At 38.0% G+C, this 105,886-nt stretch overlaps 2 protein-coding genes across 2 annotated transcripts; both read left to right on the top strand.

The window, feature by feature from the left end:
• The first annotated feature begins 12,365 nt into the window (after window positions 1–12,365).
• On the top strand, window positions 12,366–52,479 carry LOC139732411 (kelch-like protein 8). The gene is made up of 9 exons (XM_071643276.1): window positions 12,366–12,554; window positions 33,000–33,768; window positions 36,348–36,549; window positions 42,585–42,728; window positions 45,348–45,462; window positions 46,255–46,439; window positions 48,824–48,967; window positions 50,775–50,976; window positions 52,026–52,479. Exons 1-9 carry the CDS (start codon window positions 12,403–12,405, stop codon window positions 52,141–52,143), a joined length of 2,031 nt encoding a protein of 676 aa, XP_071499377.1. The 5' UTR covers window positions 12,366–12,402; the 3' UTR covers window positions 52,144–52,479.
• Window positions 52,480–63,012: 10,533 nt separating this feature from the next.
• Window positions 63,013–94,656, top strand: LOC139732407 (uncharacterized). Its single transcript, XM_071643272.1, has 31 exons — window positions 63,013–63,073; window positions 65,895–66,112; window positions 66,743–66,896; window positions 67,918–68,111; window positions 68,687–68,840; window positions 70,026–70,268; window positions 72,488–73,460; window positions 73,575–73,861; window positions 74,255–74,374; window positions 76,533–76,652; window positions 78,642–78,758; window positions 79,386–79,501; window positions 79,919–80,146; window positions 80,796–81,015; window positions 81,134–81,292; window positions 81,659–81,737; window positions 82,193–82,292; window positions 82,853–82,902; window positions 83,423–83,549; window positions 84,114–84,223; window positions 84,724–84,823; window positions 85,535–85,685; window positions 86,172–86,241; window positions 86,892–86,955; window positions 87,787–87,884; window positions 89,407–89,533; window positions 90,981–91,022; window positions 91,911–92,102; window positions 93,081–93,188; window positions 94,077–94,129; window positions 94,548–94,656. The coding sequence occupies exons 1-31, from the start codon at window positions 63,013–63,015 to the stop codon at window positions 94,654–94,656; spliced, it is 4,944 nt and encodes a 1,647-aa protein (XP_071499373.1).
• The last annotated feature ends 11,230 nt before the right edge of the window (window positions 94,657–105,886 follow it).

Here is a 105,886-nt window from a genome sequence, read left to right as displayed (position 1 = left end):
GTCATCTATAGGGTATACTACATCTTTGTTTAGCAAACATTTCCCGCACAAAATCAGTCAGTGAAGTTGAATTTAAAGAAGACAAATAACTTGCTCAGGAGGTTGACATGGCTTTGCTGCAAGAGAAATCAATTCTGACAACTTCGGATAAATCGGGAACAATCATGGGACGTTGTCAGTATACGATATCTCGAAACAATTCCAAGGAAATATTTATTGTTTGGAAATCAGCCGGCGGGGCGCGAATGATAATTGGTCTAAACGCTTTGGCCTTCATGGTGGTACACGTGGGACCAGCCCCTTGGACTTGGACCAAGATCTGCCAAACATCTCGGCAGAGTTCAGTTCTAGGTCATTCCCGTTCCTCCTCCTTGAAAGGGGATTATCCCAAGAGCTGCCATCTCGAAGTCTGGAGCTAAGCCGGCGATATCGCTCACTGAGTCGCGGAAGACGGCCCGAGTTCAACTCGAGGTCACGTTTGTCTACAGCTTTGCAGGAGAATCAAAAGGTTAATCGAAGATGTCGTAAGCATGCCAGGAAAAAAGATATAGATGTATATATTATATAAAAAAGTCTTCCAAGTTCATGTGGAGGTCATGTTAAGAGAGAGAAAGGGGGGGGGGGGGAGGAAGAGGGAGAGAAAGTAATGAGTTCCCTGACGCACACGTTGATTACCATGTGGACCGGAATCTTTTGAAGACATGGTTGCTTCCTCAACGACAAAAGGAGGTGTATTCACGTCTTAAGGAGATAACAATAGGCTTATTGCTAGAGCGTGTAACCACATGCAGTTGGGGATACAGGAACATCAACAGACTCTCTGTTGAGATCAAAGGTCGTTATCCGTATTCTAATGGAAGAAGGGAGAGTTCTATTAAAGTCAGGGCCTCGGACGATGCTTAAAAGGGGGAGAGATTAAGCCAACTTCTCTTGAACAGAAAACCTTTAATACTCTCGATTTCCCGAAACTTCGAACTTACGTCTTGGGGATTAGAGTGTTCGTATCATTGGAAGGACATACTGCCATACCATGGCATGGGATGGAAACATATACGCTATGCACAACATTTATAAAGGTATTGCCATCATCAATTCCTGTCGTTATTTACCTATTTTGCTATTGAACGACGTTATAAGGTTGATTGTATGAGTATTTGTAAAACTTTGTTATCGAAGACTGATGACAATGGAAATTCTAAAGACAATCGCCTTTAGAAAGCTGAGGAAAAGTCCTCGTCGACTGAAATAAGTAATTTGAGTCTCTCTGCTGTCATATGTCCGAGGACAAGAACGAGATGGTTGGTTACCTGCATGTTTGTTGCCTACGATTGTGAAGTGAAGGATCACATCGTGCTGTGAATGCTTGTCTGCATGTGCGCATGATGTGTGTGTGTGTGTGAACATATTCCTACCTATATATGTGTGTCGGTGTATTCCATGTATACGTATACAGAGATGCGGTGTGTATCTCCGAGTAAATAATATAAAGAGAGATAATACTCATAAACAGTCATTTTTTTTCAGTTCTCTTCAGAATTACGGCCGATTTGTTTTTGTTTTTTTCAGTCGTCACCAGATCACAGACCAACTTTAGACGAACCTGTTTTGCTGTCAGCAGTGCATGAACAGGTCAACTGCAAAGGCGAACAATTATAGAGATATTTGCGCGGCGTGGGCTTAACACATACACACAGAGACAGTCAGTCAGACAGACAGACAGACAGACAGACAGACACACACACGCACACACACACACCCGCACACACACACACACACACCTACAAACAAGCATATACACACAAACGTGCATACAAAGCGGTGTTTTTTGAAAAATTATACATCTGGCATTTCTATCAACAATAATTTTGGCGGCGTCGCGTCGCAACACAGGACCTGTTACTCTTTCTCTTCCAATTCTTCAACCGGGCGCTGCCGGCAGCGGTGATAATTGAAATGCCGCATGTTTGCCTGATGACCTGTATTAAATCTTTTAACCTAAATTAATCTAGCGTGACAAAAGAAATAATATTTTCTGGCTGTATTTCGGCTGTGAGGAAAGTATAGAGGCTCGTGTAGAGTTTAGACGGAGGATAAAGACAAATTGAGATCAGATGCCCGGCGTTTTCTCGCATGCTATCCATACATTGAAAAGCAAGTAAGACGTCTGAGGTGCCGGTACTCTGAAGGCAACGAATGGAAGTGCAAACAATGGCATCTTGTCACAGAAAGATGTCTGCTCTGAATACGCCTTCCAATTCCCCTTCATCGAGGACTTCGTCGTTGCTATCTTCGGGATCGCCGTTGCTGTCTACCAGGTCCCTGTCGGGTGGAAGGCGAGAGTCAAGGTTGGTCATTAACATCCCAAGCCACTTGTGTGATACGCACCATAAATGTAGAACTCACCCTGCTCTTCAGGTTTGAGTTTCCTCAATTTGTCTCCCTCTACAAAAGAAATTTGTTAAGATCGCAACTGCTGATCTGCAAATCAAAAACGTGTTTGAAAAAAAGGAACCAGTGGGACTCGAACCTGTCATCTACTGCTCATCATGAGCAGTTGCGATCTTATTAAAATGTCATTGGTAGAGGGAGACAAATTGAAGAACTCATACCTGACCCCCCCCCCCCAGAAACTCTTCTTTCATTCATTTACACTGCTCTTTTCCACACAATCTAATTTCATGAAAAAAAAATCGTTTGTTTGTTTTTTCCTCTTGGCACACGACACTCCTTGACCAAGGCGAGTCAAAATCGATATGCACGACTTGTATTCTGGACATCTCTGCATTTCAAAGTGCGATGAGTTGGCCCTACCGAATGTTCTTAAGCATGAGGTAAAAGTTTTATCTACGAGTGTTTTAGTGAAAGCTTTCTAAAGCGGCTGGTATATAACTGACGATCTGTTTTTCAAAACTCTCGTTGTGTGAACCTTACATCCATTTTTTGAGTATTTGCATGTACCTTTTTTTTTCTACGTGAAGAAGCAACTGTGGGCGGACAAAGGCAGTCATTTTCGCCGGCTCTGTAAGCAAACATGTGACCATTGTGCATTTGATAATTATTGAACAAAGAAACAAACACTTGTTCTTTATGGAAATGAAAGTCAAGTTTGCGGAAGAGAACAATGAAAAGCAAACAATTAAACGACAACAGTGACGGGTATGACATTACATTAGCAGTGGGCAAGAGAACGCAGCTGTCCAGAACTGAAAGAAGGCGCAACTGTCGTTTATATCATTTCTGTCACTATATAGTGACTTTATAATTAAGATGTTTTCTCTTCAATCCATGCCATTCACCATGTTTGATTGTGTGGTTGCAAGGAGAAAGGTTGTTGACCTGAAACGGTGGCACGTATGTTCCGGGAAAAGACGTTGAGGACAAAAGACGGATTTCGGGAAAACTTGGACGCACGCCCGCAAAGCAGGTAGCGTGGAAATCAAGGATAATCGCTTTCCCCACCATTTCGGAGAAGCTAATATATAAGGAGACCTTGAATTAAGGATGGACCTAGTTGTAGGTCCATGAGTTCAGTAATGACAATGTATGTGAGTGTGTGTTTGTGACTGTGTGTAGAGATTAGGGGGAGGAGCACCCGACCTCTTGAACAAATTTTTGTGGCATTTGTGGAAGACAACTTAGTTTGTTACCGTGAGTGAACAATTATAACGAACAACTCCTGTTCAGTCAATTCTTTGAATCTGTCCTTTACTGATGCATGCCAAACAGGACGACTTCTATCTTTGCACATCCAGATGAAACGAATCGGATTTGGAAAACAGATCATTTGCTCGTTATATATTTCAAAATGCAATCTCATGGTTAAAGACATACAAGTCACTATTGTTTACTCAGTTTAGTGCATCATCAAGTCAGAATAATTCTAGATTGGCTAGCTTGCGAAGATGTAAACATAGTCTTGATAATGAAAACAAATGAAAGACTTTGAACTTTATACGTCACGAATTACACATGTGTAATCCTATAGGTCTAGATAATGATCCTGGTATAATGATAACTGTATTGTTAATTGCTGCAAAACTACCTGTGCTAAACTTTCGATCGAACAATGATCTGTGGGGCCGTCTATACCAGTTAATATTGTGTGTCCCTCCAGTTGATAAGCATAATCAATGATCGCTCACGCCGACAGTTTACATCACGGCTTCGAAGTATAGCATTATAAAGTGTCATAATCTATGCTTATTTTGTGCCATCAGTAAAGCCTCGCTATAATTTGTCACATTCTATGGACCACCATCTTTTTCCCTAGCGAGAGGAATCTCTTTTCAAGCGCCTTCATCCAATCTGAAACCAATGATACACTTTGCGACCGATTGACAAATTGCCCTACATTTTGAATAATGATATACATGTAGACGCATAAGCTTAGCTCGTGATGATATTCAATAACACTTAGCCTTGGTTGAGTTCAGCTGACCATTACTACGTCCAATCATGGAGCTACTTTGATCCAATCGAAAGAATTGGAATTTGCCGGTGGATGGCCGCGCGGACACATTCGGCGTTAATCCTAACTGGTTAACATGCCCTCACGGCCATCGTTACCGCTATTTCCTGCAGTCGGGCTAAGCACGTCTTTGTGAACCATCACACCGTGACCAAGTATTGTCAGGGGATGCTCCTGTTTGGCCGCAAAGTCAACCAGGGCACATCACGTTCCGAGGAACAGACAGTCCACAAATGTTTATCTGTAGTTAGTTTTTACTGCAAATTATTGACATAATATTTCAACATTGTCTACGGTATTCATGTCGTTTGAAGGACAAGGATAGGGCACCAGTGTTGACAAAACAATAATAACTCCCTAACGCTTTATGGAAGCATACATGTATATTTTGCGCACGTGGGCAGTCAGCCTTTTCGCTTCGATCATACCACAATTCTACATGCCATGGACATGCAAATATTAGTGTGTCGTGTCGCTATCATTATTTTCGTACTGCTCTTTTTTTTAATTAAGGAGCATGCTCAAATTCGTGAAAGGTGTCACGTAAAACAGAATATGTAATACACAATCATGTCATGACGTAAAAAGCTCTAAAACGATTTATGCGTTTACTGATGGATGTCATTCGTAAATAGAGCGACAACATTTTGAGAGTACCACTACGAAATTGCAATCACTTATTATCAATTTTCATAAAATGTACTTTTCGCATCTCATTTAAAATAATCTTGATTAGAAATTACGTAATACCTGATTCTAATCATGAGTTTATTCTTTCATGATATATTCTGTCACTAATGCAGTTTTTCTGCATCTGATTATCCAATCAGAACTCATTAATCAAGATTAGAAGCAAATTATTATACTGTATATACATTGCAGGGGTCATCTAGTTCTAATAAAATAGCTGATGCATCGCATTATTTTTGAGATTTTGTTCTCATTATCTTAATGTTCTTGCACCGCCAAAACACCTGCATTTACGGACTGTTTTAGAAGTTATTACACAGTTGTACCCAAAAATTTGGCGATAAATTCTGGTTTGGAGTCACTTTCACTTTGTAAGAAAATTACCAGTTTGCACATAAGGAAAAAAAATCCTCTCCAAACTCAACACCGCCCGGTGTCTGAAAGAGAATCTATCAGTTTGTTTCTGCGCTGATTTAGTATACAAGGCTTTGTTTTACTTCGCCTTACATTTGTATTTACATATTTATTTGTTGTTTTTTTTTGTCCTCGTGTCAGTGAAAGTAGTCTGACTCCGGAGAAAGATGTTTTTTTTCCTTGATTGAAGCAAGGAAATGGAATATATCTAAAGCTTCAAAAATTGTAAATTGATATTTCATTATTATCTTCAAATAGCAAAGTCAACCTTGATATGTAATACCTCTGCACAATTTCTTGGGTTTAAAACAAAACAAGCAGGGTTCTCACATAAATGATTCCGTATAATTGTTTATGATATACTCAGAGGTCATCAGAAGAAAAAAAATCTAACATAATATAGATTGCAAGCGATTATTGTATCAGTTTCAATGGGTGTTAAAGGAAAGCGGCTTATTAGACACTATATACAGATCATCTTTGATATAGTAGTGGTTGTGTTATGTCTACCATGAAAACGATGAGGTTTGAGGCAATTTGATACACAGATCGCTTCGAGAGTTACGTGATGTAACCAGAAACCGTCTGAAGACTGCATCACTACGTGCATCTATTAAGAGGTGAGATATCAAATGTGAGAATATCGATTGTAAATACAATTCTCTTCGCAATCTTATGATAATCAAATAAACACTCCAACAGGGAAGATGCAAAGAGGAGGGGGAACAGGTTAATGATTCTAAGCGGCAATCACGTATTGCTATCACATTAATCGTACCTATTGCACCCAATAAAGATCGCCTGTACCTAGACCTTTTCAAATCATTTCAACCCAACAATCTTGATTCGCTCGGCAACACCCCCTGAAGGTGTGCGTGACTGAAGATGACCCGCACATCCCACGCTCCGGGCGTTGAATACCTCCTCGAATCGCAAGAAAAAAAAACAGCGCGACAATTCCAAAAGCATTATAGCTGCTACCGATCTCTTCTCTCTTTTTTATCCTTCCAAATATTATGTTGTTACATGCTCCATTGCCTTATCACAGACCCGTCACGTCTAGCTCGGCTGTTGTCTAGGTCGTCTGCTTTGTGATATCGACAATGATGTCTGCATGTGGGAAGTTTCAACCTCATCACTCATCATGTTTTCGAGTCCCTCCTCTTCCCCCCCCCCCCTTCACAAAAATAAGATTTGTTATCTAACATCCTCATAATACAGAAGTAAAGATTACAAAATGTGTACCTCTTTTGTCATTGCGCGTCTATATCCGTTTTACTATCGTCGTTATCATTCACCTTATTAAGAGGCGGAGTTGATAAGTTGTTGAAAATTGGCCCTGGAAATCGTGAGAGACTAGACAGTGAACATCTGTGGTGATTACCGACACCCACTTCGGCAGGCATCCGAGATAATAACTTGACCTTGTGGAGAGTGCCTTCCGCGACAGAGATGGTTTTTGGGCGGGTCATTCGCCGTCTTCAGCATCACACCAGGTAAGGCGTAAATGGGTGTCAAGTTCGTAACCTTTGACATCTAGGGCCCACATAAACAGGGCTGCATGGTTATCTGAGAGCAGGTGTGACAAACAGGAGCTCGTGAACACCACCAGGAGTCCGGGAATGTTTTCCCCTGGGTAGAAGTTATAGCCACAGTTGTACCCACCTTTCATTGTTTTTCCGCTCTCTCTCTTTCGCACTCTGTATCTCGTTTATTGCAAAATGATCTAAACGCCATTTTTAAACATATCAAAGTAAGTCCACCATCAGATAGAGCAAAATTAAACGTTTCCAGTATTACAATACATCACTTGTGACACAGCAAGGAATTAATATTCTATAGAAGTTATGATTAAAAATATCCTGCATTTTCTTATTATTTTCTTTGTTTTTAGCAGCTTTACTCACAAATATCTCAATTTGATAAGAATGGAGTTAGCTCGTTTTGCAATAAAACTCTTCATATCTATGTATGATAGTGTTAGTACCATTGTAAACACATACTCATCAACACGTTTTAATCCTCCCGTTTCACTCTATTCTTTTTGCATGAGGTGTAGGGCCAAGGAGAGTTTGTCAAGGAATTTTTAAATTACATCACCCTTTAAATTGTTCTCGTTCAAGTCTTCTTCTTCTCTATTCCTTCTCTGATACAATTTGTAAATACGTGTGTGTGTTTTTCATTATTATGTTTGTGTGTGTGCTAAAATGTGGGAGTGTGTTTCTTGGCTATACCTTTAGTCACAGTTTGTTATCATCGTTCTTGTTCCGTGGATACGGAAGAAATCATGTCTATGACGTTGTGCTTGCGAAAACAACATCTAAGAGTAAGACAAACGATTACACATGCGCACGCACACACATGATTATAGATTATTATATAATAGATGGTGTTGGATATATTCTCAAACAGATATCAGGTGTTTTGCGTTACTTTTAAGGACTGGACACGCCTGACTATTACAACTAACATCTTTTCTTGTGGATGTTCTCGACGCCTGAGAACACCGGACTCCTGGTCTAGTTGGTAAGGAACTTGTAGTGCTGACACTTCCGTCAACGTTACGCCGAAGTCATCCCCTTGCGGAGTCATCAAGGGGGAAGGGGAGGGGGGTGGGGGTAAGAACTGTGATTAGAGCGTTTATACTGTCGATTGCATATCTTTATGTTTTCCAATCTTTATCTTGCGATAGGTATTTATTAGAGCAAGCTGGGGTTTCTCATCTGAAAACCGGATATCAGAACTATCTCTGCTAGGACGCCAGCATCTTATCACCTGTTACAACGTCAAAGCCACGGCCATAATTCTATGACTGATTGCTCCCCCCCCCCCCTTCCGGATATACCGAGATAGTGAAAGATAAATCCAGCAACCCTTGTTTGGCCTAGTTTTAGACAATAGAGACATGAACTAAACAGGACATCGCTGTCGATAACAACCAATGATAAACATCACCACCGGTATGAAATATCGAAATCACTTGTTCTTGGAAGGAACGTTATTAAAATTATAGCAATTGTTCCTCAGTGACGCTAACCCAATAAGCTGAAGCTTTTCGTGTCTTGGCAGGTTTCCATAACTGCTTCATCATGCCATCGTTGTGCAACTGCTTTCTTCTTGCGCAGTATCTAGTTACAAAGGATTAATCGGCGCAAGGATTATCCTCTGCTATTATTAAATGAACAAAGAACATTCATCAAACGGATTACGAAGTAGATGGACATCGATTTTTTTTTCAAGGAACGTTCATTGCCAAGTTCTTACTAAAGTATCACGAGGGCTCAAACAAACCAGCTTTTAACAGGCATCGTTCACGGTTGAACTCACTGAAGAATAGCATGGATAACTGCGTAAACTGAACAAACTGTATTCAAACCGTTAAATAAATTTGCAAGGGGGCATGTTATCGCGAAGCAACCAACACCTCTCGTTAGACCTAATGTTTGCATAATGTCATAAGAAAATGTTGGGCTGGCGTTGGCTCCAATAGAACCCATAAGTGTGATGGTAGATAACAGCTCATGAATGAAATGAAATGGTATGGATTATGACCAGCTAATTTGGAAACAACGGTATAATATAGGCATGATATTGGATGTGTATAGTGAATGATTGTCATAGACATGAATAAACGTAAAAATCAATTTGATGTTTGTCACATGCCACCCTATTTGCATTGGCGTCTTGAAGTAACTCGGCAAAGAAATGATACAGGGCAAAACCCCATGCATACACTGCATGTGGTTGCTGTGATTAGAAATTGAGGTGATACTGAGCTTTGTGGAGCAGGTCCGCGTCCACCACGCAAAATACGTGAGTTGAATGCCATGGGCTCTCTGCTTTTCTGCCGATTTTAAGAATGTATGCACGGGAGTGGAAATTACTGCGAGCTTCTTCTCTCTCCCTTTCAACAAACAAACAAAAAACAGACTGACAGACAGACAGACAGACAGACAAAGAATTCTCTCTGCACATACTCAATGTGGTACTGCAGGGAGGAAGAAGATGTGAAAAAAAAACCCAAAGTAGGCACGACCATCAAGGTGACAACTCAAAATCTAATTTCACGAATACCTTCGTCGCACTCTTGACGACAGGTGTATCTTCTGCAGGTGCTTGAAGTGACCTATTTTGATGTGCCGCCGGCTGTGCAATCCAACACTTCTTTATGCACTTGTATACCATAACATTTGTGGTGCTGGTGCTGGTTGAAGTATTTATAGGGAAATGACGGAGACGTTATTGAAGCCGAGGATGATATCATGTTGTGTGCAGTAAAGCATTATCAGTTCAAACCAGAGTGATGATTACGGTGATGATGTGGAATAAGACATGATGAACATGGCGACGATGACAGCGACAGCGATTGAAATGCACTGTTTGGCAACGCCTCGGTTTTTAAAGCTCAATAAACATAAAGTCACAGAAAGTCATAATTTGTTGCCAGCACCTTCTAAATGAGTAATGACAATTAATACAATATGAACCTCTGATGGCAAAATTCATGATGTTTTCGAGCAATTTTCATTTTTAGAGTATCGAACCAAGGAGGTTCTAGCTATGCGAGCTCGCCTGTATTACCTCCTTGATCGAACAGTCCTCAGTAAGTTACAGAAAGTCAAAGTCAAAGTCAATGTCACAGAACTCTTCTGTGGTCAATGTCTGGTGCAGCTCCCTCTTTTGTTTATGTGAGTAAAATCATTTTTAATGGCAAGTTCCTTAAAGCAAAGAGGCACACAACCATATTGTATCTCAGTAATATACTAATCAACATACACAATGTCATGCACCATATCTCTTGTTTATTCTATTTGGAAGTGTTATATGAGAAACATAATGCTTATCAGTCCTCTATACAATAACCATATAACTGCACGAGCGACTTGTCAGTAGGGAAGCCCTGCAATTTTTATCTTTATCTTCTTTAATGAACTTTGATGGCGAACTTGTTTTCTGGTTCAAACAAACATGTTACGTCATAGCACTCTAGGTATGTAACCAGAGATAACCGTGCGTTAAGCATCCATGGACTTGACCATAAAGTGCGCAAGCTCTTTAACGCCGTGATCGGATTATGTCATTATTGGCGTGGATGCCTCGATGGTGCAATTAGATAAGAGTTACATCTGTTCTTGCATTGCTGGCTCGACAAAATGGTCAACGCTCAATTTCATTCTTATGATGGAGATAGAACGGAACCCTTCCTCGACAAATGCATTTGAGTGGACTTAATAGAACAAAATAAAAATCAAGACTAGATTTTGATTATGATAATTTCTTTTAGCTATACAAAGTGTAGTTGCTCTTTAATCAGCTTTCACGCCATCAAAAGCCGAGACTCAGCTGCCTGTATGATAACTCATAATGCTGCACAATACAAAAAGAAACTCACAATATTGATGTGTTTAAATCAAAACTAAAATCACATCTCTTAATTTGGCATATAAGTAGTTTTTTTTTTTCATAGACCTATATTGTTTGTTGTACATTGCGGCAGCTCCCCGTCTGTATAAAACTTTCCATTTTGCGCTTTGAACAATACTGATGTGGATATAGTGCTATTTGAATAACCACTGTTGTTGTTGTTGTAATGATGATGATGATGATGATGATGATAATAATGATAATAATGATAATAATAATGATAATATTAATACTAATACTAATACTAATGATAATACTAATGATAATAATAATGATAATAATAATAACAACTATTATTATCATTACTATCTTTATTATCATTATTATTATTATCATTATCATCATCATCATCATCATCATTATAATTATTATTGTTATCATACCAAAATCTTTAAGGTCCTACTGAGCGAACACTCTATGAAACTACTTTTTGAAGCAAATTTACCCCTACAAAAGGGATAATACCTGCGAATTCGAGGAATGAACGAATGCAGGGATTATTGATCGTGAAGATAGACTGTAAAGTAGCGACTAGTCTTCATTTTTTTTGGTGATATTGTTGTGTTTATAGCCATTATCACTATTACTACTGTATTTCCGTATTCCTTCACCTGTCTTCTGAATTACTTGAGAATATACTATGGTTAATGTTTTTTTAGACTCATGATGACCTGTTATTGTTTGGGGAAATATAGCTGAAAAGTTAGCCAGATGTATAGATGTAACAGAAATGGAAGGAAAAAAAATACCCATTCATAGCGTGAAAAATTAAAACATAAACTGTCAATTGCGTAGGCCTATAGGTGTACCTATGGGACAGCTTGATGAAAAATCCTTTCAGAGGGGCGTGTATCCAGTCAGCCGAAGTTTTTTTTTTTTGGGGGGGGGGGGGGGGTGGTGAGGGGCGTGACAAGCGGTCTGGTTCCCTCCTCTGCACTCGGTGCGATGAGTACCTCCAGAACTCCAGTGGAGCAAGACGTCTTAAAATTGATAGCTTACAACCGAATACGTGTCAGAAGCAGTTTAGGCACCAGAGAGGTAACATACGGGGCATGCTCCCTGCTCCGTCAGTTTTGGATTGGAGGACATTGAACGTATGCCAAGTTTTCTTCGGTGGGTAAACACAGTTACAACGACTGTGACCCCTGACGGTAGAGTTCATTCAGTCGCTCCGCCTAGTCCCCGTGTGTTCCGTGTGTGGAGTACGGAAGGATCAAGTGAAAAAGACCGCGCAGGATAATGAAATATTATTAACAGACATTTGTTGCCTATTTGCACATAGCATGTTATCACTTTATATTTCATGTAAAAACCTGCAGAGTATATAAATATTGGCAGAATAAAACACTACATCACATTTTTGCTGCAACATAAGAATTGATTCTCCCAGAGTTGCGATTCTGGAAATGACAATGGTGAAATTATTTAAGAAAGTTAAGGAGCATTATGAGGATTTCTATCGCCGTGCGTATATGCCTCGTCCGCAAGTCTACGGGCCACCCGCCGATGACGACAACGATGATGATGAAGACAGAAATTCCTACTCAGACGATGACGGGTACGTACCTGAGTCAAACTCTTTGTTTTTCTAATTACAGTGCACAAGACGTTGTACCTGTATCTTAATTACTAGTATGAGAGGCTGATATAAAAGATGTTCTTGCAACATTCGTGTTTGCATGATCAACCCATTCGCTTTACACGCGCGTGCGTTTACACAGTGCCGGTTAGCGCTGGCTGCGGAAAAGTGTACCGGCAGGTTCTGGTATGGAAATGCACGGCGTTATCCATTCATTCAAAGAAGGCCTTTGCCTCAGTCTGTTAGAATGTAGTGTGCTCCCATGGGCAGGCGCACCGTGTTATTGTTTTGGTTCGTAGTTCACATGGGTGTGCATGTGAACTCCCTGAATCGAACGGGTTGTTTGTCAATTGTCAGCGCTGCGCTGTATATCACGATATAAAAGCTAGAACGGATTAGTTCTCGCTTTTATATCGTGATGATTTTCATGCTGGTTACCCTTCCCAAAATCATCGCCCATCAAAGGACAAAAGCCCACTATTCTTGGCAGGTGTAATGAACTGGAATCAGGTTTATTTTACCAACAACATGAACATAATAATGTGGATAGATCTCGTAAACATGATGAAGGGAACATTGTTGTCAATTCCAAATGGATGTTCACATGCCAGCTGCCCATGATGATTGGGCTTGCATCTCAAAATCAACTCTTCCCACACCTACGTACATGTACTGTCCTAGCCGAATAGCCATTCTCACACTCTATTTCTCTTCTTCTTGTTCTCGTCTCCATTTCCTTCATTCTTTGTTCACTTATCGTATGAATATATTTCCGTATGTCTTTGCATTTTTTTTAATTTTCTGTTTCTTTTTTTAATGTTTTTTGTGAACTTTATGTCACTCGTATTTCTTTTATTGTTAATTTGTATATAGGTACTTTGTGAGTTTGTCACCAGTTTTGTGTCCTTCTCACTCTTCCCTCTTCACCTCCATTTTTCTTCTCTCTCCTTCTATCTCTCTCTCTCTCGTCTTTTTTCCCTTTCTTTGTTTTTTTTTTCACCGTATATTGTGTATATATTGTATATTTCTGTACATTTTTTTTCTTTTCAGGGCAAGTCCAAGATAACGCGCGCGTTACGTATGGGACATTCAGACACTTTTATGACCTGAAAAATAGTGTTAATGGCTTTTGATCATATTAGACTTTATCATGGTGATTGATATCTAGGAGAAGTATAATCATGCAAAAACTGCAGAAAAATAACCTTCGCAATTATATTGTAGAAGAGAAAATATGTGCCGTTACGTATGGGACCAGAAAAATTTTGTTTTTTTGAACATTTTTTTCAACCTCAAAACTCTCTGAAAGTATTTCATTCTAGAACTTGTAACTCACTGTGATGAAAGTCACAACACTCAAGATTATCACAGGTAAGTTTCGTGTCATTAGGCAAAAAGCTCTAATTACAGGTTCTAATTAAAGACAGACATGACGTGTTACGTATGGGACAGTTACGTATGGGACAGTTTGTCCCCCTTTCATTTAGTGTGTGAAGAACCATGTTTATGGGTATTTTGCGTAATTATTGAAGTAAAATCAGTTGAAACTACTCAAATACTGATCCAGATCGGCAAGGAAACAATATTCCCCAAGTATTTACCATCCTAATCATATTCAATCATATTTTTATATTTTCATGACCAACCTGAGTATGCATGCCCTTTGTTTCCCATTCGTTTAGTGTGTGGAGAGACATGTTTATGGGTATTTTGCAAAATAATTTTGCAAAATACCCATAAATCAATTTTTGCATAATTATTGAAATGGAATCAGTTGAAATTACTCAAATACTGATCCAGATTGACAAGGGAACAATATTCCCCAAATATTTACCATCATAATCATATTTAATCATAATATTCTATATTTTTGTGACCAACCTGAGTATGTATGCCCTATTTTTATCAGGATAGTTACCACTGAAAAATTGAATAGTTTAAAGTGTTTACTTCCATTGATGAAGGGCAGTTTGCCATTTCGTTTCAATAAAAAACAACCTGACACAAGAAATATTAATTTTTATAAATACGCAATACCTGCTGCGTGGAACCCCAGTGATCGAGTAGATATATGATGTCTGTCTAGCAGTCAGGTCATTGATTCGAGTCACACCTCAGTATGTATACCCATGAATTTTGTCGTGGCTATTATTGAAAACTGAATAAGGACAATTTGTGTATCACTTGCAGTAAAAGAAATCATTTTACTTTATATTTTTTTAAATCACAACCATTTCAAATTGGATCTCCATCACTAAACTTTGAATTCCTCTAGTCTTAGGATTGTATGCTCTTTGGTAATTCATATAATTGGTTTCCAATCATCTCATTCAATGTTGAAAACTGAATCCCCATTTCTACAAAAAAAAAACTGTACCATCCCGTTAATGCTGATTTTTCATTGTGTATTTTGCCATTTTCCCCTCCCCCTTTCTGAAAATTGTTCAGTCAAGTACATGTATTGTTTAAAGTGTCTATAACTCAAAAAGTAGCTACAATGTTGGGATGCTTTCTTCAGGATGATTGACCATTTGTGTACTGAGAGACCTTCCCAGCTAGCTACATGCATTCCCATGCATTATGTATGAGGATGTCCCATACGTAACGCATTTGTCCCATACGTAACATTATTTCAATGCCTAATAAAAAATATTTCTTTTACTGTTTTTTCTTTTTTCTATGGTATTTAATTTCTCTAAACGATAAATTAGAACTTTCCAAAAGGACATTAATATAACCTTAGCAATTTCAGAAAAACCCTAAAAAAATGACCTCAATTTGTTACGTATGGGACATCTCATGATAGGACACGAGCTAATTTGCATAATCATTTGCATAATCCCTAAATTTTCATACCAAGTTAAACTATTTGATGAACTTCTTATGTCCACATATTAATCAAATATCATTTGCTTTCCTTTGAATTAATATGAATTTTTATAAATGTCCCATACGTAACGCTGTGTTTCACATTTATGCAAATGAAGCCCTTGAAATTTGCATAAATTTACGTAATATAATTTTTTCCTCCATGGAAATCAAAACTTCAACTCATAAGCTTCAAAATGATACCAAACATGTCAATATTGAGCAAAGATGAAATTTTGTCTTCTGAGGGGACCTTATCTTGGACTTACCCTTCATCAATCATATTTCATTCTTATTTACTTTGTTATAGTTGTTTTGTACACTTTTTAAAGTTATTTGCAATTCTTTGTTATTGAACTAATAATGTGATATATGTTTTTACATTGGACTCCGATACCCAGAGTATGGGTTGTTGAGTAAAATAAACTTTCAACTGTCAACATAGTCACAGTGTCACAAAATAATTGATTAAATGTATTACAATGTACATTTGGATGAATGTGCTGGTATTTGACATTCCCCTGATCAAGTTTGTAGGTTAGACACGATATTTTGAAAAAACAAACAAACAAACAAACAAAGTTTGATATTTCTCCCACTCGGCTGAATCAAATGGCGTCTTTTTTTTTTCTTTTTTTCTTTTTTTGCAATAGCAACATACTTTGGTATCAAAGACAAAGCAATTAAATTTCCCATTCATTTTATTTGCCAGACAGCAAGACTTACACCAGTAGCTAGTTTCCGCAGCCCGACGAGCGGGCAAATGTGGTTAAATTGTAGCAAGTATCCTTTTGCAGGTAGAAGATTAGAGCAGTTATGCACAGTGGTTGCTTTATGTATGATTTATTAACCCTAACTAGGGGGGGCCTCCGAGGCCCCCCTCGACGTTTCGCGCGATGTATCGCTATCGCGAGAAGCTATAACCGCGATGTTTCATGACTTTTTTTTTTTCGAGTCTCCCGCATCTTTTGACACCAAATTTGCGATGCCCGGGTGCGCGGTTCCGAAGTTGCGCATAAATATGCACGTGCATGTCAGACCAAAAATTGCTCAAAAACGTGAATTTGTGTACAAATTCAATGCAAACTGTGTTTACAGGCAAATTTCATAAAAGCATGATTATTTTGGGGTTTTATTGGTTAAAATCAATTATTATAAAATGGGTTCAAGAATGTAGCCAATTGGAAGCGCTGAAATGAGTCACGTGTGCGTGCATTAATTTCTTAGTAAATGCACGGCCGGGGCCTGACGTACGTCACAATGTTTACACTAGCAGTGCGCACTCAATCAGTTGTTACAAGTGCGTCACGCGCTACTATACGCGCTGTCAATCCTGTAAACAACTTCTAGTTCGGGCTGCCACAACAGCCGGCGACCTTTCTTGTGCATAACACGTGGCGTACGTATACTCATGTCGCACCATTGTCAATACTCTCGAGCGCGCCGCACCTTCACTAACACACTCTATCCTGTGCATCATTTGTATAATAATGCATTTTCTTGTTCGGAACAATGTCACGGACAAATTTCATCGAAAAAACAATGAAAAACATAAAGTCGAAAAAACAAGGAAATACATAAGAAATTCAAAAAACAATAAGATACTTAGGAAATTTTTTCTGATTGTGCAATTTTTTCTCTTACATTTGCTAAGGACACTAAAAAGAATATTTACACAAAAAAGTGCCTGTTTTGAGCTTTATTTAGTGATTTATACCAAATTGTCTGATTTCATGCATCATTATGCATAAATTAGCATAATTTAGTGTAAATGATACTTTTTGGAAAAATTAACTTCATGGTGCTTTAGATTACATCATACACGTACAAGTAGGCAATGCGTGTGCCAATTTTTGTCGCAATCGCGCGGTCGACGGCCGAGATCCAGAAGGGGGGCCTGGGAGGCCCCCCTCCCCCCGGCTCTATCATCTACCTAAATAGCCCAGTATTATTTTTTTTTCTTTTTTAAATGCAGCACTGCTTCTTTTCTATTGAATAGCTGGCAACCAACACTTGTACTGTGTGTTGTACACAAATGCTGTGTAAATACAGCGTAGTGATTGATATGCTGTATTTTTCTAAAGTTCGTTTTTTTATGGATTTCTGTTGAAAATGTCAAATAAATAAATCAAAGCTTTACAGAGCAAAAGAAAGTTCTGAAAAAAAAGGACAATGTGCAACCTGTACATGTATGAAAGGAACTATAGATATCTCTCTCCCACAGGTCATCAAAAGGTCTAAAAAGGTCATATGCCTGCATACCTAACAAGAGCTTGTGTTTTATACTGTATTCATACCACCATCTTGAAATCATCTGATCAGAGAATTCTGAGCAGTCACTCTTTTCATACCCGGCATTCACACTATGTCCCGCATCGCAAAGAAAGTCCCGCATCCCAGGACTTTTCCCTCCAAGACCACAGTGTGTAGGCTTACTGGAACTTCTGGTGTCCCTGTGAAGCTTGTCAGTTTGGAGGACAAAATTTAGAGGGGAGAGTGACCGTGGGCTCATAATTGATAGTGGCCGGTACACATATTCATCAAATGTGTGCATGCGCGAATTCTGGTGTCAAATGGCAGGCTTGGCTCGCCCCAACCACTGATTGCCCCGGCAGCTCTGGTAGAGATGGACTACAATGTTTAGTAGTGTGGATGGTTAGTCCATGGTTAGTCGTGAAAAGAAAAGAAAAGAGAAAAAAAAATCTCTCCCGACTGATGCGGGACCAAGTGAGAACACTGAATGTCAGAAGTTGATGGTGATATACCCAGCATATATATACCCTCAGTATCCTGAGGAAGTAAATTTCACAAATGTACATTGTAGGACAACCTTACAAATTTGCTTATTTGCTTGTGCTTAAATTAAGCTGTTCTTCTGTGCAGATCATATTAAAGGCCCTTAAAACAAAACTTTCAGTACAATTGCAGATTAGCCACATTTGCCAGTGGCTGAATAGGAATGAGAAAGATCACTTACATGTTTGTATGAAAAAAATAAGCTATTGCCTACTTTTGATACAATTAAATGGAAATATGTTACATATATTTTGTGGTGAGTTGAATTTCCATTCTTTGAGTTGTACCAGTATGTCCCGAAGTTTATTGTGTAGAACTTGTCATGGGGGATGGGGCATTGCATAATATGAACACTGTGGTGTATTCTGCAATTGTTAAACACTATCAGCTCAGCTTTTGTTCATATTTTGTATGCTTATGTGCATTTTATGCATTTCCTATAAGCTTTAGCATTAAGAAAAAGATGATGCAGGTGATGTCAACATAACCTGAGCAAAATGACAAAATTTAGGGTGCGCAGCAGATGTGTCATTTGATGTAATTAAGATATACTGCCAGCCTGACGGTTTCACAGTTTTTATTTCTGACAGTTTTATTTTTTGACAGTTCTTATTTCTTTCAGTTCAGCATTTGTTTTTAACATTCACCACACCTGTTTACTGTAGTACATTGTACATGTACATGTATATATGCCATGCAAAACATATACTACAAGGCATCTTTGACAAAAATTAGAATAGAAATACCATGATTTGCCACATTTTTGTAAATTTGCAAAACAATTGTATGTATGTAGTACTGTGTGGCCATGTTTTCAGCGGCAAGAATTTGTGCCGACTGTGATGCAATAGAACCAATATATACTGAACTTTTGAAGCCTAGTCAAAGTTTTGATGTGTGAAAAACTTTGTGCTGCAAAGTCTGTAAAGCATTATCATAGAAAAAAATGTGAAATAGCTACTCAAAACCAATTCAATTAGAATTTTCGAATGAGTTTGGATTATTCTTCATATATAGTAGAAAGTAAATTTAGGAGCATCACAACATCTTGGCTCTGATGTTTTGTTTGTGTCAGCCAGTGCAACCCATGGCATAGAATAAAGAAGAATTGATGAGTAGAAGGTTCCAGTCTGGAAATTTACAATCAAATTTTGTGAGAAGCAGGGGCATTAGATTTGTCCTCTGTAGAGCTTCCAATATGATGCCTTCTTTGCAGGAGCAATGATTACTAATTGCCAGCACATGTGCCGTTGATGTACACGTATTAAACGAATATCCGGCCAGATGCTCGGAAGGGGTCTTAAAGGTGCATTTTCCTGGTTTTGGAAGCCTTCCAATATTATACACAGTGGTTGTGAGTGAGGACTAACAGGTGGTTTATGAGGTGGCATGTGAATAATGTGACAAGTGCCAAACATCCGGCTGAATATATACAAAAAGAGAGACTGAAACATGAAATAAAAAATACAGAATATTTTTCCTCATGTGCTGAATGGGCATTTTCGGGCAAGGTCCTCACACTGTATACTAGACAAGTGTCATTTTATATACAATTCGTGTTATTAGCCCAACAGTGAGATTACCGCGGTACGTACAAATAGCTGCAAGCAATGTGTCTACAGGCATACAGTGTATTGATGTTTTGTGCTCAGATGTTTTCTTGAGTAATGATTGGATCTTAACTAGGCACCTCTTTGTAAGACTCTGACTCAAGCGTTAGTTGCCTTTTTTTTTTTTTGATGCTTTCATTTTATAGATTTTACTTTGTGCAGCTTGGTACTTATACAGTTGAGTATACAGACGTGTACCTTTAAACTATTGAAATGGAGACATGTGTGCCTTTCTAAGAAATCTTGAGAGCTAAATATATAGGGCCTACTACTATTCTTTAAGTGCTTGAACTGTCTGAGCATGCGACCTGCTGATTGCTCAGAAATGTGCTCTCTGTTGATAGTGATCAGCACATTTTGTATTGTTCTGCTGTGTGTGTGGGTACTAGTATATGATCTTGTTTTGTAATGCTGTGTATATATTTTTTTTTCCAGTACCACCACATGGGGTGAGATGTCATGGGGATTAAAATATGTACGATAATTCCATTCCTACCACTTGCCACACCCCCTCCCATGTAGAGACAGAGGGTCAGCTTTGCACTACAGGTCATTTCCCTCCACTTGACCCAAATCCTCTTGCATTCTTTCCCCCAAGGAGAGTTCCCCCCCCCCACATCTGTTTGAAGGCCATTTGTGATTGTACTTGTTGATACATATGTCAGTAGTAATTTGATCAGAATATTTCGTAGATTGTGAAGTTGGACATACAAATTTGTAATGCTTTATATTGCTATGAGAGTTTGTTTTTTTTCGGGGGGGGGGGGGATGGGGAGGACAGTAGTTAGCACATTCAAGAAGAGGTAAAGTTGGTTGACATACAAGTTTGAGAGCTGTGATTTATTTAGGTATATCTATTTTTCATGATGATATTGATTAGGCCTTTACACAATCTGAGATGTGTAGAGACAACTCCCTGAAGCAGTGTAGAACCTCTTCCGTAGAACTAGACTTTTCAGAATGGATGAATATTTTAATCATGCTACCTGTTTTTAGCAGGTGAAAGTCTCGTCATACTGAAAGTAACTTGAAAAACTGTTTCTCAAGCACTCCAGAAATTATTCAGTTCCCAGCATTTAAAGGCTATTACATTTATGTTTGCTTTTCATCTTTTGTGATTGGTAGTAAGTTCATGTTAGTAGCTTCAGTGCCGGATAGCTGATGTTTCAAAGTAAACACCAAGTATTATTGCATGAACAAAATTAATTGTATGTCTTTTACCATGCCTGCGTTTCTTGGTCGTAGTGAGAAGAGGAGATTTCTGTTGAGTTTTTTTCTTCGACCCTTGTACAAAGGTACATTTCCCTACTCAAACATACTAATGTACTTCCTCTGCCAGAATGGTCTGAATGTTCAAACAAGAGTCTGAACGCTCAAATGAGTTGATGTATTTGTCTTTCCCAAGTTGGTTTGTACAGAGCAAGTCCTTGAAACTGAATACTGTGCCGCGCCCTTGCAGCCATCTTGCTAACATGACCTACTTTATCGTACATGCTCACATTGTTCCCACAATGCCTGCCAATTACAGTATGGATTGGATAGAAGAAAAAAAAAAATGAAGTAAAAAAGAAGGGGGAAAAAGGGAAAAGCAGATTTTTTTCTTTCGTTCTTGGCCTTGCACGCTTTGACTTTGGATTTCTCCTGAGAGTCCAGGGTGGTATAAAATCTAATCTGCCCCATTGTTTGTTCTGATTAAACTGTCTGCTGCTGTCTGGATGTCAATTCTCTGGTTTATCAGAGACAGATGCCCATTTCCCCCTTCTTTTCTCCTCTGTTTTTCTCCTGTAATAATGTAATTGGGTGCTGTTGGAAAGGAACAACTAGATCCGAAACAATTGTTCAAAAATATGAAGGTTAAAAACTTAGTCTCTCTGGAACACCAAGGCAAGTTTTGTTGTTCATGTTTTCATTTCCATTCTTGAAAGTTATTGTTATATATATTCATTGCTCTGTTTGTAACAGTATGGTGTGTGATCTGCGTGCTTGTAGTGTGTCTCAGTCGTGAAAGAGCTAAAGGAGGTGTTCAAAAGGTCCTAATTAAATTGTGATGTAGACAAGTACATTTTGTATTATATATTTAGTATTCCACACACAATTGAAATGGACAGAATAAAGCAATTTCTGTTTAGCCCAAATTGTGACATGATGCGTGTAACTGTGATTTAATAGGGCCTATACATGTAAGAACTGTAGGCCTACCTGTTTCACCATTGCTTTGATATGATGCATGGATTCTCTGGCACAACTCAACAGTGACAACAACAAGAATCCACGATGTAAATAAGATTTACAGTGTATACAGGTTTTAGTGGGCACTCTAATACTGTACCAAATGTTTCAGCAGTGTTTGAAGCACTGATTTATACCATTGAATCAGTGAATCAGTGCTGAAATATTGACTGATTTTTCTCTAACTTCTATACTAAACTGAAGACAAAATCACCCATAAGACACAGTATTGACCTAGTGGAGTCACATTATATCAAAGTTCATGTTTGAGGGAACAGTTCTTCAAACAAAACAATAAAAGTTTCAGCAACGCAAAACAAGTGATGATAATTTGTGACTCTGAGAATACTGGAACATTGTGCACATTTGTTGAGGTTGATGTGTTTGCCTCAATGGTCTACCATACCTCTCACTTGCATTGATTATTTTACAGGTGGTGCCATGCTTACATAGTCATCGTGTGTGTTTGTATTTCTTCTCTGTGTTATTTGAATTTGAGCTGCAGTGATTGATTCATCCCTGACGTTTCTCTTTCCAGTGGCTTATTTGTGTTGTGCATGGTGAGTGTAGTCGCATGTGTGAATTACATTTCGTTGTACAGTGTAGTCGGCGAAACTCACCTTCAAGAACACTGATTCAGGTACTGTATGGGCTGTACATATTCGATCGGTGACACGGCATTTGCTCCTGCGACAATCGCTCTGATCTTATTTTCTCCCGGGAGGTATGGGAAGAGATCTTCCCACCTCCCTGAGTTAGGGTTGTGATAGGGTTTTAGGATTTAGTTTGACGTGAAGATCAGAATCGGGGTCAGGGTTATGTTTGTAGGTAGAATTTATGTTTGACTCGGCGTGCAGAAATTTCATGGTAGCAATCGTTGCAGGAGCAAATGTCATGGAACTATTCAATCAGGGAGGGGGCTCTACCTCCTTATATTCAGTTTAGATACATGTAAAACTTACGGTATTTGGCTCTGTCTTACTGTAGCTTGATTGACGTATAATAAAAAGGATCTTACTGTACCTGTAGACGTAGTACAATGTAGATGATACAAGTATGAAGGAACATGTGTGTGTGTGGGGGGGGGGGGAGGGGGGATGGCTTAGCCACGTTTCTGCTTTAAATGTAGACACTGGCATAGAATGTTTATTGCAGAGAGAATAACGGTATGGTACGTGAAAATATGCCTCTATAAAAGTCTAAAACATCCAGTTACTGTAGTCTTATTGAACTTGCCACATTTCATCCATCCCAATTCTCAGCACTGTAGACTGATGGTACATGTATCATGGCTTCACTGCAGTTGTATAAAGGGTCTAGTTTATCTCAAGACTATATAGGGCCTACATTGTAAAAATGTAATTGCCAGCACTGACATGATCCATGAGCTTTCTTTGGAAGTGGTAAGGTATGGAACTAAGGGTGATGTAATGATAGTCATGAATTGTGTGCTGCCAAGTTCATAATACAGTATGTCCCAAAAAAAATTACAACGGGGCCCTCCGCAATGATATCTTTAAAAATACTGAATTAATCTAAATATAAATTCAGGGTATGAAACTATAACTCATTGCCCAAATCTTACAGAAAACCCCACTCGATTTGCTTCAGTGGTCAAAGAGAAATACGGAATTTTGTAAAGGATGTCGGGAATCTCTTCCGTCCAAGTTCTGCCTATTATTCATACACAAGATCATCGAAATGCTAAACTCGGAAGAATCTGATTCATGACATGCTTTCCAACAAACCGCATTTCTCTGTGACTGCTTAACCAAATCATATGGGGATTTCTTCAAAATAGAGCTGAAATGTTATATTTTAGGACCCTAAAGTAGCATTAAAAAAATTTAATCATATTGGGTGTTATCAATGCGAAAATCTGATTGTAATTTCCGGGGGACATACTGCAGTAAGTCGCCCAAAAATTACAATCAGATTTTTGAATTGATAACACCCAATATGATCAACCTGTCTAAGTGCTACTTCAGGGTCTTAAAATGTAACATCTTAGCTCTATTTTGCAGAAAACCCCATTCAAATTAGTTAAGCGGTCACAGAGAAATGTGGATTGTTGGAAAGCATGTCATGAGTCTGATTCTTCCAATTTTAGCACTTCGATGATCTTGTGTGTGAATAATCTAGGCAGAACTTGGATGGAAGAGATTCCCGACATCCTCTACAAAATTCCTTATTTCTCTTCGACCACTGAAGCAAATCGAGTGGGGTTTTCTGTAAGATGTGGGTAATGAGTTATAGTTTCATACCCTGAATTTGTATTTAGATTGATTCACTATTTTTAAAGATGTCATTGCGGAGGGCCCTGTTGTAATTTTTTGGGGGACATACTGTATATACACTGTACATAGTACATGTATGTGTACAACGTAGATCAGCATCTACCCCTACTAGTCTAATTCTGTTAAGTCTTTCAGTCTCATCTGTGACATATCATACAATGTAAGTTTCAAATTAAGATAATTAATGGTTCTGCATTTGGCTACAATGTATGAGGGTTATCACATTGTAATATTTCTTTTCTTTTTTCTCCCAAGAGGCCTAATTGCCTTGCATACATGAATACCTTGCACAAGGGAGAAGGTACATGTATACGCTTGACAGAGACAAAAACATCTGAGTAATGAGTAGACAGAGATTTATGGAGCTTCACAAACTGAGGTAAGATGCAAATTCATCTTTAATAAATTAGAATGATAGGACACAGACATTTAGCTACTATAGTGCCCACAAAAATGCAGTGTGGCACCAACCATGGATGTACCTGCTTGATCTGCGAATACAGATTGATTTCTTGGTAATCTGCTTTATAGGATATGACTTGTTAAAACTCTGTAGGACAGAAAGTGATCATTTCCTAATTTCAGTTAAATGCCCGACTGTACAGTAGGTTTAATTGTAGTTTACAAACTTTCTTAAAGGGTTTATCAGTGATAGTCAATACCAATGATGGCTTTTTCATATTATAGACAATACTATAATGTGTGCTCTTGATCTGAGCAGCTGGTAGGGTGGGGGATCCACACAGGCATTGAACTACGGGCAAATTAATTCTTCAATTTTTGAATTGGAAGGAAAACAGTGTTACAGGTTTAGTCACCTGATGAATTTGTTCAAGGTATCAGTTCTTGTTGGAGGGAGCAAAAATATCCCTCCATTCTCATGAACTTGAGGTAAGTTGTACATGTGTAATTTGATCCATTTTGATTTCCAGAGGGATCATTTTCGTTCCATGAGCATGTTCAACATGTTCCAAAATGGGATCCCTTTATCAGTTTGCTGCAATAATTATATGCTGCTTTAAAATGCAGGATTTTATTTTTTTTTTGGGGGGGGGGGTGGGGGTGGGGGTATACAATCTGTTTATAACAATTATTAGGTGATCCGAGTATCCTCTCTGATCACCTCCTGTATCTGTACTGATTCTTTGTTTTTTTTTTCTTCTTCTTCTTCTTCTTTATTTCTCCTCAAAAGTTGTGCAGAGGTTAGCTCAGAAAGTGCATTGCCGATCAATTTCAAACTTATACCATCATGTCCCAAAGACAACAGATCTAGTTAATTTCTAAACCTCTTTACTTGAACTTCTGTCAATATGAGAAAATGGTCTACTTCCTGTCTGTAATGAACTCTACCTACGAATGATACAGATACAGCCAGCCTTCTCTCATATTGGAGGAGGAAGTGTTCTTATCAAAATTCATCAGGTTTCATGCCTTCCTGTCTTGGCCTTCCAAAATGATTTGATATTCCTTTCAGTTGTGTATCTCTATCAACAATCAGTGAGAATAGGAAACTGCCATTTGATATTTCAGTTTCTGGCCGTAGTACCCTGGTGAACTTGCATCATGAGTGGAAAGTCTTTTTTGTTGTGAGTGGCAAGGCCTCGATGCAAGGGTTTGTCTAGTTATTCTCTTGCGAAGGCTTTCAATCGGAGCGCTCATGGTACATGTCCGCGCCTTCTCAATGTTTGGCTGGACAGCATCACCCTGAGGGTGTTGATACTCCAAATAAGGGGTGGGGGAAACCTCCTGCCCTTTTCTATGCTCCGTCTTATAGGAGGAGGGTGTGTTAGATTACATAATGCTGTCACCTCTTGATGTACCCGTGAGCTGATGGAAGACCGGTTGTGGTATCTTACCTAGAAAAGCCGTACCCAAAATCATTAACTTCTTTTCTCAAGCTGTTAGTCGTGTACCCGACCGAGATCTGTCATTTGTGTGACACTGGGCAATGAACTCTGTAGTTTGAATCGGTGAGGTTCCCAAAGTCATATCTGGATGATCTTGACATAGGGGTAGTTTGAGCCATTTTCTCTGCTTTGTGCTGGTAGACCTGCTGTACTTCAGTCTTCAGCCGTGACTTTTGGATGCACCGCACATGTATACTTCTTGTCTTGTATTAATGACAGCTGAGAATCTGAAATCCAATGCCTACTTGTGGTGCGAAGATGACTTGTTTCGGAGAATAGAAAGTGCGGCCACATTCATGTGTACCCGTACCCACCCAGCAGAATCTTTTATTTGTTTAAAGCGATGTGTGCCATGTCATTGGACTTACCATTGACCTCGGAAGAGTTCTCTTTCCGGTCATGTTGTGAGGAAAAAACAAAGAAAATCCAATATATCCTGTGGATCTGTTTGTGAGATAACCTAACCTTGCTCTGTGAGTAATTGCAGTTACCAGGAAGACATTAACAGATTTCTTCTGTTTGAAGGGCAAGTTACCTCCATTTTGTGCATGGGGGAATGCAAAAAATACTGCTTTGGGGTTATCGGGAGTGTAACAGTACCAGCGTTGTCTATCACCGCCAACTTCCCTTTCTGCTTTCCCTTGCATTCTGAACAATCTGTTGTGATGCGAAACTCCTGTGGTGTCGATGTGGCTCAAACCAGCAGTTGAATCACTAGAAAATTGTCAACAGTTTTATATGATAGAAAGAGAGGGAGAGAAAAAAAATATAACAGAATGGAAAGAAAACATGAACAGCTACAGGTTAATGAATTGCATCTCTCCAAAGAATAGTTGAGTGGACTGCTCGAAGGAGAGAACATCTGGATCTGTGAGTAAGATACTGCTCTACAAGTGTATGTGGCAAAGGATGAGAATATTGCACATTGGCATCTCTGAAAAAAGGTCTGAAAGTTGAATGTGACTTCAGAAGCAGTCTGATGTTACATTGATAAAGTGCTGGTGCTGAAGGAGTGACATACAACATTTTTAGGCTGAGAAACTATTATTCTTTGAGTCCTGGGGAGTTTTTCTGGCTGGAAAGTTGTCACAGCCGTCATCTCGTGTAGATCAGAGACCGCTCCATCTGGGGCATCTTGTGAAGAGGACTGGTTATATGTGGAGTCAATTTGTATACTCAAGTTGGGAGCTGATGGAACACTGTTTGTCCTGGTTTTTTCTTCGTGTTAGGTGCAATTTGCTGTTTAAAGTTGGTGAAACACTGGATGTACATGTATGGTAGTTGCATTTCTTCAGTTCTTTGAAATCACTGCAAAATGAAGCGGTAAGATGATAGTTACAACATGCTCCAGATGCTTTGATTGAAACTTTTTTCTTTAAGTCATTCATTCTAATTCTAAGAATGAGTATTCGTATTGACTGACACATAGTTTTGCAAGTGCTCTTCATGGTGATTGATGTGTTGAACTTTTATAATCAAAGAATGCCATTTTCATGCTCCACTTGAGTACCTCAAGTGATGTTTTCTCTTTACTGTATTTATGTAACAGTCTTCTGATCTGATAGTTTTGGGTGGCTGATGTCTTATTGTGTAAAAAGGCAAGATTGGAAAATATTCTCGTATTGGGAGCCTCAATACGAATGGCTTTTCAACAGAATCACATCTGTGCCCTCTGTTGTTGTAGTGGTTTTGGTTTTGTTTTTTTGATGTGCAGTAGTCCGGGGACTCAAAGCAGCATGTGCATTATATAGGCTATGTCTGCTGATTGTAGTTTTACAAAATAAGCATACATGTATAACACAAATTTTTGAAGCATAATTCTTGTGGAAATTATGCCAGATATTTTTCAAGAATTGCACATTTGCAAACGAGTTTGTTTTTGTTTTGTTTTGTTTTGTTTTTAAGGGGGGGAGGGATAAAACAAAACCTTTGTTTGAAGATAAGATAAAGGTTAATGATACTAGTGTGACTAATTCATGGTAGGACTCTGTCCTCAACTTCAAGAGTAGGGCATGCGATACTGATTGAATGAAAACAAGGATAACAACAATGACAATTTTGAACACCAAGACATGTGGGAAAAGCATCATAAGTATCCAGTCTGTATTCAAGGTTTTTCAATGCTTGATGCCGTAGCCTTGGTGGTAAGGTTCGCCATCTCGCCATCTGTGGTATCAACTACGTGTATCGTTGTCTGATTCTACAGTTTAATGGCCAGATCAGATATCAAATTTGCTATTCCATCAAGTAGTGACTGATTCAACCGCTGCCAGCAAGAGTTGCAAATTCTGTGCAAGTCTTTGTTCGGCGTGGCGTCGACCTGAAGAGACGTGATGACCGTTTGGCACGAAAGGCAACTAACGGTTCAGTTTGCCGGGAGCCCTTAAACTCTTCGCACCCAATTACTACAGCAGCAAGCTGATCAAGAGGTTGCTTCTTTCGATTAAAAATGCCTTCCTCTAGAAACGGAGCAGAAAGGATGAATGTTCCTCACAGGAAGCGGTACGTAGTGGCAGTGTATTAATTCATTGCGGCTGTTGTGCTCTCCAGCAGCCACTATGCTATGACACTGTTATTTTAATAGTCTGTTTTAGAATTGATACAAATGTATTATCAATGTTTAGCCTGTATTACCATAAGCATATATGTTAAGCAGTTGACATGCAGTGCTACGATTTTTCATAAATACGGTTGCAGCACTTTAGTGGGAGCAAGAATGTCTATATAAATCAGTTTTCTTCCATTGCTGAATCTTTCTACAACTCTACAATGTAGCTTAGGTAAAGCATACTGATATTTAAAACAATTGCAAATTGTGTCTTGTAGGTTGTATGTCTTCACAAAATACGGTATGTGCAGCATATTATGATCTTTCCCACAGAACCACTAGACAGTTTTTAAAGTCTCATAGTGAAAGCTCTGTGGTAGAAAAAGTACAGGTACACAGGTATTTGTACTTTCTGCACAGAAATTGTATGCTGTGGATGTTGGTGAGAGTCTACTATGGCATCCAAATCATCATCAAGGTCAAAGACATATCAGTGTGCCAATTTAGAATAGCAAGATGAAGACAAGTATACGTTGAATCAGAAATAGTGCAAGATATTGAAAAAGGTAAAGGCTATGGTGGCTGTTAGCCAATCGGGTATTGCCAAATACAGTACAAGAAAAAAAAATGAACAAAAGCAAAAATGGAAGGTAGGTACATAGTTAGTACAATGCACTCATGTCAGTGACTGCTTCAGCAAAAAGTATGTTTACGAGGCATACTGATATGGATGGCTCTGGCAGCAGTTACTGTACAAATGTGCCATATTTTTAGTGAGTCTAATTTTTTGCAAATCGGTACTTCCCGACAATTTCACCAGCGGTTGATTTCGCGATTGTAGAGTACAATACCAAACAGAGAAATGTATGTATGTGTGCACGTCACATTCATGTCGGGATCAGAGTAATGTTTTCGCGCGTTTTTACATTCACGAACAGCACCTGACTCGCAAAATTTGGGAAAATAAAAACCTCACGAAATATTCAGCATACAATGTACAGTCATCATTCATCATGTGCACTTCTTCAATCTTGCACTTTTCATTGCTTTGTAATAGTTTGTGCATCTCACAGTATGTTTAGAATTTTGGAAGAAATCACTTGATTAATGAATTCGTGATTGATGATCATTCAGTGATGACAGTGAGTCGCTAAACCCTGAGAATGATGGCTCATGATACTATGTTGAGTTCATAATACAACTGTAACCTTTGCCCAGCTGATATTTATGGTTGTAAACACAAGTAGTTGCCTTCTTGTGTACACAAGCTTTCATAACTGCTCTTCATATTTCTTTTATTCATTCATTTTATTGTTGGAGTACATATATTATGTTTTGAAAAAAAAATGAGTCAAAAACTTGGAGAAAAACAAGTTCAATACTTTTCTTCACATTGCGTTTTACAATGATTGTACACCCACAGGGTGCTCCACAAGAGGTTTCAGCATATCACTGCAACATGCTGAAATTTTTGTGCAACATCCTCAAAAGCCAGCAATATGCTATGCAACGTCCTCAAGAATTTGCAACAAGCTCAAAATCAATGGTACAAAGCATTTGCACATTTAAACATGTGCAAAACAAAAGAAACATCAAACTACCTGACCTAGTAATTACCCAGATATTTGTGTGCAAAACATGAGAGAGAACATTAAATGTAAGCAACACAAAGAGAGATAAGCTCCAAAATATTGCATACTTCACATGCTCTTGATGTGCTTTCCATGCACATACTATTTCTGCAATATTTTCGAATTCTGAGCTTGCAACATGCTTAAATGTTTCAAGCCATACAATGTATCTTGTTAATAATATAGAAAACATTGAGTTTCCAAGTTTAGTTTCTGGATGCTGTGGTATCAATGAAAGTATATTTGTCAATCCTCACAGAAAACAAAATATGATGAAAGTTTGTGAAAAGAAGGCATGACAGAATCTACAACAGATTAGTGTACTTACGTTGTACAAATGTATAGACATTCAGGTTTTGTCTGTGTACCTTTGACAACTTTTGGTTGTTCCTAAACTCCAGAAGACTTGGCAGGGGCATGCCCAGCAAAGCAGCAAGTCCTTCATTCATTCATTCATTCATTCATTCATTCATTCATTCATTCATTCATTCATTCATTCATTCATTCATTCATTCATTCATTCATTCATTCATTCATTCATTCATTCATTCATTCAGATTCATTTATTGTCCATGTAGGAAATTCTTTTTGTTGGCATAAAGGCATGCACGTCTATAGGAATATCTACATACATACATACAACTTTTGCATACGTACATACATGCATGTAAACTGGATTCCTAGGTATTGAGATGCAAGTTGTTGGAACAGATGAATTCTGAAGTTGATAAGACTCTTCTTGTGGGTCACTTTGTAGAGTTGATCATCGAGTGTACCATCTGCCAGCTTACTGTTTGACTGCAGTCTTTCACAATTTGCAAAGGAACACTGCATTTAATGGCAACCTTTGAGAGCGCAAACTAAACCTCTTGTGAAACTGTGGAAAGACAATGGTCATTGTTGCAAAGATTAATGTTGCAGTGCGAAATGTTGATTTCCTCATTCACTTTTAAAACCATTTCATGCATATTTGACAGCAAAACCTTGTTGGGTTATGAAACCTATATGAACACAGGACCTTTGCTTTGAATGGAACCTACATGTGTACAAATGTACCTAACAAAGATGAAATGTTTCATCAGCTAAATCATTTGAGGTCTGCCTAAAGACACATTTGCTCAGTCTTACTTACATTATGGGCAATTCCGCAGTTAGATGGACATGACATGGATAAAAGAAATGTGCCTCTTTATCTTACTCTTTAATTTAGGTATCAACTAATGCCATGGATGTTCACCAATCACTAAGGTCTTTCAAATTCAGTAGATTTTATTTTTCATATTTATTGATTTTGCGAGATCTAAAACCATCATTTGAAATGAACATGTGGGACTGGGGATGCTGAAATTCACTTAAATGCAAATTACAGTGGGTTGCTTTGAGATTTTTTCCTCAAATTTTTGCTAAAAGGTAAAAGATAGATATATTTAAATACTTCAGAAGTCATGTTAAATTTTTTCAATTACAAAAGGGTGAAATGACCTGCGGAATTACTCCGGACAAATGTAACGTTACTAACCGTAACGTTACTAACCATGCATTTGGGGGTCTAGCTAATAAATTATTGGTCGAACTGCTAAAAATATTTGCGTGAACATTTGTCATGATGCTATAATTGAAATTAATGCAACACTTTGTTTCAAGTAACTTGAAATTTTGCACATTTTTTGTTACAAGACACTGATTTTTTTGTCATGTCCTTTTTTCGTAACGTTACTAACCAGCCCTTTTAGTTGCCATAGCAATTCTAATATTTCATTGGATTGTACTCATTCTTTTCTATATCATAGACCTGGGAAGGATGAACATGGTTTAACATGACTTTAACTTGAAATGAATAAATGATGATTTAGTAGTAAAAATAAATATCTAAATTTCTTTAAATGTAACGTTACTAACCGCGGAATTGCCCTTATACATAAGGCATAAAATTCATGATTTGTGGGATCTCTTGTTCCCTGAGCTGTGCATTATTCATATCCGACACCTTGAGTGGTATTCTTGCTGTTACATGCAATTTTATTTCCTCTAGTTCTGTTTTTGCAGGGTAGTGTGTTGTACTCTTTTGCAATTCCAGGAAGACAAATGATACCAAAATCATTAAATGTGTAAAAGTATTTAAGTACAAATGAAAATTTTAATGAAAACAAGCAAACAAATGGACATTGGGTGGGAAGTGAAACTGAAAATGTGCTTGCTTTGCCTTCAGATCATGACTTACAGTTTCTAAAGATATATTTGTTTTTGTATTATATATGTTTGTATATATTGCATAGCATTGACTGTTCACACAATGATATGGTCAGACTTTATCCATGTCATTGTGATATATATGCCCCTAATTGCTAGAATCATAGTCGAGAAAGCTTTTGTGTATATTTCACATCTTATTTTCAATCCTAAACACAATTGGTCCTAAATTTTGGACCTACTAGGGTAATCCAAGTTGCCGTCCATATTTGCACGTCATGTAAATTTATAGGGTAAAAATTGGAAATCTGATGCAGAAGTTCTTTTTCATTGTTTTATATCCTTCAGGACAAATTCAGTAATCATCATTGAAATTTCTGGCAAGACCAGCACCCCGACCAAGAGACTGGTAGCAGAGGAGTATGACATCAAGATGGAGACCACACCCCAGATGTACGACTCTCCGGTCTCATCCATCATCTTCCAGTGTCAGACACAATGGAAGGATTCCCTGGGGGTCATCCAGCAGCTCTTCAAGTCACGGATGCTCTGTGATTTCACCCTCAAGTGTGGAAGATCCTCATTCACGTGTCACAGGCTGGTGCTGGCGGCATGCAGCCCATACTTCCGAGCCATGTTCACATCGGAGATGGTGGAGAGCCGCCAAAGCAGCCTGGAGGTAAAGGACATTGATGAGAGGTCTCTGGAGGCCCTTGTAGAGTTCATGTACACCTCAAAGATTGTGCTCAACGTTGACAACGTCCAGAAGGTGCTCTTTGCTGCATCCTTGTTGCAGATGGATGTGGTGGCGGCGGCATGCAGTGACTTCATGAAGTCGCACCTGCACCCTTCCAACTGCCTTGGGGTCAGGACCTTTGCTGACCAGCATGGCTGCACCACCCTGTCAGGGGCTGCGGACTCCTACACCTACGAACACTTCCTGGAGGTGGTCAGCCAGGATGAGTTCTTCGTGATTGACGTGCAGCACCTCCTGACTCTGATCGGCTCGTCAGACATTGTGATTGAGCAGGAGAGCCAGGTGTACGATGCTGTGATGCGATGGGTCAAACATGACCTGCCGAACAGGCAGAAACACCTCCCAGAACTCATGGCAAAGGTGAGCCTGATGTGTCTGTATATCAGCCATTAACCCATTGAGGATTTATGACAAATGTATCCAGAAGAGTTGCCATGTGTAGGCCTTATGGCAAAGTCAATGTGGGTGAGACTGCTAAACACCAATAGGGGTTCTGACATTGCACTTGCAGTGAACACAGTAATTCAAAAGTGTACAGCATTTGTCAAGTTAACACCGTTATGGAAACTGTGATTTGGTATGCGTGGTATATCTAATATTTTGCTATCTATCACAAAAAATATCTATCATGAAATCTCTCTCAGAAAGAAAAGATGGCCTGATGTCTTCTTTTTGAGTTTATGTACAGTTTTCTCTATAAATACAGCAGGAAATTACAGTCTGGGATGATTGCTGTGGCTCAAGAGAAAAGTATTGCTTTATCATTTTAGCTGAAAATTTCTCACTATCAGATGTATAGAGAGAGAGAGAGAGAAGGAAAGAGGAGGAGGAGGGAGATAATGAAGGAGACAAAGAAGGAAAGAGAGTTGAAGATGGAGAAATGGAGAAAGAGACAAGAGAAATTGAGAGGGGGAGGGTTGATGAAAGGGAAGAGAGACAGGTGGTTGACTGCAACCCTGAACTATGTGACTCCTCATTCATGTACAATTGAGGAATGGGAGCAGCTATAAGGTTTGGCATTCAGCATTTTTTTTTTTTGTGACATTCCAGCCAGAAATTGACAGTACACTGACTGAACTTCCTTTGACCCCCGCCTTTCTTGCTGTGTTTGTGGGTGTTTTCCATCACCGTCATACAACATAATGATGATGTTTGGCAAGTGCAGTGATCAAAAACGAATTCTTTTAATATAGTTCTTGACATCTTGATAGCCCCCGTAGATGAAATAGGGATCTCTGCCAAGTATTGTTGCATGTTTTAAAGTTTGTTGCACTTCGGGAGTTGGATTTAAGTCATTTTGACACAAGCCATTATCATTATTATTTTTTTTTTAATATTCTAGTTCAGTCAGGAAATATGACAACAGGTATATCACGTGGCATACTACGTGGTACTATCTGGAGTTGTTTACATCCAAGTCCTGGATAACTTAAGACTGATATCTCAATAACGGGGACATTTTTGCCATATTCCTTCTCTGCCAAGTTGGATACTGACACCAAGGGGGAGGGGAATGGAGGAAAAGAGAAGAAAATATGCATTCATGGAAAGTACTGATCAAATTCTTTACCCCTGACATGTCATACTTCATTGTGGGGTAGTGAGTTTATGCCACAACTTGTGTGCTCCCCCCCCCCCCCCCCCCAAGAAAAACCCAAATAACATAAAATGGTTTAAAAAATAACATGGGAATGAATTTCGCTCTACTTTCCTGCCATGATACACCAACAATATAGGACAATCACAAAACCCCAACACATAAAAAAGACCCATAGCAAAAACAAAAATAAAACAAAACCCACCAACAACCCAAAACAAAAACTTCTTTGAATTTCTGCGTACATGTACAGTGTAGATAATCACTGTGGTACACCGTGTATTTGTCCTTGAAGATTGGACAAATTCCAGGATTGGTCGAGAGCAAGTCTCCCATTTATTTTTTAAGTCAAATTGAGATTTTCTGACATTTCTTTTTAGTACATACATGTACCTAGTATTCTAGATGTGTTAACACTTATTATAATCCCTTCTACTTTGAACACAAAAATGCAATTGCGTCACATGACTGTGCCAGTTCAAAGACTGTAAGTTCAGTTCAACCTCGAGAGTAGTCAAATGTTGAATAATCACAAGTGCAATGGCCCAAGATTTCTCATGAGGTGGAAGATGAGATCCTCTATTCAATTTGGCAAGGTCAAGTTGAATAGTGTCTCATCTTTCACTGAATGCGACATCTTGTTTCATCATTGCATGAGTGAAGACTACTCGCTATTTGATCTTATGAAACACCTTGGATGTTAATGACCTGCCAAGATCTGAACCAAGTACCATCTTGAATGACAACCATTTCTCAGGAAATTTGATTGAATGCAACAGTGAAAGCAAGCAAGGGTTTACATGATGAGCTGGAGGTGTTGAATCAGAATGATATGGTTGCTCAATATCTGTCAACTTGCATGCAGTGCTTATAGCATCTCTGTATTGCCTATTTTGATGAAATGTTTAGATTAAGATATGACCACAAATTTGTATTAAATGGTGTCAGTATTTGGGACAGTTTTTAAAGCTGTAATTAATTCTGAAATCCTGCCCTATGTATGCTCCCATGACCGGGTTGACCCAGTAGCTCCTCAGTTATGATTTTATGTTCTCTCCTATTTCTTCTTCGTTCAATACAGTTGTAAGTAATTTGTACCAATTAACTTCATAGTCCCTTTTATTGCACATTCTGGCAAATACTACTGTAATAATGATTGCTGGTGGAGAGTGAGTCATAGCAGGTGGTTGGATTTAAAGAATCTTACTTTTAATCTTAAGAATCTTACAATATCAATAAAGCTGATACACATTGGCATATTGAAGTCTGAGAAAAAAAAAAAGTCCTTTAAAAAAATGTTACAACATGTCTCATGGTCTGTGATAAACATTCCCTGACACAGGTGCGCCTCCCCATGGTTCCAGCCAAGTTCCTCATGGAGGTGGTGGAGCGGGAGGAGCTGATCAAAAAGAGCCACGCCTGCAGGGACCTGGTAGACGAGGCCAAGAACTACCACCTGTCCATCAACAAGCTGGTCCAGGACCTGCCCGCTGCAAACCTGGTCAAGGATAGCCGCAGGCTGGTGTCCAGAAAGAGCACTGCAGGTACAGTAGACATGGTCGATTTTTTGTTGTTGCTGTTGTTGTTGTCTTTTTTTTTTGGTGGTTGACATGGCAATTGGTTGTTAACAGCTTTGGCTGTTGTTTTGGCCTTAGCTTCCCTCCTTAGTTGGTCTCTGCTCTTGTCCACCACTTAGCTGCTGACCTGTAGGGTTACTTATTCGGAGGAATGCCCTGTTCACCCGTTGGATAAAATGTTGTTTGCATGCATGCACTAGATTGTTTTGATTTCATTCCTGTTCTATCTCCGCGCTTAATAACATGAATATATTTTGTGTCTTGGATATAATTGTGTGTTGCAAACAGCTATTACATGGATTTCCTTCAATTTATTTCTTTTATTTTATTATAGTTTATTTTTTATTTATTTATTTTTTTTTTTTTGGGGGGGGGGGAGTCATACTCCCTTTTCCTCGTGATTTTTTTTTTTTCAGTTTCAATTTCAGTTTGGTTGTGCTTGTGCATTTTTTCAACATTCCACAGTACAAAATAACAAAATAGATTTATATTTCAACCTTTCTGACAGCAGAACACAATGTAAACAGAACTTGCAAATTTATCATCAACAAACACTCATCAATATCAGATGAAAGGAATGTCTATGAAGTAAAAATTCTTTCAATTTCCCTCCTCCCATGCTATCCAATTTGCGCACCCCTCTGTTGTTCAAATTTCCTCTTCCTTCTCTCTGTCATTTCAAGTTGATCCAATCATTTTTCTCTCTGACACTTTTCTCTACTCTTTTTTCCCTCTCACATATTTGCTTTTCTTTCTGCCTCACTTCTTGACATTGAAATGCATGCATCACTTTCTATGATTTTTCTCTTCATTTATTATGGGTTATTCTGTCAACGATATGTCACCTACTTTTCATTTCCTGTCATTTGTGTGCGTCAAGTCATCCGTCCTTGTTTGTCCTAGGTGTCTGCAATCAGGGCATTCATTCCCTCCTTTCCTGTTTCTCTTGTGTTCTACCTTGTTGGCAAGTGTCTGTAAGGAATCTCTCACTCTCTGGGGCCTCTTGTTTAAAAGTTTATGCCCTGAGTGGGGAAAATATTTATAAGCAGTCGTCAATCATTCAACTGACAGACTGTAACCCAGGGGTTAGAGGCGAATGGTCTCCAACCATCAAGTTCTTGTGAACAAATGATAAATGCAACAGTTAACTTTCTATTCGAAGAAAAAGTTGGATATTAAAAAGGTGTTACGACCTTCCGACTACCAGGAAGTTATACTTGACACAGTGTCCTGTGTTTGTCGGAAAACAACATTGTGGTCATATTATCATTGTGAGTTTGCTGTGCATTGCAAGTTATTTCGTTCATCACTGTCAAATGTCATACATTACATGTATTTCACCTTGAATGTACCTATGTATTTTCTTTTAAATTCTGTTGAGGAATGATCAAACATTAGTGAACTTTGAATAGCCATTAATTCCACTTGGTAAGTCCATTATTATGATAGTCTTTTGTTGTGAATGGCCAGAAATAAATAGGAAAATCTTTGAGAGGGGTAAATGTCAATCCATGGTCATTGGTCAAGATCAATTAACATCATTTTAAAGTGTAAACAAGATTAGATAATAGTGATTGTGAGAGAAGCATTAAGCATCCTAGTCAACTGCTCTCTGCAGTTAAATCTTTTTTATTCTGCCATTTATCCACTTCAACTTGGCTTTCAGGTTCCTTACTGTTAAACAGATGTGCTGCATATAAAATGGCAGTTCTTCTAAAATAGAAAGTGTTGTGCATGGCTACTCAGTTTTGACTAAAAGGCCTCTCCTACAGGACCACTTAAAGCCATCAAGAACAAAAACATGTATCAAAACTAGTCCTTTCATTAATCAAAGTCTTTGTGTCGGCCCTTATAAGGTCTGGGAAACCACTCAAAGTATACATAATGGATAGTTTCATGTATCGGTTATCTCAGGCAAGGCCACTTTGAATTTATAATGAAAATTATGTTTACAAGTATAGTACAGCCATTTTAATGGCTGTATGATATTTTAAAGGTACAGTACTTGCTCTTCTTTGAAATATTTTAGCCTTGTAAAATGTATGTAGCTCTTTTTATGGAGGGGGATGGATAGGGTTTGGGTAAGTAGATTTTAACAATTTCTTCAGGAAGAACAGTTTATAACAAAACCTCTGCAAGGAGACTTGTGCAATCTTCTATGGTGGCATTGAAATTAATGGCTGAACTTAAGTTATGGGACAGTAAAAAACAAAACTGAACAGGTAGACAAGGCCTAGTGTAGGCCGTGGAAGTTCCACATAAATTGTTTCTTTGCATGGTCATGGACTATTAGTTGAGATTGATGGTCATAAAAAGGACCTTCGTAAACTCCTTGGTTATACTTTATGACCAGCCATACACCCAGCATTTTGCTGCATATCATCACTTCATAAAAATTCATATACAACCGTATACAGATACAATATACCCAAGGTTCTAGCAGGAGTACACTAGGTGTAGTATCAATTTTCTGTTCTGTGGTTGTCGGCCACACACAGGAGTAAGCACTACACTAAACAATAACAAACAAATGCAAGCAAAAGAAGGTATTGGACTGCCCACTTTTAGTACCAAAAACATTTTTTTTTTTCTCCAGTGGTTGATGATTTGAGCTTTCTCCTATAACTCGTATATAAAATTCTCAGTGACTTAGATTTGAGTGCATTAATGAAAACCCTTTCTTATTCTTGGAAGTGTACATTTTGTGCACACAGTCAGAATTTTGCCCAATGGATGTCTGTGGTGGCACAGGGCAGATAGGTCACTCATCAAGCCAAGTCATTCCCTGGGAAAACTTTCTACATCTGGTTCCTTGCAGACATGTTAATGAGGTTTTTTTTTTTTTTTTTGTGTGTGTGTGTGTGTGTATGCGCATTTCCGTGTAAATGCCATGGAGTAGGCAAAAATTTATGTTGTCTTTTGTCTGGCTTTTTAACATATTTTCTCTCTTGCCTAGATCACTGCTTCCTTCAGTGCGTGATCTCCAAATTACGTCTTTACAATGTATGTTTACCATTTGGTTAAAGGACAAGTTCACCTTCATAGACATGTGGGTTGAGTGAATGCAGCAATATTACTAGTAGTAGAACACATCAGTGAGAGTTCGAGGAAAATTGGACAATCCGTTCAAAAATTATGAGTTTTTGAAGTTTCTGCTCAGTCACGGCTGGATGAGAAGACTACTATAGCTTGTGATGTCATATGAGTACAACTATATAAAGAAAGTATTTAAAGAAAATTCAAGATATTCTCATTTTCTCACGTAATAGAAGAACACTCGACTTCTCTCTTTCAGAAGTCAGGGGGAATAATATTACCCCTAACATACATTGTAAGTCAGTAACAAGTCGAGGAAATGTGCACTTTATTCAAAAAGTCAAGTTTTGTGAAATTTTCTTTTTATTTTCCTTATATCGTTGTACGCATGTGACATCATACACTGTAGTAGTCTTCTCCTCCAGCAGTGATTGCACAAATATTTTAAAAATGCATAACTTTTGAATGGATTGTCAAATTTTCCCCAAACTTTCACTGATATGTTCTACTAACATTGTTGCCTTCACTCAATCCACATGTATATGAAGGTGAACTTGTCCTTTAAGAACACATCTTCCCAAGTTAAGAAAAAAAAAAACAAAACCACAACTGACAACAACAGTGGCAGGAACAGCATAGTTCTGTCAACAAAATCCCCACTGTTGATTCTTAAGCTCTCTTCCAGTAACCTATTAAAGAATTAGAAAAAAAAAATCAACCAATTTGGTATCACCTTTAAAGGGATGGTACAGTATTGGTGGAGATGAGAATTGGGCTTTTCATTTTTTGCGAGATACCAAGAAAACACTTATGAAATAGTACAGAGCATACCATTTTAAGAGGAATTCAAAGTTTATTTGATGAAAATCGGGTTTTGAATGACTGAAACATCCAAAAACAAAGTAAAACAAAGCGATCGTAATAAAATGTGGGTCCCACACTTATTAGAATCGCTCTGTTTTGGATATCTCAGCCATTTCAAAACCAATTTTCATCAAATAACCGTTGAATTCCACATGGAATTACATGCTCTTTCATATTTCATTTAAGAGGTTTCTCATTATCTCACCAAACAATGTTAGAAACCTGAAATTAGGTTTCAACCAAAACTATACATACCCTTTAAGTAATAATAACAACCATTATTTATATAGCACTGTTTCTGTACAGACTCAAAGTGCTAGATCAATTTCAACAAAATACAAGAGATCAACAATATTTACTAAATGAAACAAAAGATAGAAAGCAAACAAAACAAAACAAACAAACAATGACTTTAAACTTGTCAGATCACTAGCAGTGGAATAAGTCGGAGCTACAATAAGTATAAGAAAGTTTTGTTTTTGGAACAAATAAGTTTTCAACAGCTTTTTTTAATTGATCTTTGTTAACTGCTGATTTGATATTTGGGGGGAGACTGTTCCAGGATTGTGGGGCTGCGACACTTCAGGCTCTCTAGTGCAGTGCACACTCAAGTGACATGTCATTTCGTGTTGTTGCGAGCCAGCTTGTATGCCGTTTATCATATTGGGCTATAGCTGCAAAGTGATGCAGAGGATAATATGAGAATAGGGATGTCTTCAGGAAATGTTTTATGTTCTAGATGGTCCCTTGGGTCACTTTCTCCTGAACATGTGTTGATTGGGGGTCACTTGGGAATCACCTGCTTGTGTGGAGGGAGCAGCGTTTGTCGTGATTTATCGCACAGCAGTGTTTATGCCTCGTGCAAAGCATCCATCCAATTTTTTTCAGGAAATGACGTCAGTATGTACGGAGCACAGGAAGTGAAGTGATTTTCTTCAAAGTCATATTTTTTGCTGTCATCATTTTCTCATCCCCCTCAAAGAAAAAAAAAAAGATGGATAAAAACCAGAGGGAAGTTGAAGCACATCAAAATACATAAATCCATTGTTCCCACATGTGGTTTTAACCTCAGGTCTGTTATTGCCAATTTCAGGTGAATTATCATCTGTCAGTGATTTCTTGGTGTTTGCAAACTGTAAAATGGCAGATCCGCATTGATGCAGCTTCTCCTCTTCAGTTTGCGACCACAGATTTCCAGACGTCTGAAATGTGACTCTTGGCAGACATGGAATATGCAGACGAATGACGAACATGACCTCATGTGTTTCAATTTGATTTTGACCAGAAAATCCTCATAAATCCTCATAAATTGAAAGGAAGTGAAAATCATATTGCATTTGGTTGAAAGCAGGAAGTGCATACGTTGTAAGATTCTGAGAAGAAGGAAGGCACAAGTTGTCTGCTTGTTTTTTCCCCAGACTATTGAAAGACTTTTACATGAGTCTCAGCTTCTTTTCTATCATCTCCTCCCCTGCCCCTCAATCATTCCTCCTACCAACCCCCCCCCCCCCCCCCCTGTTGGAAATGCTACACTGTTAATTCAATGCATCAAACTTCATCTAAAAATTCCCTTGGATGAGTTTGAATTTTTAAGCAAAATCTTTAGACAAGCAATACAAAGTGGAATGCTTCTGTGATGTCCAGTGAATAGGTGTGACTAGCCGGGAGAAGACACGATGCACTGATTATGTATGTACATATTGTACGGTAGTGTTCTTGTGACCATTTGGAAGTTGAAATTGTTTGGGAAAAGCTTGCACCCTTAGCCTTCATCATGGTCAGACACAAGTATTCCAAGGCTACTCAAAAATTAAACATTGAAAGTACAAAGTAAATCACCACATTTTCAGACAACATTTTTTTGCACATGCTGAAATTTCAGCTGACACTACAGGAATTTCATGCGGTTTGGTTCATTTTTCAAAATATTGACAATGTCATTTGTGTCAGTAATTAGTTTGTGGGTTTCTGCTGCTTCAGACTCCATGCCATTACCAGGAGTATTTTATTCCAGTTTGCTTCATGATCAAATAAAGCAAGTGGCATGACTACTATATTTGTTTTGGATTTATGTAATGGTAGATATTCGGTCTCTTCCCTAGGTGTTCTGTTTGTCGTTGGAGGTCGCGGTGCATCAGGAGATCCCTTCAAGTCCAGCGAGTGCTATGATCTCCGTAACAACCGCTGGATACCCGTAACGGAGATGAGCACGAAGCGTCGGCATGTTGGTGTCACGGCAACCAGCGGTAAGTCAGCGTCTCCGTGTTCCAATTCATGGACGCTCTCCTTGCACACAGGGTTTCCATACTGCTTCACTAATCGGGAGCTTTTAAGTCGTCATCATTCCACTTGTATCTGAATGTTTATATTGGTAGCGTGCATGATGTCAGTCAGAGCCCATAGTGAATGCACTAGTCATTGCCAGATTTATCTGGGCTGTCATATCCTTGAGGAAATCCAGTATACAGTGTATATGTCGGAATTATAATCGGATAAGGAAGGAGGTACATATGATTCTACTTCACCAAGTGTCATGTCACACCTGCATACAGGGCGCAATGATTGAAATAGAAAAAACAAACACACCACACATCTACTTTTAGCTCCTCACGGAAGTCACTGTTGTGTTCACGGTGGGTTTATACAGAGTTCAGTGTGTAGGAAGGAATAAAGGGGAAAAAATGGTATTGAATTGTCAATATTTTGTTCATACAGAGTCAAGGTTAGGTGACAAGTCATTCACAGGTTAGTTGTCGTTGGAAGTAAATACAGATGATATTGTGTCTTTATAGCACAGTTTCTTTTTATATCTCCCATTCTGTCTTCTACGGGGAATGACTCTGTTGAATACCATCTGTGCCACTGCTGAAAAGCGTTGGAACAGTTTCAAGTTGTATACACTTACTTCGTGGGCAGCTCTCTTTGTTTAAAACGGGTACTCCGGGTTCATAACATTTCCATGACCTCCCATGTCCCTGTTTACACAGGTTGTCAGCAACTCTGACTGTGCACATCTTTATGAATATCATAAATGGAAAAAAATGACAAGCCTGCAGTATGATGGGATGTAGATGGCTTGATGGATAACGTGAGAGTGAAATGAGATATGGAAAGGAACCCTTCTTACTGTAGCTGGTATGTGAGTGCTGAAGTTTACCCCTGCTAAATAACCAAAGCTAACTTCCTCTCAGTCTAGTTCATCAGACATGACTATTTCTTCAGTCATTAATTTTTCTTGTTCAAACTGGCATAAGTTTTGTCAGTCATTTTTTTCCAAGCATGAGACATACAAATTGTATGTGTGCTGGTGTTCAGTAAGGTGACAAATAGACATTCATCATACAGTGTATGTTTGATGTTCCACTTGTGTGAATTTGAACAAACCCAGATCTATACCATATATGCCATGAATGCTTCCCAGAAAAGTATCTGAATTCCAGTTTTGAGATGTAATTAGCATGTATACCACAAATAGTGATTACCATTTGATTTAATAGCCTACTTTTGAACCCTCCCATGAATTCATTATTGTTTGCTTTTGCACAGTACAATTCCATATTTTTAAGAAAAGGCAAGTATTATGGGAACAGTGTGTGCATACTAGTGGACATGTATTTGTAGTTTTGTCTTTCCTCACCTATGAAATTTGAAAAGAAAATTGTAAATACATTGTAGCTTAAAAAATCTGGGTGATGAACTTAGTATTCTCTCAGTTGATATGAAAATAACTGAAACTTAAATCATTAGCTAGTGTGAAAATCATGTACCGTACCATGAAACAACTCTGTGGGAAATCATCATCTTTTTCAGGCGGTGGAGTAATTTTCTGTCTCTTGTGTATGCATAATATGCGTTTGTGCTGGATACATCTTTCATACTGTACAATAGCAAAAGCTGTCATTTGCGAACCCATTCAAGAGGTGCCAACAAGAAAATGGCTCATTCTTGCAAGTAACAACATGGAATAGATGTATCACAACATTTGATTTATGCTCACAGTATATAACATCAGTCTAAACTACACTCCTTTCTTATCGAGTGATTGTATGCATTCAAAGCTGTTCATAGTGGAATGACGAGGCTCTCTGGTATTTACGTGTATATATAAAATGCCATCTTCAAACAACTTTGGTAGAGTTTTTGAACTGCTAATTAAGAGGACAATGACCTTTATTAATGATGGATGACATGATTTAAAGGGTGTGTACAGTTCTGGTTGAGGTGAGGATCTAGCATTTAATGTTTTGCGAGATATTCAGAAACCACTCTATGAGATGTCAAAGAGCATGCAATTTTAAGGGGTACGGTATCAAGAGTTTATTTGATGAAAATCAGTTTTGGAATGGCTGAGATATCCAAAAACGAGGTGAAACAAAAAGATCCTAATAAAAGGCGTGGCCTGTCACCTTTTATTGTTATCGCTTTTTTTGGATATCTCAGCCATTTGAAAACCAATTTTCATCAAATAAACGTTGAATCCTTCTGAGAATTGCATGCTCTTTCATATTTCATAAGAGGTTTCTCATTATCTCACTTAGGAATGTTGAAAACATGAATACCCACCTCAACCAGTACTGTACAGTCCCTTTAACATTGGTATCTTTGTGAACCTGTATATTGTCTAACTCTGCATATATAATATTCCAATAAAAAGGCTTGGATTGCAATATTTGCCAAAGCAGTAATTGATACATAAGTATACCATCAGTACTTGACAATGATATGCCCCTCCCCCACCAGGATGCTTGTATTGGAGGGTAATGCCTGCAAGAAATCATCTGTATTGTTCGTATATTTGCTCTTTATCACTTCATATAGTAGTTGATTGTTTTCATTGTGTTTGGGTTTTTGCTTCCCTTATGCAGAAGGCCATATATTTGCTGTCGGCGGATTTGATGGCAGGGAACACCTCAACAGTGTAGAAAAGTTTGAGCCTCATGCAAACAAGTGGGTTCATCTTCCATCCATGAAAAGGCCAAGGTGAGTTCAATGATCTGCAAAACAATAGATACGTGTGTGTGACATTGCGTGGGAATGTGAAGACATAGCCCGGCAGTCATTGATTTAATGATGATCTGACTCGGCTAATATTTCATTGAATCAAGAAACGATTGTGTCTTGCTACCTCTATCTTGGCTGACTGCCAGTTTTGAAGAAACAATGAAAAGAGAGAGAAAGACAGAAAACTTTTGCCATATGCCTCATCCGTCTACCTCTTGTTCTGGGGAGTGACGACATATTGCAATAATATGATGCAGTTTTGTGTTTTGATCCACGATGATGGAGATTAGATTGTCATTGATTCATAGAAAATGAAAATATGCTTACATCATTTGGTAGCAATATTCTAGTCAATATTCTAGCCATCTACACTTCCAGCTCTTGTTCTATAAAACTTTTAGACATGGAGCAGTGAAGGAAGTTATGTATTTTGTTAAAATTGCATTTAGAGACATGTAACAATGTACAGGACATATTTTTCTAGCCCACATATTCCTGTGATTATCAGCGATAACTTGAAAAGTTGAAATAGAAGTCTGTGGTTTTCCATACTTTCACTGCAAATATCATCTTTACAGTGTCATGATACAACATCAGTGCACAGTGTAGATTGCTTGAGTGTACTTTGTTAACCATGCAAATCTATGGGCCGAATAACAACCATAGTATTACTGTTTTGTTGTTAATCTCAGTACTCATGCTCTCTCCATTTCTATTTGTTGATACACACACGTATATATTGCAGTTCTTTTTATGGCTTTCAATCATCAGGAGAGGACTCGGTGTCACCCAACTCGGCTCGCCAATCTACGCCATCGGAGGACTTGACGATAATGTCTGCTTCAACGATGTTGAGCGCTACGACCACAGCACAACCACGTGGAGTTCTGCCGCGCCCATGAACTGTGCGCGAGGAGGTGTTGCGGTGGCTGTTCTCAATGGACTCATTTATGCAGGTACCTTGGGCTCGTGTGGAATTTTGTCTCGCACTTTTCTTCCAAATATGATGAGATTTTTATGCATGATACATGATTCACAAATGTACAATGTATTACATTGAAGACTGAATACTGACTCATTGCAAGCTTTTTTGAAGGAGACAACTCCCTGTATACTACAAAGATTACACTACAAGAATTGTGTGAAGGAAGGATCATAGTGTCTTTGTAGGCGATGGTTTTGGCAAATATGAAAGACGTAAACAGGAGAGAAAACTTGAAGAGAAGATGATGCGAGACAGCCGGTTTGTGTACTCAAAGCTGAACTATATAAAGTATTAGATGCTGAGAGTTGGAGCTGATGACTTTGGGTGCATTCTAGTGCTCTCCTAAGTGAGCCAAACCATTCCAATCCCGCACCAGAGGAGTGCTCGAACACTCCTAAAGTGTACCGTACCGAACTGAACCGAGCCAAAAGTGGACCACTTCCCGATGTGCTCCTAAAGGGTACCAGAAGTGTACCAAAAGTTCGCATGTGAGAATGCGCGTATCATGCACATATGTCACAATGCAGAGTTCATTCTCTTTGCTCGGGACATCTGTAAGTAGTTTAAGCATGCCAGGTGAATGACCCTCTTGCTGCAAAATGTGTGACCCCCCTCTACAAATAACTCATGAGGTACGCTTCTCCACAGAGGGCTTGAACGCTCCAAATCTGGCTCAGTACAGTTTGGTACGCTTTGGTTCAGTTCACTTTGGTTCGCTTTAGAGTGCTCGAACGCACCCTTTGTTCAACAAGTTTCAGATAGAGACTTTGTGGTTGTGTTTAGTAACAGACAGAGTGGAGAAGCAGAAAGGCATTGAAGGGTGGGTACCACTGGACAAGGACTCTGTTTTTGTAATATGACAGATATGTCACTCATGAACAATGTACACGGTGTATCACAACTATTTTCATCTAAAAAAGTCTTACAAACTACACAAAAGAGACAACACGTGTGTAAGCTTTTGCTGGGTTGTATTCTGTGATGATACATCACTTGATGCAATTTATGTAACGTAGAGCTAAATATTGCTGGTCCCTGCATACTCCCAGTCACAACCATGCATGATACTCTTAATAATTATGCCTTAACTTTGCCTACTACATGTATGCCTAGCTATTCTTGATACAGTGAACCCGATGATTAGCAATTAAACTAAAGTGATAAGCATTGAGCATACAATGGTAAGCTTTTTATTGAAAGGCACAAACAAAATTTGCACATGGAATTTATACTTTGTAGGTATACCCAATACATTCCTTTAACACCATTAATTGCTTCCTGGTAATATAAGAAAGAGGTCATAGCCATGTTATAGATATTTTTGTGGTAAGTGTTATGAAAGAAAGAAGAGATGAACAAAGACTTTCATACCTTGGCCATCCTCCTTTACATAAAGTTTTCTTGGTAATTCACCATACTCTGCTCAGAAGCAGTAATGCTCAGTCTTTGCAAAACAGCATCCCAGGGTTTTACTTCTTTTAATTTTCTGCAAACTAAAAAAAAAAAGTCAGTCATATCATTTTCTCATCATTTGGTCTCAGTCTATGATAGCCATGCATATCATGCCTGGTAAGCTAATCCACCCCCAGGGAATGTAACTGATCTTTTACATGTAAGTGTCATAAAGTATTTAAGCACAAAAAGGCGCCTACAAGACAAAGGTAATCATATAACATTCATTATTCAGATGAAATTCTATAGCTGTTTGTTGTATTTATCACTTGTTCTGTAAATGGGTAGGATAGCTCAGACAATAAAGAAGTGAAGAGGATGAGTAATGGATATTATGTAGTTTCGGTACCCTGGGTAACTTGTTGTCTGTAGGGTTTCTTTGAAAACTGAAATTGATAGCAACTGCCATGCTTTGTAGAGAGGACAATTGCTGGCCATGTAATCAATTTCGCTGGTAGTACTGATACGTCGGTCTATCATCTTCTGTGTGTGCCGATATTGAAATTTTTGGTCAACACTCACACATTTCCCTCTCTCTACCCTCCTTTTCTTTCTTTCTCTCTCTCTCTCTCTCCTGATGTGGTACCCCTTGCACTGCTATAAAGCACGGAATACAAATTGCAAAACTAAGGATTAGATAACGTAATTGCCAGTTCGAAACTGTAGAATCTCCCCGATTCTATTGAAGATTCTGTTGAACCGATATATTTCTTTATGCCTTGATAAGAAAACATAAAAGTCCTCCTGATTTAGGCATTAATTTTGCCTACTAATATGCACAATGCACATAATATATCCCTGCTTGCTCCACGAAACCTCCCGCAGTGTGATATGTTAATGTTGGCAGCCATGTGATTGACATGTTTCTGTTTTTCATCCACTGATCCCATTTGCGTTTGCTAGTCGGAGGTAACGATGGCTCCTGCACCCTCAACTCCTGTGAGCGCTATGACCCCCACCTGGACAAGTGGACCATCATTGCACCCATGCAGACAAGGAGGGCAGGGGGTGGGGCGGCGGTCCATAATGGATACCTGTACGCCATAGGTAAGCACCTCTCTATTTGAATACTTGAACAGTGAATCAAAAAGGTAATATGTGACCCTGCACCTCAAAACAAACAAAAAGTAGCCAGACATGAATTTTTAGTTAAGACCATATTCCGAAAGAACAGACTTTAAGCTTTAAAATGATGTATAACTCAAATCAAATGGACTCTCCTAACCTATCTAAATCTTGGAAAGAAAGCACAAACTCAGGAAAAGTGTGAACTGAGAAAAGAGGCTCTGAAGTACAGTGTCTATTCAAGCGCTTAATCTTTACCAAACCGTGCTGGCTGTGAGATGAATAGGACAAAAAACAGGAAGTAAACCACCAGAGTAACAACAATGAAGGGATAATCAGATTAAAGTGAAATTAGGCATGCCTCATTAACACATTCTTTCCATAATTAATGCCAACTTTCAAAGCAGTAGCACTATCCTTTCAAAGGTTATTAGAGTTGAGAGTAAAGAGTGTGGACAAGGTTTTTCAGAAATGAGAAAGGGATCATAAAGACACACCTAATCACACTATTCTACCAAAAATGTTCGAGATAAACTGCTAACAAACACACTTTCCTGCCCGTTTTATGATACCAAGAATTTAAGCATAATGTAAAAGAAGACCCGCTCTTTCAGAAAATTTGAAAAAGTCAAGTTAGGCTAGGTTGACTCATTTCACTTATTTTCAGTCCTCACGCAAAATCAGTGTGTGCGACTTTATGTTCGTTTTGAGGTGCACGGTCACATATGTTATATCAGTTGACCTCTCATTTGAATACATTGTTGGATACAATGTACAAAAGAATCTTTTTTTATTGACAACCAACGATGACCCAAAGAGAACTTTTCGCAATTTCAAAGTAAGATATTCAAGTGCATGCTGCTTGCAGAATGCAGCAAATTTATGGTACCCCTTTATTTAGGATTGTGGGGAACAGAGGTTGTAACATTTATGATAGGCTTGTGCCAACTTATATTTCTTCGCATCATTGTACATAATGTTTGAAGTTCCTTGTCCACTGAAAAAGTTTATATTGTTTTCCTTGTCATACTCATTGAAGGCAATTTTATATTTTAAGCCATTGAGAACGGACTGATTTTGCTACAACACGCATTTCCCATAGACACTTGCCGGAGTATACTCGGGACTCGTTCTCAACGGGTTAATATATCCTGTGAATTATTCATGTTTGATTGCTAGTTACAATTTAGAAATCAGTTAATCACAAATTGCAATCAATCAGTTCTTGAATGACTCTTACAATGAAAACAAAACAAAACAACAACATCAACAACAACAACAACGATAACAACAACAACAATCAACAACAACAAATCAACAGTAGAACTCCTATTTGAAGGTCCAGTTTACCTTTGGGAGCAGTGATTTGATAAATGTTCAAGATATCACATTTGATGCATATGAGTAGGTCTGTTGTACCACAAAACATCCTACCATATGAAATGTTCTCAATAAAGCCTAAAATGTAAGGAGATATAAGTATTTTTCTTAATAAACCGTAACTGTAGACGGTTTAATCTATTAACATTTTTATTATAACTATTGTTCACATTTTGTATATTTAAGAATACTGAACATCAATTTTACTCATTCAAATTTTTACAGAGGTTGTTCCTATCCCTATCTCTCATTTTAGAACTATTTTAAAGCACTAATGCTGGGTTTTTGTTTCATCTGCAAATGGTAAATTATGCCTTTAAGGTGTCAGAGTTCTGCAGATGATGACAACCCAGTCACAAAGTAGGAAAGTAACGTTAGACACGATTTTGTCCTCTCTTGCATTCCCAAGGCGGTTTCGACCACAGCTCTCCCCTGAGTACCGTGGAGCGGTACAACCCTGAGAAGGACAAGTGGACCTGCATGAAGCCCATGTCTTCCAGCCGGGGCGGTGTAGGCGTGGCTGTTCTAGGGGGGAAGATCTACGCCGTTGGAGGTCACAACGGCTCCAACTATCTCACTTCGGTGGAGTGCTACGACCCTGAAACCGACAGGTAAAGTCTTCAGCTTTCATTCGTATCATGCTTTCTCAGTTCAGACATATCACAGGATGTTTTGTCTCGTATGGAACAATCACTGTTTATGAATTCAGGTAGATCAGCTGAGACAATATTGTGTGTTACCATGTCCTGTCTGCTCAAAAACAAAACACTCTGTTTTGAAAAGATAAAATATGAATGAAAAGAAAAATATCCTGTGTATGAAATGTCCACGGCTGCGTATATCATCTTTCCCATGTTTAAAGCACGTTGCCATACCTACTAGGAAACAAAACATGTTTGCAAAGGCCTTTCGGATCACGTTTCTTGAGTTGTTGCATTTATCATCTCTATTGTGAGTTGTGAGGAAGGCCTCGTCACTGCGCAGCTCCATTGCACTGTTTGACCCGGGGAGCAGAGGTCATGTAGTTGGCATGGGTAGGCTCAAGCTACACTGTATAAACATGTTTCAAAACGGCTTAGCATTTATCATCTCCACGGAAACACATTTCTCACCCAAACTCTTTTCAGTGTTTCAGAAAGGCGTTTCCAGCCCCATAATCAAAACAGCTTTGCATTTAGCGTCTGTTAAAAATCTCCCTGAAGGTCATTTGGAAACCTTTATTCTATGCCAGAAGTGAGACAACAAATGCACCCCACATCTCATGCACATGAAGTATCCTGCTTCACTTCTCACAGAGAGCATGGTGCAATCCTAATGAAGTGGTCTGTGGTCACACACAACCTTGGGAACAGGCAAGCGATATTGATAATCATGTGGTTCATCTTTAGCGGCTGATATAACAGCCTGTAAACTGTTGGCAGACACAGCTCTACACCTAGGAGTATCTTTGAATAAGAATAAGCATTTGTGGATGAAAAGAGAAATAACAGATGAAGAAGTGTGTAAACAGCGATGCTTTTGTAAAGTGTAAGAGTGCTATTTTTCAGTCAGAACTCCACAACAGCTGCTTTAGCTATATTATCAATTAAATGCTCATCCTTTGTGCAAACAATTAAAAGGATTATTCTTTCATTATGTGTTTCCTATGGTTTGCTTGCAGCTGGTCGAGTGTGTGCGACATTGCGATGTGCCGGGCCGGGGCTGGGGTCGCCGTGTGTCCCTGCCAGGTCTCTTCCCTGAAAGAGGTCGTCCGAACGAACATGGTCAGCTGCGTCTGACAGCCCTGCAGAGAGAAAGACTCATTCGATGTTCGCTATGCAATGTCTTCACAGATTTTGTGTTGAAAAGGGACCAAATTTGGATGATGTGCCTTATTCTTCCTGATGCAGCGGACAGACTGTGCAGATGGTTTCCAAGAGGAGCTGAGAAGGTTTATTCCAGGCCCAGTATCCTAGGGACAAGGTCGACCATACTCGAGTCTCAGATGTATTAAAATATTAATCAAGAACACAACTCTTTCATGTTTTAATACGCTGGTGAATGACCTAGACTTAACACCAGGCTTCAGCTTGGTTTTAAGGTTAAACAAAAAATGATTTTGACATAGCTTCAAAGTGAGGGAAATAAAATTTGATAATCAATGACATACTTGTACAGTGTAATTTACCAGCTGAAGGAAAAATTTCCACAATTTTCAGGGGTGGTTCACTGCATATACTGAATTATTTGAGAAGTGTATGATAAAAGTGTAAAGGCTTAAAACCTCAATGGAATCTCTCTTCTTTTGCGAGTGTTGTTTATGTCTACAGAAATCTTAGCATTGGTCACAAGAAACTTTAAAATGGCAAAGAGACTGCCAGGAAGACTAGTACCAGGAGAATACTTTCCATATTTCTCCATTTATAATACTTCTTGAAAATAGATCTGAAATATGTTTAACCTGTCTTTTGGTGGAAAAGGAAACAACCCGTCATTTCTTGGGTGATAAGGTCATTAATAGTGTGCCTACTGAGGATGATGAAGGTGTTGACACCATATAATTTATGAGCAGCACACAGTCAATGCCCTTGTCAGTCTCAATGGGTATGTGGATCTTGGAGTGCTCATCTCCTTCTAAATTGACATCGCTAATTAAAAATTAATGCCAGTGGAGGAAAGCTATCCCTTTGACATTTTCACAATGTTCACTGAACCTGCTTTACAACAGTATGCATGAAGTTGAGGATAACGCTAAATTGGTTGAATCATGGCATAACTGTAGTGTGTTGTAACACATGCTCATGGAGAGTGTCAGTACAAGTACACCTTTGATCAAATTATTCTGTCATTGACCAATGAAAAAGACAACTTGCTGCATTGTGATATGCATGAAATATGTCCAAGTGCCTTGTTTCAATCTAACCAAATCACATCACATATCATATCAATATAGACATGTACATTTGTAACCTATACTTGTGTCTGTACACTAAAGTGATAGGTAATCGATTGATTGGTTAGTGCAGGAAATAGTAACACATACCTCTTTTTGATAGTGACAATAGGCTGTGCAGTTTTAACATGCTGAAGATATAACAAATTGTGTGACAATGTTTGCTCTAAAAGAACAAATCTTTTTTTGTCCAGAAACTGGACTGTATATTCCATAATCAATTCATGCTTGGAACCTCCCCACATGTACGGTACTGGGAGAAAGTTACGTTCATCAGCATTTCTAGCAGAAGAGATTACGTGATATTTGCCTGACTGTTCACACACACACAAACGCTCACACAAATGACATGGACTCCATGCTTTACCACAAAGCTTTCTGCTGGTATTCACTCACCAACATCAAGTCTTTGCAATGATCAGTTCAATTATTTGGGAATCGGTCATAGCCCTCAAGTTTTCACCCAATTTTGTTTGAACGTTGCAACAAGCACTGCCAGAACTTACACACTGTAGCACTCATGTGCACCACCTCTCTCTGAGAAGGTGAGAAATACAAAGCATTCCATGAACTTTGACCTACCTGTGTGTCATATTCCAGCCAATCTCAATATGACATGTGTACTATCTGAAGAAAGTTTTGACATTTCAACAGGAATCTTAATGTGACGATTTTTATGATGCAAAGATAAGAGTATGGAGAAGCTGAAGTGTGTATCTGAAACTGAAATCATGTCACTTGGAATCTGCGTGGCACAAAAGAAGGGATGCAAAAACAGAGATAGCTTGGATGTATGTGATACACATAAATCTGTCTTACTCATAAATGTACTGAATGCGTCAATGTATTGAATGCAGTGGAAGCTCTGATTTAGCCATATATGATCCCAGTGTGAGTTTTGCTTGTGTTGTAGATTTTGTGTCCACCCCAATGCCTTGCATGTGAGATTGGCAACCTAGTTCAAATGTTAAGACAGTGCATTCACTATTACTGTCCTCAGTCTTCCCATCTGATTGCAGTTACTTTCTATTCTTTCTTTTTTATTTCTATGCCATATCAGTTTTTGTGTTACATCTATACTCTCTTGTAGTGGGTAACTATGAGAGAGTCAGGGCCTAAAGTCTTATATTCTGTATGAGCTGAAATTTTTGTGGTAGTTTTATTTTTGCAAATTCCACAAATAGCTTTTCAACCATAGATATACTGCATGAATATTGAAACATGTGAAATCAACAACAACAACAACAAAAGAAATTAGTACAGTACTTTGATTTTCAAATGTAGAACACCCTACTTGTTAAAGTACAGTGCGGAGAATCGACGAATAAAATATTCAGTAGATGAATTTTTGTTTGTCACTCATTCTTATCTATTTTGCAAAAATTGAAGGTACAATCACTAGACCCTTACAACTGCAAGATTAACAACATGCTAAAATGTCTGGCAAATCGTAATTTGCAAAAATATCTATTCGCTAAAATTTTAGCTTGTAGAGTATACCTTGTACCTTTTAAAAAAGGAAAAGGCTGTCACCTTGAGCATGGCCTGTAGAGACAGTAGTAGTCATTTTCAGTGGCCACTTTTGGAAGGAGACAGTCAGACTGACCGGTCTAGACAAGTGGTCATTGGACACAGATTGATATAATATATATAAGCTTTTAGCAAGCAGACGGTGGTTACAGGCCAATACTTGTCGAGGTACATCAAACTATTTTTTTTTTGTGTGATGAAGGAAAATGTTGAACCTCCTGGTGCTTACAGTGACCATCATGCCAAATAACTCATCTTGTATGGTCCTCTTTCTTTTTGTGTCTCCTTGATCATTTCAGGCTCTCACTGTAGGAGGACAGTGACAAAAATGACATCAAGACCTTTAATACCAAACTACATTATCATAAAGTCACAGATACCACGTTTTTGTGGCTAAATGCTTTGCATTTCTACTAGAATTGTTATAATTCATTGCTAGTATTCAATACAATGAAATAAAAACTTCTCATTTATCTGAGCACAATCTTGGTCATATTCCATTGTTCATCTCTATTGCAAAATATCAAAAGCCTTGAAGTTAAGCTGAATTCATACCCAATCCTAAAATTGTGAACACATTTTATAAAATAAAATTTGATGTATCTGCACCCAATTTCCATTTTTTCCCCTGATTTTGTTCAGATTTAATTAATTAAACCAGGTATAGCTAATCTTTCCTCCAGGTATTGGCTACCCAGTGAAGTTTGGAGTTGCCAATTGAATTATGATATGACAATTTCCACAGTATAATTACCTGAGGACTTGATTGTCCCTGTGCATGCTGTATGTGTAAAGCAGGTTATCATTTATCGTCTATGCAATTTGTTTTGTAAAAAGTGAGGTCGTCTGTACATATTGTACATATATATAATATGATTATGTATATATTAAGCCGGACGATATGTCCAATGCAAAAGACCTGAAATGCATTATGTAATCAATAGCATATACGCAGAAGCAAATTGCAATATTCAAGAGTTGACAAATTCTGCTCTGTATCTATTGTTTAGGTAGCACTAACTACGTTTTTGAGTGTGTGAATGAATAATTTTTAACCTGTGAGCCAATGTGAACAATGGACTACAGTGTACATGTTTAAAAAGAGTTAGTTGCTTCTGTTGATGGCAGCTCCAGTGTAGTTTACCAAATTTGTTTCATCCAAATGTAGGTAATTAATTGACCTCGGAGGTAGAACAGAATTTACTTACACTTTGGAAAATTGATTCCTAATCTGAACGCATATAACTTGATATGTCAATATTAATGAACACATTGTGATTTTGCAGAAATGTTTTACCAAATTTGTCACCTGTGTGTCCAGGCCTGTGAGATATGTTAAAAACAGCATTTCTGTCCTTGACGTAAGGTTAAAATTTGTTCATGTATTTCACCTGTAACAATCATGCACATGAAGGCTGAAGTTCCAACAGTTAGTGTCGGTATCCAGGAAAGAATTCCTGTTTCTTGAAATGGTTTTAGATGGGAGAACTACCCAACATACCCGCAAGAAAACTTTGTAACTTGTAAATCAACTTGCAGTGTATAGATGTGAAGTGTATGTACTCAACTTCATCATCTGTGTAGTCCCACATTATTGTAATCAATGTTCAGTTTCATTTTCTATGCACTCAAATGTGTTACCAGGGCCCTGGTGCATAAAAAGCTGAGATCAAACATAAGTCTTAAAATCAAAGATAAATCTGTTAGTACTCAGTTCTGATTGGCTGATACTTGATTTCTGTTTGATTTTCTGATGTATCTGTGATTGCATCTTTTTATGCAACAGGACCCTGTTCTGAGATTAGACATTTCCATTTTTATTGTAGAGAAAGGTTTGTTGTTTTTGTACCCTTTCCTCTCTTTCATTTCATTTCATTTCATTTTTGAAGTCAATAAGTTGATTCTCAGAAACTCGAGTGCACAAGGCATGGAAAAGTGAATGCGTGTGAAAAGTGTACATAGAGGAAAAATATTTGATGTGAGAGATATTTATAAACCTGTGGTATGTGTCTATTCTGATTGTATCAACTCTGTCAACTTTCAAGTGCATGTGAAGATTTGTAAACATTTTGCTACTCATTTATTCAGAGAACAGTCATTATGCCTGGTGTAAATACATAGAAATTCCAACTCAAATACATGTAGAAAACAAGGACCCCTTTCGCATTTGCATAAAGGCGAAAGTTTCCAAGTTTACGATTGATTTTGAGCTCCCCAGGGAAGGAGTTAATGCCATTTGTGGACGGTGAAATAATGAAAGAGTAAAGTGATTTCACTCCACATTCTGGATCACTAAACTAACTGTAGATTGAAGTGCTCGGCTTATGCGCATACAGTAAAATCACAGGTGCTTTGCATTCACAGATGGCCTAGTGTGCCAATGTAGGTAGACATTCATATTATAAGTATTTTTTCTTTTTACACTTTAGCTGTGGACAAAATCCGGGCTATTGTTCTGTGAAGAACTTCCAATCGTGTGCACAAAAATCTTGTGCAGATGATTAATTGTAGAAGTCCCATTTGTCATGTCTTGTTCATTCATTTTTTTTTTCGCATTCTGTTTTAGTTTGATTTATAGCTCCTTTGTGATGCACGTCAAGGCAGTAAAGCATAGATGGTGTGTGTTCAGTGTGTACTTATGTAAGCCTGGATCCTTGGTCTTTAATTTTCAGTGGGTGGATTTGCTGAATAGTTAGTCAAGAAAGGTCACAGGCTAGTGTACCATTATAACTGGACCAATAGTATAGTGCACTATGCATTCACAATGAAATTTGCTGTATCGTAAAATAGCAAGTGATGGATGTATGAATGAAATATGAATGAATTAATTGAAAGTCTCCCTGCGGAGATTATTTAGCTTGAGCTTGTTTGGCAGCATTATGATGAAATAATTGTGATTTACCAAAAGTAATTATCTTCTCTGTTTGGAATGTAACAAAAACATTGCATTTCTATCCCAAAGTTCACAGCATGGTTCCAAAGAGAAAATATTAAACAAAACGTGTTTCACAGCACTGGTCAAACCATTTGCATGATCAGAATGTTCAAACAGCACTGAGCATATGTTTATATAAATAAATGTCTGTAGTAGGCTACACTTCCAGGCATGTAAGTGTGTGTAAATGAATATAGCTGTATATATGAATATGATATGCATACATACATGTATATAATTATAAGATTTATGTAAATATGTATGCTCCAATGGTAACAAGGTCTTCCAAGTTTACTGATTGCCAATGAAAAGTTTGTTTTTATACAACATCATCGCCATGTGTCATAGAATTTATATACTGATTGACTTTATACCAAAATAAAGACATAAAAGAGAACAGAATAACATTGGTGTCTTTGTTTTACTCGGTTTCTGATGCTTACTACAGAGAATCAGGTTAAAATTTTTACATTGTGTAAGAGTACAGATAATTTATTCAGCAGAAGAACATTTCAATCGTTGCATTGTGTAAAAGTACAGAAACTTTATTCAGTAGACGAACAAAACACTAAATACAGAAAGTAAATACAACTTTACTCGCTTTGTAATCTTAAATATCTGCAATCAGACCTTCCAATGACATAGAATTTTAGTAATGGCCAAATCAGACAGTTTGTCACACAGTTGTTACTTCATTGTCTTACGACATTGAACTTTGAAGGAGGCAGAAGATGTACGTTGTCAAGGTTGTGAGATTCAGAAGCGTGCGTATAAAAAGAGATACGTAAATACTTTCTACAGTTCTCTGCCATACAATGGATGTCAAGCAAACGGCATTCACGGAGCACGGACTGAATAAAGCTTCTTTCAAATCGTTAGAAGTCAATATTTAAAAAGAAGCAAAACGAATTGCACGCACCACATCTAAAGAACACTGTTAAGATAACGAGGTGTTAGGCTTCCTTTGTCAACCTAAATAGTGACGTCTTCTGATTTTCCAGAAGGTTGCATGCTTTCAAAGACGAAGGAAGTCATCCCTCAACGCGAGAGAAATAACGACAGCTCTCCGTCTCGCTGACGTCCAGACAGGTGCACCAGTTGCATTCTCATTCACTCCGAACCCTTGGCGAGAAGATGTAACCTTTGGTAGTCATGACAACCGGATGCCGTTGTGCGCCTAGGCCTGGAATAGCAGGTGCATGGGAACAAACGACCGCTCGACGCTTCTTTATTCCGAGTTCTATGCGTGTAAATAATCTATACAGCCCTTTCACATGCACTTCCTGTTGTGAGAATTCCATTTGTTTTGAAAAATCGCCCAATGTGTTTGGACTAAAGATTTCCATAGTGCGAAATTCTAGATTGAGATGCAGGCAGCTGATGTGGACTACCATGGGTAACTCATGGTGCCAAAGCCGTGCTGTATTCTAACGAAATGTGTCACGACGCCACCCATCAAGCTGCGTAAATGCGGATGTCTGAAATGCTCCGTACTGCGTCTTGTGTATTTTAACTTGTATAAATTCATGAACTTGTGTTTTAGTCAAAGGAGATCCAAAAGGAGGAACTGACACAGACTCATGTTCATGCTTTATTACGGAATGCAATGCAGACCACTGAATGCAGACCATGAAAATCGACACTTATTGTGTATCTGAATGGCAGCCTGTGTAATTTACTTGTTTCCGTTGACCTTTCCTCAAGGGTGATGCTGTACGAGGTAGCTGATATCGATAATGTATGTGGAAACAACAGCAACGAAAGCAACAACAAAATATCGGTACATAAAATGAGACTCAAACCTTTACTTTTGGCGACCAGTTCGGGCCACCAAAATCATGACTGCATTCTTTGGTGTCCCGAATACACAATTCTTCTGAAAAAGATAAAGGAAAACATCTAAAAAGAAATGATTCATTGACATATTAAAATGATGCAGTAAAATTCATAATAATATGTGAATATTGGCAGGTATGCCAAAGTTCGTCATATACCATGTACGTACTGTGACCGAAATGTAAGAAATTGAGACATACCTACCAGAAAATGAAATGATTTGATGAAATACTAAAATCATTATACACCTTAATAATCATGCGAACTCTAACTAAAGTTCAGTAAGTCTAGCATATTTGATATTGATTTATTGAGATATACACACTACACTGTATTGCCACGACACCACATAACTAGTATAGGTTGATACCTACTTCTAGTATTTGACAGATAGAAAAAAAAAGGTTTAGCCGAATTTGGCCGTAAAATAGACTAACTTTGGCCGTTCAAACTATCTTGCAACCCTGGTTGCAGGTGAAATGCATGCAGTTATGAAGCGCTGAGACGCAAGTTATTCTCCCCTTTTTTCTTGATGACAAAAACAAATGAAACTATGTGCCCACTCGTAAATTCTTGATGGCCGCCAAACTTATCTTTTCTGATTAAAAAAGAAAAGTGGTGTCCGACATCTATTTCGGCGCACAAAGCAAATGTAACACTATTGAATATAAACAAAGATTAAAGTCATGCAAGAATATGATTCAAATTTCAAGATAAAAATACATCAAAATATAAAGCCAGTTAGAATTATAATTAGCTTATGTGCACATCACTGGACAAATAACCTTTCATTGTTTTGTCAGATGGTACTGTAAGACCCCGTTTACAGTGCGAGGCTCGGCCGTGCCCAGCCCCGCTTCAGTGTAAACGCGCAAAAGGCCAAATGCGAGGCCAAAATTGGCCTCGCATTTGGCCTCGCTCTGGAGGTGGTCTCGGCCGCGGCCGAGCCGCGGCCGAGCCGCGGCCGAGCCCGGCCTTTTCTTGGTGTAAACGCAAACTGGGCCAAATGCGCGGCCAATTGCGCGGCCAATTTTAGTCTGGCTTCCAAACCCTCTGCCTGTATCTTTCGCTATTCAGGATATTAACCCCCTCAACGAAGAAAACTAGTATAGGCTAGTTTAAGGTGGTTTTGTCCTGCCAAGGATTCTTTCCTTCGGCAAAGGCCTTTGCCCGAACGGCGACTTCGTCGCCACGGAATTCATTTGGCAAAGGGTCTGAAAACCAGACAATACCAAATTGCATTTGTTTACAAGCAGAGCGCCACTACGACAAAATATTGAAAGGTTTTAATCAAAAGCGCGGCCGAGCCCAGCAGTGTAAACGGACAAAATTGCAGGGCTCGGCCGCGCAATTGAGGCGGGGCTCGGCCGCGGCCGAGTCCACCTTCATTTCAGTGTAAACTCGCAAAAGGCCAAATGCGAGGCCAAAATTGGCCTCGCATTTGGCCTCGCTCTGGAGGTGGTCTGGCGCAATTGAGGCCGGGCTCGGCCGCGGCCGAGCCCGGCCCCGCACTGTAAACGGGGTCTAAGACACTTCACTCGCTGTATATCAAACCTTGCCCGACGTAAGGATGATTCATCTTCAAACAAATAATGAACCTGCGCATAAAAATAAACCAGGGGACTAGTGTCCCATCAGTTCGCATGTGGGGGAACACCATTATTGTCATTGTTTAGCAATGAATCGTTAACAAACTGATTCTATCAATATAAGATAAATAAAGGCACAGGTAGTAAATTATAAATAAGGTGCCTACTTGGCTTTTACGAATACTTTGTTGCTGTCAGGTGGACGTGTTTGAAGGCACCATTTATAAGGATATAAAGATAACAATTGAATCAAAAATGTTTATCCTAGTGAATTAAAACCAACATGCCTCTTATCACAAATGACCTTTTTCTGCTCATGCACAAAGTGGAACTACAAACACGACAAACTGGATTATAGCGACGATTCCCTTCTGCCACTTGTCTCTAGGATAACAAAGAACCCTAGCTCATTGAAAGGCTTGAATTCTCACCTGCTGATTACTTCATGTCTTTACCTATTTACGTCTGCACATATCATACCAGGTAAATTGTTGGGCTTTTCTGTAGCGATAATTTTTTTTTTTCTTCATAAGACGAAATTTGTGTTGAAATCACAAATCACCTATGTATGTCCAGGGGAGAAAGTTTTTAACTTCAAGTAGCGGAGACAGTGCCGAAAGGGGAAATTGTCCTCCTGGATATTGTTGATTATAATGTCATGAAATGGAAAAAAAATAAAAAAAATAAAAAAAAAGCCCAGTGAAAAAAGGACGATTGAAATGAGAGATTCATTTTCAATTCATATAAAATCCTTTTTACTGGCAGTTCAAGAACAAATCTTTTAATTACATGACTGGGAAAGAATTTCTTTTATATCTTAAATTGATATGTGTTCCCTCTAAATAAAACGGCTAATAAATGTATTTGTGTATTTGCAGTTGTGTATTCGTGTGTGTATGCTTTCATTACATGTCAAGGAAATATCGTCTTCCTATTATCTTGGCACACTGTCGTAAAATAATTAACAGCTCAAGCACTCAACTGACGAGCGAGCACGTCATAATCACGTGACCGCATGATCGCGGCAGCTCATTTGAATGCTGAAAAATATCTTATAGATCAAATGACTTCTGACGATAAAAAGTGAGCACAAGTATATTGATGATTGGTAGACTTCGCTGGAATTTTAGAAAGCATATTGCTTTTGTCTAGATTTGATTGTTTTAAACATGTTTCTTCCAAGTCGGGTTTTTTTATGCATGAATTATATCAAATAATATCAAATTGACGAAGAAGTTTTTAATTAGCCTCGGAAACATATTTCTTCAATTCACTTCATGTTCTCGGAAAACAGATACTACGATGTCAGACGTCACTATTGAGACAAGTGATGCAAGCTTGGATGCTTTTTCATTACTAGCAAACCGTACTGGAAGTAAAAGTATATGTACACTAGTATTACCATCTTAACGATGATACAACGATGAAAAAGCCTTTAATTAACATATGACTATTTATTGTTAATGTTTTTTTTTTGGGAAAAAAGACCTTGCCGCGCATGCGCTTGGCTTATTTGATGGAAACGTTGGTTAAAGTAATAACAAAACAATATCAGCTATCATCCAGTCTGCCAATAGACGCGTCAGTCTTATTACCCAATTGCATCCATCCCTTCATCATCATTCATCAATTGCGAGCCAAATGCACCTGTGCTTACTGTATATGGTATACGCTTTCCCTGTTTCAGTTTTCGACATTTTGAATTTCTAACTCTCCTGAAACAGTCTTTGCGAAAAAGGTAATCAATTAAAACCATTGAAGTCCAGGATATAGTTCGGCGTTGTATCGCAACCATTTTTCACCCCGCTCCTGTCTTCGCCAGAAGATGAATGACCATGTCACCGATGGCGACGGAGACGCGGTGTCAAAGAGGAAATTTGCGCCCGGTAAGTCAATTGGCGGGGAGCTTTAGGACCCCACATGACTATTTAATGCGTATTCTGCTGATCGATCGTAGCAGCGTCATGTTGTCGTCAGAGTCAAAAAGAAAAAGGAGGGGAAAAACACACATCACGACACACACCATTATTTATCACACATTCTCGCAAACATATTACATCCTACATCGGCATAATCACTTAAATCGATAGTTGTGATATTATCGACGATCTGATCATACAACGACCGCAGTCGTCATATCACTAATTACAAGTTTCATACACCATTTTTGCCTGATATAAAAATCCTCGAATTGCGTGTTCTCATTCGTGATACTTCAGGCTTTCGGAAATACTCGTGGAATTTATTCTGACGACAACTGGCTGTGAAGTAAGTTTGTCTATCTATGTTGGTTCTGTAATTATTGTTGGAATGCGATGGTTGGTTATGAAACTGTTAGCATTATGAGATATCTCGATAAATTTCGGAAATGAGAATATCGCGACTTATTCTTTTATGAACAAAACTATTTGTACACTGTAATCAAAGATGTCATAATTATTATGTTTATAGTGACAGAAAGGAAAGAGTGAGATTTGATTAAAACGGAGAATGTAATGCAATAAGTAATTAGGAATTTTAGGACTGGAATTCGGTAGAAATTTTCTGAACTACTCTAACAACAGGCTGGAATTTTCAACCTGCGCGTCACTTTAATAGACTGAAGTTTTGCTCGGAGTCCATTGTAACACTAAAGGAAGAAGAATATGGCATAGAATGATAACAACTAAGTGAAAAAAAAATAGTCTTCTTAAAAATCCTCAATATTGTTGCTACAACATCTGCTTACAGTCAACCTTGAACATGAGTTTTCTTAAATAGCATGATTAACTCTAAACTCTTAAAATCGTCGAAATATTTTGCTTTATGTAGCACATTTATATTCAGTTTGAAAAAGCTGAAAACAAACGTAGCGAAAGAAACATTATTCTGGTATCCACTATTTTTTGTTGTTGTCGTCGAAATTATTAAACTAAATCTGCTTCTAGAGTGGATCATGGGCCTCCGCCGGTACGCCGTCTTGGTGATCATTGCGCTGATTTCATTCGGCTGTAATTTTGCAGGTATGTATGTTGTTACTCTGTTCGCCGCGTTCTGTCGTTGCCTTTCTAATGACTCTCTCTGGCACGTTTTCGTATCATAATTATACACGTATAGGAGGTTGTAGGCTTTAAATAAGAATAGGTTTAAATATATCAAATGAAGCCTGTATACCTTCGAAATATTGTTATTTTGAATTGTATGTCATACCAGCATAACATGGTATATCATAATGGGTTGAGCTGCTAAAGGCGACTGCATGGGATTTGCCTTGTTAGGAGAACGGTAGAACAAAGGCATTTCGTGATGATAGTGACCTACATTAATCTGCCATTCTTAGTTGGATCCCATAGTCTTGTTAAACCAGGATTTTGTATCTCTTCGTTCACAAAGAGAGGGAGAGAGAGAAAAACAGCAACAACAACAACAACTAAACTTGCATACAACCCTATTCTCATACCATCCTTACAACTCAGTCGGGGGTCGTGAAAGTGCCCTCCGCAAATAAAAGTCGATATTTTGTAAAAGAAATCGACAGGGCAACAGCTAACAATATTTTGGTGTTGATAGTGGATAGATTGACATTATCCGTGTATGATATATGGCATGAACCTATAAAAACATACTTCCTCATATACATCGCACTTCATTGTAAATAATATATAAATAATCAACATATTATGCAGTATTCAACCAGCAGATGTAAACTAACACGCATTTGTTGTTCAAACGTTCCTCGATGGATATGTTTCAGCACACACATATTGAAAAAAAAGAACTAATGTAGATTTGTGCTATGAATTATCGACACAATCGTGTATTTTGTGCCAGAACAGCACCCCTTTATCACTAACATTATTTGCCATATTCCAGCACACGAGTCCTCATTATCAGTTTTATTACGATCTATATAATTATCCACTGGCAATTAAATTTTACCATCACGTCATGGAGGAAGCGAAAGGAAGTGGATTACTGCGGGAAAGGATCATTAAAAAGTTATGATCCGGAGGTAATTTGGTAATTATGATGGGCAAGAGACAGAGATTTGATAGTTCGGCTGAAGCCAACCAAAATTACGGTCTCTGCAAATTACTCTTGGTCAGTAAATACAAAAGGGGTTCATCACCCAGACGTTCACCCCTGAGAAAATCAAACTGTCTGAAATTGATAAATATATCAATGTATATAATGAGTGGAACATGACGCAGAAGATGACTTAGACCTGGGCTAACTTCTTCGCTGACATTTCAAATGATCTTTATTCTCATGTGCACAGCTTTTTAGAACATGATTTTGATATGTTTTGTAGCAATTCCAGGTAAAAATTATATTACTGTATTTTCTCCCTATATTTTCGGCATTATTGTAGAGTCTGTCGTATTTCTCGTGTATTTCTATAGTTTCAAGTGCATGTTTCAAGTGCATGTTTCAAGTGCATGTTTCAACTGCTGCATGGGTCGAATCTATTGAGACTGGAGAATAAGCTTTATAGTCAGATGCGACTTTCGTGGTGTAATCAATAGGCTACATGAAATTAATATTTCAGTGTTAAAAGTCTGCTTCAGCTCAAGCTGGACAATGCAAAATGTATTCAATTGTCAGCTCATAGTATTTTTTTTTTTTTAAAAGACACCTCTCAACAGTACACTGAAGCGGAGTGAATTAAAAGTAATCTACGCATGTTTGTCTGGATTGTAGCTTTGGACATTCTGTTTTATTTTGCAGCAAGCCAACAACAGTGCCACGCGTCCATTCCGAACCCCGCAGAACTTGTCGAGTGGACGGGAGTGGTCCGCTCGGCAAACTTTGGGCTCGTGGCATACCCGAACAATGAAAACTGCGAATGGACCATCAAACTATCCGAGGGATCTCGGGTCTCCATCCATTTCACCGTCTTTACACTGGAAGGAGGTGGAGCGGGTGGATGCTATGATTTTGTTGAGGTGAGTAGTAATTTCCTCTTAAATGCAGCTTTTTCATGAAGGCAAAATAAATAAGCAACGAAAGATACAAAAACAAAGCAACGTAAATACGGGTATTTAGGCAAGACAAAAGCGCTACCCTTTACGTTGTATATTTTGAAAGCTTATAAAACTTTCATGGCATATTTGAAAAAAAATAGAAATGATTGTAACAGAAAACAAAAAGAGAAAATCAATAAACAAATCAGAGTAACGTTACTTTTTGTTGTTGGTGATTTTGACTGAAATTACTTTTTGTAATGTCATCAGTTCTCTTTCAGTTTTCATTGATGTATCTGCGACACAAGATTATATTATTTTTTATATACATTGACCAATGTCCGTTTTTTATTGTGACTCAAGTAAACTTAAATACACACTACAGAATATCACAAACACTGTGAACGTTACCTTACCCTTATCCCTACATGACATATTCACAATGATGATTATGCGACTAATTACATTTCGCGATATTCATAGCGATAAGGTATTATGGCTTCCGCCGTATGTCATTGACTTCTGTCTCGTTCTCTTGTAAATAATGTTGTCTCTCCGATTGTGCCTTCTTAAATATGATTTTCCCCTCTCTTCATCTCTGCTCACACCCAGGTATTTGATGGAGGAAGCGCGAATGCCCCGTTGATCGGTCAATTTTGCGGCTCAACAGTCCCCGACGACATTGTTTCCTCAGGTCCAGAGATGCACGTCCGCTTTGTGTCTGACAACACGAACGGATTTCATGGATTCTCTTTGGATTATACAGGTGTGCTCCTCTATATCATGCTCTTTATTTGTGAAATCCTGCACTATTAATAAAAATCATCCAATTTGTCTCACGTTTTCCAGAGAAGAACCATGTAGTTTCCGAAATAATTGCACTGTTGATAGTGATATTACCTCAAAACGTTTGAATACAACTTCTCTGCAACGTAACCAGCCTTCAGAACTCAATTACCGGTATACTAGATAAAACAAATAGTTTATAACCTGATAACATGAATAAAACTGCAATCCGTCTTCCATGCAGTGACGCCTCTCCACTATATTTCCAAGCTCACGATGGTCATTTGGAGTGACGTTCCTAATATCTCATAGATGTCAAGTTCAAAAAATTTTTATGAGTGAGATTTTCATGATTCGGCATCTCGGCGCACGCTTATGTGCATGAGCGAGGGAGCGAAGCGACTCAGAGAGGGGAGGGTGTGGGAGAGGGGTGTCCGCCCTCCCACAGTATCCCACAGTATAGGGAGCTTTTTCAATTTTTAGCTCTTAATGGTGCAAGCTGGTGCATAGCACCTACTTAAATGGCTATTTTTACTTATTTTGAAAGACAAAAGGGAAATATGCCTTCAATTGCAACTCTCACTGTAATCCTTTAAGCTGTGCTCCCGATGTGTGAGAAAAATGAGTGCCATGCGTGAGATCGTGAGACAGACTCTAAATGCTTGAGTTTCACTCACAATGTGTGAGACTTGGTAGCTCTGATATCTATTCCGAGTTAAGGGCAATAAAGTTATCAGCTAATTTGCTACCTCTGTATTTTGCTGTATCTTGCTGCAATTCAATTTAAGTGCATGGTAATGTTGATTCAGAAATATACAAAACTCTTTTACTCGATAGCGAACATGGACATTTTCATACAGTTTATAGTTCGTGATTGATAATGGCAATCTATGACATCCCTTATTACTTTTCCTGCATATCTACACTGGATGAAATTATATTACAAAGTCTTCAAAAGTCTTCTGGTTGATTTCGAATCTCATTCAAATCTCTTGTTTCAGGCACATGCGCTGGTGTATCAATACCCATCCAAGATGGTGAAAAGGTCACGTTGGAGTCCCCTCTCTACCCGGTCGCTCCCCCGCCGGACGCAGCATGTGATTGGCAGATTGTCGCTCCTGATGATTTCTATATACAGCTAAATTTCATGGACTTTCAAGACAGTGATGACTCTTGTGCCAACACAAACATCAAGGTAAAAACTAATATTATCTGCAATTCAAGAATATTCATAAAGGTCCTTTACATACTTCTCAAATTGTCCATATTATTCTTCTGTGCCTGTTCTTTCCACTCTCCATCCTTTTTTTCTAAATGTTGAATGAGATTTGAGGTATGTATCTTTTAATCTATGGTTCGACATAATTATGTCCAGCGAATAGAAACAAGCAAACCATTAACATTCTTCCACACTGCTTCATGAGAATAAAAGCATGTTGTCTAGTGATCCAGAGTAGGGATATTTACTGCACCAGGCACAGTCGACAATTTCAATTCATCGACAGATGAACGTATCAATATTATTGAGCTGAAGCCCTATACATGTTGTATGGGAAATAGCGCGCAGAGTACAACTCAATGAAGTGATATTACAAACATTAAAACGAGAAAGGAGTTAAACGAGACTTAAATGGAATGCAGCTAACACAGGAAAATCTGTTTATTTTCGAACATGTGACACCGTTTGGTGTAGCTGGTTTTTTTGGTTGTCGTTGTTGTCGGCGTCGTTGTTGTTGTTGTTGTTTTTAATTGAGCACGCGTTTTTCACAGATCTACTACAGAGAATCGCTTACCGTAGCGGAGGAAATTATCTGCCCAAACTCGACTGCTCCTCCTATTTTGACGTCACCGACCAACACTCTCACCATTGGTTTCACAGCGGACGTGGATTCTTCCTTTGCCTTTGCGATCGAGTGTACAGCAAGTGAGTTGTTCGAGACTACATGTAGCTTGAATTTCTCAATTTTGTATCTCAATTCCCTTCGGGGAAACAGATAAGTTCATGAGGATACTCTGTGTGTGTGTGTTGTTTTTTTTTAAAAACTAGTTTGCCATTCATTAATTCAGTCGGGGATATCTTGTTTGCAACAAGATGCGTATCTACTGGGAACCTACTAAGAGCTGAATAAATAAGTTAACATACTTAATTCAAACAGACAAACACTGCTGGATCTAACTGGGAAATTCACATCAAATGTAAATGAACTTTCTCTGGTGATATACTATAATGTAGCTTAGAGGTAATACTTTATTTCCTTCCACCTCAACACAATTTGTGGGTGGCACCAAAATTTTCTCATATTCATTCATTCTTTTTAACGGAAAGTATATTAAATAATACGTAAACCACTGGTTGCATTGAAATCAGTCTCTACTATTCTCCTTATACCACTTTTGACATTAATACCTGACATTATGATGGTCTAGCACAGTCTTACTTCAATATCATTTTACAAAGCTATTTCTTTGAAACAGACACAATAAGTCAATACTATCATTATCAATTGTTGCGCATTTTGACTGTTAAACTTAAAAACAATGAGAGTTATTATTGGCCAGGAGGGTTTTCTGCCAACTTCATAGGGGGAAGACATGTTGACGTTACTTATCAAATATGATAATTTCTCTCCGGGCAGTTACGACAGCCTGCTTATTTGTAAGTGAATATATTACTCACGTATTTCATCGTGTTAATTCCTTTGAAATTATGATTTTAAGAAATGTGAAAAGCATCTCACAAAAATCAATAACGATAAAAATAATGACAAATGAAATAAGATGCTTACTGGACGCAAACATTGTTCTTAGGGATTCCCAGTCATTTTGTTTAAAGGGAGAGACGAAATAAAGTTCTTTCCACGGTTTGCTTTTGTTTCGTAACTAACTTGGAGCTATCGATACTTATATCAGTTGAATTTACCTTTCCACAGAATTCAAATATGAAGCTCTGATGAGAGAAATAAAAGCAAGCTTCAGAATGCAGAATGTAAAATGACACTGGAATCAAATCGCTGAGTGTTTCTAAATACAGTACTTTGAATAAATTGAAAGCCAATTATCAACATCACAATCAATATTTTCTACATCCACCTGTGTCATCTTCATGCAGACGCACTACCTTGCTCCTCCTCGCCCTGTCTTCATGGAGCAACTTGCTCGGATATCTTCGAATCCGTTTCTCCGACATTTCAGTGCGCGTGCCCTGCCGGGTATGCAGGTGCGCGCTGCGAGGCGGTGAGGGACGAATGCGAGTCCAATCCATGCGGCGAGTATGCGCTAGAGTGCATCGACAAATTCGACGAGTTTATTTGTGTCTGTGAGACGGGCTACACGGGACTGCAATGCGACATAGGTGTGTAGGGACAACCCTGGACGTCGCATTTAATAAGTAAAAAACGTGCAATCAAGCTTTCGAATTTGTTACTTTGATTGGTGTGATTGAAAACATACGTTATCAGACAAGTACGCTAACAGTGGCGTATCTAGGGAAAACGGCGCCCGGGGCAAGCGCGAAAATTGCGCCCCTAATTTCTGAAAAAGACTAGTGTTCAACCCCAACCCCATCCCGGTAGGGACTCTAAGCAAAGTCCACATGATATGCTTTTCAAGCCCTTAAAAGGGTATTTTGAGGGTGATTTAAATGTAATGAATTTTGATAAATTTTTGTATTTCAGCTGACAAAACATGGCATTCTTGTCATTTTTTGCTTATCAAATCTTACAATTCTAATCAAGATAGTGACGGCCTTATAGATAACGATTTATCTATATCAACAAACTGAGTACTTTAAAAAAATATTCTAGAGGGGGGCATTTCATGAAGCATTTTGTCATGAAGCAACTTGTCGGACAAAATTTGCTTTCAGCCAATCAGAGGCAAGGATTTCAGTAGCTTTTAACAGTTTGTCAGACGAAATATCTGACAAATTGCTTCATGAAATGCCCCCCATGGACGCGCGAGTGAGCCGAAATTTGTATTTTTATTTCCGCGTCATCATCACGTTTTGTTCTTGATAAATTTTGGCGAGTGAGAGCAGCGAGCGAGTCGAAAATTTTTGTATTTCAGCTTACAAAACATGGAACTCTTGTTTTTTTTTGCTTATCAAATCTTACAATTCTAATCAAAATATAATGACGGCCTTATAGATAACGATTTTTACCAACAAACTGAAGACTTGAAAAAATACTCTAAATTAGTACGAGCGAGTGAGCCGAAAGTTGTACATTTCCGCGTCATCATCACGTTTTGTTCTTATCTCCTTTTTGTTTTGATAAATTTCGGCGAGCGAGCGCAGCGAGCGAGCCGAAAATTTTTGTATTTCAGCTTACAAAACATGGAACTCTTGTCATTTTTTGCTTATCAAATCTTACAATTCTAATCAATCAAGATATAGTGACGGCCTTATAGATAACGATTTTTACCAACAAACTGAGGACTTGAAGAAATACTCTAAATTAGTACGAGCGAGTGAGCCGAAATTTGTATATTTCCACGCCATCAGTACGTTTTGTTCTTATTTTGTTTGATTTTTTTTGGCGCCCCCCCCCCCCGTATGTTCGAAACCGTTGGCGCCTTCTTTTGATCCAATTGGCGATCGCTTCAGAACGAAAGAAATTGCAGCCGCTGCTCCGTCAAACATTTTGCCTGCTAAATATAAAATGACATGTGTGAACACAATAGACATTGTCATTTTGTCCGCGTCATCATCACATTTTGTTCTTACCTTCTTCTTCTATATGAAATTTAGAGAGCGAGCGCAGCGAGCGAGCCGAAAATTGTTGTATTTCAGCTTACATAACATGGAATTCTTGTGTGAACACAATAAACATTGTCATTTTGTCCGAGTCATCGTTATGTTTTGTTTTTATCTTTTTTTATTTCGTTTTCTGCCCCCCCACCATTCTTCCTCCCCCCCCCCCCCGTTTCCGGTGAGTTTCTTCTTCTTCTTCTTCTTTTCTTTTTTCTTTTCTTTTTCTTTTTTTCTTTTTTTTTTCTTCTTCGTTTTTTTTTTTTTTTGCGCCCCCAAGGAGTGGCGCCCGGGGCACGTGCCCCCCCTTGCCCCCCCCCCCCTAGATACGCCACTGTACGCTAACGATGCTGTTTTTCATTCTCGTACTGCCTGTGTTTTTTTTTTCTCTCTCTCTCAGTTCGTGTGTTTTGTGCGTCATAGATCAGTGGTACGGTAATTAACGCTCTGTAAAGCAACTTATCAGAAAACATTTCCTCATCTTCTGATGCTTCTTTATGATAATTTGTAACTTTCCTTCTGGTCTGCTAACAGATGTAAATGAATGCGATGACGAACCATGTTACAACAATGGACTGTGCGTCAATCTCTTTGGAGGGTTTTCTTGCGATTGTCCATCGGGACTAAGTGGCAGCCTTTGCGAACTCGGTGAGAGGAATTTCAACATGATAATTGTGTAATGACTTTGAGAAGGTATCGAAGCTGAAAAGGCCCCAAGCCATTAGCACTCTTCAAATGATCCGATATAGTCTGGACGGAAGAGGACGACATTGAAATAAACTCCTTTAACAAAGTCGTTATACCTTTTAATCTTTCCCTTCCAGATATTGACGAATGCACAGGAGAAGGATCCGTGTGTTTCAACGGAGGAACGTGCACCAACACTTTCGGTCACTATGAATGCTCATGTCCAGAATCCTTTAGCGGTGAACTTTGTGAAGAAGATGTTGACGAATGCCTAGGCAACCCCTGTCAGAATGGTGGAACGTGTGCAAACGTCATTGGCTCGTATGAGTGCCGTTGCTCTTCGGCATTCACCGGAACGCACTGCGAAATGGACGTTGATGAGTGTGCAGATGACCCCTGCGCTAATGGAGGCACCTGTTCAAACACTTATGGATCTTTCGAATGCCGTTGTTCCCCGGCGTTCACTGGGCAACATTGTGACATAGATATAGACGAGTGTTTGAACAACCCGTGCATGAACGAAGGTGTGTGTTCAAACTCCGTTGGTTCGTATGAATGCGAGTGCTCCCCATCGTTTAGCGGAGTCCGCTGTGAAGTAGACGTGGACGAATGTGAAACAGACCCATGTTTGAATGGAGGAACCTGTATCAATACAGTTGGCTCATACAATTGTCAGTGTACTCCGGCATTCACTGGGATCTACTGCGAGCAAAATGTCAATGAATGCGACCTTAACCCCTGTGCTCAAGGGGGCACTTGTTTAGATGTCTTTGGGTCCTATGAATGCCAATGTCTTTCATCATTTACCGGGCAACATTGCGAAGTTGATGTGAACGAGTGCGAAAATCACCCCTGTCTTAATGGAGGTACATGCTACAATGTCGAAGGGTCTTACAGGTGTGAATGTCCGTCGTCTTTCACTGGTGTCCGATGCGAGGATGATGTGGACGAGTGCGTTGACGACCCTTGCCGTAATCAGGGATCATGCGTAAACACAGAGGGCGGCTACAGTTGTGACTGCTCGCCATCGTTCAGTGGTCAGCTATGTGAAGCGGATGTTGACGAATGCGTGCAAAATCCTTGCTCTCATGGGGGCACGTGCTTCAATACATTTGGCTCCTTCACTTGTCAGTGTACGCCATCGTACACCGGATCACAATGCGAAGATGACGTCGATGAGTGCGTATACAGCCCTTGCCTGAATGGAGGAGACTGCTCTAACACACTCGGGTCCTACGAGTGCCGGTGCTCGTCGGCATTTACGGGTCAGCGATGTGAACAGGACGTCGATGAGTGTGAAACGACCCCCTGTCAGAATGGAGGATTTTGCTTGAACACTGCCGGCTCGTATGAATGCAACTGTTCCCCGTCATACACTGGTCTTCATTGCGAGGAGGATGTAGATGAGTGTGCGTCTAACCCGTGTTCTAATGGTGGAACCTGCTCGAATTCTGTGGGTGAATTCCAGTGTACTTGTACGGCTTCTTATACGGGCGACCTGTGTGAAGAAGGTAAAGTAGATTATTGTCATCATGATAACAGACGGATGTGGTAATCAATGCTTCGTCACAGAAATCGAGTGGTGAAACTAAATTTCGACTCATACTTTTTTACAGAGATTTCAATAGAGATTGATTTAAAATGTGCACTTTCTCACTCTCAAAAATTTACCACACAAAGCGCTTTATGAATCACATGAATTATAATTGTAATCTCATATGATTATCAGAATATCACATCATTATCGATGCGTGTATTCTTGTTCATAAGTGAAAAAAAAATAAACAAACAAAATGTGAGTGATCAACTTAAAAACCCTTTTAAATAAAATACCGTTCTGCTGGATATCAAAGAGCACAGTATGCTCTTTGACTTCACCTAAAGATTTGTATCTTAATATGCAGACGTGGACGAATGTGTGCACGAGTCAAGTCTGTGCCACAACGGTGGTTCATGCAACAACCTGCCGGGCTCCTACGAGTGCGAATGCCCGCAATCGTTCTCTGGATCTCATTGTGAAAATGGTATGCGTTCCCCCTTTTTTTTGGTGGAAAATTGTAATGAAAAGCTTACGTCTTCATACGTATCACATTAAGGCATATTCATGACACCATTTCATAATGTATGTCATAATGTAGTAGCAAACACAGTGAAAATTAATGGCGAGTTAAATTAATTTTTGCAAAAATCCAGTCGGAAAAAATAAATGTAACCTTCCATCGAAAATGTACTCGCAGTCATTGTATTTCCGCTGGTCCGTTAAGTCAACACAAGCTCGTTGTGATGTAACTGAGTTTAGCTTGAAATGTTGGTGGCTTTCAAATTTTTATGTCTCTCGACTTGCATTCACTTTTCTGGTAATGTTTGGAGCTTGGTGTATTTTGAAACGACGATTAACTTCAAACTAAGTAAAGTGATTTGTTCTTTTTTTTTTTAATCGAATGGTTAAAGTGTGAGTACATTGTAATGGGCGAAGTTAATGAGCAAAGTAAGAACTGCAGCTATATCTGTTGTCAGCAAGTAAGTTGTAATCGTTTACTAAAAATAAAGAAACTCATCCATAAAAAACACTAAAGGTGCTATATCCTGTATTAACTTTCCAGTTTGAAGATAGGATGCTCTAGATTGATCATTTTCCCACTTTAATGACTAAACGATTTAACCTTCATTGCTTCCTATTACTACACTTTCTTTACAAAGAATTTAATATGTAGGTATTTTGGTCCTGCGTATTGCATAATGCCTCTTGTGATTGTTCCAAATCTTATAAAGATGTCAATGAATGTGAAGAGATTGCCCCCTGCCAGAACAACGCAAGGTGTCTCAATCTTCACGGTGGTTTCACATGCGTCTGTGAAGCAGGGTTTACTGGCCGAACCTGCGAAAATGGTGATTGTTATTGTAATTTGCTCGAAGTGAATCAATTTGCCAACTTTTAAGTGCCATTGCTGTGAAATTTTGCTCTTTTGCGTATTTCTCAATGCTCCGATCAACTGCAAAATTAAATTTCTGTTTACCTGGTCGATCATGATTGGACACAAAGTGTTACGGGTAATTACCGAGTTGAGTCGAATAAGGCCTAACTTGATAATGATACAATACTCATTGGACAGTTTCGAGAAGCTACGATTTTGACTTAATGACTTAGTTTAATGCTGTAAACATTTCAATTCATTGGCTCTTTGTCTATGTGTCAGTTTGTATGTTTCTCTTGCTGTATCAAAAGAACAAATCCGGACACACAAACCACCACGATATTGTTAACATTTTAGAGATACCTCTTCGTGATGATAATGTCAGAAATAGGTTATCCATATTGAAATGATTTATAGTTCACTCTTTATGCTATGATCGACCTTTTTGTATTACTCTTATTAATTTGAACCAAAGTAGAGAAAAGACAGTTTTTTAATGCTTTACTTTGTGTACATCAGCAGGTATTCCTAAAAGCGTATTTGTTATAGCCCCAATTTCCAAATCTGGACCTCACATTGGGACCTTGGCAGTTTAAACTACAGGTCCGTTCGATATCTTGTTAATCGAGTTAATTTAAGCTATCTTTATTCTCCTTCAGACATTAATGAATGCGAAGGGAATCCTTGTCACAACTACGGCAGATGTTTCAACACATTCGGCGGTTTTGCGTGTGTTTGCCCAGAGAACTTTGAAGGACCGCTATGTAGACAAGGTAATTTGCCTACGAGTTTTTTAATGGTTTATCTTCATAAGTATGACATTTCCTGTATGTTATTGCTCTCAAGATTTTTTTTTTTAAAATGCCATTGAATCGCTATGCCTATTATACAGCCAATAGACTGTGGATTAAGAAAGGATAGATTCATAGTATTACTGTAATCTAATTGTTCATGTGCAATACATTATTTGATAGCTTCTAATCATTGCTGTACACTACGGGTTTTTTTTCAATGAATCTTACAGATTAGATTAAGTGGCTCTGTTCATATGCACCCTAAATCTGACAATGTGCAGAACAATCCACTATAAACTCTATCTTACTGTCATCGACAACAAGTCAGTTTCTAAAATATTCGTGTCACGATTAAGACACATGTGACTTACTAGAAAAGTGCAGATGGCATGATGTACTGCTTTTGTCATCGTGATTCTCTCTGTCTTCGTTCTCCTGATGTCTATCTGCCACTCTCGTTCCTTCTTTAACAGACATCGATGAATGCAGCCTTGATGAAAATCTATGCCAGCACGGCGGTACATGTCACAACACAGAGGGTCACTTCTACTGCACATGCGCAGATGGATTCGAGGGATCTCGATGTGAAATCAGTAAGATTTCCCTAACGCTATTCACTCTCGTTGATTTTCACTGTGCGTTAAACTGACACATATCTTACTTTGCTGATGGTGAATGGTGGTGATAATTGTAACGAATATAAATATCGACAAACCAATGAGTTTTGAAGTGGTATGAATTGAATCAAACTAGAAATTACCACATGTGTATTTTCCGTGGAAAATCTATGGGATCATGTTGCCAGTAGAATCATCAACGTACAAGATCCACACTTTAGTAACATAGAAGCTCTTTTAACAAAGATTGTTTTTCAAGAATTCAGTGTACGTGTTTTCCTGTCCATGAACTGATATCTGTGATCAATATCTGATGCTAGTCATCACTCATATGGCATGTAGATGTTCCTCATCTTTTCAAAAATCTGTAAATGGCAAAACTTTCATGCTCATGCAGTCAGTATGATTATTGTGGTTTGTGTCTTAGCTGAATAATTTGCTTGATATTTTTCAGCATATTCATTTTACTACCCTTGAGATTCGTCTGATTCCACGCTCTCTTGATACACCTCATTGCCAGAATTTCCATACATATCTTATGATAGTATACGGCGCCATGAGACACAATTTAAACAGCGCCGTATTGAAGCTGCTACAGTGATGCTCGATGTTTAATGAATATTTTCTTTAAAACATTAAACTTGCAGATATAAATGAATGCGTCGATGCTCCATGCTTGAACTCAGGACTGTGCATCGACCAGATTGCAGGATTTTCTTGCCAGTGTGCCCACGGCTTCTACGGAGATAGATGTGAAATTGGTATAACTGACAGTGAAGAAACTTCTGTCTTCATTACACAAATAACACGTATCGTACACTGCAAAAAGTCAGGTGTTAAATATGAAACACCGAGCTGGTGTTAAATTTCCGGTGCTCATTCATGGTGTTAGATTAACACCTCCGGGTGTCATTTCAAAATATAAAATTGTTTTTTTGAATACTAGTAGTTTCTTAGTTACTAAATTTCTTGTTAATTCTGAACAAGACGATGAAGAATTTTCCGATAAGGTACTTGATTTTTGAAAAAATGTGTAAACACATTTACACCACAGTAACACCAGTTGGTGTGGTCACCTATTGAAGCTTGACGGGTGTTAGCTCATTGAAATTAACACCACCAATATCAAATTAACACCATGCGGTTTCATTAGTGAATTAACTCTAGGCAGTGTCAAAAATATCACCAGCCACAGTGTCAAATTAACACCACGAAGTGCCAGGTGAACACTTTTTAACACCGTCACAACACATTTTCTACACCTGTGGGTGTGGTCCTGTATTGAAGTTTGATCGGTGTTAGATTTAACACCCATGGTGTTAAATCTAACACCGATGTTTTTACAGTGTATGTACTGGTTTGATGACTAACATCATTGCTTTTATATATATTTTGATCACCATGGCGGAAATGATGTCTTGCCAGGAAGGTGCAATACAAAGACTTATAACAGAAACAAATCAAACAGAAGCATGAGCTAACATTCGGCATGTTTTCTGAAACGGCGATAAACAAGATGTGGACTTGTTTGACATGAAATCAATACAGTTTTATAAAATTATATTATGTGAGATATTTACATTCATATAAATGTATTGGGCAGTTAAAAACACATTTAAAACTCGAAATACTATCCAAGAACACACACAGACTAGTTAATATTTATACAGTACTAATTTGGTTTACATACATTTTCTTTTAAAAAAGATATAATAAAACGTTCTCAATTTTATGTATAATAAAGTGTATAATAAAACGTTCTCAATTTTATTCTGTTGATTGCAAGACGAAGCACAGATCTTTGGGAGTCTAAACTTTTAACAGTGAAGTAGATATAAGTGTAGATTACTTTTGCAATATAACAAAGAAGAAACGAATAATCAAGAACATGACGACATAATTATCAATCAAGCGTACGAAACTGCCCATTTATAAATTAGAATCGATATTATTTGTCTTTCATAGAAGTGACATACAGTCTTCCCGAATGTCCGGCCGAGATCGATGTCGACAGCAACCTGTTTTGGAACACGACCAGGGCTGGTGAAGTCGCCCAGACCGCTTGCCCTCCAGGCACCATCGGTAAGGATTCTAGGCCTATCATCACCCCTTTCAGGACCAACATCTTAACCCATAAAATCCCAGATTATCTTGGGAAGTTTGCTGTAGACATTAATACCTTGTCATCATTAAATCGGCACCTCTTATTTTCGCTTCACATCCCACATTCAAAAAGGAATACAATGTATGGGAAGAGGTTAAATTCATAAAATATGGATGTTTATACACACGCAATATCAGAAAGAAACTTACCAACATTTGTCGATTTCGGATTTTAGCAGGAACTTTGGTCATCCAAAAAAGCGCTACCAATTTAAGAATCAGGTTTAGTTTTAACAATAAAGGACTAATGAAAAGTCTGTACCAAAAGATTCGTTATGAAAAAATGGGATAGATTCTAAAATGCTAAAGTGGGATAAATTCAGCATTTTTTTAATATCATGGTTTTCTTTTAGCACTACCATTGAAGGCAAAATAAATCGAGAATGCGTGAGATTAATTTTCATGGTTCATTGATTCGCCCCTTACGTGCGTTTTTCATATTCATTGTCCTTCGATGGATCCTTTGTTCTGAGGAGGATTATTTAAAGTGTCATAAATCTGTTTAAAAAAAAGATGATGGTCACCAGAATTGTCTCTTTCTTGAAGGAAACGCGTATCGGCAGTGTGAGGCCTTGACGGAATCTACACCGCCCTCTTCGGTGTGGCAGACAGCAGATTTATCAGAATGCCGGAACCCAACTTTCCAGCACGTAACAGACAAGGTACCATTTTATTTTCTGGATCTTGTATAGACTTACAACTTTATTTAAAAAAAACAAAAACAAAAACAGATGATGAACTCATAAACCGTCACATGACAAAAACGTTTTGCTAAGTGTGAATGGTAGGCCCTATTTCATTCAGTAAGCCATGTGAAATGTAGGTTGAAAACAATTATTGTACTGTTATGAGGGGGATAATCTATCGTGTTAGAGGCAGGTGAAGAGTTCTTCTCGAGAACCGGAAATGATTTACCATATTCTGTAATCAAACTCTTACATGAATGTTGTGCAAATAATGTGATTAACTGTCTTCCAAATACACGTATCGTGAGTGTATAAGTAAACATTATATACATATATTACGCTGAAAGAGATCATCCGAATTTTCCCTCTGTGTTTGTGTTTTGTGAATTTAAGGTGGATGAGTTGGAGCAAAGGGGCGAAGTGACCGCCGAAGATGTGATTGACCTCGTGTCGCTGCTGTCAAACCTCACGTCAACGTCAGACGACTCCGATGGCGATTCCGGTCATCGGTTGTATCCTGGGGATATCGAGATCACCACGGAGGCACTCAGCACCGTTGCTGATCTGTCAACCTCACTGAATGATACCCTGTCTGAAACAGACATCGACTCCCTGGCCTATGTTAGAATTACATATCTCCTCTGCTTAAATCAAGTCCTTAGTATCTAGAAACAACAGGCAACAACAACAACAACAACAACAACAACAACAACAAATGAAATGCCCATACATCATTTTCTTCGACTTAATGAACATCTTCAAAAAAAAAAATCAGCTCATACAAGTTGAAGTGTGATTTGTGCATATTTTTTTTCCTTTACGTTAAGAGTTGTTAAGACTTGAACAGATGATAAAAAAGATTCTTTGACATATACTAGACTTAATTCTGTGCATTTGAGCTCTAAACTCAAACGTTGTGCTGTTTTCGCAGCGACTTCCACTTTGTATAATGAACTCCCACTTTTGATTAGTTGTTTGTAAAACATTTATTGTTTTATTAGGTAAGTACAAACTTTAACGGAGCGATTTTGTTTAATCATCTTTGTTAGACTAAGCTCAGAAAAATAAGTAATTGTGAGGCATTTGCTCTGTACAGGTTAGAGGAAACAGCTTTCCCAAACTGTACATAACGTCGCACATCTTACCTTCATATCATGGTGAAATTTCTCCGTAGTCATGATGTCAGAATATCGATCTACTTGATCGATTAAAAGATAATGGTCTAGAGCAGCGTATCTTAACGACAATCATTTGTTGTTTTGGAAATCAGGCTTTCACGGAGACCATTGACAACGTGTTGGACGAATCTTCGCTCAGTGCCTGGAAGACCATGAACGATCCTACAAGGGTTTCGCAGCAGCTGACGTCAGTGGTTACGTCATCGGAAACGATGGCCCTAAGCTTGGCTCTGGCCAAGAATGGAAGATTCAACAAGAGCTCAAATGCATCTATCGGAGACGAAAATCTGCAAATCAGCAAGAAAAATCTAGGTAGGCGTATTCCGTGAAATCACATTCGATAACTTGCTAGTACACTAACTTAATACTACAGATGATTGCATCAACACAACTGACTGAACTTCGTCCTTTTCTTTTGTTATTGATGCAGAATTCGACGTCGTGTTCGTCGAGACGACTGACAACACTGACGCGTCCCTTTCCTTCACTAGGTCCGGAGGAAGCCTCTCTCTACCCCAGGAGGTTCTTTCTTTGGCTGCCCGGGAAACTTCGGGTAAGCAGGTGACCCTCTCCATGCCTCATAGATCGGGTTTGTTTTTTTGAGCCCCAATAAGCTCTTTAAACTGAAGGGGGACACTTTAAAGACAAATTCTTACGAAGAAAAAACGGTTACAGAGCGGATTTCCTGTCTGAGGGTATGTGAAATAAGATTAATGCAACTGGTAGCATAATAATGAAAAGATGAAGAGGCAGCAGGGAAAAGAGATCACTATAACGCAAAAACGGATTATCAATAATTTAAGTACGAATTATTTCAAATGAAATTCGTATTGGACAATTCTTTTCACTCATATCGTCGCGGTATTTGTCTACCGAAATCCCCTCGTTGTCGATTGTACAGACTTACTTTAGTTTCGTTACTATCATTACACCATTTCGTTTGCTCTCATGCAAGATCACGTGGCCATATATCGTGCGAGATTTACTTCACTGGCTTCGCTCTACTCGGCTCTAGATGAGGAAGGTATCTCCCGGTGAGTTGATCCATGCCACAAGTCAAACAATAATTCGCATTGTCATTTGAATGTAATCAGCGATGTATCACCGTAGCTCTCCATGGCTTGAGGTGATTATCTCATTCCGCATAACATGAAATCTACGCGAAGTTCATGTATCCGATTTGTAATATCCTATATTGGGCTTTTGACGTTTATTAAAACGAAATTTAAGGGTTTTCTAAGAGCCAGTTTTCATTGCAACATCACAGATGTATGAGCATCTTCTTTTTCTGACTGCATTCAGTCTTCCAATTTAAATGTGTGGATGCTGGGAGACAGAAAAACAACAAGAAGAAAAATCCAACTATCCCTTATAGGATTAGGGGTTATAGAAAACCTTAAACTCAAGTTTTAGATGCGATCTTTGAACGGTAGATGACAATGAATATGTGAACAACGACTGTGATTCGATGGTACCCTCTTTCCCGAAGGTTGAACACTGATGTGCTCGCGACAAAGATTCTCGGCATTGACGAGGCTCTATTTCAGCATCTTTCCAGACCTGTGGTCGGTGTGTACAGGCACAATGAGGTAAATCAATGTTAAGTGGACATTTTGCTTTTCTAAGGTGCCTTGTTTTTTCTATGTAGATAACAGTATTTACTCCAGAAAAAAATATAAGGAGAGAAGCCATGGCTCGTTGGAACGCATGCACTCAATGACAACGGATATCAGAATGTACGAGTATGATTCCCGAGATGGTATTATGTGAACACTACAAGTTTTCTCTCACAACATTGCACTTTACTTTAGCCAAACAACTCTTTAAATCTCGGCACAGTATCCTCTATAGACTCCTGTTACAGAATACAGCGATATTTATCAAACTTTTTTAATTTTCATTTTTGTTTACTCCTGTGTTTGGATGTCATTACCCTGGTCAATTCGTGTAAGCTCAGCGAGAGGCGGTATACTGAAAGTCGCGAGATGGCTTGCTTGCATAGCACGATTAAAATTTATCGAAGACGATGTCCATGTCCCGTTTATGCATATTTACAAACATTTAGGATATTTTGCATATGATATGATTTCTCATGTATTGTTATCGCTGTTGTATTTTGTTTGTTTTGTGTTTCATTCCTTGAACGAAGCTTTCCAATGTCGACAACCCTCGCTGTGTGTTCCTGGACACAGATCGAGAGTAAGTTGCGAGCTATTCAACATTGGTGTGATTATAGTTATCATTGTCCAAAAGAGACCTTCAACAATTTGTGTATCATTATGCTTCCCAGTCATTGTTGTGTTTTTGTTGTGCGATATTTTTGTTCTTTTCGCTCTCTATACCTCTTGTAGTTGACTACATTGTTTCCAGTTTCTGTTTTTATATTTTAGCGTTCAGTTGAAAAACGGAAACTTTACATCGTTATGCCCAAATCCATTGGTCTTGCTTCATGTTGTCATCTTATGTTTCATCACATTCGTTTTTGTTTGTTTTCATCTTACATAATGAATCATGATGAGAACAACCAATCACCACTGCACTTGGTCGCTTGCATAGTATACAATTTAATTACTCTAACCATTTATCATCTAAAATACATTTTGACTGCTTCATACGTTTTTATCAGAGAAAATAATTGACCCACCTGCGAGATCTATAGACAGTATTCGTTTGTTGATTTGGTCTCTATCTGTTATATGGATTTCACATTTCCCCTCAGAGCCTTAGACAACGATCCGTGGAAAACGACTGGCTGCTTAGTCTACCAGAGTAACGACACTCACACTGTTTGTCATTGCTACCATCTCACAAATTTTGCTGTCATTATGGACATTCACGGAGTACAGGTAACAACTCCTGTAATATGAAGTCTAGTCTTTTCACTGAAATATATGTGTTCATTTTTTTTTTCATTGATTCGCTCCTACAGAATGGACAAATCAGACTGCATGAAAAAATCGCATTTCCTCACAAAGGCAAGAAATACCGTATGGTCTGAAATGTCTTGCCGAATTGCCATTCTCTACATTGATAGGACGTACGTGTCGTAAACTCAGTAGTTCATTATAATTTAGTCTTTGTGACTTTTGATCATAAACAAAAGAGTCTCCTTGCCCATCCCTAGACGATAACCTCGCAAGACAAAATTCTTGCAGGTTCAAAAGAAGCACAAAAACGAACTAATAAGGAAAGAAATATTAGGACAAAGAACAGATTGAATACATTACGCATTGATATCAAACCGGTAAAGCCACTGGACGTTTTCTATGAGAAATCAGCTACAAAAATGCAATATCTAGGCTTTCATAAATGGTGTATATTAGTGCATTTGAATATCAGTTATGATTTTCAGTATTCATAATGATTACATCTACATCGATATCATTGTTTTTTAACATATTTCCCCCCAGAGTGACCTTACACAGGGGCACAAGACCGCCCTGTCTATCCTCTCACAGATCGGCGGTTCGCTGTCTGTACTGGGAAGTATGTCGTCTGTCATTATCTACGAGTTTTTCAGGTGTGAAAAATAGGGGGAAAAATCAGTCATTGACATGATGAATGACCTAATGTTTCCATGTATGCTTTTGAATGCATCATTGTTTATTTCGTATATGCAGGCCTACATGTATAATGCATTTATTTACGTTACGTATTGTGTTCTTTACGACCATTGTATTTCTGTCTCATGAAAAAGGTGCAGATATAAAATGAAAGGAATTGATTTCGAATACATAAATATATAGTTACACTATTAAACTTTTTAACTACCTTTGTGGATGATGACATTCGTGTGATGTTATACGCAGCGACTTTAGAATTGTACAAACATTATCTAATATAGTTTTGAAATACATCTATGATAAGACGGTCTCAAAATTATGAATCTTGAAGTACACGTTATAACTTACCCATATTCCGTCTTAAATTTCACGCAGACTGTCATAAACATTTCTTTCTCTCTTTCTTTTTACTGAGATGTGTGTACGTGAAAATTGACATAATTTTATTTCACTTCAGACTGAAATCAGATCGTATTCGCGTGCACGAAAATCTCGGGGTAGCCATCGCATCTTCTCAGCTTATATTTCTGGTCGGAATAGAGCGCACTGAAATACAGGTATGGTTGCAAAGATCTTCCTTGTTGTTTAACCTTATAGCTCCTTACTTCCAAGCATTGCATGTGATTGCAAAAGAACATACATATGTGATGAAGGATTCAGTTAAGTCATAGTATCATTTCATCCAACACTCCACAAGAAAGATGAATCATGATACATTATATCCTGATGACCATATGCAAATTAGCAATGAATTGTTTCGTGCACTGTTTTGTCGTTATATTGTTTGTTTTATATTCATATTTTCAAATACACAGAAAAAAAAAATCCTGCACATGATATTTTTAGCTCCGTGTTGTGCCCACAAATGGTTCGTAAGCATGATTATTGCGGATCATGGGCTGAGAATTCTCAGTTGGTATCTTGTTTTCGTATTAATTAATGTAATTGTTATGATAAATTGAAAAAAAAGTGGATATGCCACTGCAAAATCTGTCAAAAATTTCGCGCAGCTAATCAGTGAGTACACTTTGCAAATTATTTTCCTTAATTATACTTGGTTCTAATCATTGTCTGATAAATTGCGAAGGTACAATAAGCACATAAACAAATCTTCTATTAAAGAAGAGCATCGACTCCTTTCTGTATATAATGTACTTTGCACTGAAATTATAAACATAGATTTTTCTTTTCAAAGTAAGAAGCTTAGAAGGCACAAACTCATTGGCTATTTCACATCTTCATGTACCGTCGATTGCCTTTAATACCAGTGGGTCTGCAAAGCAGTAGCTATAGCTTTCCACTACACCATCACTGCCATGTTCTGCTGGATGTTGATAGAGGGCGTTCACCTTTACGTCATGTTAATCAAAGTGTTTGGAGCTGCTAATCACATCAAAAAGTACTTCCTAGCAGGCTGGGGTAAGTATATTTCAGAAGAAGGACTTACCAGGCAAACTCCCGCCAAGTCTCATTCATACTCTGTTATTAGTTTTCTAATATGCCGCGATATCCTGCACAAAGCAACTTGTTCGACAACAAAGCTAGTGCCAAATTAGAATGATAAGGGTCCTAGTCTTGATAGTGAAATTGGAGAGTTAAATAGAGCCTTCAAACAAGGATAAGGGGTTCATATTTCCTATCATATGTCAATCTGTAGCATCAAAAACGTGAAAATTAAAAAGAAGAATATGGTTTAGTGTCGTCAAAACGCTCTTTTATTCTTGAGTAAGGTCCTACGATTTTATCACGTGTAGAACCGAGTAAGGTGGATCAGAAGTCCTATATGCATTTTGATGTTGTTGTTGCTTTTTTTACATGAATGAAAAAGCTTGCTTTAGCGAATTTTGGAAATAATATGCACTCGTATATTGAACGTAACTGCTGATTTTCTACTTTCCTAATCAGGGATTCCATTGCTGGTGGTAGGAATATCGGCCGGGGTTTTCTACAAAGATTATGCGGCTTCATCCACCGTGTAAGTAATATATAAAATTAGATTATGTACAATAATATATGAGTACAAAGATTTCACCCATGCAAGCAACAACTCCGAAGGGACGAGATCACTATAATAGTTAGAAGAGACTCTAGTACACAACTCTGCGTTTAACCAGCATAGGTGTCGATAGCTATTTTGGCATCAAATATAACGACCCGTAAATTGATACTATTTAAAGAGCGTTTTAAACATTTTGAAAAGGAAAGATACATGATTGTATGAAAGACATGCACATCGTTTAATAAGGATTTTAGAAATGGCTTTTCACAATACCACAAATTATAATCTTACTTATACCCTGATGTAACTGTTTCTGCAGGACCTAGAAGATTGTCCGTAATGCGATGACAAAGAAATTTTCATACATTTGACAATCCAAACAGATGAAACTGGCCTATTCAGTCAAATTTGTATCAAAAGATTTTTTTTTTGTTGTGGTTGTAAGTGGACCTCAGGCAGTGATGTCATGCAGACAAAACTTGTTCTAAATGGGCACATATTAGACCCCGCTCATGGCAGTCGAAATTGCTCTGAGAGTGGTTGTAGTAGAAATTATTTGTATTTGCACTATTGTATATCATCTAGAAATGTCTTACCTATGAATTTCATATGTTTCTCATCCCAAGGTGCTGGATGTCAACCAAAGCTATGTTGGGTTCATTTATTCCCACTGTGTCTATTGTCGTGGTCGTAAGTGAAATCAAGATTCTTACTTTGACTTCCATATTCTGTTCATTTCATTATCTTTTTTTCATGTGTTTGTTCTTTAACTAGCATTGACTAGAGGGGAAAACGCCTTTAGTATACCAGTTTAACAGCCACAGACGAAAGCAATGTAAATACGCCATCGGTGTAAGACTATACATGACTTCTTGTGTTGCACGTTGCGTGCTTCAGAGACAAAACAAAAAGAATAATAAGAAAAAATCCCATACAAACATAAGATGTAATATGAATCGATTCCGCTCATCATCATTTTATTGTTAAAGCTCTATTTTTCATGACGAAATAAAGCACGAGACATTTTTTGAAGAGCATTTTTCGCAAAGATTGAGTTATGCGAGTGACATTTGCTTCTAATTGTATGGTAAGATCTTCGTATTATTTTGCTTATTTTCATTGTGTATATTTTTCTGAACTCAGGAAAGAGCAATTGTAACATGTAACACCAGGTGGGTTGGGGAGGATGGCCTGAGGGCCCAAGTCATTTAGTTGGCTCTTTCCCAGACCCGGGCTGCCAACCTGGTGCACCCTTACCACTCCAGTGTATGTTCTGATTTCGAAAAATGTAATATGATATGTGTGCCGAAGAAATAATAATAATAATGATAATAATAATAATAATAATAATAATAATAATAATAATAATAATTAGAATAATTATTATTATTATAATGATAATAAGCACTACTGATACAGAGTAATAATATTGACGTGTGTAGCTTTAAGTTTTATATTTGATTCTTTAAGCTGGAAAATACATATTCTATTGCTACAGCATGATAATGTGTGTATTTACAGGTGAATACCTCGTTCCTCATCATGGTTCTCCGCGTCATGATGAAGTCCATGTCGGCAAAATACAAGAGCAGAGTATCCAGTAACACGTCTCAAGTCAAGTAAGAATACCTTGGCATCATCTCAACCTCGTCATAACATCACATATATCCAATATCTGGTGACTCTCTTCGAAAGCAAAACCTTTCAGACAAAAACCATGCAATTTGGATGAGCAGTTCACTCTGTGCTGTATAGACATTGTATATGTTCAATACTTACTAGACCCAAAAATTAATTTACTTCAAATCTTATTATATGCATATGCATATACAGTGCACTCCCGTTATAACGAAATGCTCGGGACCGGCAGTTTTCTTTCGTTATAACGAAATTTCGTTATCACCGAACAAATGCAATATATAACGAAAACAAGGAACCACGTATTTATATATATCATGTTTGCTGAATACTCATCATACACTGGAAAGCTATGTGAAATGTGATGGGATAACTGTATTACAATAATAAACGCAAGTTGAGTTCCCATCAGAAACTGTGCGTGACACAAAGAGCGAACACACAGTGGTGTGAAGCGTTCACCCATTCAGAGACGCTATAAATGCTTGTTCCGCGACGTATTTTCGAAAGCAATTCGCATTTCGTTATAACGGAGCACATTTCTTTTGTTTTTCTTTGTCTGTGGCGCTTGGAAAAGACTTCGTTATTACGGAAATTTCGCTATAACCGTGTTCGTTATAAGCGAATTTTGTACCATAGACTTTAATGGTGATAATTTTGGGACCAGAAGATTTACTTCGTTATAACGAAATTTTGTTATAACCGTGTTCGTTGTAACGGGAGTGCACTGTATAAGTATTGGAACAAGTTCACGCGGTTGACTGCAGGTTCATCCGTATTTATTGCAACTCTGAGTTAAAATGAATTATTGAGGTGAGGTGCCTGATGATTGCACCTCAAGGAGGTTGCATGAAACTCAGAGTTGCAATAAATACGGATGAACCTGCAGTCAACCGCGTGAACTTGTTCCAATACTTCTGTCTAAAGCTCTTCCTTTGATGATATTGAGCACTCTTCATAATAGTAGGATAGAATCATCAAGTATGTATATATATATATATATATATATATATATATATATATATATTTATTTATATTTCTCCTTCCTTTCTCATATCTTATATATAGATAGTTTTTTATAAACTATCAGGCAAAGTATTACATGCAAGCAACAAAGAGTTTCGAGGGGTGCCTGTATTTTAACATGACAATGTGTCCTTTCTGGATGAAAACAAATTGCAACTGATTGTCAAATTGCCCGAAACTGACGTAAATAAACACTGAATTGATCAGTGTTTTAGTAGTAGTAATGATTACAAATCATTGGTGTACATACTCGAGCAGGATTTGAACCTACTACCTCCTGATATCTGGACAGGCGTCATCTCCACGAGACCACGAGCTTCCGCCCGACAGCAAGTGTTGGTTCTAATCCTTATAGCATGCAGCGGGTACTGCGTAGGGTAATTTGTCAATCAGTTGCAATGAAAACATCTCGACGGAAGAATTTCATGACTTTGTATAAACATTCTTTATGTTTCTTCTAATTTTGTGTGATTGTAGGGCCGGACTGAAGGCAGCAGCTATTTTACTACCGCTTCTCGGTTTGACCTGGGTCTTTGGGTTCATTTCCATCAACTCACACACGCTCGTTTTCACATACCTGTTTGCTATCCTCAACTCTTTTCAGGTAATGGTGAAAGAAAGAGCGACTTAAAATTTGCAAACATCTCTCGTGTCGTGCAAATCCATATTATACCGGAGAGATTTATATAGCTATCACACCGTAATCTTATCACCATAAGTGCAATGGTGACTTTAACCTCAACCATATTCATAGGTACAGCAGCATTTAAACATGAATACATCCCTCGTATAATTGCATTATAGGTCCTGCGATTACAATAATGAAAAGGACGACCAAGCAGAGGATACCGCGAGTGCCTAAATTGACTGAGTTACTATGGTTACAGTTCATCGGGTCGTCTGTGTCGATTACCAGACAAACGTGTCGAAATTGCTAGTTTTTGTTAATGCTGCTCTTCATGTTTGTAACAATGTGTTTATGATACTTTCCTTTCATACATTTTCGATCATTTTAAGAGGAAATAGCATTTACGATCCTTATAACAGCTTTGGTCTAAAGGTCTTTAAAAAGTTATACTACAGTGGGGGTATGAGCTATCAGTGTCACTTTGGCCTACTTGCCAAGGTTGCATTTGACAATAAAGTATTAGTGAGCCGCGGCAAATCACATGATGGCGTACAGCGCTCGCTCAGCATTGAGCTTCAGCTTTTGTCAGCATTTCCTTTTATCATATCCTTTTTAACCCTACTTTTTGATATAGTCCCTTTTATGTGCGTACTTGTGACAAGAGGTCTACTTTTACAGGAAACGAAACCTCGTTGCTCAAACAAAATTAAGTTTTTATGGTGTCTGTTTTTGAAGTGTGGCCTTGTTTCGTTGAAAACAACTTGGCCATGAATTTGATGAGCCTCTTCATGGGTATCATAAAGGATTCCCAGGCCACAATAGTGTAACAGACAGTAGACAGACACACGGACAGACACATGACTGTACACACACAGACGACAGTAGCTGGTGATGGCAAACACAATGGTGCATTGCTGCTAGCGATGAGGAAATCAGAATTTTCTGTCAATCTGCCGCTACAGCTTGAAAAAAGATTCTAAATGTATATGGTAGGAATAAAGTATAAGATACAAAATAAGATATCATATTGTAATAAAACATGATTGGCGAACCTGACCTTTTTTCCCAGTCCCGAATGTGGAAATGATGTCGGCTGATATTGCTTTTATGCATTTATTGTTTTTATTAATTAATTAATTTATTTATTTATCTATTTATTTATTCATTCATTTATTTATCTATTTATTTCTTTATTGGGCATTTTTGTAGTCATCATACTCTAGCTTTTTCTCAAAAACAAGTTGACACATAGCTGGGATAATGTATCATTTGGCATTATCAGCACTCATTAGCCTACATATTCATGATGATAGTAATCACATCATCATTATCTTCACCCTCATCAGTATTAGCATCGTCATGATCATTACAGACATCATCGACACCGTCGACATCATTCTTATCATTATGTTTGTGTTTGCAGGGATTGTTCTTCTTTCTGGCTCACTGTGTCTTGAATATTGAGGTAAGCACACACCGTGTCTCCAGTTCATCTCGCTGTACACGAACGATGCTGATCAATTTGACAGCGGACACGTTCACTTCTGCTTTGATATACAAATAACTGATCACGTATACATTATCACTTATATACCTCTTCTTCAAGATGTACCTTATATTAGATAATTTGGGAAAAATGGGTAAGGTTTTATAGACTGTAAGATACATGTGCTTACGGGAAGACAGAAAGGTGTATATGAATTGATAGGGGTAGAAAGAAAGAGGGACAAATAAAGGGAGGGAGAGAGCGAGAGAAATAAACATAGTGTGTGTATTTGTGTTGATTTATAAGAGAGACCAAAAGGAGGAAAATTAGTTTAAATTGTGTGTTTGTGTTTTGTTTTGTTTTGTGTAGCACAGCAAACTGAATTCAAGCCCGTCACTAGGACTTTTTTTTTTTTTTTTTTGGGGGGGGGGGGGGGTTCTAAATTGGAAATAGCGGACCTTTCTGAGGGAGTTAAGCAACCAAGCGGGATAGGGTCTCACTCTTGGAGGGGTATATTTTCAAACGTATCATTTTGGTTGTTGTTGTTGTTTTATCTTTAAAAATCATTCTTCTGTCGTATTTGGAGCTTTGGGAAGAATTTTTTTTTATTTTATTTTATTATTTTTTTATTTTTATTTTGTTTTTATTATTATTATTATTATTTTTATTTATGTATTTATTTATTTATTTTTTATTTATTTATTTATTTATTTTTTTTTTGGGGGGGGGGTTCAAGCGGACCCTGCTCGCTGGGGGGGGGGGGGGGGGCGTTCGTTCGAATCCCCTGAACCCCTCTAGTTACTGGCCTGGAATTTAATGTTTATTGATGTGTCATGTAATTTAAGTTCTGCCCGCTGCCTTTTTAAGGTGAGGAAGGCATATGAGCGCAGGTTCGGTAAGACCAAGCATGGCATGGTCAGCTCCACGGCTCTCTCTTCTGTGTCCACCTCGGGCATTGGTGTCGCCAAGAGAAACGGGTCTGGACAGCTCAAGTCAGCAAAGAGTATTGACAGCGACACAGAGAAGGTTCTCTGTAGGAAGTCCAGTTCTAATTCTCAGGTTAGCCAAAGTAACTTATTTCTTTATTTCCATCGAACAAGAGGCGATACATGATACGATGTTTACAAGCAAAAACTATTAAAAGAATAAAGTATACACGCTGTATAAAGATTAGTACTAAATGTGTGTGCGAATGAGTGTATTACAAACCTTGCATACTCCGCAGAAAAGACATTAAATATTGCAGTGGGAAAAGCGTGATCCAGGCTGGAAAGCACAATAATATCTTGTAGAGGTGGATCCCTCGATAAACAATAATTATGCATATAATACATGTATGTGTATCCAAAATGTGTCTACGTTTGATAAAACCATTTGTTAAATATTCTGAAAAAAAGTATAGGCCTATTGTCAATAGTACTTCAATAATACAAACAATAAAAATGAGCTATGTCATCCCACAACAACGACAACCCAGCTTTGAATTCAGTGCAAAATAAACTGGAAGAATATGACTGGGGCAAGAAGAATTACTGAAAGACAGATCGATGGACAATCCGAGAACTGCATGTCTTCATCTCCCTTTGAGGAGTAGGCACAATTATTTCACTTTCATATCGAATCATATTACTAATGCTCACACAATGAACTGTGTAGCTAGTACATTGCATTTGTGTATCTTGCTCAACAGAATGGGGGAAAAAAACCTAGTCCAAAATAATAATCGACAACATTGATGGAAGAAGGGGAGAAGTACATACATAGCTCGTATTATACGAAGTATCGTTGCCGTTTATAATGCGCCATTCTATCATGCCTAGGTGTATGGATAGATTCACAGATCAACAACAAGGTCGAGCAGCATCCACTTTATATGACAAAGAAATTATGATAACTTGCATCAAAACACTATAAAATCATTGGTATTTTCGGTGATTTATATTGATGATTCGTCAATTAAGCTAGAAATTAACCATTGCAAGGTATTTGCATAAGATGCTGAGCGGAAGTACTTTATTGTATTACACATTGACCTAGGGTTACCAAGACAACCCACTGATGAAGAATAGTGTTGATGATACCAGTAGCTTGAACAACGATCTCAACATGAACGTCAGCCGAGATCCGTCCAAACGAAAGACAAACGTAAGATCTCTGTATGTGCCTTTCTAAAAATACTATTGTATTGTTATTTATGTCTAATATGTCTGATATATTTCCTTTTGGTAAATATGATTTTTTTCGCTTGTTGGCATATTGTGTCAAATCTATACCTCGAACATTATTTGTACCGGTGAAACCGGTTTAAGGGTTGTTTTTTTTTACTTATATTTTTTAATACATTTGTTATTATCACCATGTTTCTTTGCTGTCTTATTTTGTGAAACCATTATCCTGTACTGGGGCATGGATGCAGTTGGGATTCTTCTTTCATCTTTTAAAAATATATCATGAAGTTTCTTCTCCTTCATCGAGAAGGTGTATAGACTCTATGGTTCGAAGTCACGAAAGTGGTACAATTGTAAACCATGGTTTAAACCATAGATGTGCAGCTTTGTGTATACCATGGTATACATGCCATGATACAAATTGGCATGTCACTAAGGAGGTACAATCTCGAACCATGGTCTTTCTTGACCGCCCTTCGCGAATTACTCCAGGGAGATGAGCACCTCCTTGATCTCTCCAAGATTTAAAATACAGTCTAATTTTGTATCAGTGCTAAGTAGACGACGGTTTAAAGTGTCCTTGGTTTTAAATTGTTCCGCTTTTGATAGAGTGAATTCGGGCCATATAGGTTTGAGCACAGAAAGTCAACAGGCATGTTTCGGAATGTATTTCAGCGGTATGATATGAAAAAGCAAAGAACCATTTACATAATTCATGTAGTACAGTGTATACATGCAGATTTAAATGTACAAATTTGTACATTGACCACGACCCTTCAGCATTTTCTTTCAAAAGCCGTATCTTTTGATGGAATTTACCATGTGCTTCGTTTAATGATAAAAATCTCATTTATTTTCGCAACAGCCCGACGCTCCGGTTCAGATCAATGACATACAGTACCAGATCAAGCGAGAAAGGTAAGTTAAAGAAGCTTCAAGGAATCAAAATCCTTCATAGAGATGCTGTGGTACGGTAAATAAAACTTATAAAACGAGGTCGAAAAATTCAGGACGAGATTTTTTCCCCGTGATATACCACTCGAAGCAGGAGTAAAAACGGGTACCAGGCTACGATAAGGTAATAATGACAAAATGAGAGTCGTTGAAGAGGCTACCATGGGCTAATAAGACCATGATTTTTATCAAATCATAATCAATGGAAATTGCATTTGAGATGATGATCTGGAAGTCTAAAGGGAGTAGTTCACATTTTCAGCTCATGTAATGAATATCCGTGTTCGTGTTGAAAAGGTTGCACTGGTCTATGCAATTAGAAATGATAAAGTATCGAGGAGATGAAGCGTAATGGTGGCTTTCTTTTCCTTTCTAACCCCAGTGACAAGAATGTCAATCAGGAAAATAGTAACGACGAACTGGTAAAGGATGCGAAAGCTGCCATGGAGAACATTCTCTCGAAGTCCAACAACCTCAGCCAGTGGAAGTAAAAAGAAGGATAACTGGCCGCCCCACTGTGAGATAGGCAGCAATCACTCAGAGCTGTTCAATTCATTACAAATCAGTCTGTGAGGTGTGATATCAGCCATTTAACAGAAACCATGTAGAAAAGGCTCATGGACTCACTGCCATTTTAACTCTATTCTAAATGTATAAAGTGTATTTAATGAAGTTGAATCAATATTTTACTTACGTCTATAAAAACAAGATATTTATGCTATTTCACATCATGTGTAGAGTAAATGCAATTTGACAAATTGTGCACCTAAAAAGGATATTAGAACATGCAGTTATGATGAATTCCAATGCGTTTCGTATTTATACCAACTATGAAAGTCTTTTACCTAGATTGGTGTAAGTATGACATATGATGTGGTATCAAATGATATATGACTGCTAGTAGTTTGCTTCTCTTTCTTTACAACCTTGAACCTGGAACATGCCAAACTGCTGACTTTAATATTACCAGTAAATAACTTTCAAAGTCTGTATGATTGTTTGAAACACAGTCATGCAGTAATAATTTTGGTGAGTTTTCAGAAAAGAAAACAGTGTGTATTATGTGAAAAACATACAAGCTATGATACCATGATCCTAGCTCGGGCACGAACTTCTTTTTTTCTCCTGTGAAAACGGCATTGCCAAAATTAGTTTTCAAAACAAATAAATCATACTTTCGTCTTCTGTAGCCTTGCTTTTATCAATTCACGCGAGACATTGTAAGCTAAATTCCCCGACTAAATTCTATGCAGCTTAAAACGCTCTGCTACGTGGATATTTCAGTTCTTACTGTAAGGGCAATATCATAAACTGTGTTGTTGAAGACAGGAAGCAATAAGAATCATTAACAAATTAACAGACAGGCTGATTCCGACAGATAGAGCGATTTGACATTTCATTAAAAAGAAAGAAAACACGTGTGTGTAAGTTACGTGCCCATAAAGTCCATACACTTTGAAGTGTTTGAAGAGGCAAGTAGAATGAAGAGAATTACGTTTTCCATAGTTATGTCACCAATCATATTAACAAAATGTCTTCAAAAGATAACTTTAGCGACATTTTTACCTTGGTGTGAATATAGATAGAGATAGAGATACAGATACAGATGCACACAGACTTTGTGTATTACTTTCTTTGGACAAGGAATAATGTACTCTTAAAGCAGAAATGCCGTAGTTACACTGTGTCACATGTTTTGTCAATGTTGAATTCACCACACCTGATTCTAGAGATAGTGCTCTTAAATATTTTAATGTTTGACAGCAACCTATCAAATTCCGTCCAGCTGATATAATCGTAGCTTTTTTTGTAAGTTATAGTCTTTCTGTTTGTAAAGAATGTAAATAAGCCAGTATAAGGATATATGGTTCTGTCAGCACGTGCACAGACTTACATTAGCCGGTGCACAAGCAAGCCTAAACGTATGCATAAATATACATACACATGCATTCGTGGTATATTTTTACATTACCCTAAATCAACGTTGAGAAAAACGACAAAATGAGATGCTTTTACTGAAAAAAACAAACGAGATAAATGACTTATTTGGTATTATTTCCGCATAATCGAAATTCTGATTACCTTCCCTACGAATTCAAATATTTTAAAGGTATACAACCCTTTGCTATGTGATAATGCTGAAATGACTAATCTCCCATACATTAACCGCTTTTCAATTTAAAATTCTTGCAGTATGTGGAAATAAGATGAGCAAATAAATTATCGTTGGCAATTATTGATAATTGAAATGATCTGCACATGAAATATAAGACGAATATTGTCTCTCGAAAAACTGTGAAACATATAAAAGCCAAAACCATCAGGTTAAGCCAACATTTTGTTCATTTCGTGCGACGCTTAATTTCCCTCCATTGTTACTTTCACATGTGATTCTAGGGACGAAAATTACAATTGTATATCAAATACAAGAACTAATAGTCCTGCATTACGTTGTTAATGAAAAAAAATATTTGTGTAAATAAAGGTTGTCAGAAAGAACACATTGGAGAGCTATGATTAATTTCGTTCTCCTCAACTACATTTGCATCCCAACGAGAATTAAGGTGTTCTGCGTCTATTTCATTTTGGCTCTAATTTCAAATTTCCATGGATATGGAACACAAGACAGCATGACCCAGGCCGATGTTTTTGATGTCTTTATATCTTAAAGGGATGATAAAGTTTTGTTTGAGATGGGGTTTCGGGACTTCAGGTTTCCAACTTTTTTAATGAGATAATGAGAAACCTCGCATGAAATATGAAGCACATATTGTGAGAGGAATTTAAGGCTTATTTGAAGAAAAATGGTTTTTAAATTGCTGTGACATAAAAAAGAGGTCATAATGAATGGTGGGACCCACCATTGATTACGATCACTTTGTTTTACTGTGTTTTTGAAAATCTCAGCCATTTCAACATTGATTTTCATCAGAAAAACTTTGCACTCCTCTCACAATTGTATGCTCTTTCATTTTTCATAGGTGGTTTCTAATTATCTCTCAAAAAGTTAAAATCTGCATCACCCATCTCAACCAAAACCATACCATCCCTTTAATTTTCACTCAGTCCATGATAGCAGATTTGCCGGTACTAATTATGTGATTATATAGATAGTGATTATGATAAAAATTGTCTGTGCGTGTGAAGGGGTATAAGTGATGTCTGCCTGTCTGTCCGTCACTGTGATTTTATTCTTGCACGTTACCCATTGTTTGTCGTTGTTTCCACAGTGTATATATTCCATGTCATGCCTTGATTAGTGGATCTTCAAGTGAAACACCAAAGTGTGCAGAAGCATGCAGACTGTTTGGTTAATCATTGATAAGGCTTTTAGGAGTAGTTTTGAGTGTCTGTTTCATGTGGCTTATGTAGGCTTCAATGTCTTTGGATGTATAAGTAAGCTTGATAAGCTGGACAGCTCATTGTATACAGTCAATACATATGGAAAAAGATTCACCTGTCAATGTAGTTTCCTAATCGGTACTCTTGATGCACTACATTAACAACACATTTCATGGAAGTTAGATTAAAAAAAAAATGAAGCGTAAAACTCCGAAAAGCACCTCACAAGCAAAGTAGGTACTCCACCCTTTTATTTAGGTGTTAATTTCCCGTCAAATGCTTCTACGCGTCATTGAAGTATACGTCGTGAATTTAAGTGAAATAAGTATGGAATGTAAAACCTTTAATGAAATTTACAATTCTATGAGAATAAAGCACATTTTAACAGCAGTAGGATAGAAAAGAAATACAGTACAATCCATTCCGTGTACTCTCACAGCTCCGCAGTTACTTTTTGTGCAGTCCACAGGAAGTACACTTTAAAACATGAAAACAAATATCGCGAAAAGGGAACGATTATTTCATGAATATTGCGAATAATCTCTGCAACTTGAAATTAAAACATACTACTGGTGATTTCGAATGATTTCTTTTCGTCGCTCCAATAAGGAGTTAATACTCATTCTTCTGTATGCCTACAGAGCCAGTCAAAACCATTTGGCTTAAACTACACTTTATTTATTATATCTGATTCTTAAAAATAGGTTTTTTTATAGCATTGACCTGTACAAGCACTGTTCGTTTAATATAATAAACTCTTCAAACCTGTCGGTGTCTGAGGCCTTAGAAATCGCAACAGCCAAAAGTAATCATACTCGAATAGTGGACAATTTTCTCTAATTTGCACATACTTCACTAAACGTTTACATAAGTTGGGTTTCTCATGGTTTCGTACTTTACACGGACCTGTGGTCGACTCATGTCCATGTACCCGCTGCCGCCAAGGTTTGCTGTAGCAGGAGTTCGTGTCTGCATTTCTCTCATTGGAATTTGCTGATTTTCAACAGCGGACTCAGGTCCGCTTCCGTCAGCGGTGTCTCCTAGTCGATGTTCGTCGGAAACGGGAGTTGGATCCTCACTTACCATGTCTACACGTGTCGAGGGGTCATCTGCATTCATTTTCTTCCGAACCAATATCCAACAGCCGAACACTACTAAAGTGACGATCCACAGTGCCGTGAAGGCGTAAGTAAGGTAGAGGTAGACATCTTTATGTGCAGGCGGATTCGTGGACTCTATTTCGTCGCCTCTCGATGAGTTTTCATTGTTTTGCGAGGAAATGACCGTGAACCCAACCAAACAAGCTGATGATGAAGACCCTTGCTGACAAATGTAACACCCAAGTACCCTACCCATGTCTTCTGCAGATACATTGCGAAGTAGCGAGGCTGTGCCATCTCCACTGATCCACAGACGTGTTGAGATGTCAACTTCGTTGTTCTCTGAGTCAAGGAGCCACCATATACTGCGTAAATCATTGTTCCTTTCTGTCATATTTCTATCAAGGTAAACTATGATGTCATTGTCCACAAACTCCAATTGAAGTCTGACACGATGAACTGGTAATGTTGTCAAGGTTACAGTCGTCAATGCTGCAACAACTGCGCATTTTAAGAATAGACCAACAGGCGCGGTGAATAATACTGGGAAAAAGAACATATTCCCTTGTAGCAGAAACAGTTCGTACCTTGTTTAATTTTATACCGTATATGTCTATCCTGAAGGGTAAATCGATAAGATTTTGTGGTGATAAGGCATCCACTGTCATAAGCTGTTGTAGCTAATCTATTGCTATCCCATCAAGTGCAAGTTACTAACACGTATGATTCACAACAGGGATTCTTTTCACTGTCGTCGTAATTCGAGATTTGCATGTCTTGAAACTAGTTTAAAGTTCATGGTTTCGAAATGCAGTGTAATACAATGTTATCATCATGCATGATTGTACTAATTTATAATCGTTCTATAAGGGCTACGAGTGACAAGGTTCCGTTATCTTAAAAGGGAAAGAGCAATTGAAGGCGAGAAGAGACATGTATTGATAATGTTTATTGATATGTAGAGCCTAACTGCTATACTACAAGAACAATCACTCTGTCAATACTGTATGAATCTTTCTTATGCCTTCAGATACCCGTGGGTATGATAAATCATTTTCATTGGTCGAATTAAGTTTGATACAGCACTGCTTACATTGAAGTTCATTGAAATTCTACGTGTGATTCGTTACAATGTAGATTCTTGGTAGACGCATTCTAGGGGCCGGCCTATATATATATATATATATACACATTTTTGGCTTTGATTGACACTGATGACTTGAGATTTTGACCGTGAAAGTGTAGTAAAAGTATGCTTTGAGTAATACATGTTCCTCATTCATAAGTCCAGTGTGTATGACGTATTGTGTGTGTGGGTGTGCGTATGTGTCTGTGTCCGTGCATGCGTATAGATAGCTGTTATTAAGAAGATGATAACAGGACAATACTTATGTACATACATTCTTATTTATATCGCTGTTATCAATTTCAAATCATAGGTTAAACAATGGATAGGGAACCGCAGTTTTGAATGCAAATTTGTATTTCACGAAGGTGGTATAATCTTAGACCATGGTTTTTCTAGACCGCCCTTCGTAAATTGCTCCAAGGTTTAAACCACGGTCTAGTTTTGTACCAGTGCTTAGTCATGTTAGTAGACCACGGTTTAAAATGTCCGTGGTTTAAAATTGTTCCGCTTTCTTGAATTCGGGCCATATAGGTTTGAGCATAGATAATAAGTTAAAAGTTGACTGGCATGTTTTGGAGTATATTTCAGTGGTATGACATCAAAAAGCAAATGACCATTTATGTGATAGAACAGTGTACGCTTGCAGATTTAAAAGTACAAAATCGTACATTGACCACGTGTAGAACCCTTCAGCATTTTTTTTTTTCAAGAGTCGTATCTTTTTCTGGAATTTACCATTTCCTACTTTTACTTACTAATCATCACAACAGCCCGACGCTCCGGTTCAGATCAATGACATACAGTACCAGATCAAGCGAGAAAGGTACGTTAAAGTTATTTTTCGGTTTGACATTCTGTACCTGAGGGGCCCATATTCTACAAGCTTTGTCTTTTGAGTGGGTCCCTCCATTTTTCAAAGTTTGCGTATTGTAAATCAATTTCAGTATTCATGACAACGGACATTACAAGGTTCCACAATTATAAATACTCTTCTCAGTTTACTTTTTTTTTTTTTTGCTTATGAAACCATGAAACCTCATTTTCTGTTATCAAAGAGAGTGAAATGCCCATTTTTCGAAAAATGGAATAAAATTTGAATTGAACTGAAAATTGAAGAAACTTCAAGGAATCAAAGGCCTTTCTAGAGATACTGTAATATGTGGTGAATAAAACTTTCAAACGGATGTCGAAAAAGGACGAGATGTTTTTGCCCGTGCTAGACCACTCGAAGCCGGTGTAAAAAGGGTGTGGTTCACATTTTTCAGCGCATGTTATGAATATCCGTGATGAAAAAGGTTGCACTGGTCTATGCAATTAGAAATGATAAAGTATCGAGGAGATCAAGCGTAATGGTGGCTTTCTTTTCCTTTCTAACCCCAGTGACAAGAACGTCAATCAGGAAAACAGTAACGACGAACTGGTAAAGGATGCGAAAGCTGCCATGGAGAACATTCTCTCGAAGTCCAACAACCTTAGCCAGTGGAAGTAAAAAGAAGGATAATTGGCCGCCCCACTGTGAGATAGGCAGCAATCACTCAGAGCTGTTCAATTTATTACAAATCAGTCTGTGAGGTGTGATGTCAGTCATTTAACAGACACCATGTAGAAAAGGCTCATGGACTCACTGCCATTTTAGCTCTATTCTAAATGTATAAAGTGTATTTAATGAAGCTGAATCAATATTTTACTTACGTCTATAAAAAAAAAGATATGCTATTTCACATCATGTGTAGAGTTAATGCAATTTGACAATTCAATAGTGCACCTAACAAGGAGTCTATTAGAACATGCAGTTATGATGAATTCCAATGTATTTCGTATTTATACCAACTATGAAAGTATTTTACCTAGATTGGTGTAAGTATGATATATGATATGGTATCAAGTGATATATGACTGCTAGCAGTTTGCTTCTCTTTCTTTACAACCTTGAACCTGGAACATGCCAAACTGCTCACTTTAATATTGCCAGTAAATAACTTTCAAAGTCTGTATGATTGTTTGAAACACATGCAGTAATAATTTTGGTGAGTTTTCAGAAAAGAAAACAGTTTATTATGTGAAAAACATACCAGCTATGATACGATGATCCCAGCTCAGGCACGAACTTTTCTTTCTCCTTTGAAAACGGCACTGCCCAGATTAGTTTTCAAAACATATAAATAATACATTCGTTTTCTGTTGCTATACTTTCATCAATTCACGCGAGACATCGTAAGCTAAATTCCCCGACTAAATTCTTATTCTTATAACACTGCTACGTGGATAATTCAATTCTTACTGCAAGGATAGTATTATAGACTGTGTTGTTGAAGACAGGAAGCAATAAGAATCATTAACAAATTAATAGACAGGCTGATTCCGATAGATAGAGCGATTTAACTTTTCATTAAAAAGAAAGAACACATGTGTGTAAGTTACGTGCCCATAAAGTCCATAAACTTTTTGCACTGAAGTGCTCGAAGAGGCAGGTAGAATGAAGAGAATCACGTTTTCCATAGTTATGTCACCAATCATATTAACAAAATGTCTTCAAAAGATAACTTTAGCGACATTTTTACTTTGGTGTGAATATAGATAGAGATAGAGATACAGATACAGATGCACACAGACTTTGTGTATTACTTTCTTTGGACAAGGAATAATGTATAACCGGAGGGCCAAACCCCAAAAAGTCGCTTACTTAACGAGTGAGTTGCACTCTCTCTACAAACTAAGTAGACCATGCTTATTTTCAAGTTTTTATTGTAACAAACAACATTCTACTGGTCTACCTCAAAAAATTTGTTGCGAAAGCCTCCAAATCCAAGATGGCGTCCAAGATGGCCGCCATATTTACTGAATTTGTTATTTGAAAGATAGAATTTGATTGAAACATCAAATGTCAACAAATTTGATGTCATATGAAAGAAAATAAAATTTCCTACAAGTTGATACCATTTTTGTGGGTTATTGTGATAACTGGACTGAGATTTTAAGGAAAAAACACTCATTTTTTGATATTTTTCTGAAAAAAGGAAAATCATGAAAATGCTTGATTCATCATAAATCAAAGAAAGACTGAATGATTATCTTGAAACATCTCAAGAATTTTGTTTGACATATAATTAATACTTGGAGAAAATTAGGGGTCAGTATCGATTTTGGTTCAGGAGTTATAATGTCTCAAACTTGAAAACTCACTATGTAAAAATGGCCACTTTAGTTTTGACAAGACCTTGTTGGTCGTAAAAAAAGCCTGCGCGCGCAAAGACTACTACACGCACCGCTGGCACTGGCGCTTGTAGCAGTGCCATTGGTGCGTGTAGTAGTCTTGGCAAACGCAGACTTTTTCTTTGACAAACAAGGGTTTGTGCCTGCAAACTAACTTTTCATACCAAGTGGTAGCTCAGGTGACGCTGATTGCTATTATTTCAAAGTAGATTGTTCTGAAGCAGATGAGATGAAGCAAAAAATATCTTTCAAATAGAGGTAGAAGCTTGAAATAACCTTGCTATAGAAAGTTTAAATCAAAATTTGGATCAATCACTCAAAAAATTCAAGATTGCAGGCCATCAAAGCTGACATAGTGTATTGCGCCAAAGTAAATGTATCATTTCGATTTTTATACAATTTTGTCTGTTTTGGTGTCTATTTATATGGTTTTTATATATTCTGAACATTTTAATGCTATTTCAAACCATTTTAGGTTTTTATGGAGACATTTTTCAGAATGCACCATGAATATTTCTCTAAAAAGTTACAAAAAATTAAATTAAAAATGTTTATGAAAACCATGCAGAAATTAAAATCTTTCCCATATAATCAATATTTTGAGGTCAGTATTGTATTTGGTTCAGGAGTTATAATGTCTCAAACTTGAAATCCCATTTTACATAATATGTATTTGCACGCATCTGTTCCCAAAGACGTCACAGAGGGTCAAATCCAAGATCGTGCTTACTTTTCGAGTTCCACTCTGTCTATAAACTAAACCATACATAATATTAAGCATACTAAGCAATGTTCCGTAAGTACACATCAGTAGATTTGTTGCAAAAGCCTCCAAAGTACAGATGCGGTCCAATAGGGCCGCCATTTTTATTGAATTTAACATTTCAAACATAAAATTTGATAGAGACATTGGATTGCAACAAATTTGATGTCATATGAAGGAGAGTAAAACTTCCTAAAAGTTGATACCACTTTAGCTGTGTATTGTGATAAATGGGGGGGGGGGGGGGTGGTTGTTTGCTTCTCTCTTTTTTTTTTGGGGGGGGGAATCAATATTCTTATATTCTTTTGAAAAAAGGAAGAAATGTAATAATGCATGATTTATAGTATTTATCAAAGAAGAACTGAAGAATTATTTTGAAACCTGCGATTGAGATTGAGATTTACTGAGATTGAGACATAATTCATATTTCTGGAATTACAGGCAATATCATACACTGTTGACAAGTTAACATCTAAAACTTGAAAAAATTATATTCATGCATTATAAATTTTGCATACAATGTGTTTACATGGTCACATATAATGCTGTAATGGTCTAGTGACTTGCAAGTACCTGCATGCAAACTAACTTTTCATGCCAAGTGGTAGGTGACGCTGGTCGCTATTACTGTAGCATTTCATCATAGTAGATTGTTCTGAGGCAGATAAGATTGAACAGAAAGTATTTTCCAAAAAGAGATAGGAGCTTGGAATTTGACACAAATTTTTCCAATGTGTAATAATTAGCGATAAAAACAGTATCCACACAAAATTCAAGATGGCGGTAATTAATCGAGGTTGTCTTTCAAGGCATTATTTAGGCATTATTTACCATTAGTGCACGCAAAACGAAAAGCCGGCTTCAATTAACTCCTCAAACTAGTTCTAAACTGTGAGTTAGGGATAGAACAACTAATGTACAAATTTAATCAGTATATTTAATGCTAAATATTGTTAGATTTACTAAATGGATCTGTATGATATAAAGAATGTTTTTTTTTAATATATAATTCAAATTCAAATTCAAATTCAAATTCAAATACTAAATTGTTAACAGTTATTATGGTTATGGTTTCTTGAAAAGAAATGGTGATATCTCCGTATGTTTTAGGCTTTATTATGATTTTTTTACATGGTAGAATGTTTTGTAATACAACTAACCTGCACATATAAATCGAATGTGATATCTCTCCCAATGGCAAACAATACCTTAAGTGTGTTGCGTCAAAGTTAAATCAACTTATAACTTATAATTTGATATATATTTTTAATCTTCTTATCTTTCTGTCTATTACATGTTTCTATACATCCGAACGATATTGTACTAGTGTAAACCATATTGAGGGTCTTTTTTTTTTTTGGGGGGGGGGGTGGAGCTCATTCCAGTGTTTGGGTAAGGCCCAATCTTTGATAAAAAAGAAATGCTTCTGTATCAAAGATACTATATGCTTTTTTACTTGTATGTTACTCTGCTGTTGTAAAAACGTGAATGATGATGGTATATGTGTAATGTCTGATCCGTAGATGTCCTTGAAAGCCCTTCTGCATGATCCGAACCCCCCTCCCCCCCCCCCAAAAAAAAAAAAAAAATCCGACATGGCGGCAATTTCTCAACTTTGCTCTTAAATGTGTTGTGCGAAATTACTTTTCAGTATATTGTTCGAATAAATTTTTCCAAATTGATTACTCGTGCTGTATATTCACCTTTACAAATAAGCATGCTGAAACTGTATTTACTGTTATCAGATTTTCTTATATTGTTTTTGGGCTGATTTCATGTGGGTTATAGTGTCACAATTGATCTGAACTTATGCCATTGGTAGATGCTTTCCCATATTAGATATCAGGATCACTCGAGAGTGAAAATGTTCATTTTCGTTTACTTTAGAGTGACCTCGAGGATCACTCGAAGAGTAACGAGTGATCCCTATTCAAAGGCAGGGCTCGACACTAACGTTGGTCCGGTGGCCCGGGGCCACCAAAAACGCACGTCGGGCCACCAAAATGTCAGAAATGAAGAACTTGGTGGCCTGATCGGGCCACCAAAAAAGGTCAGATATTTGCCTTTGGGCCACCAAAAATAAAAGTTAGTGTAGAGCCCTGCCTACGGTCACTCTAAAATGAGTGAAAATGAACAATTTCACTCAAAAGTCACTCCAATTTCACTCTAAATTC

The sequence above is a fragment of the Diadema antillarum genome, unplaced genomic scaffold (assembly GCF_040938485.1).
Source record: "Diadema antillarum isolate AM-2024a unplaced genomic scaffold, OU_Dant_1.0 seq00000420_RagTag, whole genome shotgun sequence".
Taxonomy (NCBI): Eukaryota; Metazoa; Echinodermata; class Echinoidea; order Diadematoida; family Diadematidae; genus Diadema; species Diadema antillarum.
The sequence above is the reverse complement of the archived record's forward strand: the minus strand, read 5'-3'. Positions and strand labels throughout refer to the sequence as shown.

Excerpts from the sequence above, each read along its gene's own strand:
- LOC139732411 (XM_071643276.1), top strand. The coding sequence starts at position 12,403 with ATGACAATGGTGAAATTATTTAAGAAAGTTAAGGAGCATTATGAGGAT. Across the intron at positions 45,463-46,254 it reads CCATCCATGAAAAGGCCAAG|GAGAGGACTCGGTGTCACCC; the intron begins GTGAGTTCAATG and ends TTCAATCATCAG. Across the intron at positions 48,968-50,774 it reads TGGATACCTGTACGCCATAG|GCGGTTTCGACCACAGCTCT; the intron begins GTAAGCACCTCT and ends TGCATTCCCAAG.
- LOC139732407 (XM_071643272.1), top strand. The coding sequence starts at position 63,013 with ATGAATGACCATGTCACCGATGGCGACGGAGACGCGGTGTCAAAGAGG. Across the intron at positions 68,112-68,686 it reads GTGCCAACACAAACATCAAG|ATCTACTACAGAGAATCGCT; the intron begins GTAAAAACTAAT and ends CGTTTTTCACAG. Across the intron at positions 81,016-81,133 it reads AATCAGCAAGAAAAATCTAG|AATTCGACGTCGTGTTCGTC; the intron begins GTAGGCGTATTC and ends TTATTGATGCAG.